The sequence below is a fragment of the Vanessa tameamea genome, chromosome 24 (assembly GCF_037043105.1).
Source record: "Vanessa tameamea isolate UH-Manoa-2023 chromosome 24, ilVanTame1 primary haplotype, whole genome shotgun sequence".
In the NCBI taxonomy this organism is placed as follows: Eukaryota; Metazoa; Arthropoda; class Insecta; order Lepidoptera; family Nymphalidae; genus Vanessa; species Vanessa tameamea.
Genome location: NC_087332.1, coordinates 2,205,258 through 2,349,436, shown reverse-complemented (window position 1 = coordinate 2,349,436; position 144,179 = coordinate 2,205,258). Strand labels below are relative to the sequence as shown.

Here is a 144,179-nt window from a genome sequence, read left to right as displayed (position 1 = left end):
CTAAAATAAATAAAACAGTTGATTATGCTTTCTTTCTTATCTAGATTATAGACAATAAATGAACACTAAAATAACACTTGGATTGATATATTTGGTAATATCGAAAACAATGCAACTTGATACTAAATTCGCTGAAGATAACAAGGTTAGAAAAACTAAATAAATAAAATATAAAGGATCAAGATGCTTTGTGTGCAGTATACTCTATACACTTTTAACTCGCCGTGGGGGCGGGGCGCGGTATCTTTGTATGTTTGTTTGCTTTTAGATTCGCAACGTTACAGATGTCAACTCATTGCGGAATAGTCAAAGCGTGAGTAGGAGACAAGGGTTGAAAGATATTGTGGTCATGACATTTGTTGGGCTGAGAGTTCTGTTACAGTTCACTTACTCGAAGTAGTTACTACTTTATTTCGAATACTTTCAACAAATAGTAAAAAAAGTCAAAATCAATAATCTTTATTAAATATAGAAATGTTACACTTGCTTATTGATGCTTGCAAAACCACCGGTTCGGAAATTAACGCCTCGAACCTGAGAAGAACCGGCGAAATAAACTCAACCGGATATTTTTTAAATGTAAAATTTTCCAATTATTGTTTTCATACAATAACAATAAATATATTTTCGTTATTTAAAACAGCCTGGAGGCGATCATCTCATTCCCAAGGTGTGCACTCAACTAAGAAGTTATTAGTTTTGTAATATCCTTTAACACAAACGCTTCTTAACGATTCTTTTAAATTTTACAATTGAATATGTTTGAACGTTTTCTGGGATCCAAATAAAAACTACAAGTATCATGTGTATTCAAAATTTAAAGAATTTTTTGGGTATTGCAACAAGGAAAGCGGATCTATAACAATCTAGTAACTGATATAAATCTCCCTCCCTATAATAACATAAATTCAGCACATGAAAAGAAGATTAAGAATAAATGTGATGTGTGTGTATCTAGTATTTCTGTTCGAATAGAGTTTGAAAATATATTTTTTTGTTCTTTTCTGGCGTGTATCGAGTATTAACGAGACTAATTTAAATAGGTACCTATATCACGTCAGTCATAATAAAAAGTATAGAAAAGAACCGATCGATCATCGTATGCTTGCTGGTAAGCTCACCTCCTCTCTTTAAAAGCTTGGGCGACACATTGAGATAAATCGCTTCAACCCTTTACGAAACAGATATAAATAAAAATATAACGTATATTTTATAAGCTAGTACTAAAATTGAAAAACGTAATCGATCTTTTGTGTAAAAATATTTCAATATTGTTTACACCTTTAAATACTTATACTTATGTCTATCACTTTGTTACAGCTGTTAATTTTAAATGTATAGCGAGAAAGTGTTTTAATATTTTTTATAAATAAATATCTAGCAATAATAATGTGATTACGGTCAAACGACTGAACTAATTTAGATGAAATTTGAAATAAAGCAAGTTTGAACTTGGGCCGAGATGGCATACTCAGGCTAGCACCACTCGAAAATTCATGTGCTCAATTTGTGTTTATAATTCACATCGTGCGCTGTGGTGAAGGAAAACATCGCGAGGAAACCTGAATGTGCCTAATTTCAACGAAATTCTGCCACATGTATATTCCACCAATCCGCATTGGAGCAGAGTGGCGGAATATGCTCCAAAAATTGTCCTCAAAGGGAGAAGAGGCCTTAGCCTAGCAGTGGGAAATTTACACGCTGTTCATGTTCATACAAGGAAATTGGCTACTTTTTATGCCTAACACCTGACAAACTTTAAAACGCAAGTGAAGTTGTGGGCGACAACTAGTATTATATAAATAGTTGCTCCACGAGGTTCTCACATTAAACGTCAACCCTCCGACTCCGTGGTTCGTAGTCATGTTATATAACTTTTTCAATAAACGGGTATCTTAGGCTATATTCCAAATCGGACTGGTAGATGTTGAAATTAATGCGTTCAAACAACTTTCAAACTCTTCAACTTTATAATATTAAGCATTATATATACAGGTACACATAAATATAGTTAATGTAAAAGGTCTTATGTACCAGTAAATAAAAGATAATTTTTAACTTTTAAATAGATAGAGTCATATATCATCTCTCAAATAAATGATATTATACCTATTTGAATATTATAAATTAATATACAGTCATAAAATATTCTTTAAATATTCAGCTACAAGATAGTTTATAAATATTTACAGTCTAAAACTGCAAACAACTAGAAAATAAAATAGCAGAGTAAAATATCAAATATATAAAAGAACATGCTCTACTAGATTTAAAATTAACTTACAACTAAACTAAAAGTTAACTAAACTAAAAGTAGTGTATATTTCACACTTTTTATTATTATTTACTTTTATAAACGACTAAGAGTTTCTTGCAAATAAATTAATTTTATTACAGTTAATATCAAGTATGTAGCGTTTTTTTAAATTTCGAATCAACGCAGGCTGCAATAAATTCACAATCCCCCCAAAACACGTGCGTCGGCGTCGGTCAACCTCACTGACTTTCCGCGCCACTTCACCCCATTGTTGCGATCATTTGTTACATTCTATTATCTGTTATATTATATCATCAATAATATATACGAGCGTGTCTCTAGTACTAGACGCAGTGATATTCAAATATAAACGCAGATTAAGACAGCGTAGCTTTTCTGTAAGCTACCTAACTAGCAGTTTCTGAAACGTTGATGTAAATTAACTAATTTCATTTTTATCTGAAATGTCATTGGTCGGTTAAAACCGATGACGCAAAGCGACCAATGAGCGTTTATAATTTCGTCGGTTTCAGAAAATGTTGGTAAAATTCACAAACTTTATTATTTTTGAGGGATTGAAATAAACACATTGTTAAATTATATAAAGAAGAAATGTATCTTGGGTAAAATACGCCATTTTGTTGAAATAATCTATTTTTATCTATTTTAGCTTGTGCCACGTTTTGTTACAATTCCATACATACATATTTATTCGGAACACATCACTGAACACGATCGTGGATTGTCACAGACTGATTTACTATAATTATTGTAAAGGAAGCTTTACAATGTTTTAAAAAGTCAAAACTAGGCAGTATATATAGTTCCAAAAATATAACTACATTTAAATTAACAAATAATAAAACAGTATTACTATAATTTACAGTCAGTAGTTGGTAGTGCTTGCACGCAGACGGCGTGTCATTTGAAGTACACCTAATATTATTAAAGGTTAAATTAATAGTAATAATTCGCCAGAAATGTACCCTTTTCGGGAACAATAGAGCTCCTTCGAAGATTTTATTATATAAATATAAATTACATATAATACTTTGGCGGGTGTCACATGTGGTCACATACAAAGGTCGTCTCCGCACATCTGCTTCACACAATAACCAATGAAAAACTTAAACACGGGCCAAAACATCGGGGTTATTGTATCAAAATGACTTACAATAAAATTCTAGCACAGATATTGAATTTAATTTTTTTAAAAACGACTTATTTTTTTTAAAGCCTGAACATAATTCTATAGTGCCTAATTAAAATCGTTGGTGAAAAGATCATCTTATATTTAAGCCTGCAGCCTGTAAATGTTCCACTGCTGGGCTAAAACCTCCTATCCCATAAATAAGAAGGTCAATAAAACATAACAATTCAACAGAGGAATGATAGATTATAAATTGGTATTTCATTTTTTTTATGACATAATTCTGTGCAAAAGGTGTATTATACAATTAGTGAGTTAATGGTTGATAGGAAGCCTTAGTAATTAAACGATCGCCTCCTGGCTATTTCTTTGTGATATTTAAAATATGTAAACAATGTCTGAGTTTCTTTTGCCTGTTCTTCTCAGCTTAGTGTATTTTCTTTTCCGAACCAGTGGTAGTATTTGATTTGACAGTTATAAGTCTATGTAATTTTTCTAAGTTGAATAAAGGTATTCGAAAACTAAACTGAAAACTTTTCTATTTTGAAATATGGAAATCATTTTGATTCAGATCACAGATAAAAATAATGAGAAAATAATCATTTGAAACTACAACGATTATGTATATTAAATTAATAAATTCGTGCATCTTATGTTATTTCTTTAATATTTTATAAACTTAACGTATGTATTATAAATATGTAATTATATGTAAAAAAAATACAAAATTACCTGACCAAAATTAGTTAGCTTTCTCAAAAAAAAAAAAAATAATAAACTGGTTTTTAAATAATTACTTATATGCTATGCGCCTAGTTGTGTACGGAATATTTTGATATACATATATTCTTGTTCTTGTAATACGTAAATATGTTTCAATTTGCAAATCATCCAATTGCAAAAATTTCTCCGCTTTCTCAACATCAAGCTGTGCGAAATTAAAATGTCCAAGGATTCGTCACACCGCCTCGCCCCGTCACACGATTTAGAAAAGTCAAATATTCAATTACTTTCAACACAAACCAACTTTATTTACCGCCGCTAATATCAGACGCAAATAAAAATGAACCTTATTTGAATAAGTATTAAGTACAACATATTGTTTTTATCTGAAAATAGTGTTCAATCGCGTACTTAGTATAGATGACATTGTTGAAAAGATCATGAGTGCATTAGCTATTGTGGCTTCCTTAACAATGAGAGATATTCATTGACATAAGTCAACGGTTTTCAAAAGGCTCTTACCCCAATCAAACTACAAGGAAAAATGAACCCTAATACAATACGATAAGGAACAAAGGAATGCATATTATTAAATGGTGTGAACACAATGAAATTGTAAGGGTATTTTTTTCGCGTTGCGTCGCTAAATTGGGTTAGGATTTCGAAGCATTATGTCTTTAAGTGTTTGACACTTGGTTTGAATTTAGAATGTTTACGGTTTTTGTTCGTAATCCGATTACTTAATGTTTGTTATTGTTTTGTTTGGTTTGAGAAGTGTTTAAGAGACAGGTGTGAACTGTTCAGTTTTTATAATATTTTCGATAAACCTAACAGCACTTATGAGTACTATTCTAAATGTTTGTGTATGTAATTATTATATAACCTTAAATCGACTCAGTTTTAAAATATAAGATTTGGGTTTTGTTTTTTTTGTTGTATAATTTTCGTTCACAGATTAAATATGTATCGCGTTTAAAGATACCAATTATCCTCGATAAATAAAGTATCTAATATCTTTCAATATCAAAGCCACCCAATGTATAGTACAATAAAAAGAACCCTAATAATATAAACACAGTAATAATAATCAAACATAACCGCATCTGTTACGGAACACCCATCGAATTACGTAGATTTTCAGTTGACACCCATAAACACCCCATACTAAATATGGTTGAATGTATTGTGTTCTTTGAAACTATGTGATTACTTTTATTTTTTTAATTTCCAATAAAAAGTTTTTTTTTTAATATTAAAAGAATGCTGCAGTTATTTTACCGTTGCTTAATTTCTTTCTGCGCATGGTAAAAAAAAACAAATATGGGAAATTCCAAACAATTTAAATGTGTGCTACGCTTTCCACAGGTTCGTCTAATTCATATTTCTATATGACATTTTATATGTTAAGTTATTATAGAATTTGATATTTAATCTAAAAAAATAATTACATTTGTTTTACTGCAGCATTAAAGTTGAAGATATTCTTATTTTATTCCAATCGAACATATTTTCAATTCCTTTATATTTACATAGTAGTTTTCTTTTATAAAAAGTATAGGACGCGTTCCGGAATATCGTAAGAGCCAATTAGGGCACAGTTGAAAATAATATTGAATTTATTTAACATTGATAAAACTTGATACTACTTGAACTTTAGTAGCACACTTTAACTTTATAAATAAGTAGTTGTATTCAATATAATATGGATTTACCAATACATTTTAAGAAAAACGAGACATTAAATTTTTTAAAACATAAAACCTAGAATACCTCTTGCAATAAAAATCGATGTTAATTAATAGCTATAACAATAATTTTAATAGACGAATATCATAATACCTTTAAGGCTGCGGCGGCCTTAGGGGATGGCGAACGGGGCAATCGCCCGGGGCCTCGCTCTTGCAGGGGCCTCGCGCAAAAATCCAAGCAAAATTGAAATATATTTTTTATTTAAAACTTTTGTTTTTGATCCCTAATTATTTATTAAGGTTATAAAATAACAGTCAATTAAAATAAATTTAGTTAACTAATTCATTAATTCAGAACATAATATATCGCGCCTCTAAACACTTGAAGAACGGTTTTTTAATCGCATAGTTTTCGGCCCATGCTTCAATTAAAGATTTTAGTCTAAGGAAGGCGCCAAAAACATCAATTTAAATAATTATAATTTCTTTATTTGTTAATTTTGTAATTCTCTCGATGTAAAATATTTTAAAAGTACACAAATTTTATTTATTTGTATAACTTTATCATCTCTCGTCAAACATAACAAATACCTAAACCAAACAACCAGACCTACTTTCGAATCACATACATACTTTTCACCGAGGACAGGGGGCCTCGCAAAGACCTACCGCCCGGAGCCTCGCAATGAGTAAGGCCGCAGCTACTTTAAGGTTTACGTATATAATAATGATTCATAAAATAATAAATGATAAAAAATAAAAAACTAAATTTTCAGTAAGCATATATGTATATGCTTAATAAAACATACTGGAAAGTAATAGAGGAGACCCCGATGGACATAATGGAGGGCAACGACACGTTGACGAGTTTTGGGAAGTGGTATTTTTGGAACTTTTCTTATTGTTAAAGCGTGGTGGAATATGCTTCAAAACTTCTGCTTGCCTGGAGACGAGGCCTTAATCATCAGTGGGACTGGATTTTTAGTACTTTTTACATCTAACTAAACTATCATGAAAATATATGAATGAAAACCAATCTAAAACGATTTAACAAAACGGTTCTGTCTTTTTAATCGACAGTGTTTTAAATTCTTACAAATATTTGTTGATGTTTAAATTTCTTATAAATACGACGAAAATCGATGAAACACACATTCAGGCCATTGCTATTCTGAAGGTTAGTCTGTAGAAAGGAGATTAGTAAGTTCTTACTATGCATTAAAAATAAAATATAATGTTATACATTCGTTTAACATTAATAAATTAATTAGTAATAAATAATATTATGTTTACGTTATGAATAAGATTGCTCGTTAACATTATATTATTTAAAATGTGCTATGTATAGGTTATAGTGAGGTTATTATTGTTACATATGACCTTTAGTAATCAAGTAAAAGATTAAGACATATGTATGTCACGATAGTCGCCCGAGTTCAATCGAAGAATAATTTTATTTGTGCTCATTTCTAATTTTATGGTATATTATTTATATATATTTAATAGTTAAAAAAATGTACATTGATTACGTTTAATTTATATTTTTAATACATATTGTGTAATGTTCTACTGTTGGTTGTCCTGCTGAAAATAAAATAATTGTATCGTAAAATGCTGCTCAGAAAAATCGAAGATCTTAATCGACTTGATCGATTCGTTACAAAAATTTAACAAATCATTCGTCGAATTACACATCAGCTCCCTTACTGTTTAATTTATACTGTGTATTTGAATATTACTATTGACAAGGTCAACGCCATCTGTCTTTCAATTTTTGAGTTACAATTACATCTCTCTCTCTCTTCAAGTTATGTCTACCACTCGCTAGATGTCATTGGTTCATTTGTAACTTTCCAATCGGAATAGAAAAGACTATTGGACAGTATTTAGATTAAATACAAACGAATAAGATTTTTCCTTCAAATATTTTATAAAGAGACAATTTTTTAAACAATTTTAATAGATGATTATATAAAATTTAGAAAACGTAACAGCCCATGGATGTCCCACTGTTGGGCTAAGGCACTATGTCGCACAAGTTTTGTAGATTATACAATGACAAATAATATAAAAAAATAAATATTTTTATATACATTGCTCCATTGCGTGTTCAAGCTTCACATAGTTTTATCCTAATGTTTTTATTTACCGTAGAGCACAAATTTATATTATAAAAACCATATAAACACAGGGTAATTCGTTGGTACTTGCTCGGATTAGACCCCGCAATATTCACATAAGACTCACGTATTCTCACCATTGGGTCACCTCGGCTTTTATAGATCGTGATAGTAAGTATAGTTATATTAAAAAAATAGTTACAAAATTACTATAGGTATTAGAGAGGAGCTTACTCCCTTGTTACGATAGTATTTTCTGAAAACTTCGTTTAGCCTTCATAATCTAAACACAACAGTTTGACTCATTTCAATTTCAATTTTGAAATTGAATTTCGCACTTTATAGTTTGATATCTGATTGCATCTGATGATTTGAATGATATTTATGTATGGAGAAATATTTCTAGAAATTTTAACATAAAATATTATAAATTAAATATCTAATATTCTAAGATTTATTTGTTTATATATAGCAAACTATCTGAATGGTATTAAGTAATATGAACATATTATTAACTATAAATTTTCAGTTAAATAGGTTATAGATAAAAATGCCGACGTCCCTAGTTTACTCGTATTCCGTAAAGGTCAAAGGGGCGCCGTAGACATTGGCATCTCGCCAGCTTTAAGATAAAATATAACCTTACATTAGGATGGCATCACGGAAACGGCTAAATGAGTATTCTTTTGAATTTCTAAAATGTCTCATTAAGTTTTTATTCGTTATTTTAAATTTCATAATAACAATAGTGTTGCAGCTCCTTCATCGGGCGCAGCTAAACATTATTTAAAATAATATCTAAATGTGTTAAACGTAGATGGATAAAAAATCTTTTGGAGGTATATATTATAATACGTTTTATTATTTTTTTTATATAATCGTTTAACAATAGTAAAACTGTTGAACTGTGAGATTGACATTATCTAGTTAGAAAAAAAACTATTAAAAAAAAAGTCATATTAATGCGTACAATAGCAGATGCTGAAGCGTGAATCTTAAGCTAAGTATAATACAAGACATAAATATTATATTTATATATAAAGTTATTCGAACAACATATGATACTAGCTGCCCGTACCAATTATAGTTAAGGTTTTGGTACCGATGAAGATTTTTATTTTTTGTTAAAAAAACCCTCCGTTAAATTTGATCACACCACCACTTAACGAGACCAAAAAAAAGCGAACAAAATCGATTTAGTCATTTAGCATGACTACAGTGACAAAGATTAATACTATAAAGTCATTAAAATTAAACTAATTAAACATTAATATAATTGCATACTGTATAAACTACTAATGCGATTTTTATGAAATGAAGTGATGAAATGAAATGATGACTGAAAGAAAATTTCATGTGGCGGAGATGAGAATGCTGAGAGGAATGTGTGGTGTTACGCGAATGGATAGAGTAAGGAATGAGTACATAAGAGGAAGTTTGAAAGTGGCACCGGTAACCGAGAAGCTATCTGGAAACCGGCTGTCTTGGTACGGGCATGTTATGCGGAGGAATGAGGACCATGTTGTGAGAAAGGTTTTGAGAATGGATGTGGATGGATATAGAGGTAGGGGACGACCCAAGAAACGATGGATGGATTGTGTGAAAGACGATATGGTTAGAAAGAATGTTACTTGTGAGATGACGTCCGACAGAGAAGTATGGAAGAAGACATGCTTCCCCAAGTAAAATTGAGATAAGGGCAGGAGGATGATGATAACGCGATTTTTATCATAATACAAATTGTATTTACAACATTGCGTTATTTCTGTAATCTTTGATTTGTTTCAAGTTACGTGCGTAGCATTTAGCTACGGAATTTGTAGCGCGTAGCAATTCAATTGCGTTGAACGTAAACCTCGAATCGATATACGATGATTTTACAAGCTTGTAAGGTTTGTGTTTTGTATTTTTCAGCTACCGTATAACTGGTTGTATTCTTGTGTTTTTTTACATAACACGTTTAATATTACTTACTACTTAAGGAAGTATTTTTTCAAGTATTCACGCTTTCATACTATTTGTCTTTAACAAAATCAAAGGAAAAACATCTCTCTTCTGCTTACAATATTAATAAATTCAATTAATACACAAATAAACTTACATACTTGGCAGTATAACAAGTATAGAATCGCGCATAAGATTTTTACGTGTATCGAACGGTTTTCTATGTCTCGGTTAAAAAATCAATTTTCAATCGAAGCTTCGGAATTCTTCGAATATTTAAATATAACATATCTCGTTATATTTAAATATACTATTTGTTTAAAACTAAGTAATAACGTGTTGCAATTAATCGTATACAATTGCTTGTACCGACGCCGACATGTCTGTTCCTACCGTCAATTCTGGGACAATGATGGCATCGCTATACGACAAAGTTATTAAAATTACCGGTTTACGAATTAGTGATCTTATCACGTTCTCATACAGCACACTACGACTGCCATAGAACGTACTCATTGCGCTGAATATGATGTTAATTAAATTTATACTTTATTACTACAGTAAAGAGCACAGATTGCAATAATTCGTTTGTTTTCTTTCTATGTATGCGAGGAAAGCCGCGCAGTCGCCCGTTTTCCACGGTCAGTCGTCTCGGTGGCGCCACTGAGCACGGTCGTGTTTGGGGTGTATTCAATGTCGAAGCTATTTCAGTGATACCCGTCAATTGTGTACAAAAGTATTTCATAGTCAATTCCTGCCTTCCATTTAGACTGTAGTATCCATTTCGCTCACTCATCTTATATTACTTCTATTTAGTATATATTTGATTTTGTATGTAATACATAAAGAGGCTTTACGATATCGAAATGTGCAAGATCTTATGAAAGCCGGTAGCGTCAGAGGCGCCAAACCTTTTCCCGTGGCGTGTGTAAGTTACGTAACTGTTCCGGGCAAAATCGATAACCGAGGCGTATAAATAGCGAACTAAAGTTTAAAACAGCTGGCCGGCCGCCAGCCATGCAGCCTTCGGTGAGTATACGGGAACTTTTTTTTTTTTTATTTAATCTAATAATTTGCAAAGGATAACAATAATGTAATAATCAATATGGAATTATTAAATTTTGTTTTATTTGATTTAAATAAATAAATAAAAATTAATACTATATTATATTTTTAGAGTTCCATGCTAATAAATATTTTATAAAATATATTTTGATATAAATATTATTTTAAATTATAATTCAATTACATCGTCATCTGTTTAAACCTTCTTGCTTTAATGATTTATTCTATTTGAAAGATTATAACTTGATTCGATGATAAGAGTTTATCGTTAAAGAGTTTTTCTCTCTATAGTATTATTTTTTTGTAATAATATTTACCCTTGCCCCAAATTTTCTCCTTTGTTGAGAAATGGAATTTATACATTTCTAGAAGTTGACCAGCTCTATTTTTCATTTTAATTATAAAGATACACTAAAAAAGATTAATATTAACAAACAAATAAAACACAAATAAAGATGAATATTAAGTAAATTCATTTCGAAAAATACAACTTTCAACAATTCAATAAAACTATCATATTAAACATTTTCTTTGCTCTCTCTTAATTATATAAAATGATTATTACTAATAAAAATTTAAATATGATTAATAAATTTAAAAAAAAAGTTTTATAATATACTTAAAAAAAATAACAAATTAAACAATATTTAGGCAACAAATGAATAATATATATATTTTATCGACTTTATTATAAAACAGTATTTTATATACTGAGTTTGTATTTAATTGAGCATCAGTAAATTTCAATGAATGAAATTAAATGACCGAATGATTCACTAATTGAATGGTCATACCATTCATTCATCAATCGTAATGTTGTACGAGGTTCTTTCGTTAATTTCATCGAAGAGGTTAAACTAATAGAATTCAGATCGTCTAATGGACGCCACTGAAAACTGCATGCGTCATTCGTATATTTGTGACGTCATATAATTTTTGACGAAAGTGTATAAATAATTTTAGTTTTAAAAACTTACTTATATAGGTGACATCGCTATGTCGCCTCATTGAATTTTATGATATCTCTTAAATTAATAATAAATTGTTTCTCAATTTATCATACTCGCAAAAGATAAAAGGTCCGTGACCTCGTGTTAAAAATTTTGATAAATTTTCGCACATTTATTTGTGTCTTAAAAATATTACATAATAATACTACTAGCAATAATAGCAACCTATCTCGTTTTCTGATATATATAATATGATATATTTTGATACTACAAGTCGTATAAAACATATATAAATATTAGTTACGTTTTATATGTTACCTCATGTTTTATATGATCGCCGTTGAGACCTGACTAATGTTGATTATTATAAACATATATATTAAATATATTAGTTACGGTTAAAATACATCAATCGTTACGTCATTTTACATATTATGTATAAATCACATTGCTTAAGGTATCTTAAAATTCACTTCATGGTTCAATTAATTCAAACGTGGCGTTATTTCAATATATTCAAATGTTTCTAAAATATAATTTAATTCTAACGGGTACAATACTATTAGCAGTAACTGCCTTATTTACTCTGTGCTTAAGTTCGTCTTTGAAGAATTTTTAAAAATAGAATACTCTTTTTTTTTTAAAAGGAAGTATTTAAATAGTCTATGTGCACGAACGAATAATTGTTATCAGCTCTTAAATTATTATTTGTAAAAGTTGAGCTCAATTAGTCGAGTAGAAAAATTTTAAATTCATTTTTAGGTTTTGATTCCATTTTCATTCGCATATCAAGTTATCCAGAGTGCCTGTAAGACCTTAACACATCGTACAGTTGTCGGAATATAAATTAAATAATAATTACGCTTATCGTTTTTTTTAACTTAATGATAATCTATTTATATGTATCGGTAAAGAAAAAAACAGTTAACTACCGTTAATAAAATTAAATTTGAAATAAGAGCAGAAAATAAATTTTCTACATATTTAAAAATAATAATAGTCGTATTTAGACCACGGGGCGAACACTAGTCGAACAAAAAAGCGCACGGAATCAAATTGTATCAGAATCAATTTTAAATGTACAGACGTCTGCAGACACAAGTATAATATTAGCAAAAAGACGTCGTACTCAATATGATCGTTTCTCATTTGACAATCAATCAGTTGTCAAATCAATAAACTTTTATCGTTGATTTTAAAAATACCAACCTATTTCCACGAAAAGGCTTATGCGTTCAAGATAACGAAGTGGGTGGAGTGTCGACGTAAACGAGATTTACTCGAACGCTCCTTTAGATCTCGAATCGGCAATGAGGGTGCCATCGATTTCGAATATTAAATTCAAAGATTTTATTTGCTTTTGAAAACTTACGTACTTTAGATCAAACAATGCGATCATTGAAATATATTGAATGATACTTGTTTTGTGATTGAACCGAATTGAATCTATACACTGATTTATTTATGTGCACACAAAGCTAGACAGTTTATACGGCTGAACGCTCTAATCTCAAGAGCTACCCGTTCTGTTAAAAAAATCATGCGTTTGATTAAGGGTATCTATGGGCTACGACCAAACAATTTGGCGATGAAATAATGAACGTACACCAATATAACAAACTGTGAGACATATATAGGATTAAATAATCTCATTTTAATATACAATAAGATAAACAAATCCATTCTATTTGCAAACCTCGAAGCTCTATTTGATGGTAGGACTTAGTCCTTGTCTGGGTAACTTCCACCCGCTCGTCATAATTCTACCGCTAAATAGCAATAATTAATATTGTTGTTTTCCAGTTGAGATAATGAATAAGTTTAATTTGAGGCACAATATAACTTCTAAGTTCCCAAATTTTTTGACGCATTGGTGATATAAGGAATTTCTCATTCCATGACATTACAGCGCTGATTTATACATTCGGATGAGATCACTTGGTGACCCACTTGCTGGTCCTATAACTAATTAAAACTCACCGCATAACACGAACGTTTAATGACAGAAAGTGATATGCGACATTAGATATAATATAAATTATATATAGTACATTAACATTTAAAGTATACGGGCATCAAAATAGCGTGTCTCTGTAAATTGGTTTGCAATATTTCACGGGTGAGATACATTGAGTTCGTACATAATAGCTGCTGCCGTGAGTGCAATGTCATGTCGCCTATTAATTTGTCACCTGAAAAATTTTAATTGGACGGTGAGCAGTAGCTGGAAACAAACAATAATTTTGATCCACTATACAATTGACAACGAAAAATATTGGTCCATAGCTGTTCGTCCGACTTCTAACGTGTAAAATTCATACAAAGTTACCTCTCCAATTTCCCTTTTACAGTTAAAATACTCAAAAATCTTTACTTAGTAAAACTTCAAGTTCATCGGACCCATAGTTTCGGAGGTCACGACAGATATAATGTATCTGATACAGATACATTATGTTTTTGGGGCGTATGTTCTCAGAGCAATTTAGTTATTTCCAAGGTAGTCGATCTGCAGGACATATCACAAAGGATCATGTATTTGCGCTCAAGTACAATTCATATACATTATATTGTACATATTATTGTGCCTACCCAAGTTTTGAATTCAGTACCTCAGATCTGTGGCCTGACAAAAAATAATTTACTGATATCAAGGCAGTCTAGTCGAAGATATTAAATATAATGTTTAAGTAAATAAGCTGTTAGACGTTATTTTAAATAAGAGAGCACTGAAAAATGTAGGTTTAGGATACAAAATTAAATCAAATAGTAATGTCTCAAAAGTATTATACTTCTGCCATATTATGAATATTCCCTTGTTCATATTCACAAACAAAATAGCTGGAAGGAATACAGATCTTTTTATATTATCTGTTTTGTATGTGTAAATATTTCAGGATAATACCATAATTATTCCCTAGAGACGTCGAGGCGAGTTTGTTCAACTTCAGAATTTTTGTGCTTCAGTTTGAAGGGTGGTTGAGCAAGTATAATTATAGCCACAGGGGATATCTTAGCCCCCATGGTTCCCATGTTTAATGGCATATTGACGGAGTAAAGAATGGAATATTTCTTGTAATTCTTTGACTGACTGACTTTCTCGAACTCGAACTCGTTCAATATATTTGTTAAATTAACTTGAACTGCTCTTTAATAGGCTTCAATTTTAAAACATTATCGTATAAGTAAAGTCTATTACTCAGTTCATGGAGCAATTTCTGAAATTGCCTGCATTTAATAGATTATATTGCCTTTTAAAACTATCGAATACCGGTATCGAATTTCTTACCAGTTTTTCTTGGTTACTCCAAACCGATAATTTTAAAACTATTAAAAAAACATTCATGGATAACATACTCTTTACAATACGGGTACAGATTAAAACAACAATGTATGTATGAAACTTACGCTACGTTACGCTTGTTAAAAATTTACAGCGGATTCGGAAAAAAATACCTCAAATTTAAGAAGAACCGGCGAAAGAAATTGCGGTTTACAATAAAAACCGTAAAAAACTAATTATTATTTTTAAACGTTTTCTTGGTTCATCTTGTAAAATTATATACAGTATCAAATAAAAGACTAACTAAGAATAGAGGTAACAAGTTTATATTTATAGAAAGGAGAATAAGCCATTTAAATTACGTCTGTCGGTCAACGCAGCGGGGTAATGTTCATAGCGATAACTTGACACTTGGAACTTTTCTCATTTGAGTTTTTAGTTCCTTAGTTCTCTTTGTTAGCTGAGATTGGTTTGAAATTAAACAGTAATAGTATTATACAGGAGTTTGTTTGTTTGTTTGTTGAATCTTGGCGTTCTCTTCATTAACTTTTACTATTTATAGTCTGTAGTATTTAAGAGTAGACGTGAACGTGACTTTAGAGTGTAATCACAGGCACAAGGGACATAACATCTTAGTTCCCAAGGTTGGTTGCGCATAGGTGATGTAAGGAATGGTTAATATTTCTTACAGCGCCTTTGTCTATGGGCGGTGGTGACCACTTACCATCAGGTGGCCCATATGCTCGTCCGCTAACCAATGCCATAAAATATATATATATATATATATATAAATATAATATGAGGTTTATTAGAATTAAATCCGTTAGAGTGAAGTATCTTATGTGAACATACAACAAACAAACTAAAATCTCTTTAATTATTTACTTTACGTTACTTCGATTTGTTCATTACAGTTTACGAAAACAAGCTCATCAACAAACAATAATTATTACCAATCTGTTTCGAATTTCGAACATCAACCAGACATTTACTCTTTTGACATTTGACATTTAATCCAAAGTTCCGTTACTCGCAGTGCTATCTGTCAACTACACACGCGTTGTACCATCTGATTCTCCAAACCGTCCACTTGAGCCGAATATCTACATGATAAAGCCTTTATAACAATTGTTGTAATAGTACAAAAGAATCTTTAATGCTCCATAGCATAAGTGACTTAATATGTAATGAGATATTAAATAAGACCATGTTATAGATAAGAAATTACCCGTGTATGTTTTGTGTGCGGTCATACTTTTTTTTATATTTGTCTATAGATAAAGACTTAATGTTATTAATTCTTATGGAAAACAAATGTATCATAATCGTTATTTATTATATATTTACGATTATTTAGCAAATATAAAATTTATATCGATAGTTTCCTTTTTTCCTGTTATTTTAAAAATAATTATAACTTTAAGAAGCTCTGGGTATATTTTAAATGGCACTTAAAATGCTTTTAATATACATCTGTAATGTCGAAACCGTGATCGGAATGTTGGACCGAGTTATTTGTTGGTAAGAATGTTAGCAGCATGTCCATTAAAATAAAAAGCATAAATATACTTTATTAAACTGGACTCTAACGAGAAATTTTTAAATATAATTTTACAGTTTTTTTTTTAAAATAATAATAGTATATTACTATTATCCTAATAATGGTGACATTTTATATCGCTATAGGTAGCTATGTAATTATATGTAAACACTTATTGTTGAATATAGCTCCTTTTTAAAATAAAATTGTTTGTGCATTTTTTTTTCGACGTAGTGTACATATGGTAAAATACTACGGAGCTAAAGCTTAATAAGGATTGCAAACAATGATTCTGTTTTAAGATTTAATATTTAAAGTTATATCGGAAAAATCTTTAAATTAAAAAAATACAAAGAACCACATTTTTCATCTTTAAAAATATATTAAATTTACTTGATCACTTTAGTCCGATTTCTACATTTTAATTAAAATATAAATTTTATATATATCATATCATATCATATCATTATAAATATCATACTAAAACAAAACATCATACTAAAATAACCTACAGTATATCGAAATATCGTTCATTATTTTGTGCAAAATTTGTCGAACTCCTCTTGAACACCCATACAGTACCTTTCGAATAAATTCATTCCCCTCGTTCTATAATATATAGCAATAAAAGGTACGATTATTTTCCATGTTCACTTATATCTTACATTTACAAATATCTTATTCCAAACTTGTGTATTATGAAATTTCTAGAGCGGCAAACGATCCCTTGGTATGAATTGATAATCGCTTCTAATGAAATTCTTTCTGAGTTATTTAATTCACACTATATTCATAAATAGGTTACACGATAAAGGTTTCCGATGCGAAATTAAATTGAAATTAAGGTTAACCGACCAAAAAAAGGAGAATTACTTTACACATTAAATATTTAATAAATAAAAATACTTAAAGATTAATATAATAAATCTGGGAAAGCCAAAATAAAAAATACAGCGTTCTTTTTCGGCCAAATATCTTAATCTATAAACTTACTAATTGTCTGAAAACCTTTTGAATACATTCATCCCTTAATATTTGTTTTAGATTTAGCACCACCATGAAGGTAAAATCACGTGGAATAGTTAGTCAGTAAATAATGATGTACCGACAAATATTTGCAAAACACATTCGCGTGTTTATCATAATGTGGATGTTCGTATAGTATTTCCGGTCACAGGTTATCATAATGTTTTTTCCTTGCTAAGGTTATCATAATATGTTCATAATAATAACAAATACAAGTATATTATGATACCTATGCACTTTACAATATAATTAAAAAAAAAATTAAGAAAACAAATCTTTTATCCCATTCATTAACAAAATGTTTTTAAAATATTTGTTTCCATGAATTATTAAGATTAATAATTTTATTATTCTCACAGAATTTGTAGTAATACAAATATATGGCAATTTCTGTGTTTGCAATTTTCCTGATTCATTATTTTTCTTGTCATCGTAATTCTTCTCTTCATTTCACAGCAACTATTTTCAATTACATGATTAAAAATAATTTAAAACAACAACGTTGAGGGTTGTAAAAATGTGTGTGACCACTTTTCGAATGATAACTTCACATAGTGTCCTTGCTTCCTTGAATTAACGAAGAAGTTACTGCAAATCTCTTTCTTCATCAAGAAGAACAGATGTCGCTGAGATTTAAAAAGACAATAGCAACCAAATATGTTGACAACGCAAGAGCTAAAAATTTTTTTGGCTATCATACTACGCTTTATTTACAGACTTTATCCCTCTCTCCTCTCTCCTCTCTCCTTCTGCTACTCAATTTTTCCTTAAATCTAATAGAGCTTACATACCTTTATTTTCTCTATTATGGAAATTATCGAAAAGTTTTATATGTACATTACAATGTTAATTTCTAATTGTTTGTATGCAGGAATTTCCGGACTAACGATACAATTCTAAAAATGTTTTCATTGATAGTAAATTACATTATTTCTGGGTACTAATTATAAGGAATAAATTATATTTATAACATATAATTTTCTTTATTAATAAATTGCAACTGCAACGCCACGCTTACGACAGCGTAGGTCTCCAATTATATACATTTAAAAAACACAGCATCTATAATTTACCTTTTAAATTAGATCAAATAAATATTGAATTATATTATACAATTATTTGACAGAGACGTTGAGTTCATTTTAACAAAGCCGGTTGAAATGCGAAGAACGAGGAGTAAACTCACTTAGAGATCATCACTTCATTAATGAGATTGGATTCGAGACGGGATGCTCCGACGAGTCACTTGAAACTTAACAATGACCTGCTGAATTACAGACTTTTAACGACTCACCACTAAGCAACTTTAAGTCAATTCTTCGTCTTTATTTATTTCTAGGCAAATAAATGTTTTCGAAATATAGAACTTCCATGATGTTCACTCATATGCTGTTTGTATTAAATCAAAATATGATCTAAATTAAAATAAAATTAATTCGAGATGGATCAGAACTTTTAAATATTTCAAAAAGATTCTTACGAGTACCTACTACTGATTTTACATTTCAAGCGTTGTTATATTCAAAATCAACACAATTTTTTTTATAGAACAGGATTTTTAAAAATTAACCTTAAAAATAAATTCAACTAAGATTAGTAAATAAAACATCTATAACTTAAATGCGATACTCTTATTGGTAGCAAAAGTGCAAACACCATTGAACCGGAAACGCTTCAGAACTAAGAAGAAGAAAATAAAAGTCAGCGGAAATTACGCTTCAACTGTTGTACCTACGCCTACATTTTTTTACTTACACAGTTTTGTATTGGATTGATGACATAAATATATCTTAAGGTTAATATACTGCAATTAAAAAGGGATTAATGAAATTTAATTCTCTTGAACTTGGTGGTAGTGCTTAATCCATACTCGTCTGGATAGATACCATCACAAATTCTAGCAACTAACAATATGTTTATAGCATTCTTGTGTTCCGGTTGAACTAACTAAGCCAGTGTATTTACAGCAACTATAACGCCTTAGGTCCCAAAGTGGTGGCGCGTTGTAATAATTTATATTTCTGACACTGTAAATGTCTATGGGCTGTAGTGACCATTTACTATCAGTCAAGTCTACCTATCTTATTTTAACAAAAAACTACGAAACATTAATTTTACTTGAAAATATACAATGTATATTTATACAGATACTAATAAATTGCCACAAATATGATTTTACCTAAACCACATCCACAATAATTCCAGATATTTTATTAACTACAAAATGACCGTAAAATCTCGGCGCGCGGTCGCCGTATATTGACACGTTTCGGGCGGCCCAGTTTCAGCGGCAGATACATACATACGAGTACATATGTATAATGTACATACTTATAATTAATCCCAATTTGCCATACTCTTATTTGGGTCGGTTCATGAGATGAAATGGAACTTTATTATATTAATTTGGTAAATATTATGTTAAGAAAAAACGGTAACTACCCCCGGGTTATAATTGAGTCGCTTTTTTTGGGTAAAATTTATTTTGATCCGACTACGGAGGGTATGATATCAGTTGAAATTTTTGAATATCTATTTCAACTTCTTAATTGCTTATCATAATTCGACAAATTAGGTAAAATTAGAAGCGTCTTAATCGATCGATATATATTATGTGACGTCACTCTTATGTTACGTCACAATAATTAAGACGTCACAATTCAATATGGCGCCCTCTAATAGTATAAGGACTTTTATTTAAAAATATATAGTTTTCAAATATGCCGCGTTGGGTGTCGAATAAAAGGGCTTAAACAGCACATTTACAATATGTATTTAAATATTTATATTACTAACTCTTGCTTGAATTAACTCGGTAATTCGGTACAAATTTTTAATTCAAATCATATTTTCCAGAGCGTGATAATCACATAGTCCTGACTATTCACATATTGAATTTTTTTGTAAATACGTACTTTTTAATGACATATTTTTAAAGAGAACACGTATACTTTTACTAAGTAAAACCGCACAGAAGAAGTAAAAAAAATATATTTTAAAACGTTCTAGGACTGACATGATACTGTTTGAAGATGACACTAATATCGATGAATAATTTCTAAATTTGAACAACATAAACCCTTCGAAACTGTATAACGCTTGTATAAATAATTGCAGAATTCAAGAATAATTAGTACCTAAATGAAAAGCATAATATAGATTTAATCTTTGACGTAATTTTTAAAAAAGAAAAATGATCTCTGTGATTTTAAATAAACCATATTTTCGGTATAAGTTTAGATTTAGAGCTTCTCTGGAAACTCAATTTGTCATCCTTATCAGATTTAGGTCCGCAGTAGGTATGTATAAGGAACGATAAGGAAAGTTTAGCTCGGTGATTTTGATACTGTTAGAATATTTTGACAGATAATAAGGGGAGAGGACTGATTATCCTTAACACAGGCCATTTAATTTAGCCTAGCTAGGATAGCCAGTACTTGACCTGTTTTTCTTTTGATGACCATATCATATTACACATTAAGTCTTTACTCGTAGTGCAATCATGTAATAGTTTTATAGATGTTTTCTGTGTGAAATAAATAATTCTGTAATTCTGAGTTAAATAAATGAAAAATATGAACTTCAGAAAAAAAAAAAAAATATCGGTTAATAGAAGTAGATTGACAAAAATCTTAATTAAGAATCCATTTAACACAATTTAATTTGTTCTAACTTACTCTTATTTAGTCAGAAGCTGTTTACAATTCTTCACACAACATAGTCATAAATTTTGCCATTCACTATAAGATATTAACACATTCATAGATATAAATTGTGTCATTCATTGCTCTTATGAAATTCCTTTGCGACGGGTGACGACGTGATGACGTCACAAACCTCGGGCCATTCGAGAATGTCAACAGTCTAAGTAAGCCAATGGTTTCAGTTTTCTGTTTACATCTAGTATTCGAGTGATATAAATTCAAACGAGTTCATACAAACATATAAGCAACCACAGCTAATAGTGTATACCCCCACAGATATATTTATGTATGGTGATAGACGTTTTCAACGGAAACTCACCAACTGCGTAATCAACATGTGTCTCGGTGTATTCCCTATTTCCTAACTCTCATCATATTTGTGTAATACCGTATTTACCCTAAGGCCAAGAACACACGTGCGCGGACCGGTAGATCTTTTAGGGGCGTCAGCCTAGGCGCCTTTCATAATTGGTCTCAGACTCAATCAACTTGAATCATAAATTTTGTAAAATAAAATATTTTACCATTGTACTACGTGTGCTTTTTTTAGGGTCTACATTGATGAAACCTCAACGGGGTGAAACCCTCCCAAACGACTTACCGACGAATCCTAGATCCACCAACGTAGCCTTATAAACTACTAGATAAACCTGGCATCCAGCACACATAGATACTGACCCGATGTACATGTGTGTGTTACTCTGTTCGTGTTAACGTTGAATATGAAAATTTTGACACACTTTCATACGATTAATGTGGACGGTGAATCGATGTTATCTCTCCTATAGGTCGGAGCATGCTGACTGTATCAGATAAATTAAAGCTATATAATTTACTATTACAAATAAAAAAAAAATAATTATACTGTAGTGTAACTCTGTCGTAAATTATATTATTAAGTGAGTTTGTTTATTTGATCGTTTGTAATTATTTCAAATCAATTTGTGTGTGTGTGTGTGTGTGTGTGTGTATATGTGTCCTGTTACTACACCCTCACATGCGATGATGCGAGGAAACTAGTAACCCATATATTATAATATATGATTACTTTTTTAAAAACACTATTACTTTATAATTTTCGCTCAATAATGAAATAGGGCAAAGGTTAATGGTGACCTTTCGTTATATGGTTCAACGATAAAATTCTGCCTACATTTTCCTCTTATTGACAAAAATTTAAAAATATAATGTGTTCAAGTTTATTTGAACTTAATTTCTGTTAAATATAATAGAGAAATAAGCTTTTATTGTATTAGGAAAGTTTTTCATTTTCAAAATTTATATAGATTTGATAATATATTTCGGATATTACGTAAGAGACAGATTCAATTGAATCAAATTAAAAAACATACGTAGAGAGTGCGTTCAGATTAAAACAATTAAATTACAAAGATATTTTTATCAAAATTCCAATTTTAAATATGAACTTATATATGTATAATCTTTGATTAAACTTCCGAATCGCTTATATTAAACCATTTACTAGCAAGATAAGTCTAGAATAGCTTATGTTTTTTTATATATAAAACCTATTTAGTGTTTTAATTATTGTGTTTATAAGTATCATTCAGTGGAAACTAAACTCGAGCTCAGTAATTAGTTGGTTTTCGCGAATGTGGTGTGGAATGATGATCTCTCCATTTAATAATATTGTTTATAAAGAGGAGTTCATAGTTTTTTATATTATTTTAATAACATCTACGGGCTGAGTTGCCGGTGCCTTTTTTACACTTTATTTTATCGAATTTTGGCGTTTTATGTTTTCATTTTATTACTAAACATCAGCAGATTCGACGCTGAACTTCGAGCTAGTCGTCTTCTTGGAAGACGCGGCCCCACTGACTTTATATACTTAAATATATGTTTTTTTTTTTATCATACATTGTAATATTACAATGAATAGGGAAAGTTTCTTACAGCTACATTGTTTTTTTTTTTTTAATTATGATATGTGTGTTTTTATATACATTTGGATTTGTTTTTGTTTCACACAATTTTAACACGCAATTTTTACACTTTGTTACGCAATTCTTAAGATTCAAAAGCTTTACAGCAATCAGCGGGCCCTGCTGCGCGCTCGATCAGGGAGAGTACAGCCTCGGCGACTCTGATATCGCGTTTGCGTATTCATAGTTATAACCTTTTAAATATATACATATTTAATGGGAAATGATGATGTCGTTTTGACCAGTTTCGGTCAGCCGGCCAATCTCAAGGGAGACCAGCCAGCTACTCAGGACATATGACATTGCACAAGTGTGTGCTCAAATACAGGTGCACCCTCTATTCCCTCACTCGGAGAAAAGGCCTTGACATTATTATTTATTGAAAACTTAAAACGTTCTTTAAATACAAAAGTTGAACTCTGTAAATAATTGGACTGAACATTTAGCCCTAAAGCAGAATGTATTTCTTTATAATCAGACGTAGGTATTTTTTAAAATAAAAACGTTATGAATACTTGACATAACTGTTATGATATTACACGATCTTACTCAATAATAAACCAAAAAAAAACGTAACAAAACTCGGATATAGACACGTAAATATTTGACCGTTAAAAGCTGAACAGGTCCTGTTAAATGGGTTTCTGTGCTAAAAGCATTACTCCATTAAATCACAGTCAAATTTGAATTAGAAAAAAATAATCTTCGATATTCCTATCAGTAAATACAACTGTCAGTCCCTGATACGATGATCCATCAAAAGTTGGCTGAAGATTATCGTCCTTTAATACATCGTAAGGCTTCTCGCTGTATAATGCTCTATAACCTAAATACGATTTCAAATAGATTACAGACGACTGTTACCAACTAGTAAGTATTAATACACTTGAATGCCTCGTTGGTCTAGTGAGATAAAACTATAGATATCGAGGTTCTGGGTGCCGACACCGCGTCGGGCTAAAAAAATATTGGGTTTTTTGTCGAAAGATTCTCAATAACAGCCCGAAGTCTAGAAGTTGGCAATATTTATACACCCGTGCCTAGGAAATTACGTAATGCCGTTTGTTTTTGCGCCTGATTTTTTCCGTCAATGTCATATCAATTTTGTTTGTTATAAAAAATATTATGTAAATAAAATCAGCCTGCATTTGTACAAATCGTATGTGCATGGAACGTTGCGAACGTGTTGTGACGTAATTCGATACACACACATTTACATTGTCACGATGAAACCTTTTCATTTACATTTATAAATAGAGTTTCGTTCCATTAAAATTAATGCTGAAGCTTCAATGCGTGCACAGACGGATAATATATTCACATATTAATATAACATTTATTTACATTAAGGACTTAAGTACATACAAATCAAAATTTGTACAAATATGGCTGCTTAGAATGATGGCAAGAATTCTAGCAGTATCGTAATTCCGATACTCTATGGTCGGAAGTACTAACCGTCCTAACAATAGTGTTGCCACTAACACGGAATGTTAATCATTTGTAATTTTTTGCACTACACATCCAACGTCCCTTATTATAATCCAAATTTCTTATTGTGATACTGATTGTATGCTAGATGCGCCTAGTCGATAGACTAATATTACTATGCTATGATTGTTAAGGAAAATTCGTTGGAATAAGTCTGACTTGTCATTTATTCCTCAAACTTATATAATGACGCTGGTAATAAAAACATGCAGGCACATTCACATAAACAAGTGGTTCATCACCAAATGAGACAAAGATATCATTTGAAATTTAGTCTCTAATTTTGCGCTGTTTGTTCGCTTCAGCATTTTCCGCTGCGGCTCCGACCTTTAACATTGTTTCCTTAATGTGTGACGGGGACACGGGATCAATGTGACAACACACGTAGCGCCCAGAATAATGATATCACATATTATTTAAATACTTATTTTATTTTTTTGTTTATTTTGCATAAAGTAACCGATATCAATGTATTGTTATTTGCTATATTAATATAACGAAAAAAAAAAATTGTCAGATTTTCTATGTGCATTGCGATACGAGATGAGATATTTTTTTCTTGTTTCATTTATACTCTACAATTTAGGTCCTTTTTATCATGATTCTCGTATCACGACGCACAGCCGAGTTATCGCAAACAAACTAAATTCAACCCTTTTTTCAAAATGGCGGCGGACGCACATATAAAATCGAGGTCGACAAATACAAGTTAAGCTTTTCTAAGCCTCTCGTACAACATATCCTAAAATCAGCCTTCACGGTTCATTTTCGTTTCCAAATGTCTACAATGTCTGGACTATAAGTCATGCGATGGTACTTTTTACTTTATGGTAACCAAGGAAACGCGGAATTGATACAAGCCAATGACGTAGAAATGTAACACGAATAATCATTTCCTATTGATTTTCAATCATCTGTGTTACAAAAAAAAAAAACAAATGAAATCAGATCCTTGCACGGATTCTGCACAATAAACGTGCGTACGTATTTTTGTTATTGCAGGTAATCTATGTATTAAAACATTATACTCAAACTTCGTGTGATTGTAGTTGTAAAATATATTGTCATAGCAAAACAGGACTTTCCCAACATCATACGCGGTCATGATTTGTATGTAATTCGTATTTGTATCTAATGAAGGCCTTATTGTTAATAATTCATATTTAAATAAATATATATGGACGACCACCGTGGTCGAGTAGTGTGCACACCGGTTTTCATGGGTACGCAACTCCGAGGTCCCGGGTTCGATTCCCGGCCGAGTCGATGTAGAAAAAGTTCATTAGTTTTCTATGTTGTCTTGGGTCTGGGTGTTTGTGGTGCCGTCGTTACTTCTGATTTTCCATAACACAAGTGCTTTAGCTACTACATTGGGATCAGAGTAATGTATGTGATGTTGTCCAATATTTATATTTATTTATTTATATATTTTTTGGTTCCATATAACAATTATTTAAAGAAGGAAAACCAGTTAAATAAAAGTAATACAATGACAATATTCTTCTGCTAGAAAAGGCTTTTAGTAACACATGTGACAGAATATAATCCAACTGGTGCAAGATTCCTAACGATGATTTTCTTTAATGATAAAATTTATAAACGTAAACCACAAATTAAACATGAAAATGTAGTGATACTTGCTCGGTTTGAACCCTGCAATCAAACTGCTGCAATTGTAGTGGGCTGACGAAGTAGCCTTTTTATTTATATATCAATTTCCTAAAATCCAAATTTAAAAAGTGTAATTAAAAATATTTGTTACTTTTTTCAACATCAGGCCAAGCCTTCATTAATTTGATCCCAAAATAAACCCCTTTTCGGCTTACATCGGAAAACACGTAGGCATCATTTTAATTTAATCTCATACTGAATTATTAACATCACTTTGTAACATGTTTACTCTAAATTGAGCTGTATCTCTTGTTACTACGGTTTATTTTTGGATACTGTTGTGTATAATCTACCCACACAGAGATGACCCGATCAATACTATGCCTCTATAGAGTTCTACCGCCCAGTTTCCTTTGATGCACTCACTCGATGACAAAGAGGATTAATCATTTCTCTTATCGATACTTGGAAACTAAGAAGGTATAGACCTTTTTTTGTATTAACGTATATACATTACTAAATAGAAACTGGCAACTGGTATAGTTAGGATTCCCGAACAAAATTTTCCTTGGATGTACATGACGTCATGATAGCCATTACTTGTGCCGTTATCTCGTTTTAATTTTAAATAAACGTAGTATTTTTAAGCTATAATTGTATTCAATTGCTGAGATATCTCAGTGCTCGATTATACAGAAAATGTATTCAGAGAGATAAAAAATATTATCTCACTAACAGAAGCTTCCTTCAAAACAACATTTGAATAAAGAACTTGAGATTGTGATAGTTAAACGCTCAAAGTTATAATTTATATATTACTAATACTATCAAGTACTGTTTGAATACTAATTTAGTAAATGAGTAATAATTATTACAGAGATATCCGGCCTAGATCATACCATGAACTATTACATACATTACTACTGTTAGAAATACTTATTTATGTAATTACATTTATATTATAATTATATATTTAATAAACTCATATTTTGTTATTGTATCCGATTTCATAAAAGTGTAATCGATTTCAGAACGTCATTCGTATGGCTTTAAAAAAAAATACAAGATGTTTTCCCGCGCAAAATGATTATTAAAAAAAAAATAAATGAGATTCGCTCATGGAATGAGAATAGGAGATTTTTGTTAATTGGATTTTTAACTTCAAGACTATAATATTGATAAAATAAAACAAGTAATAAATAAATATTCTCCGTACTGGTGTATTTATTACTACTAACTTATTTAATATACTCCTAACAATTAATGTATAAGAAAAAAATATAAAAATCAAAATATTCTTTATTCAAGTAGACTCATAAAAAAAACACACAACACTTTTGAATCGTCATGTTACAGTGTTAAAATAAATGTAAAGCTGTCACCGGTTCGGAAAGTAGATTATACCGAGAAAAACCGGCAAGAAACCCAAGTATTTGCTCTTTTTCATCATTTTAATTTCAGAGTAGGTATACATATAGATAACAGAACTAAGTCCACGCAGTTATATGTATGTCAATTTATTATAATAATTATTTAATTTAACTTACATTATCCAAAGTATTATAAACGCTATATATACAATTCCCGATACGTATCTGCTATCTAAACACGATACCTTTAAAGAAGCCAATGAAATGTTCCGTTTGACTGCAAAGTTGACTTCATGGCACTGACACATCAGTCTAATGTTATAATCATTCAATTGTAAAATCTTTTATGTTCAATAACAGTCGTTTTCTTTTTTTTATGGTATCCGTAGGCGGACGAGCAAAATGGACCACCTGATGGTAAGTGGTCACCACTACACATAGACAATGGCGCTGTGAGAAATATTAACCATTCATTACATCGCCAATGCGCCACCACCCTTGGGAACTAAGATGTTATATCCCCTGTGCCTGTAGTTACACTGGCTCACTCACCCTTCAAACCGGAACACAACAATACTGAGTACTGCTGCTTGGCGGTAGAATATCTGATGAGTGGGTGGTACCTACCCAGACGGGCTTGCACAAAGCCCTACCACGAAGTAGTTCTGAGAGGCTTAATTTAATACAATATAAACGGCTTTATTTAAAATGTTGCTTAATGAGTGATTGATTAAACAATGTTATATTGGTTAAGTTAATTTTTGTCTCATGTCAATCACATAATGAAATGTAACCGTATGATGACAAATTCAAGTAGACTTTACTTCTGATATTGTATATAAATATGCAATTATTTTTTTTCTAATAATAATGTAATCTCTAACATTGACAGAGCTTCCTCCTTGCTTTACATCCTCCTCGCCCACGTTTTGCCATAACTTCCGGTTTGTGGCTTTTCATTTCTAAGTTTCCGCTTTATTGTGATTTCAATCTACCGTCGCATTGTTCGCTACCTTTATATTTTTTCTCATAATAAGTGTGTGATAGATTTATATCATATTTTGGACATCTATTCTCATCATCATTCTCGTGCATTTTACCAACTACTCTCTCAATACTTTAATTTTGCCTCGATGTTAAGATTAATTATCTCTATTTATTTTAATTATGTGTTTGTTGGTAAGGCTCCACGTTTGTGATCCGTAGCTTGTAAGAGAAAAGTCTTAATTGAATTCAGCTCATTAAATTTTTAATGGAAACCTTTCTTAATACATATATAAATATATATACCAATATAGTGTCCAAAATTCATCATTGTGTTCCGGTTTGAAGGGTTAGTGAGCCAGTTATCTAAAGGTAAAAAGGACATAACATCTTTGTTCCCACGATTGGTGATGTAAGGGGTGGAATTAACTCGTGAAAAAAAAAACAATTCTTGTTATATAATTTGACAAATAATTAATTCACTAATCACGTTAAATTAAATAGCAACGGATGGCATATTGTCGCTTTGAAATCTACTGATTATAGAAATAATTGTATCGGTTAGGCTACATTGGAACGTAATTATTTAGTTAAATAAACATTTCAAACATAGAACTCTAATATTCAGCACATTTAAAAAGTTAAACATCTTCAATTAGATTGTATAATATTTAATAGTACTCCAGAAGGATACGTTAGAATAGTTTTATGCTGAAAGACTGTAGTAATAATCAGAATATAATATAAATAGTGACTAAACAAGAATAATAACTCAATAGTGGTTTTTATACATGAAATAACTAATATACATATACAGATAAAGAGTACCATATGGGAAACCCTTATTAATCTGAAACAAAACCTTTTTATTATTTACAAGAACACAAAACCAACTAATTACTTGATACTGCGTTTTCGTTTAATAAAAAAAATTAAAAAACAATAAATTATATACCAATCAATTCAACATATAATTTTAAAATATTCAAACATAAAATTTTAACAAAATACTAATTGCGAAAACTATCCCCATAACATGCGAAGCGTAATTGATCACGGTAATTCATGTAAACGGTGCCCAGTTGAAATTGTCCCTCGGGTCATTTCACGTACCAAAACTAATTCGACTCCGTCCCGCTTATGTAGGCGAATTAGGCAACGGACGAGCGCACTCGCTCACTAACTTGACCTATATATAAATATTATTATTTATATAGTTAGTTTTTCAAGATTGATAATGAGCTTAGTTACTTTTATATTTTTTACATCTTGTGTTTAGATCTAATTGAATACTATTCATAGCTTTATTGTTATTAAAATATTTATTGTATGTAGGTACCCCCTATGTTATGAAGTTTTGCGAACAAAATTAATAATTGTTTTATGTGTTTCCACAATCGTTACTTCAGCAATCATAAGTTTTAAATTTATTTTCATAGAATGCATAGTCCATGCTTTCGTTCCTTAATAAAAAAAAAAAAAATTTAAACCGCATTCGTTCTCACTTCATTCTTACTCTTGGCACAGATATCGTGCTACTATACGAGTATATAAAAGCCTCGTTTTCATCCCTAAACAAAGAATACTGTAAATAAATAAAAAAAAATGTCTAGAGATTTGAATTAATAAGTATAAATTAACACTTATTAATGAAAACACTTTAATAAATAAGAATAAGAAAATACCAAAGATGAAACGTCGTCAGCGGTACGAAATTGGATTGGCACGATTTGAAGCAAAATTCAAAAGGAAAAGAAGGTCAATATGAAAAAGTTTTGAACCTTTTTACGATGTACTTACGTCTTTAAACATAATATTAACGAAACTAACAATACAGTATATGAAACTGATTAAAAACTTATTTTATATCAAACTTATTCAATTTGTAGTTCAATATAATAGAACTTCTTAACGATAAACTTTAACGGCCGCAGTAAAACTCGAATGTGACGAGCGATACCATAGAGGTTTTATTACCAATAAAAAGTCTCAAAGTGCTTACTTTTTTAATTACAATTCTCATTATTAAAAAAATATTGACACAAATTAAAACGTGTCAAGTTAATTAATAATCTATATAATTATAAGTTACAATTACTTTATTTAGAATTGAATATATGTGAATATTTTTCAAAACTATCTACGCCAATTTTTAAGTTTTTTTTTTTATTCAGATAAAGATTTTCTCATTAATTGTAAATGTCACGGGAGGCTTAAATTTAGGTACCAGTAGATATAAAGTATAAATGTAAGTTGTACCAACGAATATACTTAATATTATAATGCTGGATGGTTCGTTTGTTTATTCGTGCCAATCCTAGAAACCACCAATCCTGACTAAATAATTATAATCTCATCATGCTATCTACCCGAGAAACCTATCAGTAACCATGAATGTCATACGATTCGGTAAACTCTTGGTGGCTCAATTTAAAATGAGGATTATCATATTAATGGATACTGTTTTATATTTAAGCCCTTTTTGGTATGTACCGCCAGATATTCTACCGTCAAACAGCAATACTTAGTTTTGTTGTGTTTTGGTTTGAATTTTGGTAAGTGAACCAGTATAAGTACAGGCACAAGTGACATAACATCTTAATCTTTTCAATAATTGGTGATGTAAGGAATTGTAAGTAATTCCAAAAGTACTGATTTCGATAGGCGGTTGTGACCACATACCATCAAGTGGCCCATAAACTCGTCCGCGTAAATAAAAAATATTGTGCAGCAACTGTTTCTTTATTTTGACAAAAAAAATTAGCACAAAGGGACATGAAAAAATAAACTGGATATTTCTGACGAATTTTCCGTGTGAAGTCAAAACATGTAGCAAAGTAGAGAAAAATGTATTTTTTGTATAAATCTCCAAAATACTAACTTAATATAATTATTGTTACAGAGAATGCGAAAACCGCGCCGACACCGTTGGTTGACGGTGTCGGTGTTCTTCATCGCGTACTCCGTATTCCAAGCTGTGTTGAGCAATGCGTCCGAACCGGCTGACCCGATGGACAAAACACCAGAAACTGGCAAAGTATCGCCAGCCCCTGAGTTCAGTAAAACGACGAACGCTGAAGGTCCTAAAGGTAAATAATCACTACTGATATCATTAAAGTGAATTTAATAGCACATTTTATAAGCGACCCCGTGTTGCCCTCGGGCATTAGGTATTTTGGTACACTCAGTGCTGGCGAGTCCCACCGCCCCACTTCAAGTGGGGAAATCGCGTAATTGAGATTTTCTAAATAAAATGTTATGTGAATTTATTGCTGTTCGTTTTATTATAGTGTCAGACGTAACACCAATGGTATCAAATAAAGAAGAAAGTACAAAGGTCGATGGTAAGAAAGCTATGAAGGGTCTTGACGTTGAAGACGAGGGCGAGAAGAAGAAACAGAAGGACGCAGGTTATGAGGATGTAAGTTTATTCCTTTATTTTGAACAATGTTTTAGAATTACCTTACTAAGCATTACTTCACACCTCACTGGTGGTACTGGTTGACTACATTTTGATGTAGTAGATCTAGTTAGGATTATACCACTAAGTTATTAATTATTGTACCTCAAAGCAATATTTTATATTTGTATGTTTTGGCTTAAATCGTAAATAACCCAGTGAAATATACCCAAAGGACACAACGTCTTGCTCATGGTTACACATTAAAAATGTTTGTGTAAATATGAATTCTCATTTAACGTTCATTATTAGTCGATCATTTCTGATACGTAATACGTCAGACATTCCTATATTTTTACGTCCTCATCCCATTTGCATAATGATGATAAGCAGTATCGTTAGTACAAAATAAAAATGGTTCAAGAAATTTAATTGTCTATATGACAGCAGACAGGTAATTCCTGGAAGTCGAGCATTACAATATTTTAAAGTTTAATGTCATAATTTTTTAGGATAAAACTACGATAGAGATTCGCGACGAAGAAGAAAAAGAGGAAGAAATCGATACTATACCCACCGTCCACCCTCTCCGGAACTGCACACCACCAGCCATCGAACAGGTAAACTTACACAGTAATGGAAAGCAAAGTATGAAATGACTAGTTGTCGCCCGCTGTTTCGTTCTCGTTTTCAGAGTTGGCCGTAAGGTATTAGGTATTAAAAAGTAGCATATGTCCTTCCGTGGGGTTAAAGCTGGCTTCGTATCAAATTTAATGAAATTTAGTTTATCCGTGAAACCATAACAGCCAGACACAGTTACTTTCGCATTTATAATATTTGTATAAATTATAGTAAGTATATTGTGATTTTTATTTTTTTTTTATCTTCTACCGATTCTTTATTTAACTTAAGACACTTCAGTGTTTATTATATGTTTTTCAATTCTCCCATTGAACACAAAATAATGTTTTTCAATGTAGTACTTTTTTTACCCAGTAAGAGAGTTATATTTTATGTAGATTCTTTGTCACTATAATTGTCAGAGTGATATAACGAATATAAAAAAAATAAAGTAAACGAACGTTGTTACTGTAACTCGATATATTGTCTGTTTATCTATTTGTTTGCTAGGCTTTCAGGGCTAAACCACTGAACCGAATTTGATTTAATTTGATATGAAGCAAGGTTGAACTCCAAGGAAAGAGAAAAGCTTCTTTTTTTATAACTAAAACCTACCCTACAACCAAAATCATTTGTAGCGCTTTGACGTTACCTATATACTATTTGGTCGTTAGCCTTCCAGTTGACTGAATTTACTGAAAAAGACCAGCTTTATGGCGTTTTGACAAAAAACATTCATTCTTCGTCTTCGCTCTAACGCGTTCAATTGAATTTAATTGAATTCATTTTTCTTATTTAATTGTATTCTATATGAATGGCTATTCAATTTGAACTGTAAAGGATATTAAGATTTATTTTAAAATCGTCATGAGTTTGCTACAAAATGTATATTTTAATTTATATAAATTTGATGTTAAGTGCCCATACTTATTTAATATTATTTCATAATACTGACTATAAATAATAGTTAAAAAAGCGGCCAAGTGCGAGTCGGACTCGCCCATGAAGGGTTCCGTAACAGCAAGTAATAAGGTTTATGTTTATGAAATTAAATGTTTTTTTTTAATATTTGAGTTGATTGAATGGAAGGTAAATTGCGGTTTTCGATTTATGACGTATTAAAAAAAAAACTACTTACTAGATCTCGTTCAAACCAATTTTGGGTGGAAGTTTGCATGGTAATGTATATCATACATTTTTTTTAGTTTTATCATTCTCTTAGAAGTTACAGGGGGGGACACATTTTATCACTTTGGAAGTGTCTCTAGCGCAAACTATTCAGTTTAGAAAAAAATTATATTAGAAATCTCATTATCATTTTTGAACACTTATCCAGAGATTAGATAGCCTTACACGTATGGGTTCGATGAAAATTTTTTTTGAGTTTCAGTTCTAAGTATGGGGATTTTTTTCTTTTTTTGGGTGAAAATTTTAATGCGGTTCACAGAATAGATCTATTAACCAAGTTTCAAGAGTATAGTTCTTATAGTTTCGGAAAAAAGGGGCTGTGACATACGGACGGACAGACAGACAGACATACAGACATGACGAATCTATAAGGGTTCCGTTGTTTGCCATTTGGCTACGGAACCCTAAAAATCTCGTTATATAATATATATATTCTCGTTACATAACAGTTTCCGCGGCCATTAATGGGCCAGACGGCGCGCCGACACGGCGGTCTCATCCTCCACATCCTGGTCGCAGTCTTCACCTTCATCGGCCTGGCTATCGTTTGCGATGAATACTTTGTCTCAAGTCTGGACAGGATCTGCGAAGGTTGGTTAATTTTTTTAATTGCCTTGCTCCGAATTATATAGTCCAGATATAAGACATTAGACTAATATAGTCAAATTAGTCACCTTACATAAGCGGTTTTAAAAATAAATAGACTGGTGTTGACGTTTGTGTGTTCCTAATTCCGAAGTTTCTTGATCAGATTATGTTAACAATTATTATAGATATTTTAGTACTTGAAATAATTGTCTTATATACAAATGGTAAAGCTGTTAAGCTGATGTCAACAATCGTCAGCTCTTCTTCGATTGTTCCCATTAAACTACTCCTCCTCGCTTGCTCGTATTCGACTAAATTAGTTTTGGTCAATTGGCCGAAACTTGGTGCGCAAAATCTCAGTACTCTACAACGCGTCTAGTAGTAAACATATAAATCAATGCTTGAAATAACTAATATCTGTATTGCGTAGAGTTGCAGCTTGCTCCGGACGTTGCGGGTGCGACGTTCATGGCGGCGGGCAGTTCTGCCCCTGAACTTGCTACAGTTGTCATCGGTGTCTTCTGTGCCCAAGATGATATTGGTAAGTGTACTGCTCAATGTACTTAAAAAAATAACACCCTTTATTCATATAGAAATGTATACAATACACAGTCGTGCCCAAGCAATAGCAAATATTAATATGATTTAAATATAGTCTGCAACTATTCGTTACAGCAATATCTGTGAGTCAAAAATTCCATTTCTTCGACGTTGTCTTTCGACGATGAAATTTGCTTAGACAATGATTATTTTAAATTTCGAATGTCTAGCCCTCTGAAAATGGTAACTAAATGTAAATAATAGATCATAGACAAGAATCATCGTCATACTGAGGCTATTTTACACGATCGCAGGCGTGTCGGGTGTTATCGGCTCGGCGGTGTTCAACATAATGTTCGTGATCTCGGTGTGCGCGCTGTGCGCCGGCACCGTGTCTCATCTGAACTGGTGGCCGCTGTGTCGAGACTGTTTCTTCTACGCCGTCTCCATACTCGTCATGCTCTGCACTATCGCCAATGGTTACGTGTCCTGGTACGATTTCTTATATAATTCGATTTTTTCGACCTGCACGCGGAGATCTTGGAATTTACTCTGTTACCAAATTAAGCTTAAACTATTGCCTATGTAGATTGACAAGAATGTCCAATGAGTCCATATTTTGTATTATATTATTTAAGTGTGTGTTTGTGGGTCATATTTATTTTAATTTTAGATAGTATAATGAAATCTATAAGAAATATACTGCATTATAGCATACTTCTGCAAATATTATAGACTTTTTGGGTTTTTTTTAAATCAATTCACAATTTTACGTCTGGTTCTAGGGGATGTTTACATTTATCTACCATTTGCAGGCCTGAAGCGTTGTTCATGCTCATAATGTATGGCGTATACTGCGTGGCGCTGAGGTTCAATAACGCCTTGGAACGATGGGCCTTGACCCTCCCTCTGCCGTTCAAGCTACCTTCGAGGGAGGAACAAGCGGCGCTCGTTACATACAAGTAAAACGATCTAATATTATAGAAAAATGTCTTCTTAGTGTAACGCGGAGACTGTTATGATCAGTTTACTCGCTTGATAATCTTTTTATAACATTATCCCTTGAGCTAATAGAATATATATTGTCTTGTCAGAAGTGCGGGTGGTCAGCCGCCGAGTGCGCCCGCAGCGGAAGGCCAGTACACGCAAATGGAGGGACAGGACAACGACGCTACGAAACAATCCACTGGTAATTAATTATTGGTGTTGACACAGCACATACCATAGCTAGCTTGAATTAAGTCTGTTCTAAGTTCAAGTTTGCTTTGCTTTAAAAATTGTCTTTCGATTGTATTTATTATTAATTAATAACTAATCACTTATCACTTATAATTAAGACGATTTATAATTGTGATTGAAAATAATATAATCAATAGCGTACAACCCCGATGGAGCGTACGACAACGTAGCGTACAATGCGGATCCTACCGCCGCCTGGGACCCGAGCCAGGCCTGGGATCCGGACCGAGCCTGGGACGAGACCGCACTGGTACGTGTCTTCATCCTTGTTAGCTCATGACGACCTTAATAAATACATTCGAGCATATTAAAATAACGTGATTAAGTTTATTGATTCAACAAATGCTCGGACAATACGCCTTTATGGGCGTAGCTTGGTATTAGCTTAACGTTTAATTTTATTTCGTAAAAAAAAAAAAATATTTTTATTATTTTTTTCATAATAAGATTAATTATTTATTTATTAAATTATGTGAATAGTGATTTTAAATTATTATTATTAAATTATTTATGAATTTAGGATATTCAAATAAAATTATGAAATTTATATATATTTATAAATTATTATAATAACATTTGCACGCACATATGGAGTAGTACCTACAATATTTTTAATTGAAAATCATTTTGCAAGTTCATATCAGACTAATAATAATTTGAATTGAAGAATCCGTTCTGAGAGAAAAAAATTAGCTTGAATGAAGCAAATGATTTTGATTCGTGTAGCAACAGCCCGCGGCCGCGCCCGCCGCGTCGGGCTGGGGCGACCCCGCGCCGCAGCCGCCGGCCGCCGCGTCGCCCGGACAGTCCACGCCCGGACAGCCGCCCGCGCCCCAGGTACTCGAGACACGATTTTCCATGAAAGCGAAACTTTAAACTAACATTAACCATTAGAGTTCTTAATATGATGTAATAAAATTATATAATAATTATTTATCGTCTCAAAATACATGTATTCAATTTTATTATACTAAAAAAAAACATAAGGAAATGACAGGAGCTCAATGTAAGTGTAGAACTTGTGTTACAGGTCTAGTGACCATGAGCATGATAAGCCGGACTATAATATCCGTTATAATAATTTCCTCTAATAGAATACATGTTAGGAACAATAAAGAGTCTACTATACGATATTTGTAGCAGTTACTGCCTGTTATTCGCGTCCCTACCGTCCGACCGATGTAACATTATACAAGCGTCTATTATTTTCAGTGTTTCTATTCAAATTTTACTTTGAAGCAATAATATATAATAAAAAATTCGGATAACGCTTGAATCTTTTGGAACTTTTGTATTATATGTATTTTTTTTAAATATTTTTGCAAATTTTAAAATCATTAAATTAAGAAAATAATATGTTCGTCAGTTATGTCGATCAGAAAAATTGACATCTATCAAAAAGATCAAGCTATCTTGTACAGGTTGTATGCGTCCGTGTGTCATTGTCTTGTATCTATTTTAATTTTCAGTGTATGTCAAACGTTTTAAAACAGACATTTTAAAACCTCTTTTCCAACATTATATTTTCGCATACGCACTAGCTCGGAAGCTTAGCACCTTTGACGCAGATAGTTAAACTGCTCACATTTAAAAAAAGGGACCTGCTAAACTCTGCTTACAACGATATTATGTATTAATTTTTTTTCATTAGCAGCCTGTAAATTTCCCACTGCTGGGCTAAGGCCTCCTCTCCCTTTGAGGAGAAGGTTTGGAGCATATTCCACCACGCTGCTCCAATGCGGGTTGGTGGAATACACATGTGGCAGAATTTCGTTGAAATTAGATACATGCAGTTTTCCTCACGATGTTTTTTTTTCACCACCGAGCACGAGATGAATTATAAACACAAATTAAGCACATGTAAATTCAGTGGTGCTTGCCTGGGTTTGAACCCGAAATCATGGGTTAAGATGCACGCGTTCTAACCACTGGGCCATCTCGGCTCTTTTTATATTCACAATAAAATAGATAATTGTAGTCAATGCAACTTCAATGATTGAATAAATACAAGAAGTAAAGATAAATTATGATATTATGATATTATGATATATGGTATGCATATATAACACCAAGTTTCCGACTTTCGTTCTTTCTTTCTAACCATTCGCAAGATATTCAATCCTATGGTAAAATTCCGCAGATTTTCAACTTTACTAATAAACTTTAGAAGAATATCAATTCTATAAGTTCAATAATAACGTGTTTTAAATATAACACTTTCAGGCACCAGCACAACCGGCTTATTACAAAGCCAAGGAATACAATCCTGAAACAGCAATCGATCCTCTTGTAAAGCCAATCGGAGCCAGTGAGTTTGTTTTTATTTATATTTTAATAAGGTTATAACGAAAACCAAAACGTATGCTTTAATGTCATTTTTATTTAAACGGATCGCTGAGATTTTATGCTGCCCTGCATATATATTAATAGGTTTCGCTTGCCTGTTTGGGGGGATGGTCCTTTTTGTTATAATAAGTGTGTCATGTCCTTCGTTGGGGTTTAAGCTCGCTTCATGTGCAATTTCATCAAATTTGGTTCAGTGATTTAGCCTTGAAAGCGTAACAGAGAGACAGATGAGTTACTTTCAAATTTACTCGTATAATATTAGTAACAATAATGATGATGATTTACTACAACACACACACATGGATACTTACACATTCAGAGATACGAATATGCACAATACCAACACATTAGATTCAAGAAATCTAGTACTAAATACGTAAACAGATTTCATGTTTTAATGAAAAGTGATTCAGTGTATTTATCACAAAGGCCAATTACCTACATAGATCGTTTTTTGCGAAACAATTTAACTTCTTCTACTTCTAGTGTCTATTCTGCGTGTAAAAACGGTTACATTTTTTCTTAATAAGGAATTGTTTGCTTCTCCGAAGCTACAGTTTATGTGGCATCTCATATTTTATTATAATTTTGTTATCAGTATGCGTATGTGAGTGATAAATCACATCCGTCAAAGTCACAAATTATGAAAATATTTCTTTGTTTAGAGACAGAGCGTCTTGTGATAAGATGACATTTCAACACAAACGTATTTGAATCAAACCAATAAAAGTGTATAACATAGCTGAACTGCTAGCTGTCTTTACCCAGACGAAATTTATAAAACCTTATCAATTGCACAGCCTCGAGAAGTGAATTAAAAAATATAGCTTTCACCGAGACTTAAACTATTTCCATACCAAATTTCATCGAAATCAGTTCAGCGGTAAAAGCGCGAAGCGGTAACAGATACAGTTATTTTCGCATTCAAAATATTAGTATAAGTCATATAGAGGCTTGGTATCGCCTCTATGAGATATATAAGAAATGTTTTAAGTAAAGTTAACACTTTTAAGAAAACTTTTAGATTCCAGAATTACTAAAGTACACTTAACACCTAACTACACAAGTTTTATAGCATAAGTGTGTTCTATTTTTTCACTCTCTGTCTGATGGAGATCCAACACAATCGGAGATAAATCAGCCGCTGCTCCAACATCTTTACGAACTTTCTGAGTCAATGGAATGTACCCAATCTCACGATCATAACTCCAGGTGGCTAATAAGGGTTTCATGAAAAGCCCCGTGAATATTATAATAATAATATTTGGACTGAGTCAGAATCCAAGCTGACTTACTTTGTTTCTGGATAATTTACATTAAGTTAGTTGATCACTACCGCATCTGCAGCTTAACTAAGCTAATTTATCAATTAAGTTAGTTAAACGATTACTGAATTATAACGCTAATACAGAAATGTTTAATGTGCTATAATCATTAAATTTGTATCTACTCTCAGATGTGGTGCAGCTAGCGTGCTGGTACGTGGCCTACCCCGTCCATTGGTCATGTCGCCACACGATGCCTGACTGCCGTGGTCGGTGGTATCCTATCACCTTCATCATCTCTATGCTCTGGATCTCTTTCTACTCCTATTTTATGGTGTGGATGATAACTATTATCGGTGAGTTTATGAGAGTTCTCTTTATGAACTATTAAATATAAAATTGTATTAAAATTTAGAAGGAAGTAATATTTGAGAATTATAAGTAGGTACTTTTAAACATCTAGAAAAAGCTTCACCGTTTTCGAAGATTTATTTTTTATGATAAAATTCCGTTAAGAATATATATGTTAGCTAAAATCAATGTAACTATTCCAAGGTGTAATTCATTGATAACATGTAACCTATTTGCCATTTAATATCCGTTAATCACGGATTTTACACACTGACCAAATTGAGACGTGAATTTTTAAGGTGCGAATGTAACTGTGACGAGACATCTAATTTATTTGCTAGTATTGATAATAAAGGAACTCTAAGCTGATTTAACAATTGGTTCCATGTTCAGGGTATACACTTGGCATTCCCGATACGGTGATGGGTCTGACGTTCGTGGCTGCGGGTGTATCCGTTCCGGACGCACTCTCCTCCCTTGCAGTCATCAAAGAAGGGTGGGTACCATTATTTATATTTTAATTTTCTAAATTTTTTTTTAATAATTATATACTATTAATTTTTCCGATTTTTTTTAAGAGCAATATGTCCTTATCTATTATAATGTATAAAAACATTCGTACTACAGTTACGGCGATATGGCAGTTTCAAACGCAGTCGGTTCCAACGTATTCGATATTCTAGTCTGCCTCGGCCTGCCGTGGTTCATTCAAACCGCCATCATCCAGCCCGGCAGTCATGTCAACGTCATTAGCAAAGGTAATGAGTGGTACAACAAGGATATGGATTTTAAAAATAAATTATTCTAGCAAGAATGTATAGATACATTTAAATTCATATGTGAACGAAAGCATTTATACCCAATTAAGAGGATAAGTTATTTGTAGGAGAATATAGTAGTATCAGCCCTCTGCTGGGCTATTTTTTGGTTGGATTTACACGTGGCAAAATGTCATTCAAATAAGACACATGCAAGTTCCCTCACGAGATTTTCCTTCAACGCCGAGCATGAGATGAATTATAAACACAAATTAAGCACATGGATATTAAGTGTTGTTTGCTTGGGTACCTGCAATCATCGGTTCAGATGCACGTGTTCAAACCATCTTGGCTCTATGATACTTGAATATTATTAGGCAAACACGATTCAAGTAAAAAACAAACATTAATGTAACATTACAATAGCTAAAAAACACATTTCTAATAATGATTACTCGTGGTTTTAGGTTATACCTAAATAAATCATATTTGTGCATTGTGGGCGGCTATTAATAATATTAATAAAATACGACGCACACTTTAAATACCATCATGTAAATGCAGCAATCGTGGAAAACCTCGTTTCAGAATTGGTTTAAGCATCAATATCATCAGATTCTAATAATTTTTGGTGCAAATTTCTTTACGGTCGTATATTTCATCCACTTATTGAATGAAGTTATCAAACTTAAAGTGTTATAGGCAGCTTCTAGCTGTTAATTGGAACAAGCATGGTGTCTGGAACGATTTCGGTAAATTTGATCATTCTGGACGGAGAATAGCCCTCGCTCTCGTAATCCGACGGGAGGGCAATCGAAAACAAAAGGAGACGAGAAGCATTTCAACTGTTGTTGAGCTTGTACTTTTACCAGTAATTTGGTTAGGAACAGCTAACATCTCATGATTGGCTGTGCATCGACAGTGTAATGAATTAATTATTTGCTGGCGAAGATCTCCAGTTAGGTTGCCTTCGTCGAATAATTTAAAAAAATACCTATATATTTATAGGGTTTATATGTATTTATTATAGGGTTTTCGTAATATTGTTCTTAAAACAGTAGAACATAGAATAAAATATTTAATGAAATAAATAAATTCATAAAAATCAATCTAAAAGGCAAAGAAATAATTTATGACATATTTTTTTAGGTTTAATCTACTCAACGCTGTCCCTGTTCTCAACTGTCATATTCCTTGTGGTGGCGACACACGCCAACGGCTGGAAACTCGACCGCAAATTCGGCGCCGTACTGATGGTGTGGTACCTTCTGTTTATAACCCTCGCAAGTCTCTACGAGCTCAATGTCTTCGGTAACTACCATCCACCAGACTGCGAGTCCATTTATTAAATACTTAAAACTTCGGCAGTTTATACTTATTATTTTGTATGAAGAAACTTTGCTTCGAATTTAATACGTGACTTATTTCAGTGTGACCAGTGTAAAATATTCTTTCTATTATGATTTTAAAATTGCATGTGCAAAAAGTATTTATTTACTCTAGTCATTCAATTAATTTATAGTTTTTAATATTTAACAAGTAAATTAAAATATTTACAAAAGACCTAATAACAAAGTTTCTTGTCCTGCAAACAAGTTATATTTATAGGTCTTAGTCATCCGTTAAAAATATTTACAACTGTTGATACGTCACTAGATTAGATTTCGAACTCTCTCGTTATTTCGTATATTGTGTGTATGATGAATTTTACACTTTAATTTATTTAATATAGCTTATTAAAGAGTACCAGATTAGCTTTATGCTGAGATTTTTTATATATCTAGAAAGTGTCGCACTACAAAAGAACTAAAACTATCGATCCAAGTTTACTATCTTAGCTTGTATGACAACTATACGCTTGACACTCGCCAAACGTGTACCACTTAGTGTGCGTATACTTAAAAAAAAATATTTTTCGCTTTGACATTCTATCTAGACATATAAACGATCAAAAGCTTTATTATGTAAGATAAAATAATATATGAAGTTTAATAATAAATATTTCATTTTATTTTTAGTTATTTTATGGAATTAGTAATCTGTGTTACTTATAGATTTATTCACTTGCCATAATTTTACGAATAAATGAAACATCGACTGTAGCTTCTATCTGTATTAATAAGATTAGGAGTTTATTTGATTAGATGTGCGAGTTAAAATTGAAATGTATGATAGAGCTGTCATCCTTCTGGTTTATTCTTGGCTTTGTGTCCGTTTTAAAGAATTGGCGCAAAACTCCGTACATTTTATGGTCAGTTTTAAAATGAAACAATTTATTTAAATAGTACGTTTAAATATCGAATAATTTATTTTTCATTTAGATATAGTAAGTAATTCAAAACGGTGGTTTTCTTCTTGACATGGTTTGAAGATTAAGCAGCTCTATATGAAAGTAAAGTATTTTATTTTTGTAAATAATCTATTTCAGTTATCATTTAGTTGTGAAATTCAAATATACAATTGTTATTTTTTTCAAATATCAATTTTTAACTCAATATATTAGTTTTTTATCTGCAATTTATTACTAAGTATGAATTGTATTTCACGCACAAAAAAAATATGATCTTAAATGAATGCCGTCGTCTCGTCGTGAAATAAAGTAACTTGGGAAAATTTATATAATGCTATTCTTTGTGATTCTATGAAAATAAAACAAAGAAATATGAATATAATTGTCACCTATACTATAATTTCCAGACAAAAAATATGATGTAATAATAAAAGTTCGTTGTCTATGGATTTTGTATAAATTAATCAAAAAATAACGACAGTATCCATGTCATATATACATATAAATATATATATACGTATATCATATTATCTAAATTTTATTATAAGTTAGTTCAGCTGGTGAGTTAATATGAACGCATTAATCTCAAGAAAATCAAGTACTATTTAAAATATTTTCTTTGTAAGATCTCGTTTATTGAGAAAGATAAGCTATTTAATTTATAAACTAACGTGAAGCAATAACCATAAATTTAAAACAAATTGAATTGTAAGGTATGTAGGCAAGTTCTCATCACGTGTATGAAATAGACAGCTATCACCCAAATGCAATGCGGGTGAAACCGCAAGGCACGCACATCACGACAAAAATGATGAAGTATTCAAAAAACTTTTATAATGTAGATACTATATATAACTGAATTTTATGAAGTGAAATTATAAATTATTTTGAAGACGATCGTCTATAAATTCAACGAAATGGATTAACAATTTTCATGTTTGACGATTTCATTTAAGTAATAATTTATGTAATTTTATGATTGTTTATGAACTTAATACATAGTTACGTTGAATTATTTTAAGCGTAAGTTATTATGATTGCAACGCAAGGCGTTAAGAGATGTTATATTTGTTATCGTATCCTCGTAAATATCTAATGAAACGTACGTTTGCTTAAATGTATAAATAATATTTATTAATGTTCATCTAGTTTAAGTGTCATTTAAAAAAATATATATGTAAAAATGTCATATTGTTAAATTGATTATCTGTGCTAGTCAAAATGTTTAATTATATCCTTGTAATGATAAAAATGTAGTTGTGTTCAATATGAATGTAGATTATTAAGGCTGACTGTTCAACTTAAGCAGCGCAAAATAATAAAAAAAAAATTACAATATCAAATGTAAAACTTAACATATATCTGTGGTTAACGGTTAGCCATAAATAATGTAGATGACCATAGATTAAGTAAAACTCATACAACAAAAGGACATCGAGATTTGGACGAATTAAAATACCTAAATAGTTTAACATTTTTACATTATAAACAGCACCTTTCCTAGAATTATATACGATTTCGCTAAAGTTAAATAGATTGAGTGGAATATCTAATCTCCATTTAAATAAGCCCCTTTTAAAATCAAGACTGGAACGGGTTTTCCAATACATCATAAATATATTCTACCTCAATATCTAAACTTCCTTTATTAACTCCTTAACCTGTAACTATACATTTTATTTGTTGTCAAACAACTATAAGAGACTACCATTATAATATTTTGTGTTCAGTATTAACATCATTCGCGCGTCACATTACACAAACATTTGTCTGAATCAAAAAAATTGTGGTTCTCCAATGTTTGAAATGTAAGACTAACTATGAACGTTTAATGTGTGAAACACACGACCACACTAACTTTAACACAAAGATAGTCAATCTTTTTAATTTTAAAAAGATAAAAAGGAAATACTTAAAATTACCTATGCTTAACTAGGACCGCCTCTACTAATTTAAAACGTTAATTTAATAATGTTTTATGAATTAAGAAAAAAAATACATTTTAATTTTTAATTTAAAACAGGTATTGTGTACCTACTTAATTTTTTTATGGAATACTTGAGCTATGGATCACGAGAATTCTGCGGACCATAAAGAATCACTTGTCTGAAAGAATGTTATTAACATATTGAAATCGTTTTATTAACGACTGCACTAGCTTATGAGTCATCTGAGCAACTGACTCCAGTTTATGCGACGTGCAAGTTTCCAGAACACTAACAGTTTAGGTGTAATAACAAATTATTTATAGAATTAAATAGTAGAATTACAATTGTCCTTAAGTTATATATTAATCCTCTTACTGTATCGTATCAAAATTATTTGTCTTCTTTCAAATGTCAAATTACTGATGACAGAAAAAGAGCCAATCCGAAAACAACGTTATTTACAAAACGCGTAAATGTCAAGAGCGAATGGTAGAAATGAATTCATTCTATTTTACTTCATGATATAGAGTAATTATTTACAAGTATTAAAGTAGTGACAATAATAAGTAGCTTTACGTTAAATTATTACGCTTTTCTAAATATATTTCAATAGCTACTTTGCCTTGGTACCTATCTAAATCTTAACGGCCTTGAAACGGCAAATCTATCGTACTAAACGAAATCGATACGTATGGGAAATCTATTTACTGTCAAGCATAAACGCTTTGCATATGTGGGTATAAGCTTCGATCTTATAAACGGCTGCGATAGACTTCGAGCGAATGATACGTTAGTTTTAAACTAACGTATAAAATGTATCTACTACGTATATAAATATATATATATATATATGTACATCTAAATCCCTCTGTGATCATTATTACCCCGTAGAGATTAAAAAATATTTTTTATAATATTCTGTTATAAGCCGAAATTTATTACTATCGTTCATTTTCAAGAATATATTTAAAAAGTAAAACTATGCACGCACGTGCATCAATTATAAATGTCAATTTGAAGTGGAATAATGATAAAACGGTAGTTAATGTATGTTTAGAAAAAAAAATGCTTGTGTGAATGCTGCCAGTGCTAATTGAAAAAATATATATATTCGTCCCTTTAATATAGTCCTAATGTATGTAAATGTTGTTAAATTTGAATAGTAAAGTTAAATTCACTATTCAAAATTTCATTTTTTTCGTCACCTCAAAATAGTAGGATCAGTGAATATACTTGTGACTTGCTTACAATATATTGGCGAATCCGACTGTTATGGCCTACTATCTCTATACAAAATAGATTATTTTTTAAATAGACACCTCACTTTTGGCAGGCATGTGGATATGTAAATTTAAAAATTATCAGACCATAATCAGATAATAATGAATTATAAAAAATACCAATGTCGAAATCATTCCCAAACGAGAAAGTCAACTACGATGTGTCCTAAGAAAAACTATATACCTACATAGGTAAGATTTACTACCTACTTTGAGAACAAGCATCCCTACACAATCTAGGAGTCTCTTCAATAATTTCAAACGATAAAAATTAAGTACTAGTCCTTCTAGAAAAATCATGCTCACTATGAGCGAATAACAATACTCATGTCGTTAAATAACAATTTATTATAAGATTTATTATTTAGACATAAGTGTTTAATTGCACGTTTTTCCTTTAGCTTTATCATAATATTGTAATGTCAACGTTATATTCAAATGGCTTCGAAGCATCTAGTGTTTTGATATACAATAAATGTAGCATATTTTATTAACTTAATAATATTAATAACTAATGTTGAAATATCAAATGAAATCGTTCATATAATTTCATTTATATCGCGGCTAATATCAACAAATCTGCGTAAATTAAAAAAATAAAACAACGTCAAAGTTTAAACGTCAACGTTTAAAATATGTAAATCCAACATTATTGAAAATATTATACCTATATATTTTTTTTATAATTATGTATTCACAATCTAATAGCATTATCTGAACATGAAACTTTCAAGTTGTTTTTATATTTTAAGTTGAGTTTTTATTCGCATGGTTATTGAAAGTCGTGACATTAAAATTTCACTAGTGACAAATTTCATTGAATTCCGTCAATTTTATAAATTTCGTTCACTAATTTGATTTGAACTTAACGTATGTTCTGTTCGTTATAAGAGTAAAATTATAAAATAACGTTATAAACGTTACACTACCCTGCAAATTAACGTTATTAATAATTCTTATCAACAGAAATAATTTCTTGTAAGCTATACTTGTATCCATATGTTGACGTTCTAATATGTTACAATTATATTATTAGTGTTAGTTTTTCAAAATGTGTATGTAAGGCTCATTCGAGCTAGTGGAAAGTATGTGAAAATATTGTTAATTGCTGTAAGTTATATGACATGATGTTAAATAAAGTAAAAAACACTGTAATTATGATTTTATTTTGTCGTCGTTAATGCCTTTGGTATAAAAGTAAAGTAAACTTTAAGCAGCCCTTTAAATCTTGTCTTGTGGAAACACTTTCGATGAACGGAACGGATATACATAAACCTGGTAGGTATCACCCACTCATCAGATATTCTACCGCCAAACAGCAGTACCCAGTATTGTTGTGTTCTGGTTTGATGGGTGCGTAAGCCAGTATAACTACAGGCACACGGAACATAACAGCTTAGTTCCCAGGGTTGGTGTCGCATTGGTCATGTAAGGAATGATTAATATTTCTTACAGCACCATTGTCTATGGGCGGAGGTGACTACTTACCATCAGGTGGCACATTTACTCGTTCGCCTACTTATATGTACATCTGGTTGAATTTCATACGACACATTCACGTTGAGGTCGCCCCGCCGATGATGTTGGATAAGTCTTGAACCTTCGATGAGGCGCCCCAGAAAGTCACTTTAAAAATATTTTTGGGGAAGAAAAATCCCAATTGAAGATAAACACACGTTTCAAGGTATCCTTACCTTACCTTAGAGTGGATAAACGGAATAAACCATTTTAGACTTTAGAATTACTTATTACATATGTTTTTCTTTAAAGTAATTTTCTTATATCGTAATATTCTTATATCGTAGTTTATTTACAGTTTAAATATTACTCCTATTGTAATCATTGACTTACATGTATACTACTAAACGCGCTATACAGAGAGTTTCGACACCCTCCACGAAAAAAGTCGTAACATGTTTTTTGGCAAAATTAGATTTTGGTACTATAATATTAATTATTATATAAATACTACAAAACCGTGAAACGCATATTTTCATATTTTCTCTAAATACAAAGATTTTAACTCGCTTATAAACTTATCATATTTAAACTCCCGCAGTCGAGTCCTCGGTTGCGACGATTTGCGTTGATCTATTAGAGCGCGCACAAGTGAACCATGGCTCAGTTCCGACTTCATACAATGTTAACAGAACAAAATATTACACGGGAAGTGTTGGTTCACGTACTAAGTTACGGTCAATTGACCACAACTCATTTAGTCGAATGCGAGCAGCCAGGAGGAGCTGACAGTTGCTGAAAGCAGCACATAATTTGTATTCTTAATAATTCAGTCATTTTTTGTTTAGTGGGTCGATAAAGCCAGTTTACACTTTGTTTACATGATTAATTAATTATTTAAGGTTAATAACTAATTTGTTTCGTATTTTCTTGTCAACAAATTATTTTACGAAAATTAAATACATGAGAGACATCTTTATATGCAGTAAAACCGATATGCCTACATAGACGGGAATTTCAACGTGGGCACTCTAGCGTCAGTTACAAGCCCCCTGAAGGTCATCCAAAAACCGCCATGACGCAAGAGAATATCGAAGCCGTGCGGCAACTAATCCTCGAAGATCGTCATGTGACATACCGTGAAATAGAGGCATCCGTGGGCATTTATGGGCAGGGACCTCTGTCCAAAATATCCTCCACGGAGAACTTGGCGTAAGAAAGTTGATCTATTGTTGGATACCACATTCGCTTAGCGACGACCAAAATACAGCCTGTGTTAGTTGGTGTCGCAAAACTCTGCAGCGATTCAACCGAGGAGAGTCAAAGCATGTTTATGATATGGTTAAAGGTGACGAGTCTTGGATATATGCTTACGATCCAGGTTCTAAGCAGCAGTCAACTGTCAGAGTCTTCCGGGATAAGCCAAACCCGACTAAAGTCATACGCTCACGGAGCACTTAAAAAAATGGTTGCCTTGTTTGTGACAAAGGGTAGTAACGTGCTACTATTGTACTAGAAGATCGCAAGACGGTTACCGCTGACTGTCATCACCGAATTTCGAAAAAAAAATTCAAGACGTCGTATGATACTTCACCATGACAATGCAAGTTCGCACACCGCTCGCCAAAGATATTTTTGAGCACCCAAACGTTTCAGCTCACCCGAAGACGTTGTTGACACATACAAATCGGCCATTTTGACTACCAACTACATAGTGGAATAAATATTTTAAACTGGTTTGAACGCATGCAAAAGAAAAAATAATACAAGGTAATAATCTATTAGATTGTCTATACTTATATTAAAAGACACAACTTAAATGGCAGCCCTCGTATGATGTCCATAATGATGAGCTTTGTATCTAACAAAGCTCCCAACTCTCAGTCCCAACTCCTGTAGGCAATTAAATTTATAAATCAACTAGACATAAACTGTCTGTTTGTGGAGTTTTGCCTGTGGGAGACAGATGCAAGCACAAGGCTATACATTTAGGTTTTGCTATAACCTCTTCGCAATCACTTTTGCGTTCGTTAAGCGTCTAGAAGCCAGGTAATTTAATAATAATAATAATTTTATTTACTTATTAGGGTATTTGTAGTATGTACATATTTTTGAGTGCGTGAAATGCGTAGTACAAAAATAATACCACGTTCCTTTTCATTTCGGGATAATGTTCCTCTTACGTCTCCCAGAGTATCCATCATCGAATTCAACTGCAGTGGAGCCGTGTACTTATCTTGCTTTATATGCGATGGTGGCTTTCTATTTATCTTTTGTTCGGTTTCATCTCGAAGCTACTTTTAGTGAATTTCTGCGCTTAAACCACTGAACTCTTTAAAACACAATAACTTTATCTACTCGTGAATGGTTGTGATTAAATAAATTGCATGAAGTTTTATTTGTACCGAAGGGATATAAATACTCTGCAGCAGATAATTGACGAACTCTTGCAATATATATATTATAGCCGGGACAAAATTAAATCAGTCTTATTTTTTGGTGACAATACAGAGGATAAAAATAAAACCCAATAAGCACGTTTATTATTATTTATTAGAGTTAAGTGCAATAATGAACATATTAAAATGGAGACGAAATAACCATCGTCAAGTTAATGTACCAAATAACGTATCCTTTGACCGCAGATTTAAAGAGGAATATTGAGATCCACATTATCACCAGTTTAAAAATTTGATCAATATATATTCCAGTCATTTTACGGATGTAAATGGTCGTTTTTGTCCCCAAGTTACAAATGCTCGCAGTATAATATCGATCATGCACACTTTCATAATATAATAACTTTTGAAGTGTCTTCTATTTCGGGGAGCTAATAATATAGGAGCATCTTGATATTTAATTCATATAAAAATATCACCTGACGGTCGAAAGGGGTAGTTGTGTTTTGTGACGTCACGTGTCGACACAACCACGACAAATCCAAGTGTTCTTAAAAAAAATAACAGTTAAAATGAACAATGTTTCGTATTTACATTTTTCTTCTGTAGTACTTAAAATATACGATACATATGTATGTACCTACTTCTTTCAGAACGCTTCACACACGCACCTATCTATGTACAATTTCAAGAGTACGATTTGACAAATGACAAAAGAAATTTATAAACAATGGAACTTACATCTATGAATATGGGCCGTGTGTGAAGCATTCCATAAGATTGGATTCACTTTCATTAACCTATTTTTATTTTTTTTACATTTTTTAATTTCAATCAAGAGACCTATTTATCATATACCGGTAATCAGTGTTTTAAAAGTTTTTAGCCAATATTCGCATCGAAGTATTATTATAATTGTATATATCTGTATTAGACCGTCTAAAAAAATATGCGCCTTTACAAATATATTAAAAAAACGTACACACACTTTGGAGTTTTCTCAAGCGACTGTGCACACTGCAAAACTATTTTAGACATATAACTAATTATACCGATTAACTCTAGCTATTTAGGAAGAACTAACATCGACGAACTTAATAAATATTGAGACAAAATAAGACCTAAATTTTAAATTATTAATCAAAATGTCACATTATTTCAAACATTACAATGAATTTTTATTTTCTCGATATAAAAAAAATGCAAATAAATGATCCGAAGATCCTAACACTTGCTACTCGATAGGTGAGGACATTACCAAAAATATAATACAATCCCATATGAAAAAAATAGGTATATTATTCAATATCTGCATTCACAGAAAAAGTTAGTCACCGAAGTTTTTATACACTTTCGTTAAACAAAAGGACACTATACACTACGCCGACGTTAACTTAAAAGGCCTCTGTAATAAAATAGAAAGTCTGTCTCGGCCTCGTCGCGTGACGTCGCCGACGAGCCGAGGTCGGCAGCGGGTCGCCCACACGCACACGCACTCGCACACAACCACACCGGCACTCCGGCACACCGGCACACCGTCACACCGTCACACCGTCACACCGTCACACACACAGTTATCGCGCTCGCTTCCTCGCGGGACCGCCCGTGGCTGCCGAACGTCGTAATCTCTTTCACTGAAAATAAAATAACACTCCATTAGTTACAAGTGTTATATTACAATAATCATTTAAATAGCACAGCTCTACTGTCATCTATTTTTCTATGTGGTGTTTATTTAGATAATATATACTATAATTAAATGGAGTTTACTGCGATCAATCTTACGATGTTATATATACGATACAGAGCCAGATGATACTGATGATGAGTCTAAATAAATTCAAAAGATGTTATTACCGTTTCTTTGTAATTGTCTCCTTTACTCTTTTGTTTTAAAAACATTCAATATTTTTAAATATTTATTCAATATATACAAAATTCACAGTTGATTGTAGTATTTCAAAGGGCAAAAATAACTCAATACATTTTTAAACTAAGCTGTCCTCAGACAATTTAATAATTTAATGAAACCCATATGAAAACGAAACAAACCTATTTTTTATTATTTTCTTTTCCATCTTATTAACAATTTTTACACAAGTTTACACGCAACGTTCAAACAATCTTCCATATAATAAACTACTATAAATGCCTTTCTATTAAAAAAACATTTAACCAATTTAAAAAATAAGTTAACCACAAAATTCTATCGATATTGTTATTAGAGATATTATTGACAAAATATGTTAAGAAAATTACTACAAATTTGATTATTATCACACCAAAAGAAATAAAAAAGTTGTATGTTGCAGATCCTACCTAAAACGCATACATTTAAAGAACTCATTTAGGAGGTGGTATTTTATAACAAGTCTTTCATATCACGTAACTCTTATCGATCATGCAAATCCTAAGGATTAAACCACAGATTTTTTTTAAATCCAAAAGGAGCAGAAACATATTAAAATACTCTACTAAATAACTTCAAAAGACAACAATTTATATTAAGCTAAGGTGCATTTCTCGACGGCGACTCGTCAAGGTTTCGTCGGCGATATCGGAATGGATTTCTTCTTCAACTGACCGACCGACTGGTGAGGTTTGACCGCCTGTTTACTCGAGTTCTGAACCGCATGGATAGACTTCACCTGGGACGGACAGGAGGAGGATGGGATCATAGAGGCCGACTAGGGGGGGTCATTAGGGGCGGTCGGGACGCGTGTGGGCGGCGGTACCTCGGTCTTGGGCGGCGGCTGCGCGGGCTGCTGCTGCGCGCGGCGCTGCACGGCGGGCGAGCGCCGGTCGGCGGGCGCGGCGCTGGCCTCGGTGCTCTGCTGCTTGCGCTGGCGCAGGATCGTCCAGTCGAACGTGTAGTCGTACTGGTAGTTCATCGTGCGGAACAGGATGCGGAACAGCTGCGGGCAGATACTTTGTTAGAGACGACACTTTGCTCGAGGCGGGCGCGTCCTATTCTCCATTGTAATTACTTTTTATATGGCTATATGAGATACCTTTGAGATTTTATACTTTGAGATCCGATTTATCTTCCGGTATGTCTTTAAACAGATTTTATTCTTTCTATTATATCTAAAATTTAAAAACTTGCCGACTCGTTATCATTACCTTACATACCGAGCAAGTGATTGCTTCTGTATAAAGTTGAATGATCCAATGTTTTTATAACAAGCAAATGAATGAATTTATAATTCAGGTCGCACGGTCGCTTGGTGCCAACTTCAATGTCGTCATCGGAATATGTAAAAAAAATATCTATTAAATCTAATTAAACTAACCTGTCTAAGATACATGTAATCAGGAGCTTCTTCGAAACAAAGACCACGGCAGTAATTTAAATACATTGAAAATTCCGCTGGGAATCCCTGTAAGAGATGAAATTATGTTATAAAAAACGAAAAAATAATAATTAACTAATTAAGTAACAAAATATAAATATAATAAAAAAACATTTCATAGACATCAAAATACAAAACTGTAATTGATTGTTATAACTGGAGGAACACAATATCTATATTAATATTATAAATGCGGCAGTAACTCTGTCTGTCTATCTGTTTGTTACACTTTCACAGCCAAACAATTGCACCGAATTTGATGAAATTAAGCATACAGCAAGTGTTAGCCCCAAGGAAGAACACATGCTACTTTTTTTATACCTTATCATCTAATGATCAACTCTAAAATGTGACCGAAGTCACGGGCGACGACTAGTAGTTCATAGAATAAACAAAAACATCAATATTCAGTCAATATTTATGTACAATAATTTATTGTAAAAAATTCCAATAAAAATACTTACCTTGCACAAAACTTCGACCGGTGTGGACATTTTCTTCTCGCTAATACGTTCGTATTTTTGTTTCTTTGTGATAGCTTTCAAGCCTTGCCACGGCAGGGAACCTCTGCAAAACGATGCATTGATTATTTGTTTGAAAAATTTAATCAACAAAATATTTTTTGGTCTCAGTTGTAAATATGAATTTCGAGTAAAACTTACATAAATATATTAGTGCAACGTTTCTATGTACAAAAACATTTCGGACTCAAAGATGTATTACAATTGTTAGAATGGTCTATGCCATAAAGATATATTCTATCAGCCATAACGACAGATTAACTTATAGTATTTTTTTTATTCTTAATTATTGCACAAAAGACAGGGATAAACTCACCTATTGAAATACATAAGTACGTAGCCCATAGATTCCATGTCATCTCGCCGCGACTGCTCGATGCCGAGGTGAGCGTTGATTGACGCATAGCGAGCCGTGCCTGTTAATAGAGACTACGAGTTAGAACCTTAAGTGTTCAAGCAAGGAATTAATTGTTAATAATCTCTTAGGATTATTTGATTTGTAACACATTTACAATTTCTGTCATTATAATTCTTTTACTTTAGTTCTTGGCAGTTTTATTATTTAAATTATAAGATTCTTCAGGGCAAAGCTATTTTTGAAAGACAATGATTATTATTTTTAAATTAAAAAATAATATAAATTATCAAAGAGATGCACCATCATGTGAATCTGAACCGAAGACTGCCAGTTCAAATCAGGCAAGCACCACTGATTTTCATGTGATACCACGTTTGTGTTTATAATTCGTGTTGTGGTCGGTTGTGAAGATAAACATTGCATGAGAACATGCCACGTGACTATCTACCAACCGACATTGGAGCAGCGTGGAAAAATAAGCATTACGCCTTCTCCGCAAAATAGAAATTTGTATATAAAATTAAATGTTAAAAGGTATGTAGAATCAAATAGAATACATGTATTCCACTTAACTACTTATATTCGATTTATATTTCATTAGGTTATTTTCTTCAGTCCGAAATTATATTTATTAACTAACAAGTATTATATTTATCAAACTATCAATTCCTAATTTCAGGTGGACACATTAAAATATATGCAAATGAATGTGTATTTTTTTTATTGTCAATTGCAAAAAAAGACAATTAATTAAATTTTACAACTAAACGAACTGTAGTATATCTAAGGCATTATTAGCTATACAGGTTTCATTTAAGTTAAGAAATATCATCTTAGTTTAATTTATGCTGATACTCATTTGGGCTGATGTCAGTACTGTATGAGCGATACACAATCCATACTGTTTACTTTAATGTAATCTATAATTAACATTTTATGATTACAAACATTTCCTGAGGTAATGTTTGTAATAATATGCAACAAAAAAATCAAGTTTGCCAGAAAAGTTTAGTACTTTTGTTTATAAAATAATGTTGAGTTCTCATGTACACTGGCTAAATTACCATTTAAACCAAAACAGCAATATCAATAGCGATATCTGGAAATAGAATTTCGCCAATTGGCGAATGGTTGGGCAAGAACAAATTAACTCAACTCTAAAGTATACGTTAGAAAATGTCCGTTTGAAAAGTATGAAATATACTGACCAGTTAAGTTTTTGTCCTCGCGATAGGCGATGTGAGCGCGAGTGCGGACGTCTCTGAATTTCTTGGCGAGGCCGAAGTCGATCATGTAGAGCTTGTTGCAGTGTCGCCCGATGCCCATCAGGAAGTTGTCCGGCTTTATGTCGCGGTGGATGAAACACTTGCAGTGGACGAATTCCACGCGTCCCAGCATTTGATCTGTGTCACGAGTTATAAAATACAAGAGTTCTATAAATAATGTTTCGTTTCGCAACAAACAGATTCTATGTTGAAATTTATAAAGATTAAATCGAAAGTATCCAATATTTTTTTAATTTACATTGAAATGGAAATAACATCAGTTGCACCAAATTTGTTAAGACAAATAATCTGTATTGTATATAATTAAACCTAATAATTTATAAAATATATAATTTTGTTAATTATCAAACATTTGGGTATTTTATTTATTAATCTTCCACAGATTTATTTAAAAGATAAAAAAACCGCTGTCTGCTATAATATTAATACATGCATGACATCTGCCTTGTGAATAACCGTAACCATGGCGCGAAAATATCTTTCATTAATATACATAACACTCAGTAGAACTGCAATATTTCCTTGAAATTGCATTGTTTGAGCAAGTTTAAACTTTGAGGTGGAGTCAGTAATTCAAAATGGCGACCACATTCCGCCGTTAGTCGCCATTTTGAATTTAAAGGGTTTTGGTAACTAACTCTTTATTTTAAGTGTTGAAATATTTTATTTTAATAAAATACTTTTAAAATAACAACTTTAGTTCTTCCGACATTTACCATGCGATTAAGATTTATGAATTATACACAAAACGCGGCAAAGTACACTAATTTTATATTCTATAACGTTTAATGTGGAAATTAATGTATCTTACAACTGTCAATTTTATACGTATTTTTAAAAACGCTCGGGTATCCTTAAAATAAAACTAGCACACATAAGTTACGCAAATTATCGAAATACTTTATGTTTTTGACATTGCACCAACTGCTAGTACATATTTATTTATTCCCTTGTGTTCACATGGAAACAATACTACATTAAATTAACATTATTATTATAATATGGGATTGTATATAAATTAAAATGTATTTAATTGTAATACTTAAATAATTTAAATGTTATAAAAGATTAACTTACTCGCTGGCCAGTTATGTTTAGAATTTCCATTCTCAACTGATAAATGTTCTAATTTTCACACAATCATAATTAATTATTGACATAGACAAACAAAATAATAAACTTTTGATAGAAACATTGACAAATTAATCTTCAACTATAGATAGACCTCGAAACTGTAGATTTGTGCTTTTCTCAAAAGGATTAAAAAAATCACCTTTTATACTCACAATAAGTATTGAAAATGTGACTTTTTATCAAAGAAAGAAATTAAAAACGTAGGCAACAAAATATGTTGTCTATTTATTATAAGCCACTCACCTGCAAGCATAAGAACCGTCTTGATTGTGAATTGACGCGAACAAAAGTTGAACAAGTCCTCCAGAGATGGACCCAGAAGGTCCATCACGAGGATATTGTGGTCTTTTTCGAAGCCGTACCATCTGAAACAAATAACTTTATCTTATGATTCCCAATAATAAAATTTTACTTAAAAATAACACAAAGCATAGAAACTAAATAAGTATCATGTGTTACAACAAAGTTTCAAGAACCAGGCATATCATTTTTTGGATACTGAAGAGATTTATAACCATTGTGGTAAACATTATTTGTTGGAGAATTGTAGACATGAAATATAAGAAAAGGGATTTTGTAAACAATCTAAGGAATTTAATATTATTTAAATTTATCTTATGGCAGGCAATTAATACTCATTCAACCTACAATATAAATAGTTTAGCTTGAGTTGCTAAATCAATTATTAAATTTGTGTTTATCAACAACTCGACTTCGACTACAAGTAAACAAACCTGTTTTTAAGTTTTAATTCTATGTGTTATTATATAATATGATTAATTAATATTTATTCAAACTTATAACAAGCAACAAATTTGAGAAGGCCTTGAAACTGTTGCTAAAACTGTAATGAGGTCAACTGACAATTTACATAATATGGTTGTGAAAATCTCTTCAATCCAAGGATTTTATAAGCTTTGTTATTAATTTAAAATAACTTAATGATACATACTTATTTTGTTTCCTAATATGTTATTAATAATTGAGATATCCTGGCAATGTGCACCAACTTCAATGACTTTAAAATATAATTTAATATTATCATATATGTGTCAATTAATTTATTATGTTTAAATAAACCCTATACAAACAAAATATATCAATTGACAGAATTGTTGTGGGTTCACACTGCAGTATCAAAAGCTAAGCTAAGTCATAATATTTTTAAGAGATTTAGCAATGATTAAAAAAAAATTTTTACCAAACACTTCCTCTGCAATTTTTTGATAATTTTGAAATCTTATTATTTTCCTTTAAAAATACAAAGCAATACAACAGCTGTTTGATGGTCGAAAATCTTATGAGGGGATGGTATAGATAGACTAAAAAGTCCTTCATTAAATTAAAAATTATCTATTTAAATTTTATCATGTTTCCTTATTTACCTGATATGTGGTATGCCAATGCCCCCCTGGAGCATTTTATATACTCGGCTCTCATAGAGAAGCTGTGGATGCCGCGCCTTCATCGATTCTATCTTAACAGCAACCTCCTGTGACAATTACATACAAATTGTTAAGAGACCATAGTAGAAATACACCTTATTGGATACCCATTAAATGTATACCAAAGCTATAAGATAAGCAGTTTTGTAGCAATATTATAATAATTTTACTATGACATTAATTTCACTAATAAAGTATTGTGAAACAAACCTTAACACTGCACATAGCCATAACCTTAGCTTAAATTAAGACATGTCTTGCGAGTTGTAAATATAATATAAGCTAAAATAAATGTTAAAATGAGCTTCACAATCAATTTATATTTTTAGCTTATGGCTTAACCTCATTTGACTGACAACTCTATGGTAATTCCGCAATAAACCAACATATCTTATAGCATTGGTAAAACCTGATTGAATACAGCCCATTTAGAATTAGAGAACTATTATCTATTGCTAATTATTTTTTTATAACATAAATGAAAATAAATGTAATTGCAGAATGTTGAGTGACTGTGCTATTAATAAGAACTTGCTTACACCTATTGTAATATACTTAAAACTTTCACAACAATACCTTTAAACAGTTAAAGATTAGAACAGAAGTAATGTAAATGTATATGTAATTAATATTGACACTTTATACTATGACGATAATAGCATGATTAAAACAATTGTTATATATCAAGTATCCTTCATATTGGCTCTAAATAAAAATCTTATAGAAACATAACAATGTATCAAATTGATTGTGGTCAGATAAATTGTGCAACAAAAAATACTCATTTCAACATACTTATACATACATATATAATATTTTAGGAATTTGTGAAAGATTATAAATAATCCAAGTTTATTTCCTATATAAATCGTAAGTCAAATTTAAAAAAATATCTTTTATCATTTATTTACAAACCACAATAAATAATAATATTAAAAAAGAAATGAAATTCTTAAATATAAAACCTACATTGTGGTATATTTAATATATGAAAACTTCAATCTATTGAAACGTTATAAAATGGCTAATTACATTAAAAATATAATAAAACATACAGTATATATATTGTAACTTCAGAAACATGTAAAATATAATATGAATTCGATTTGTAAAGTTATTAAAGTGAATTCGTGAATCGAACGGGCCGTTTATGAGAATCTTACTTTGTTGAGTCATAATTTTTGTTTCAAGTTTTATTTACCTCCTCCGTTGCATCTTTAGCATAAAATATATCTCCAAAACTTCCACTGCCGATTTTGCGGATGATTTCATATCTACCATTTATTATTAATTTCGCCTTGCAATATAAAATGCGTTCGAAGGAAGCCATTTTCTTTTGCCTTCATCACTCGCTGTCACTAAACTATGTAAACTCCTATTTTAGGACACTAATTTACCATTTTAGTTTTAGTTTTTATACTTATTTAAAAATCACTAATTGTATATGAACGCTATGAAAAACTACGTAAATTAATCATTTTAGTACAAAGTGGTCATCGTCAGCTTGTACCTCGTGACGTCACAATAGCTGTGATACCAGACTTAAAATATAGAAATATTACCACTCTCAACAAAACTACCATTACCATCAGTGTTGCCAGAACGATTACTGTATTGTGTTGTTTTACTAACATTTCTGTCGGGGCTTTAATATTAGTAATGGTATGTACTATTTTTTTATTTGTTACACCACATTAAACATTATTTGACAAAAAAAAAAAACAAATCTATGGATTTATATAAGTACTTGTTGAAGTCGATAATTATGTAAACGCATACGCTCTTTGTTAAAATATTAACCCAAAATTCCGTACATTACAAAAAAAATCCGTAGCAAAAAAAAATCCAGCAGAAGACATTTTATTAAGAATTAAGTATTTCTGATAGCTGATACAAACGAACAAAAAAAAAGATTAAAGTTTATCTATTTTTTTTTCTAAAAATTTAATGGTAAAATTAAGCGTGTATAAATCCGCTTTTCAAAAAATGCTCGGGTAGTAAAGTTTATTACCTACTATAAAATAGAATTTTTAATTTTAAAGACTTGCTTTTTTAAGTTATTATAGAAGTCATATTTGATATTTTAAATATAGTTACTTCCGATAACTTCAAATTATAAAACAAAGTAAGACCTAACATTATAGTGAAAAAGCGAATACAAATTCCCGGTTATAAGTGTAGTAATTAATATTTTTTTAATACACCAATAATTTAAGTAATATCACTTTCGCACTACCAGGAATGCGCTTTCGATTCTATATTCGCTTTTGTCGCTGCACTATACGAGTTTTCCGCGCGCTCCGTCTACCTTTTGTTCGTTCAACTAATCTGATCCGATAATCATTACCGTCTTTACCATATGGCACATGGGGCACGTGGGCACTAACATATTTATCAAAAAAGACTATTGACGATAGTCGATTTTAAAAGTAGAAAGACATGCTCTTTATGATAGAAATAGTTATACAATAAAATAGCCATAAGGTTTGTACAAACAAACAATCAGATTCCTACGAATTTACGAAAATTACCGCACCATTTATTTGAAACTTTACTTACAGCCTGACCATAAGCAAATTTTTTTGATGAAGACTTTCCAATACATATTTTTACACAGTTTAAGATGCTATTATAGCAAATAGAAGTTCCGCATGCGGCTGCTAATTTGTAATTTGAATAAATTTTGATGAATTCTTTTAATTAAATTTAGAATGTGGATATTTTTTTATCTATAGGGACCTAAACATTACGTTGACATAATTGGACCTAATATCATGAAGTTTTTGTGTCCTCGTACAGATCTTAAGAAATTAAAGCATGTCAAAATAACTGCCTTTTATTGAAATCAATATGGCAGATAAGTAAAACAAACTTTAATTATTTCAAAATGGTTAAAAATGACAAATGTAACAAAATAATTAGATCAGTGATTGGATTTTTGGAGTATGATTAGGAATGATTTAGTATAATATTTGTGTATTTGTATATATATACTGTATGATTTTAGAAAAATCTTTTATTATTTATTAAGTCTATTAAAAAGTATAAATTAAAATATACTATGCTACTTTTAGTATATAGGTTGATAGTTAAATCTAAAAATTATATTCAGGAAGGCATTTTTAATAACAGTACTATAATATTGACTTGTCCAATGCAGGTGCTATCCATGTCACTTTCATAATTCATCAGGATAGAAAACTGACAGACAGGATAAGAGTTAAATGTGCCGGACCAGCTGCTTACATACTTTCAGCATCAATCAATTGTAAACATTAACCAGATCCCCAGGCTACTACTGAGATATTTTCAATTTACAGTGTTAGAAGTCACTAGTCCAACAATGCAAACAAGAATGGAATTCTATTAACTTTTTTCATACCTAAATTTAGATTGTTAAAATTATTTTATCTTCAAAATGAATTTTTTTTTTTTTCATTTCATCATACTCATCCACATATAGAGATAGTAAACATGCATTACAGCAATACACCAGAACTAAGCATTAAAGATGTATTAGTTAGTAATCAATTGTTTATCATGTATTATTTTTGACTGTACCAAGAATACTACAGAGAAACTACATAGGAATTATAATGAAGTTTGTAATGGTAACAAATCTGAAGCAAAAATTATATTGAAATTAATTAAAAATAAAAATTTATAAATAATGGAAATTATTTTAAGAAAACATTTCTTTACTCAATTCAAAAATTGAAGAAAATGCATTGGCATAAATTACTGTTTAAAAAATGTACATTTTTAAATAGTTAAAATTGAAAAGAAAAATTTTTCCTACCCTTCAGTACCATACTCCTATATGAGGTAGGATTTTAGGCTGATTAATATTAATAATAAATTGGACAAATGAAACTGTTTTGTACATGGTAGTAGTGCTATGTGCAAATCCGTACAGTAGGTACCATCTGCTCATTAAAGTCTACTATAAACATATACATCATAATAAACCAATTTTTTTAGGATACCAATGCCTATTCAGTGGTGATGACTTACCGTGACATTCTAATAGTTTCTTCATGAAAACCAAATGGAAAGGTCTGATTTCGGCCATTTTTTTAGATGGGTTGAGTTCCAGTCAACTTTGAGCACCACTGCTATAGATTATTCAAGAATTCTACCATGATAAAGTTGTTTATTTAGTCTTGCTGTGATTGTTATGATTGTTTAAAAGAAGCTGTTTACATAAAATCGTAACTGGCTTCGTGTTAGTGCGTGTATCATGCAAAAACATTAAATACCGTATTTCAGTTCATTTTAAGTTCTCTGTACTCATCATCACCTCAGCTATCGTTAATCTAGTTATATTTGTCATTTGGCAGTCCAGACTAAATTACATTAATCCATGTTTACTAATTAAAAAGAGCTACAGATGATTGCATGCAAATATTTATTTTAAATATTTAGTAGTCAAATTCTGTAATGTTTTGATTATTCTGTATATTAAAAAAATATAATCAAAACACATGGTAATGCATTTTACCTCTCCAGTAAATCTGTGGTTCGCCTGATATATTTCACCAAATGAACCTTCTCCTAATTTTGCCACTATTTTATATTTATCGGCAATAAATATATGCCTGAGGCTAGACATCTTGAACTGCCTATCTCAAGTTATTTATTGATACTATCAAGCGCGTGTAACTTAAACTATTTTCTTGAAAACTCTTAATAATATACTTAATAACAAATTATATGAAATCTCGATCACATTTTAATCAACAAATATTTTACCACAGATAAATATAAACATTTAAAACTGTATAGAAGACTTGAAGTCTATAGTTTCATTTGCCTCTATGGAATATTTCGTAGTACGAACTCTCAACATTATAAGGCTACGATTGCACTATCAGCAAGAAGCGTCTATTGTAACATTAAAAACGTACTGGATGCTTTGAATTATTTTTATTTTTTTATTTTCTTCGTTAAAGGTAATAAATGAGGCCATCACGTAGTTATATTTTTTAATAAAATTTAGTTTTCGGGTTTGACCTAACATCAATGTATTCCGAGCGCTACAAATTAAAAGTATTTAAAACATTCTAGATTCACACAATTATGTTACGAATATGGGAGGGCTGCTCAAAAAATTCGACGTATTCAGTTAATACTTGTACGACTAATCATTTTTCATAATATTTGGATATTGGACCATTGTGCATTGGTTCAAAAACCTATCATTTATTGATTGAATGAAATTATCTATTGATAAATATTTTGTTGAATGCAAATCCATTATTATCCGCTCTAAATCTATCCTATCATAACCTCTTTAGTTATTATTGATTTACAAGGTTTACAGCCTGTTAAAAAAGTGGATTAAAAATTTTATCGTAATCGTTGGCCAAAATAATATAGTCCTCTAATCCAAAAGCTAGAAGAGAGATCTCGTAAATTTCAAGCATAGTTCATAAACCATACATATTACGAACATAACATGAGTACAGAACCCAATTGGTCTGATAATTACCATGTGCAATAATTGTATATTTAATTGTACTATAATTGTAGACTTCTCTCCCTATATTTGTCTATGACATTGTATTTTGTTGTCTATTTGAATATCTGCCCGAAGTTATTAGTTTTACTACATATACTGTTTTTTTATGCATATACTAAGACGAGGACACATATAGGAGGTTATTTGAGAAACATCACAGAAAATCCGCTATTGTACATAATATCTTCTTAATAAAATTTTGAAATGACGCACAGACTAAACGAGTGGGACTAATAGGATGAAATTTTAATGTGACGTAGGAGAGCACTAAGAGATGATTTTTCAAAATTCATCTTTCAAAAAGAAAAAGTTTGAATGATATTTCGTCATTCCTGATGTTAGATAAACAGACATAGATATATAAATGTATGTATGTATAATAATAAATTAGATTTTTTGAAAAATTTATCACCTAACTTGGGGTGAAAAATTGTATGATTTTTTTTTATGATAACATATGAGATAATAACATAATTTACAATTAACAAAAAAATACTTCCATTTCGGCTTAGTAATTACTGGGAAAATCCATCTCAATTTTTCGAGTGTGTTACGTGCCCACACAAATTTATGTAACCTAAACTCATTCATTTGATAGTGTTACTGTTACTGATTGACACTGACCAAAATCCACTTAAGTGTCACTGAAAGCTATAATAAATTTTCGCAATGAAGTCAAGATCATTGCGAGAATTTTGATAAATGATTTTTGAATTTTTTGAATGATAGCATTAGATAGTGTACTTAAGAACTAATACTATAATGTTTTTAGGAATCACTTTAGTCAAAATTTCAATGGAATCCTTATTTATCGTCCCTGATAGGGAAACTCGACTCCGCAGTATATGTGGATAGAAAAAATTAACAATTAATTGATGTTGATGCTAATATGCTATACATGTAACGGCAATTTGCTTTGGGGTAAAAAAGAGCTGTCCAGTATATTTATAAACCTGGAGGTCGAGATTCCCTTCAGAATATCTTTAATAAAATGGATATACCAACAATTGCTTTGCAGTATGCTTACAATAATATAATACCAGCTGTAAAGCTTAACTTATAACACCTAATTACCGATTTCGTAAAGTCTTACTTCGTAATTCCTTCCTGGATAACAGTAATAAATTTAAATATCATGTCAAAAAAAAAAAGAAAATATATAAGGCATATCACTCAATACAATAGTAACTGCTGAGTTTCGTGGGAGTTGTTCCGGGTAAAATCTACTTTCCGAACCGGTAGTCGCTTTATATTTAGTAAAATACTGTAACATGACGATTCAAAAATGCTTTTATGAGACTACTTGAATAAGCATTCACAGTAACGCCGATTTTTTAAAATCCATAACTTGTAAATGTTGTATGTTATACTGTCACGTCATAATAATTTGATAAGATTATTTATAGCTTTCGTCATATTGCGATTAGTTAGAGATTATGTTCGATTCAGCAAAAAATAAAGAAAAATAAATACTTAATAAAATTTAATAGTGTCACAAACGCGTTTTTAATTTCGCGGAATCGAAGAGTTGATATATTTATATTGTTTTTTTATAAACTCTCGTTGGTGGATCGTTCAGTTTTGGGATTTATAATAATCATGCAGTGATGATAAATATAGAAGTAGTATCTCTGGGTGTACAGATATAACCTATTCCAATGGCAAAAGGAGTATGATAAACAAACCATAGACTTACATATTCAATGCACTTTCTTTTACAATAGAAACACTGTTTATCAATATTAAATCATTATTTATATTACAATTTTATTTAATTTAGAAAAATATTTAATAATAAACATATCATAAGGTTATATTAAATGATCATTACTATTTACATGAACCTCTAAACTAGTATAACTATCCCACTTAGATTTCTAATTCTATTCTTATAACTGTTTCGGTAATTAAACTTTATATTTTGATGAGATTCTGACAACTTGATATAGTCTAATAAAAGACTTATCAAATAGAGAATCAGATAATATAATATTATAAGTACATATTTCTACTATTTAATGTTGTAAATGTAAGGATCCTACATTTAAGAATTAACAACATTAAAACTCCATTTACATTTCTTTGTCTATACAACAATGAAGTAAATACAAGTAAATAACAATGACATATAATTAAAGATCCTGAATAAACCATAATATTTATTATGAATTTGAAAGTAGAATTAAAGTAATAACTAAGTGAATATAAGTAATTAAGTGGAATAGGGTTAATTATAAAAACCGACATGTATGTGAAATACTACAAATGCTTGTCACATCAATAGTCTAAATTTAAAGACTGACTCTACAAACCTATCTGCGAATTGCATTTTTACTCACTCTTTAAATTTAATCTCTTATCATAATATTACTACAACCTTCTCCGAAATGCACAACCTTAACTGTATAAGGTATAAGATATTGGTTTAGTTGTTTACTTTTGTGAGCAATTACAACAGAAAATCTCATTAATTAATCAAGAACTCTAGTACACAATATAGAAGAATTATTAGCAAAATAAATTGGATATGGAAATCTAAGGTTTCTTTTTATCTTCTCCTTCTCTGATTGTAAAAGGCTATACAATAGCTTTTATTTAAGGATATAAAAGAATATCACTGACATCAGAAATATCAATTTATAAATATCATACATATGTTAGAGTTTTGTACTGCATTGCTTCTTATTAAATATTAAAGTTTTATAGTATTGTTCAGCATAATAAATAATTCCATTTATGAATAAAACTAAACTGCTAAAAACTTCAATTTTAGGAATAAAACATGTAAATAATATGCAGAAAATGTATATCTTAGCTTAATTATTCCCAAGTATGAAAAGCATCCATTCTAAGTTAGTCAATGATATCAAGTTGTGTCACAATATATTAATTGAATATAATAAATAATTAATCCATAATCTATTTCAACCAGAAGGGAAGTAAAGCGAATTAAACAAATTTGACATTGCATTTATGTGAATCATTGTTCGAGATCTTGAATCATAATAAATGATATTTATTATTGGTTTGTAAAACAGTATTTTGCTTATCGGCAAAGTTATTATCAGAACTTTTGAAGAAAAATTTAAGTATAGGATATCAGTAGTGATTTATCTTTAGATATGCAACACTATCCCATATTAATCAAGAACTGTCTATAGTACTAATATAGTTAGAGCTATTATTAAATCACATGGAATATGTAAATCTGAGGTTTGTTTATCTTTACTTCTTCAATAGGGTATATCATACTAGTACAACCTCAAAATACTACTGAGTAAAACAATACTAATTTATGAATCACTTTAAAGTTACATATTCAATCAAATTATAAGAAAACTTTTATTTTATTCATGTGTAAATAAAAATTCAAGATTAAAAATAATTTATTATGTGCAATGTTAGTGACAGAACTTAAGATGTTTCATAACTCATATGTAATTTGGCTAACTCATAACTTTAACATTTTTGAAACCCACACATAAAATGTGTTTTATAGCAATCGTAATCTTACTTTAAGGTCATTGTTAGCTCATTCACTTCCTAATCAAAACTTGAATTAATAAATATTGACATGTGATAAAAATAGTGCTCAAATAACACAACTTAATATGACAATTGTAAAAAAAAAATTCAACAGATGTCTTTCGGGTTTTATACTAGTTTACGTGCTTTATCTTTATATTAAATAGTTTAGTTAGGTAAACTAGTAAATTGAAATGAAATCGTTTTTTCACTGTTTGAAGAATATTGACGTAAATTCACGATAAAACACAAATACAACGTATTGTACTTATAATATTTGGTATATTATTTTTTGTCGTATTTCTTAATTCTAGTAAATGATTAGGACTTACCTCGCCATTGGCAACGTTTATTCCCAAAAAAATTTCACCAAATGAGCCACCTCCGATTCTTCGAATGATTCTATATTTATTTATAATAAGAAGTTCTTGTCGAAAAGCGATGAGATGGTTGAACGAAGACATGTTTACGTCTTGTATGCAATTATATTATTTTAATAATAGTTCGAATTAACACTTATACGGAGTCAAGGATCATTATTCGCTTAGTAAGATATCGACGATTCGTCAGTTGGCAAATAAAAGTACTTCGCAGATGTTTTTAGTTTATTTTTTAAAGAGCAACCAAAATACTCAACACTGCAATGACACGTTTTGATACGCTAACACTTTTATTTAAATCTAGATTTATATAAAATTTATTGGATTTGTTGAACGGAAAGAAACAAAAATATGTGGCTTGTAATAATGGAAATGGCCTCCGCCCTTACGGTGCGTTCCAAATTTCCAATTTGTACGATGTCACAGACTATACATGTTCATATTTGATAGATTTGTGACTTGTGTTGGTCATTTAAATATTACACATTTTCTATTTTAAGCATAATAAATTGTAAGCATAAGAATAAAATGTTCTACCTACGTCTTTGTAAATTTTTTCATTCGCCTATAAATACTTTGTATTTCATCTATACATTTTTAAAATCGATTTAAAGTGCTTTCTTATAAGTCTTTAAGAAGTTTATTTCGAAACTGTAAATGTATTATTATATCGTTTTATGGTTTTTCATCATTCAATATTTCTGCGTTGGAAAAAGTATGTGTACCTGTACATACTTAATAAAAAAAAAAAATGTAATAAAAATAAGTAGTAGCTAGACAATACTAGTATATTAGAAAACTCCCTTGAACTTCAGTCTAATAATCAAACAAAGATTTTTTTTCAGAAAGTGTAAATAAAATAAAATTAAAACATCAAATACAGTTGAAACCTTTATTTTACATTTTTTAAACAGTAACATAAACACTCACATAAAAATATATGAAATGTTAGACTGCGGTTTAACCATAAAATATAAGACTTCGCAAAAAATATTCTTAAATCTACATAGTCGTGTGATACAAAATTTAAATATGATTTACGTGCTAAAATCGTTGCTACGTTAAATCTCAGTAATGATTAGGCCACAACTAACGCTCTATCTAACGTGTCAAATGCATTTTTAAATTCGAAATTTAATATTTGCGTACCAAACAAGACAAGTTTTTTATCATTGTTACTTCTAAAAGTAACAAATGAAAACTACCATATTGCATTGTATTTTCTACACTGGCAACATTTTAGTCTATGGATTGTAAATTATCCATAGTTTAGGGCGCAGGCATACATTTGAGACGTTCGAAAGCAGCTTTCTCTAGTTCTTCACGATGATCTGGGTGAGCTATCTTGATAAGTTCGTAGGCGCGTTGTCTCAGAGTCTTACCGAAAAGATTCGCAATTCCTTGTTCGGTGACAACGTAGTGGACGTGAGCACGACTTGTTACAACACCAGCACCTGTTTATAAAGAGTCAATGCAAATGTTAATTATTTTATGTTATTATAAATTTATGTACTACTTGTTTATATGTGGAGCGAAATTGTAATTTTTTTTAAATTATTTTAATATTTTAACATTTAAGATTTAAAACTACAAGTACATTTTTCAGGGATTCGCTAATATTGGTTTTCGTTTATCATTAGATTTATATTATTCGTTACATGCATCATTGATATCAATAATGTAGTCGTAGTATATGAACTGACCGATCTTGAGCGTGGGCACGATCTTGGACTCGTTGCGCTTGGTGGTGGACACGAGCGCGATGATGGGCTTCCCGCGCCCGTCCACCGCCTCGGCCGCGCCGCGGATGAAGTCCACCTGCCCGCCGAAGCCCGAGAACATGCGCGTGCCTGCGGACCGCGCGACTTACAACACCTGCCTCCCGAGTCTTGGAGTTGGCGAAAAATTACTTACGGAATAAGGTGGGAATAATCGTCTTACCGTAATGCCTAAAAATTCTAGATTCTCCATTGGTTTACTCAAACCTAGGACTTGAACGTATTCAAAATATATTATTATTGTAATATGCAGTTATTAAACAAACTGCTGTCCTTAATTTACTTATCTTCCATTATTATAAAAAATAAATTAGTAATTTACTTTAGTCTAAGCAATTAGTCACTCGAACTAGTCGGCTTAAAGCATGTGTCTGCATCCATCGATGCAGACACTACAGAAACAGTAGCACACCGGAATTTCGGTAATGCTACCAAAAAAAGATACATCTAGAAAAATAGAAAATATCCAAGATGACAAGTCAAGGAAAACTCATGAACTGCATTCGTACAACGTGTCCAGTTAAAAAAGCACAACAACGACATATTTCAGTGGTGGATCCGCAGCAATTATAGGTATCCTGAAATGTTGTGCTTAGCTAAAGTGTACCTTGGTGTACAACAAAGGTACTCTCAAGCTCCATTCACTGAGAGAAATTGTTCTCAGAGGCTGGAAAAATAAACGAAACAAAAATAAACTTTTAGTTAAAAAAATTAAAGAAAAAAACGTTTTGGCCTGTCAAAAATATGATTTGATCAAGTGATGTACGGATCTAAATCATATAAGTACGTTATATGATTGATGACACTAAGTGGATTTTTTTATTTTTTTAAAAACTATATTATTATATTTTTATAAGCTATAACCTAATTTATAGATTATAGCTATATATACTTATAGCTCTTTATATTTCATTAATAATGTCTCGTAAAATATGAAAATCTATTTCAAACGTAATAGTACTTACCGATAGAATCAGCGCACACTTGTCCTGTGAGGTCAACCTCTATACATGAGTTAATTGCAGTCATATTGGGTTGCAGGGATACTACGTGCGTGTTGTTCACATAGTCAATCTCCAACATTTCTGTAAAGATAATTCAGTACAGTCCTACCAATCCTAAATTTCGGGTTATTAAAACTTAACTATTTAAAATGCAGTAAGCTTGAAAAATGTTTTATTTTGCTGACCCTATCTAAGTTTATAGAACACATTAAATTATGTATGTTTAATGAGAAACGAAGTCGTAAGAAATAGACACTAATATATTATAATGACCATTGTACAGTAGGAGATTCGATCACGAATCAGTAAAAATAATGTCAGAAGTTATTTGATCTGGTCCCAGTATAAATTTCCCATTTGATACAAATATGTGTGTGTTTGTGTGTATCAAAAAGTCAAAGTCTTTATTCAATATAGAAGTGTTTACACTTGCTTATTGATAGTCAAAAATCTACCACCGGTTCGGAATTTAACACCTCGGACCTGAGAAGAACCGGCGAAAGAAACTCAGCGGGATATATATTTTTTTATTTTCATGTGACAATAATAAACATATTTTTGATATGAAGCAGCCTGGAGGCGATCATCTCATTCCCAAGGTGTACAGTCAACTAAAAAGTCATTAGTGTTGTAATATCCTTTAGCACACAAACGCTCTTTAACGATTCTTTTGAATTTTATAATTGAATAATTTTTAACGTTTTCTGGGATCCTGTTATAAAAACTTATACATTGCCCCAAAAAAGAGTTACTATCCCTGTGTAATCGGGTACTTGGAGTAACAAGTTTATTCTTGTTTCTAGTATTAATGGAATAGACAATTAATTACGACTTTAAATTTATCAGCTGTGCGATTCTATAAGACTTCACTTCATATCTCCCGTTGATAACCGACTTACGGTGACACGCCATTTAGATACGAGTATTCTATATATTTTACAAAAATTAGAGTCAATGTCGCATATCCCTCTAATTCTGATATTTCATACTGTTGTTCTGAGCTGAGTCACAAGTACATCGACAACTCGACTGGCTGAGTGGAATTGATTCCAAAGAGTAAGCTTATAACAGCTTGATTTGAAAAAAATAATTTTAACCTTAAAAAACAAATGACTGCCTCGAATTAATCAATGAATTAATTTAGTCATTTTCACTTGGGCTGATGTAAGGATTCTAAGGAATGGGATCCTAATCCAAATCTTTGTAGGTATTTAAAATTTATGCTGGAATAAAGAAACTAACTTACATACAGACAGAATATACATTAATCCTGGAAAACTTGGTGGTAGGGCTTTGTGCAAGCCCGCCTGGGTAGATACCACCCACTCATCAGATATTCTATCGTCAAACAACAGTACTCTTTATTGTTGTGTTCCGGTTAGAAGGGTGAGTGAGCCAGTGTAATCACAGGCACAAGGGATGTAACATCTTGGTTCCCAAGGTTGGTGGCGCATAGGTGATGTAGGGAATGGTTAATATTTCTTACACCTCCTATGTCTATGGGCGGTGGTGACCACTTGCCATCGGGTGGCCCATATAAAAAAAAAAAAACGTTACAATAATTTTTTTGGCAATAGTGTAAATGTGATAGCAACTCTATTAGTTATGACAAATTAACTTTGTATATACCAGAATCACCTACTTTATTGAACTACAAAATAATTTAAAGGTAACCTTTGCAAAAAATGTTTGATTAAACTTCTCGAGATCAGTTTTATTAAATTCTGCAAATAAAAAAAAACATTAACATATGTGCTAGGCGAATCTGAGTTTATCATAAAACAAAAATATAAAATTATACGGCATTATTATAGCAGAAAATTATTGTTAGGTTATTTTTTTTTTGTAATATTATTACTAGTAGTTCTAATATTTGCGAATTCATTTTAACTAAATTTTACTGATTGAGTGATTAGATAAAGCTAGTTATTTTACACGTGATTTCCTTGTAATTTAACGTCTAAAGCTATTTGAGACAATAATATTTATAATTTACTTACCAATGAAAGGATTATTGTCTACAAAGTTATATAATTCCTTATTGCCGACGAGGAAACTACCTACAATACGCCCTTTGTGGTTCTTTTTTCTGAAACATCAATTTTATTTATAATCTGGATACTGAATACTTTGACTATTTAACAATGACGGTTTTAGTATATTTTGTATTATTTTACAAGTTATCTAAAGTTATAAAATAAAAAAATACTTTGTATAATTTTAGAATAGAATTTACTAATAGACTTAAACTAAATTAACAAGTTACTTCACAGATAAACAGACGCCATTTTTTACAAACCATAATAAATACCATATATAATTTCAGATCTCGACTAATGATGTCACATTTGACGTAAGACCTTGAAAAATCTCAATTATCTCAAAATTTTAGTCCGATTTTGAATTTTGGTACTTGAGGAATCATCAAATAAAACATCTTAACACACTTCCAAAAGCACTAACACTATCTGTTCTACCTCTTAGCAGCTACTGATAACTGTTCCAGAAATACCAAATTACTTCTAGTCATAATGTATAATCTATACCGAACGGGCATCAAAAAGGGAATTAATACTTAGTTACTTACAAATAAGTAAAGTGTTATTAAAATTTTAAATAACGCACTTATTGTTGGTGACGCAACCTCGCTTGACGAGGTCGATAACGCCGACGCTGAACATCTCCGAGTGTATGCCGAGGTCCTTGTGGTCCTTCAGCGCCGACAGCACGGCGTCCGGGATGCTGCCGATACCTGGAAAATAAATCAATGACTTACTAACGAAACTTTGCCTTGGAAATAAAACAGTTTAAATAGATTTCAACATGTTGTAATTTATATAGTAAAGTATCCCACTGCTGGGCTTAAGCCTCTTCTCCAAATAAGAAGATGAGACAAAAAGGAGGAGGTTCAGGGCCTACTCCATCGGCTAGATACACGTGGCAGATTTTTATCCGGCACATGCAGGTTTCCTCACGATGTTTACTTTCACCACTACAATTATTAAATTAAACATTATTTGGTACCGATTGTATCGGCAAATCAACGATTATATTGTCTCGAACCGTCACCTCTGGTTTACTATTACATACGAGTGCTGCGGTTACACGTGCGGTTTAAATACGTATAAACAGCATCGATGTAACCGCGACATAGATACAATTTTAAAATACAAAAACAAATGAATAATCATTTTGTACGATTGTCTACCTCTAATTTATTTGTTTCAATTATTTTGACATGCTGGAAGAAATCTCTTCAAGTGATAAAGCGTGCCTCTAATACAATGTCCCTTTTGGAAATTTCTTTCTGTAAGGTCTAACGGAGTGTTATCATACACCTAGCCAGGGTAACTTTAGTGTATCTCCTTCTCGTCTCCCTCTTACACGCAAGGTCACAGCCTACGGCGGAGGCTCACCCATCTGCAGCGTGGCGCCGTCGTCCACGAGGTGCTGCCCGATGAGGCGGCCGATCTCGGTCTCGTCGGCGCTGGCGCCCTTCCCGCCGTGCTCGGGCAGCGGCGAGTTGTCCTCCACCGCGAAGTCCACGTGCGACACGTGCATGATGGCGTCGCCGAACGTGCGCGGCATGTTCACGTTGATCTGGGCTGCGGACGAGCTCGTGTTAAGTCTATCCTTGCTTAATATGTCATTATTTATAATACATCACTTAAAAAGCTATTTTTGGCAAATCTATATAGTGAATAGCTCTTGACCAATGATATCGTGTCAATTTGCTGATAAATGTTGTTTATTTTGCTTTTGATCTCTTATCGTTGGAATAGTCTTTATACCCTACGCTCACAACCAACCAGGAATAGACTATAGAGCTTACGCTTATAAGCACCCAACGTGCCAATGTGTAATGCAAAATATTAATCATTTCTTACGCTGCCTTTTGTGTCTGTAATTGTACGCCGATACGTTAGCTAGCTAGCTAGCTTATTGTTGGCACAAATTACGATCAATATTAAAAGGTTAGCAGTTTGTTACTCTAAAGATCTAATTTTCTATAAAAGCGGTGCCGTCATTCAGCCGATATTATTATGATTATTATTATGACAAATGCCGACTGGGACGCTGTCTAATAACACACGATGGCGTGATTTTTGGTAGCTTTTTATTTACTATAGCGTCCGCAATGATCACACTATCCAAGGAAACCAAAAATGAAGGGGGTGGGATGTCTTTCAGGAGATTTATGAGGATCAATAGAAATGATAGATTTTGAAGATTTATATTATGATTCATAGGAATCAAGAGTCAAATTGGCAGTTGCCGTTGATTTTTAAACGTTCGAGTAAAATCTTACCGATGATGATCTTCGAATTGACTAAAGCTGATCTCACGCAATCCACGGAAGTGCCCAAGCTGCAGTATCCATGTTGGTCTGGGGGCGAAACCTAAAAATATACCGATAAAAATTCTTAAACAAATTATGAACCGCAATATTCATCTTTTTTTTATTTACATTATTTTGGTACTTCTATTATATATATATGACAAAGGAGGCCAACCAACGACCACGGACCTCTTTTGTTTTGTTTTGACTCTTTAGTTAGCTAAATGTCAGGGTTATATAATGGTGTGATCTGTAAATGATTAATATCACATAATTAACTTATTTAAATTATTCCTTTCGTGTGTCAATAAAATGTCGTTAAATTTGTAATATTTAGATTAAATATTATTTTTAACTGATTGATATTTCACTTCGGCCACAACAATGTTATAAACAGTAAAGCATTTGTTTCATATTATTAAGAATAGAATATATATTTTGGACGATTCTTCGATTATATAATTAAACAAACATCTAAAGAAATTTTGTCAAATTTATTTCAGTAGAAGTAATATATATTTGGCTAACCTGAATGATAGCGATGTCAGGTTGAATGATCTTCCTATGGAACAGCTTGGGGATGTCTTGCAGGAAGATTGGTATCGCGTCTGAACGTCCTTCGGCTACTGACTTACGGACGTTGGCTGCCATAAACAAAGAGACGGACCTGGAAGGGCATCATCATTGGATCAAAATCTACATATATATTTTTTTCATGTAAACTAATATGCTTTTGGATCGCCATTTTATAAAATTATATTAAACTAGATGAAAATCCGGCTTCGCTCGGGTAAAATAAATTGAACTAAACAAATACGGTTTATCATTTACTTCTCATTTAATATATAACTTTTATTTCTATTTAATAACTCCACGAAATTATTATTTGGAACACAGTTTTTGAATGCACCCGTAAACGTCAAACGTGGTTTCCCATTGAAATAATTATTTTTTAACGATTAATAATAGTGGATAGGTTTAGATAGGGTCTATCTTAGACCTGCATGAAATTATTAATATCGAAGATAAAAACTCTCCGCTTTGGAATGTAGATTCTACTAAGAAAAATGGTTAAGAAACTCAGTGGTTACTCTTTTCCACCATTTTAAAATGTCTGCATATCTTGTCTGAAAAGCAAAAAAAATCAACTCCACGCTTTTTATCATCCAATAATCTTTTGTTCATTATATGCCTTGTTTATTCATGTATTTTTAATAAAATATTAAAATTTATACGTTGGGCTAAAGTTACTTCTCTTGTTGAGAAAAAGCAGTTTATTGAATCAATCCACTCTAATATCGGTTGGTTGGATACAGTTCAGTAAATTGAGACCTTGAATTTAATATAACCGTTTCTTAGTAGGAATCTTTTTCATTTTATTAGTAGCTGACCCGACAAACGTTGTCTTGTAATCAATTTAAAAAAACATACTGTATAAATAATAATAGTGTAATTCTTTTGGTATTCCTTTAATTAGATATCTGTTATTGTGCCTGTAATTTATGAAATGTTAAAAACATTGTTATTTTTTTTTTTTTTTTTTCTTCCATATCATACATAGTGTTCAGATTACATGGCTCCCGATGTCGAATTTGATGTAGCTAATACAAGCCATTTTGATACTTGAACTAAACAAATTCCGTCGATAAAATCAATGATATCAGACTATTCGAATATTCGTTATCACGACGTATTTACACATATTTAGATAATGGTATTTATGATAAACACTCATGACAGCTTATATAATACCGTCAAGGGCGGTTAGATGGAACTAATAAGTATTATTACCATGTCGAGATCATACAAATGATGATAAGACATCTAATTCATAATTTGAATTTTTTCGAGTTACATTAGATGTGTGTTAAATAAATAATAATAATAATTATACAAAAACATCGATTAATAAAGCATATTACTGAATACAAGATCATATTAAAGATAAAAAAGCGTTGAATTAGTGTTTGGTGATTTCTAGATAGGTTATATAAAACACTAGCTGCTGTGCTCGCGACTTTGTCGGCGTTTGAATTTACTTTAGTTGGACATTGCAGCGTGACTTTATTTATGTATATATATAAAATATAATTCTCAAATAAAAGTAACTCCTTATTACATCAGCTGTCTGCCAGTGAAAGTCCCCTCAAAATCGGCCCGGCCGTTCCAGACATTAGCCATGACAGACAGACAGACAGACAAAAATTGTAAAAAATGCTCCAACTTTATTATATCTATATAGAAGACATAGATTTAATTGTACTTTACTTTACAATATTATGTTTTACCTGAATATGTCCTTGCATTCCGGGGCAACGTACGCGGCTTCTTTTTCGGTGTGCATATGAACGACCTTAATGTCCTTGAGGGAGCCTGCTTTGCCGACCTCCGTCATAGCATTGAGTAGCGGCACTGGCGTGGCCGCTGCACCCTGGGCGAACACGGTTTGCCCTGAAATAATACATGGCAATATTTACTTACTTTGCCTATGATAATATTGTACTCTTAAATAAACTGAATTTTCATGTGCTTAATTTGTGTTTATAATTCATCTCGTGCTCGGCGGTGAAGGAAAACATCGTGAGAAAACCTGCATGTGTCTAATTTCAACGAAATTCTCATAAGCTAGTACTTGTTCAAAATGATAATCAATGTCATTCATGGTAGGATAGAATCAAAAAAGCAGGGGTCGATTATGCTAACATATGATTTCAGATTCCGATCTCAGTTCGACCCAACCGCAACTAGAGCGTTGTTTTAGAGGAATATGCGCTCTGTCCTCTTTATAAAAGACGGACACTGTCCAACTGACTTCAAAAGATATTTAGTTATATGCCAATGCATTATACAAACACGTTAGTAATGACCAATTTAAGTTGGTATGGCTTATATCGTGGTTACATTGGATTACTCCTCATACCGGAAATCGGCCGTACACAATTGTTGATTGTCTGTGATTTAACTGAACGAAGGGACGAGTTCTGATTGGTTACAACTGTACTATACAGTTGTAATCAATACGAACAGTACAAAAATAACTATTACTTGTGTATCCTACAAATATTACAGAGAGGTCACTTTTGTTTAGTATTTTGTATGGGATATGTGAATCAAATGGTTGTTTTTATTTACTCCACCTGCCATTGTGATTTAGCATTGAATTTAAAATAATAAGAGATACATTTTTATTAAATAGTAAACATAATTACCCATTTTTCGCGTGCGATTATACATAACTTGGTACCTTCGATCAACAATACCATACATATAATTTACTCGGCTAGGTGGTACCTACTAGCTTACAAAGATCTGTTACCACAAGGTATCACTCATACACATATTCGTCTAACCTAGTCGCAATAATTAGTATTTTTGTGTTACGGTTTGAAATTTGAGTGACCTAGTGCATAGTCCGTGCAGTTCAAAGACACAAGGGACACCGTTACATCTTAGTTGTTACGGTAGGGGGGGGGGGGGTATTGACAATGTAAGGTAAGGGATATCTAAAGGCTAGTTAATATTTCTTACAGTGCCATTTGCCAGACTACCTATTTAAAAAAAAAAACTTTTTAATGTTTTATCTCTGCACTGCGAATACAATGCAATGTGCAGAGGAAAACAGAGACAACAGTTTATCAATTACAATTCGATGTTCAAGTTCATCTTGACCTAGTTACATTATAAATGCACGAGTGCTTATAGCAGTGTAATTGTGTTTACACAACAAATAATAATAATAATTTGCTTTTAACAGAATTTGATCTGACTGAAAGATTTAGAAACCAGAGCAGGATGTATTATAGTGATAAGTATTACTATATGGGTCTTAACCCAGGCGTCGCGTAATGGGGACCCCGTCTCGCCATGATGGGCAAATCTTGGACTATCGTAATTGAACCATTGAAATCTTTATTGGGGGAGAGAGCCAGTACACTGCTTGCACCCGGGCGTTTGTTCTACTTAAGACGGGACTGTGTGCTATTCCCTAATTATCATTTCACACGATCCTATGCGTCGGCGATCACACAAGAACAGATACTTTATTAGGATCAAACTTTGCTATTGAGATAATGTACAGTAAACAGAAAACCAAATATAAAATAAAATTTAGCCCAATTGATATAAATAATAAATTAAAAATATATCAATACTAATATTACATTTCTCTGTTACATACTCACGACCAAGCCGCTGACCCGAATTCGATGAGATGTCTTATGAGACAAGCTTGAACCCCAAGGGAGGACATGGCCATATACCATTTTTTCATAACAACCCTTAAAACACTAGCGAAGCTACAGCGACAGCGAAATTGTTATAAATATATACATTTATTAAATGTATCATAATATTATGCCACACCCATCTTTATGACATTACAAAGACCGGTTCGAGAAATAATATTTAAAAAAAAACAGCAATCGATGTTAATTATGTCATGTCGTTAACCTCAAGACATCGAGTACATGTCACAAGATACAATACATAATATATATTATCTGTTTATGTAATAAGTTGCGTAGTTATTTAAAAGCGAGAAATGTAAACAATCATAATTGATTCGTTGTAAAACGTACGTACGTAGGAACGTTTTCTGAACGAAAACAATAAAAACAAAAAGCGGGCGAAAACCAGCACGTACACAGATATTCTTTAATGTCAATTACATAAAAAAAAAAACATTAATTCTTTTTTAAACCTAGAACACGATGACGTTCGAATAACGATTATTCATGACACATATAAAATTATCTTTATGTATATAACTCCTCTGTACGTGTGTCAGTAAACGGTTGATCCGGTTTCGATGAGTGTTTGTTTCAATGTGAGTTTGAATTGAGGTCAGATGGGAAATAAAAGTCTTATTCAACCGTACGAATTCGGGACTGGCTAATGCTAAAAAAAATGAACATACTGTAATTTCCAAATTTAAAATACACTTCAATTATATACATTCCTTATTTTAAAGATCAAACAAACGGCCTTGTTTACACCCTTTATTTTTTTAAATAAAAATAGTTATTTTGATAAAGTTACAAAACATACGATAAGACAAATAATATTAATTTATACGAGATCGCGATCGTAACATTCTCACTGTCGGCGTTTTCGTAATATTATAAAAATAGATCTAAATTACCTATTATTTGCGGCTCGAGACTCTTATATATAAAAATTGTAATTTGTACTGTAAGCACGTTGGAATTAAAATGTTTAATATATATATATAATCTATATATAAGTTGGTAGACGGACAAGTGAGCTATTTGATGGTAAGTATCAGGGATGTTATGATGCTCCGTAACTGTAACCGAAACCGATAAAAAATATTTATTTTAATTTTGTTTTTGCATCTTGTTATACTTAAAAAGAGTAGTTATTTGTAATGTAAATGAAAGCTATTATTTTTGTTCTGTGATTACACCTAATACTAAATAATAGCCTACAAATTATTTTCTTTTATAATTTCTAAATAACGTTAAATCCGTAACAGAAACTACTCGAAACAATCGAACCGAAATAATTTCGTAACCGTATCTGAAACCGATTAAATAATATTCATATATCCGTATCCATATCCAGATCCGAAATGACATATCACTATTCCAACCATAACAGGAAAAAAGTCAAATAAACAATGTTTGACAGCAAATTGACGCGATATCATTGGTTGAGAGCTTGAATAATTTATATTACTCAATATGGATTTACGAAAAAATTTCGTTTTGAACGTCGACGAAACTGTATCGGAATTTTTGAAGTAAAATTAAAAGTAAAATTTAAATGAAAATCTGCAGTTAAGTGTTGTATTATAAATATAGATATATTAATCATAAACTCTTGGTAGCGCACAATATAGCTGAGTTATTAGCAAATCGCATGAAATACGTAAATCTAAGGTAAGTAATAGTTACACTAGCTCACTCACCCTTCAAACCGGAATACAACAATATTGAGTACTGTTAATTAGCGATAGAGTATCTGATTAGAGGGTGGTACCTACCCAGGTGGATCAGAAAGCCCTATCACCATGTTAAGCACCACGAGCAGCAATTAAATGACATAACTTTATTGTTAATACATTATCAACACTTTATTCCATTTCACTACTTATTTCCACTTTCATTTTATTTTTCAAAATTCCGATAACAGTTTCGACTATATTCAATGACCATTTTATTCATGAATCCGTAATGAACATAGTAAATTATTCAATATCTCGACCAATTACATCACGTCATTTATCAAAGTCGTTTATTTAATTTATTTGTCTTTACGCCACCGCTGATTGTAAAAGGCTGCCGTTGTAATTAGTAGAGACCGGATAATATGCATTTGCATATTTGAGCCGTTTTCAGCGCTAATAGCATATTTTTTCTAAGCTGTAGTGATGATGCATATTATCGCTATAATTTACAGTATTTTTTGAGCGCAACGCACTCAGCAGTCGCGTGTCTTTTGTTTTGGTAGGATAATAAAATGAAAGAGACTATCATAAAAAAAAACTTGGCTGTAATTTGCACCAATTTTTCTCACGTACCTGAAAGTATTAAAAAGCTTGAAACTCACGGTTTGGCTTTGAGTGAATCCATTCAAACAATGATTAAAATCCGCCAAATTAACTCAACGTTGCCAAGTACGTTGCCGCATAAACTTAAAAAAAAGTTTGAAAATATTTTGAACAATAATCCTGGTTTTGAACATCTGTGTCAAATTAATAGCTTTATTAATGGGCCGGCAGAAGTTTTGCCAGAAAATATAAGCGCTAACATAGCACCCAAGTTCAAATTCTGCCCAGTTACCTCAGTAGATGTGAAGCAATAGAGTCATTTTCGATCTATGAAAATATTTTGGATGATCGAAGACATAATCTTACCACTGAACATTTAGAACAATACTTGATTGTAAACGTTTTCAAAAATATGAAATAATGTAACATGTTACTTTATCGATTATCAAGTGAAATGTTGACAATCGACTTACAGTGATAAGCCGTTTTGATACGTGTATCCTATAAATTTTAGTCTATAATAGTCAATGTCGCATATAACATTTTGACATTTCAAGCTCATGTTCAGCGTTGAGTTACCGAGTTATTAACTCTTTAATCGCCAACGTCGCAATAGGAGTAAAATATGTTTTGTGCCCAGATTATCATCGACGTTAGACCACCCCACATTTGAATCGTATGTAAATTAAATAGAGCAAAGGATTTATAAAAATAGTAAATAAACAAGTTCGAAGCAAACCACGATTTTTCTGTGTGGTGTGTTTATAGTATTAAAAGGTACGTGTTCTAGTTTAATGGCAATTGAATAGGAAAAGTATAAGGCAAAAAAAGGGTAGTATACGCGAACTTTATCATAACAATCAGATGTCATGGAGAAGAAAATTAAGTATATGAGAATTTCCATTGGAGTCGTCCGCCATCGGCGCCTTAAAACGACAAGCTCTCATTTTAGGGAAACACATTTATTGATAAGTTTCTTATCTAATCTTATTGCTTCTCTATGAATAAAACAGTATTTTTTCTTAATTTTATTGCTTTTTTTATAAAGACAACGGTAAAATTTCCTATGAATATAAATGTTTGGAGTGAAAAACGATAAATATTAGCGATTACAATATTATTGACATTTAATCAAACAACTATTTTAACTTCATTTGTTTTTTAAAAATTACTAGCTTTTACTCAAAGTAAGTAGCGGTCACAGGGTTAAAAAATACAATTTGTTGGAATTCAACTAACGAACTCATTCGATCCACGTATAGTTGTATGTTACCGATTAAAATTAAATTTCAACGTGTAACATGATTCTAAAGTGCTTATAAGAGCCTACTTGAATAAAGTATTATTTTAATATGATAAAAAGTAATAAGCGCTGTTTAGTGTTTTATTTAATAATGATTTTAATCGAGAACTCATTGTTTGTCTCGATTGCGGCTATCATAACATGTTATTTATATAACTACGATCGTCACGAGAATGCATATTACATACATTAAAGACTATAGAGTCAACGGTACAGTCGCGAACAGATTTTTCGCACGACAAAACTAATCTTTAAGATACTTAGCTCTCACAAAGTCTATTTTATTTAGTTGGTTAATACTTACTACTATACTATACAACCTTCGTGTATACGTTCCGCCTAGATTTTTTTTTTATTGTAATTGTCAGGCAAGTTAGCCATCTGATGGAATGTGGTCACCTATTCTTAGTTAAAAGAAACTTATTATCTTACAAGGTCTATATAATTTAGCTTATTTATGCTGTATCTGATGGTACATGGTCACCAAAGGTCACTCATGACATCAGAATAAATATAAACCATGCCTTACATCAACAATGTATCAATATTAGGAACTGAGATTTTATGTCCCTTATGTCTGTTACACTGGTTCAATCCCCCATCAAACTTAAACATTACTACTATTATAAATGCTTGGCGGTAGATTTTTTTTTTATGATATCGGTAGGAGGACGAGCAAATGGGCCACCTGATGGTAAATGGTCACCACCGCCCATAGACAATGGCGTTGTAAGAAATATTAACCATTCCTTACATCATCAACGCGCCACCAACCTTGGGAACTAAGATGTTACGTCCCTTGTGTCTGTAGTTATACTGGCTCACTCACCCTTCAAACCGGAACACAACAATACTGAGTATATATGTAATGCTAGCTTGCACATATCCACGACCAAATAAAATGTTTTCTGTATAGTATAATTCAGTTGTCTGTATGTCCTTCAGCTTCTTAGCTACAGAATCCGAGTCCTTGGGTCATAAAATACATTATGCGACCAAAAAATCTGAGCATCAATCCGAAGCTTGGTAGTTGACGGCGTATACACTTCGTTGCTTCAAAAGGTAAGTAGACTGTTGCTTCAACAACTGAAGTTTGGTCGGGTTGCAATCCCATTTATTTAATATAGAAAACGCACCAGTTTTGTGCATGAGCACTACATGTTGTGAAGATCATTTCTACTAATAAATTGTCACATGTTCGAAATCGAATCGAAACTTTATTGTTGACGTTAAGCTTTCCTATTCTAATAACACAACAATCCAGTTGCGATTCATTCGTTGGATGGGAACTTGAGAACATATCATCATCATTATAAATTAGCAGAATTGGGAATTGCACAATTTGGACAGCCGTATTCAAATTGATTCGGTTGATTTTATCAGACTCATGAATACATTTTATATTAAAATATATTGTTTAATCAGTTGTTTACGCTCTCAGTTTGACGTATTCTTCTTCGTGATAGATAATTTCACTTTGATTCATATAAACATATATCTTTAACTTCGAATCTATTCTGTGTACAATACATAAATATGTCGGTTGTTTTTTTTTTAAACTTAATTTGTTTATTCATACAAAATATATTAAGCTAATCTTTTATGCTTATCTTGTAATAAAAACTCGCAACACCTACACGGAGATTAAAGCCGTAAACAGAGAGGGAGTGAGCACTTGTAACTGATTAGCGGAACTTAATATTTTATCTAAGCCAGTGGTTCTCAACATTAGTTTATTTCAATGGCAGGAGAAGTTGAAAACCTTCGACTTATGTATGTATTTCATACGATTTGCTAATAATCCTGTTATATTATGCACTACCAACTTGTTCTTGATTATTATATCTTAATTTATAATACTGTGATGTGATTAGCAGTGATGACCTAGTAGTTACAAGATGTGAATCTTAACCGATGGTTCTGAATTCAAACCCGGAGCAGTCACCACTAATTAATTTGAATTTATAATTCAAATCGTGGTTAACATTGTGTGGAAACAGAGACAACATAGGTGGATGATAATCTGCCATTCACTTTAAATATATCTTTATTTTCACTTTACTACATACTTTAATTATACAGTTGAAAGAAAGCATTGTTTAACTCATCATCCAAATTCAATATTCGTTTTGTGCATGAAACAAACAAAACATAAATCTTAATAACATTAGTGTCAAGACTGATTAGGTGTGTATGATTTATTTTAATTAAAGAATTTGACAGATGATGTCCACCGACAGCAAAACTTGTATTTTCTAAATTACTAGCTGAACCTGCCGCTATCCGCACTAAATTTGTAAAACTACCTATCGTACACAATGCATCACCCCTCTTTTCGTCCTATCGAGTAGTAAATTTAAAAATGTAGCCTTTGTCCTTTCTCAGGACTAAAACCAAATTTCATCTAAATTGGTTTAGCAGTTGAATGGGGAGGTAACTTTCGCATTTATAATACTAGTAAAGACGTAAATTATTTTATAGTCACTTTTATGATGGCTGTACTCAAGATTCTCTGAAGTCACAGTTAGTAATTCATAATCAAGAATAGGATCAATACATGACCATTTAAAACTGTGAAAGGAAAATGCAGAGTGATGTACTATAAAAAATCGCAATATTTTTTTCCATGCATGAAATACTCTAATCTGGGGTATGGACAATAAAAGTATATTTATATTTAGGTGGAATATGAATGACTTTTGAGTAAGAAAATATATATATAATATGTTATTTAATAAATGATGCATACAATCCATACATAGGATAGGCTACTTGCCTTCATGGTTATATATTGAACAAGATTGCATTGTTTTATGAATACATATACATTTTTCTCTGTATAATTATATGAAATGTTAAGTTACCTTACATGGTTTTTATTTTTAAATCTATTATTTTATCTCAATTGTTAATATATATAATAATATTATAAACGCTAAAGTAAATCTGTCTGATACACCTTCGAAGCCAAACCACAAAATGGAATGTTATGAAAGGTATGAAATGAGCCCCATGGAAAGACAGGCTATTTTTTTTAAAACCTAACACCTGTTGACCAACCTTTAAAACAAGAGCAAAACCATGGACAACAACTAGTATACAATAATAGTTATATTTTATTTTAATCAAAGACATCATTTAAAAAAAAAAAATTCTACTAAGATGGTCAATGGACGAAAAATAACCAGTTCTTGATTGCATATTTTAGCTAGAAAATGTTCTATAATGATTGTATATTATAATTATTTAGATAAGGGATTGGATGTCTATGACCTTACTGATCCATCCATGAGACATTCAGATAATATAATAAGTATATTTTAAAAAACTTTTTTAAGGTATATTTTATCATCTTACAGAACACAAATGCTAAAAATAAAACATGAAATTACATTATACTGTGTAGCATGCACAAACAAAATTACTTATCACAAAATGGCTATAATAAAGATAATTGACGTGTTCAACAATCTTCTCTCAGCATTAGCTCTTTCTAAATTAATGACAAAGAACTTTAAAAAATAACAACATTCAAATAGTACATCTATATAAAACTTCGAAAATTCCATATTTAAATTTGGAATCTTTCTGTTGCTAGGTTACATTCCAAAGTGTATGATTTGTATAATAATGATTTTTGATTGAGTCTGTCAGTCATGTTTATATGATTATCTGTCAATTTTGTAATTCTAATACTTACTTATATTATTATAATTTTAGTCAATAAACATAAAACTTACTGGTTAATTCTGATATATGTTTTAGTAATGGTTTTTTGTCAAAATGGTAAAACAATGACCTTGGATAAGACATTTAAAAAAATATTTTTATTTAAATAAACATTGTTGTTAATCATTTAATGGTGCTCAGCTTTAATTTTATTTTATATTATAAAAAATTACAATAAATAATATATTGAAATATGTTTATTTCAAATGAATACACAACATAAACAATATTACATTCAATAGAACTATTTAATTCTTAATAGTATTTTTATTTTCAAGGTGCTTTAATAATGAAGTATATAAAAAAACGGAATATATTATAGGATTATATTCTACATACAAAGTTTTTATTTGTATGGAATCAGAACCATGATTAGTACTTTTCAATAAACGGTGGAGTTCAGAGTACAAGGTTCAATTGTTTGACTCTGGGCCTCTGGATAATATTCACCTAATAGATTAATGATAGTCATTTAACTCTTATGTGTCTATATATCAAACTCTAACTCAAGCTCTGTACTATTTGTGCAATTTACTTTTTTTTTACATTCGAATGATTGATTTCGATATCAGTATCGATAAGTAATTAAATCTTTACAATAATAGTATTTTTCGTTAAATTTAAAATAATGTAGTATATTTTAAAACTATAAAATAAATAAACTTTACCTGATTTTAAACATTTTTCGAACGCCTGCTTAGCTGTTACAAACTCAGGTTTTCGGTCCAAAGGCTGCGATAACTCTTGCGTATACGTAAAATAATTCCTATTCGATTTCACACTTTGTAACGCGGCGCTTATTTTAGAGAAGTTCCATGCCGATACATTAGGCACTATTTTACCTATCGCCGACATTATATTATGGTATTTTTAACTATATTTTTCACAAATAAATGTAATGTATACGTATCGACACAGGAAAATAAAAAGAGGGGCGACCCTCTTTGTACGATAGGTCGAGTTGCGAGAAAACTATACGTAAAACTAATGTATTCTGTGTATACAATACAGCAAGACCGAGCGCCAAACAGGCCGTCTGACTTGTGTACCCCGCGCACTTCACTCAAGAATTTTGACATATTTATTATTACCTACAGTTTACGAACATGCCACAGATAAGTAAGATATGACGTAGCATTATTTAGAATATAACGCTAGGACAAAATGCGTAACTCTTATAATATATTCAAAAATATATCGAATTTAACAATGTTAATATATTAAAACGAATATAATACGTGGTGGATCATGCTCCTATACTTTTAAACTTATATTACTTTTGCATTTTGTAATATTAAATATTAGAATTCGGGAAATAAGTTTTTTAGTTTAGTTTAGTTTTTAGTTAAAAGAGTTTTTGTTATATTTGAACAATAATATTGATTGATTGATTTTGAAGTACATATTTGTTTTTGTTATAACTTTGATTATTATTATTTATTTATCAATCGATAAACAAATCGACGATTTAAAATTAGTTGTTTACCCTATTTCATTAAAGAAAAAATTAAAACTCAAAATTAGTCTATTTATTGAAATTCGATAATATATGAATGTTAATAATATTATGTCTTGATATTCTAATAAACATTTACTCACTAAGGACAGTTGAAATTTGTTTTTGACAAATAGGTATGTATATCGCAGTTCTTATAAAAGAAATTAAATCATCGAACTTACATATAATGATGAATTTTCATCCACTATTGTATTGAGCACAATAATAAAATATAATTGATACAATACAATATAACTAAACTAATAAGATAAACAAATAAAATACTATATATTTCAAATTATTTTCAAGTTTAATTAGTTTTTTGTTTAGAGCAGCTCAGTTAGAGGCTGACGATAATTTTAAATTTACGCGGCAAATTGTCATTTTGCAATTTCAACAGATTAAAAATTAATACCATTTAAAAAATGTTAGGTGACTATATTACATTTAGTTTCAATTATTGCCATTGTTGTTTTTGATTATTTTATTAATATAATAAATTAACATTCTTGTTTTCCAAGAATAAATGTAATAAGTAAAAAAATAAAAATATCAGACATCAAAGATCAATCAATTTAAAAAAAATACCGTTTTATTATTTGATAAATATCGCAATATATTTTGAAAGTAAAGAACGTTTAGATTTGAAATTCGATGAAAGGAATAAGTGTCATGATATAGTAACAAACAAAGAAAGAATAAAATTAAGTTTCACTTCTTCCGTGTGTGAATTGCACGAACACACTTTTTTCTTATTTTGATTTTACTTTACAAAAATAAACAAAGAATATTACAAGTGAACATAAGCATTCTCGAAAAAGATTATGACATTAACTATTTTCAATAATTTTTAAGTTAAGTTGTACAATTGTTTTGAAGTAAATACTACATACACATAATAACAATACAAAAAATTTACTACCAATTTATCTATCTAAAGTGACTTAAATTATTTATAAAACTTGGGTTTCCTTATAGAGTGATTTCAATATTTTAAAATAAGGTTGCCTTCATATACAAAAATTAGCTTATTTACATTTTTTTTTTAAATCTTAGTCCTTAAAAATTACAAGTTTAAAAATCAATAATACACAAGTAATCTTATAACATTGAATCCTATAGTTTTTATCGTAATTTTTCATATTTGAACTGGTAATTTGAGATAAGTAATGACCATTTCAAAATAGTTTTAAAATATTTCCTTTATTTTTAGTAATAAAATTAATTGTTTGAAATTATGCTTTCATAACTGTTTTCGTAGTTGAAATAAAATACAGCTTTTAATTTACGATTGTAAAAAATATTTGGGATATTTTTAATAAATTATTAAAGTCAATTTTAAGCTTACGAAAAATTTATTTTATTTTTACTATTATTTTAAATGATTGCTGAAGTGTAAAATATAATATTATTCAAATGTATGCTTACAATTATTGGTAAGGTCTTGTATATTATGGCAACTTTTACCTTGTGATAGGTCACGTGACAGCACGTGAAGTGGCATAGACAAAACATCTATTCGTCAGTTTTCGGGCGAGGAGGCAGCGCAGTTTGGTGTTTTATTGAGCGGCCTGCCAAAAGAAAACTGAAACATGGCTAAAAGTCTTTCGGCTACCCAGGCAAATAAGGAACATGCCCTGGTGGTATCCCGTGACTTCATATCCCAGCCCCGTCTGAGTAAGTGTTATAATGATTTAATGCGATATTGTACGTATATAGCTCTTATTACTTGGCAAGTCAGCGATGTCAAATTATCGATTTTGCCATTAAGTTCTTCTGTAATGTTTTGTTTTTGACTTTTTTTCCATAAAAAGAAGTATATCTATCTATAAATTCTATTGAAAACAGCCAATGTTAATCAATTTTGATGAAATGTCCCCAATAGAAGCTATCATGAATCGTATTTGAAATCTCTACTAATACTATTTGAAAGAAGTTAATTGGTATAAAGGGGACTTTTTTATCTTGATTAAAGTCATTCTCATAATTTTCACAGTATACTTTTCATTGAATTATGGAAATGTCTAATATTGCGACAAACGCCCTAGATGTATAGAGACACGGCCTTGAAAATTATCTAAAAATCTAAGTAAATCTTACGTACTTTAAAAGTAGAGCTTTAAAATTAACTCAAGAACGTTATATAAAAAAATATATAGTTACATATTTATTCTCCATGTAATTTTTTATATTGATGTAAGTGTCTTACTGGAATCACATGACTTTGGTCAGCTGTTAAGTTGAAATTTAACTTCGAAATTATTTTAAATTTTCTTTAAGCTTTGTGTTACTTACTTGGCTGGTCATAAAAATATATGGAATTCGTTTTTTAAATATTGCAGTCTAAGAATGATTTAAGTATTATAAATTACTTACAATAAAACTATGCATAGGTAAAATATTTACTTATAGAATAGAATACTTAATTGGCACTATCAGTTAAATTTGACAATAGTTTTTGGTACTATCTATATGTCTATATATAATCTAGTAGAGTTAACTAAATAGTTCACTAATTTTCTAGCATAACACATAGTTATTATATCAAAATGATATTCAATTGCAATTCTAATATATATATATGCTAATAGACAGTACTATCTTAACCTAAATTCATAAAAAAGTACACCTATTTAACAATTTCAGGGACAGTACACTAAACTATAGATAAGCAATTATTATAATGTCTATAGGTGTTAATTTTAACAGAAATTTTTAGAAGATTAACTACATAGTGGTCACTTATAAATATTTATAAGCAAGGGTTATGATTAAGATTATGTTATTAAAATTTGTTTTGTTGTACAGCTTACAAGACGGTGTCAGGTGTAAATGGACCCCTTGTCATCTTAGATGAGGTGAAATTCCCCAAATTCTCTGAGATTGTACAGCTCAGACTCGCTGATGGCACCCTCCGGTCTGGTCAGGTAATTATTATTTTTTATCTTATTTATATTCATTTATGTGCATATAATTTATTAAAATGTTGTTTTTGACTGACTTACCGTGGTAGTATATACATCCCAGATTAACTCTAAGGTTTTAGAATGATGAATTAAAAGTGAAAAAGCCTACACATTTAAAGATTTCTATTGTTGAAAAAAATCATTGTAAGTCAAATAATTGAGGATAAAAATCCTGTTACTGACATTTGATGTGATAAAAATATTTCTGATATAGTATCTTTGATATATCACCTGTCACTATGAAAAAAATTAAACCTTTTTGATTAGACTAAATTTGATAGAAGATTTTCTAAAATATTTTTCACATATCCATGTCAATTAAAAAGAAGAAAGGATCAAACACTAAAATGATATTTTTGAGAAATGAGGATTACTAACTTAATTTTAAACCTCATTTCCCAAAAGTACCATTTGACACTTGACAATGGATATAATAATATTAGACCGTCGAACTTCCATAAAATATTATTAATGTTAGAGTTCATATAATTTAGACACTTTGTACTCCACTATGCTGCTCCAATGCAGCGGTTGAATATTATGAATGTGAGGTCTGAGCATGAGATGAATTATAATTAAACACATGAAAATTCAGTGCCTGGGTTTGAACCTGCAGTCAACGATTAACATGCAGGCATTCTAACTGGGCCATCTATGCTTGCTTATCTTAAATTTACACAGCATTTTAAATATTAACAGACTTTGATGAAACTATAGAGTCAGTTACGGTTTGATATACCACATTCTGCGTTTAAAGTACTTAAGGATTGCATACTAATCTTAAATATATTACAAAATTAAATTAAATTATATTAACAGTTTAATTATGTACATATTCAATTGTGACACTACAGCTATGATGGGCATAATGAGTGCATGGTTTTAGTTATTGGCAGTATTAAGATGTATGTTTTTAACCTGTTTGTAACCTCTATTACGATTATATGTTCGATATGTAATATGAAAAACGAAATCAATGTATATGGATTCTCAAAGAACAGCTAGGAGCTGTTATGTACTTATGTACTTAACAATATATATAACGATTAGGTGCTGGAAGTCAGCGGCACCAAGGCCGTTGTCCAGGTATTCGAAGGTACATCGGGTATCGACGCCAAGAACACGCTCTGCGAGTTCACGGGAGACATCTTGCGCACACCCGTCTCTGAAGATATGTTGGGTGAGTTTTATTGAAAACTGTTTCTTACAATATGGCATATAATTTGTTCTCTATCGCTCTAAAATGAAATACCAATCGAATCGGTATTTCATTTATGACTTACATAAAAAAATTAAACTTTTTTTTTGTATTATATATTTCATTCCATTTTAAGTAAGAAGTATTTAAGATTTTTCGTTTTGAAAAAAACCTTCCATGGATTGAACATTATGGATAAAAATCGTTCGACGTACGAGCAAATATATGTATATATTATCTATAAATTATAGTACAGAACACAGGCATGAAGCTAATTACTAAAACTGAAAACATAATATTTTAGTAATAATAGTTTGTCTTTAAATCGTTGATTTTGACAGTCTGGTCTGATATTCAAAGATAAAGATATAGATAGTTAAAAATGAAGTTGTATTTACGCAACGTGTTACAATTTGGAAGAGAAACAAGATATTTTGTCAAACATATTTTAACCTTATCATTTTTTTATTAATAATTTTTTTTCTTAAGGCATCTTCTTAATGTATTTCCCTATTACCAGATACTAGTTTTATACTAAAAAGTTTTTATAAAAAAATGATCAAATAGTATTTATGTATATATGAATATAACCGAAATTATATTCACTCACATCAATCACGAAATCTCAGAAACTCTAATACCTAAAAACTTGAATTTTGGCAGGTAGGTTCCTTATAGGGTTAAGACATCCGTTAAGCATTCCACCCCTTAGGAGATAATATGGGGGTTGGAAGTTTGTTTTATAAATTTATAAAGCTGCAGTTTCAGCTAGTAATTCAATAGAGTCTGAAGAAGAATCTTCTGAAATAATTATTTCCAAAGATTTTTTTAAAATAATTCAAAACTCTGTGCCTGTCTTGTAATAAGGCTCTATGCAGATGTGGATACCACTCGCTAAATCTTTATTGGGTCACTAAACATTCGAGTCTTGCTTTGGTACGAAGGGAGAGTCGGTTTTGTAAAAGCACGAGAGAGACCTAATCGTTGATCATGTGGTACTGGCACATGTCTAAGGATTTCAGGAGTTGATTAGGTCTTGCAATGTCTGTCTATAGTTTAAGGTGACCATCAGGTCTTCCACTTGTTCAATTCACAAAATATAGTCAAAATATTACTCGATAAACCAAATTTGTAATTCATTAATTAATAAGATAGAACTATCTACATAACTTGTGTTACATCCATTCAGGTCGTGTGTTCAACGGTTCCGGTAAACCAATCGACAAAGGACCTCCAATCCTCGCTGAGGACTTCTTGGATATTCAGGGTCAACCCATTAACCCATGGTCGCGTATCTACCCCGAGGAAATGATTCAGACTGGTAAGTGGACTAAATTATCTATAAAAAAAAATATAAGTAACAATTTCCTAATTAAGATATTATTGAATATTTGTGTAATTTTTTTTTTATGTAATAAATCAACACGAAAAATATTTTGTTTTGATATCTATATAAAAATATTTTTGATTGAAAGTGTTTTATCGCAGTTTTATAATTTACTTAACTTTTAATATAAAAAAATAGCAATATATGATTTTGATTTTGATGATTTAAAAAAAAAAAATTCGGAAAAATTCAAAACAAAGTTTTTATTGAATTTATTAAATGAAGCAACATTTATTTCTGATCTTGGTTTGATATTAGTATTATGTAGTAAATATATAATTGATATTATTAATAATGAACCTTCACTGATTTTGGACAACATTTTTTTTCCCTTAACTGAGTAAAATTACACAGCATTCTATAACCGTGATCTGATTGCAGGTATCTCCGCTATCGACGTGATGAACTCCATCGCTCGTGGTCAGAAGATCCCCATCTTCTCTGCGGCCGGTTTGCCTCACAACGAAATCGCCGCCCAGATCTGTAGACAGGCCGGTCTTGTCAAGGTTCGTAAGATTATAATTACCTCTGCTTTTCTTCCCCCAATCAATTGGCTTTCTCATATCATGAGTTGTGTCCTCGATGGATGCTTAGTTATTTCGCCAATAATCGAACCTATCAGCTTGTAGTCAGTCCAAAGTGCGATTGAAAATCATAATATAACAAAAAAAAAAGTTATATAGTTAAATAAATTAATTATAATTCAATCCTAAATAGTTATAAAATTTTTATTTGCCTAAACTGAGATCATATTTTCTTTCAAACATATTGGTCAATAACATATTAAAATTTATATAAATATAGCAAGTATACTTAAAAGAACTCAGTAGTAATAACGAAATTTTATCAATTATAGTTTTACAATAGGCGATCCGACATTTTGTTAATGTCATATAAAACATTTTGTCAATATTGATCATTATTTGTATTTGATTAAAAATGACATATTTTGATTACTTTACTTCTCTTCGTAATTAGATAACAACAAAAATATTTAATGCCCAATAGGTGCCCGGTAAATCAGTTTTGGATGACCACGAAGACAACTTCGCCATCGTGTTCGCTGCTATGGGTGTCAACATGGAGACGGCCAGATTCTTCAAGCAGGACTTCGAAGAGAACGGTTCCATGGAGAACGTGTGCCTGTTCTTGAACTTGGCCAACGACCCCACCATCGAGAGAATCATCACCCCACGTCTGGCTCTCACGGCCGCTGAGTTCTTGGCCTACCAGTGTGAGGTGAGACGAGTATATTTCAGCCCAAATGTTTCATGGAAATGTTTTCGTAAGTTAGTGCATTGTTGAGGAGCGTTTTTAAAAATGTTTTGGTTTATAAAACAAAAGATAAAAATGAAGGATAAAATGTCCCATATTTTCGATTTATAAAGTGATCAGCAACTAACGTCAAATGTTGAATAATTTACACTTTGTCTATCATCTCCATCAAATCCCCCATCTCTTGCAAAATAGTCAGAAAATAGCTCTAAGTCACTTTGGTCATGGCTTCACTTAACCTGATGTTGTCGGTCCACAGAAACACGTACTGGTAATCCTGACGGACATGTCTTCGTACGCGGAGGCTCTGCGTGAGGTGTCGGCCGCTCGTGAGGAGGTGCCCGGACGTAGAGGTTTCCCAGGTACGGTTCTCCGCGTGTACTACATAGCAAATATTACATAGCAAACCAGCTGACCGCTTCGGATATTTTCTGTTACAATCGTGTCATTAAAGTATTATGAAATTAATCCATTGAATTTTTGACCTTATGGAGTCTAACAAGAGGTACAATTTTAAATGACGAGTTGTGATTCAATTAGATACTACATCTAATTATGATAATAACCAATTTTTAAAATAATGATGAGCTTAAATAATATATTTGAAAATTTTTGTCACCCAGGTTACATGTACACGGATTTGGCCACCATCTACGAGCGTGCCGGACGTGTCGAGGGCCGTAACGGATCCATTACACAGATCCCCATTCTTACTATGCCTAACGATGACATCACCCATCCAATTCCTGACTTGACAGGTTATATTACTGAGGGACAGGTGAGAATTCTATGACTTCATGTTATAAGGTTGGCTCAGAGTAATCACAAATCTATAAACGAAATTTAAGCAAATACAAATTAAAAAAAAACTTTTAATTACTTTGTTGCATCATTTTTTTTTTTTTCGATAGATCTACGTAGACCGTCAGCTCCACAACAGACAAATCTACCCACCAGTCAACGTGTTGCCTTCCCTGTCACGTCTGATGAAGTCCGCCATCGGCGAGGGCATGACCCGTAAGGATCACTCTGACGTGTCCAACCAGCTGGTGAGCATGAATCTTTACTATTTTATTCATAGCAGGCTTAAGCTATATTTCTTCCTAATTGTTAGTATTCCATCAAAACTATTAAGTATTAATGTGAACAATGAAAATTGTCAATTTATTTATATTTGGATCTACAAACAAGTTACAATAATGAATTACTATATGAGAAATTTGATGATGTTATTATAATAAATATGTGTATACTATTTGACATAATATTTTCGCGTTGCTCCGCAGTACGCTTGCTACGCTATCGGTAAGGACGTGCAGGCCATGAAGGCCGTGGTGGGTGAAGAGGCGTTGACGCCTGATGACTTGCTGTACCTTGAGTTCCTTACCAAGTTTGAGAAGAACTTCATCACCCAGGTAACTTATACGAATGATTAGCGACATTCGTCTTATAATTAAAATGTGTATCTTACAAATATTTTAAAAGTATAAATAACATAGAAATCAGTTTTTTGTAGATTAAATCATAGTTTTTATTTTATTTATTTAATAAAAACCCTCACAAAAAATAAAATGTAACCTGAGACAATAGGGTCGGTATTGATTTAAAAGTATGCTTTAAAATTACATGTTCATAACATAACATATTAACAAATCGATGTTTCTCCAGAGCAACTACGAGAACCGTACAGTCTTCGAGTCCCTGGACATCGGCTGGCAGCTTCTCCGTATCTTCCCCAAGGAGATGCTCAAACGTATCCCGGCTTCCATCCTCGCAGAGTTCTACCCCAGAGACTCGCGCCACTAAACTCGCCCCACGGATACGCGCGGCCCGACACGCTAGCCAGAAACTTTATTCTTTTAATATTGAGTGTTGTCATACTATATCGAAGAATATTCGCCTTGAAAAAAGTAGGGGATATTGATGATTGTATTTCTGTATCATTAATTCCTTATATAAGATATGTTTTTTTTAATAAACATCCTACATTGTATTTTTTAGGGAATATAAAAAATAAATTATGACAACACTGATTTTAATTTTACCATATTTGTCATCAATACTGTTGCTTTTATGAAATTAAATTCTGAGTGAATTAACTATACAACGATTTTAATTATAGCGGAGATTATATTTATAGTTTTTTTTATTTATTATTACCTCTTCGCTCGGCTGGGATGTCGGTCCGCGGTAAATTGTAAGATATTATACTGTTTACTAGTAAGTTGTTAATAGTTTATTAATAATGTGTATTACATGTATTACAATCAAGTTACAAAATTATAACAATCGTGTTGCTTTATAATAATTAGAAAAAAAATAAATAAATGTTTATAATAGCCATATAACGGTGTTGCTACGTGAAAGGAAATGTTGCCGTCTCGTGTATATATTTTCTTCTGAAGTAGTGTTTTTTGCTGGACGAATTGAATAATAAATGTATTTTTGTTATAATGCTGGTGCTTCTCCGACACATGATATTTATCTGTTGTTTTCGTGCACAAATTGTTGAAAGTGTGTTCAATGGAAATGTATTTAATCTATAAAATTATATTGTAATAACATCATTGCGTAATACACGTCCATGTGTGATATTTCTGAATTCGTAACAATTTGTGACAGAATGTTATTTATGTAAATAGCAATAATAAATTCATATAGCCCCGTAACAACATGTTACATTCCATGGCGAGTTCTCCTCGTTCACTCTTTAAATTCTATCTTCAATGAATAAGTGAATTAGGACATTGTTGTTTTATGGAAATAAAAAGTATAGAAGTTAAACCATTCGTTTTTTTTTAAATAAAATATAAAACCTTGATTTTTCAAGTCACTACGTGACAATGTCTAGCAATTGATATAGAATTTGAAAAGGATAGTTGAAACCTATCGTTCAGTGCGGATGACGTTTGTCTTGTAGGGTTCTGGATATTCGGTAATTTTTATCGGAGACAGCATTATGGAAACCGATGATGATATACTCCTGACTGATTTAAACTATGGCTGCCAATCTCAAAGAAGACCAACCAACTACGCAGGACATATTGTAGTGAAGATATGTGTGCGCAACACACAATTTCCTAAATTTCATAATCCGATGGGATGGCGGATCCGACACGACATTAACCTTCTTTTCAATACACATTATTCTAAAGAATGTGTGAAAATGTGATACTCATAGTATCTACAAATATTCATACTGTTAGTTTACTGTACAGGCCCGTTTTAATCCAGAGTACCGGTGGTGCAAAATGCCCGATCGTCGCGCTTTGTGGAGCGTTTGGCTGATAATGGTCAAGACTTGAACCATATTTATTGTATTGAAAATTATAAAATGGTCGCTGATTTTCTTTTTTTATCAGGTTATAAAGATCGGCGACTAATATACCCTATATAACTATCGGAATATGTAGTTTAGGTAAGTAGTTTTACCTTGTTTTTAAATAAGTTATTTCTATATTGAGTAAAGGATTTCAAAGAGGAGGAACACTTGGTACCATACAAATTGTGAAGTAACTAAAATTAAAAGAAGTTTTAAGCTCATGAGTCATCTGATTTTTTTTACGTATCATTCGACTAACAAGTCGTTCCGAAAAACAGCCATAATGGATATACTTGAAAAGTTCTTGGGCAGGCAGGGAAAATCAGTTCAACATTTTTGAGATAAAAGCAGCGAATAAATTATTCTGTTTACTATAATTATTATTGGATATTAATTTAACTTGGAAGAAATAACCTTCTAGAATAGATCTAGCAAAATACCAGCGTAAAGCAAAAGTGATAAAGCTTTTGAAATGTATATGAACGATACTGATTCTCAAATTAAAGGTACAATATGATAATAAATTTAATATATTTTGTAGATGGACTAAAATAAAACTTCTCCATTCGATTTGTATTTTTACTGATATAGATATACATACATTTATTTATAGATAAGTTCGTGCAACATAAAAAAACGTTTACTGTACGATACAACTAAGACCTGAGGCCTTATAATAGTTGTTGAGGCGGTGTTTAGCCAAACATTGATTAATTCCTTTCTATGATCATTGATTTGACATTTGAAAGAAGACGCATCATTAAATAACAACGTTTATAGATAAAGCCTTTAGGCTTAATTTTTTTTTTTTTTTATGTCTTAGGTGGCAAACGAGCAGGAGGCTCATCTGATGGAAAGTGACTACCACCGCCCATGGACATCTGCAACACCGGGGGGCTTGCAGGTGCGTTGCCGGCCTTAATGACATAAACCCATAACATGTTTTGTTTCAATTGCGTTATATGAACTACTAAAAATGGTAAATTGTCTATGGGAAAATCTGGATGTTGATGTGATAAATAAAAAAATAATTGTTTTTATTATCTATATTAAATTTGTTTACAATTTTAAAGTGTGCAAATTAAATGCCGCCTGAAGTGTTCTCTATTGATTTTAACACTGGAATGAAACTTGACGAGTTGGTATAGGGCTTCGTATAACGATCGTTTTTTGGAATAAATACAAAATAGAAAAGTTGCAATGATTAATATAAATTAACCGGCGATTCCAGCGATTGCTTCTGAAGCGAAATATTTAACATCAACATCAGGATCCACGTTCAACTTCTCCAAAACCGGTTTTACTTGCGGCTGGATCACAGCGGGGTCTAAGTATGGCGCCATTTTTTGTAGAGTCTTGGCAACATTGAACCGAACGTTGGCAACATTATCATCAGCCATAGATAAGACAGTAGGCAGAAGTACTCGTGTCGTTATATCTTTCCCACAAACTTCAGAGAGAACATTGATGCAAAATAGATATGTCATCCTGTGTAAATAGTTTTGTTCACGTGACATGGCTAGCACTTTTGGTATTACATTTGTTTCAGCCCATGCTGCTCCGTACTGTTCGACTAATTTCTTTAAGTTTAATGTGGCAGCTTCACGGATAGCGTAGACGTGGTCGATCAGCCAGGACATACAAAGACCTGTCAGCTTTTCATCGAAGAATTCTTGGCCAAGTTGTCCAGCCAACAGTGGCATATGTTCAATTATGGCGAGACGGACGCGCCATTTTGTGTCCTCGGCGAGTTCAACGATTGCTGGTAGAAGTGATTGGACTAATTGCTGAATACCAATGACCTCATTTACACATTCAAGGTTTGAAATAATATTAAGCCTGACTTCTGGACATTCATCTTTCAATTGCGTCAGGAATAACGGTAAAAGGTGCTCAATAGTGTTTTGCCTGCCGACGATGGGACTAAGACCCATTATGATAGAAGCGAGAGCGGATTTCACATGCTGGTTGAGGTCGCAGACTAAATCTTTAATCTGTGGCAGTATCATAGTCATGATGATTTGTTCCTGGTGTGCCTTGTCTAGATTCATACAGAAGTCCTTAACCTGGAAAGAAAGCATTATATATCATTGATAATTTGATACAACTTCTTATAACTGCAACTTCGTTTTTTTTTTACAAACTTTAACTTACTTTCTCTGCAGCTGCAGCTCGTACTTCAGCTTCAGTGTCCTTAAGAAGTGCTTGGAATATTTGTGCGAGGTCGGTGCGAGCTAGTTCAAGTCCTACAGCTTGTTGGAGCTCAACAAATCTGTCAAAATAGGTTACAATCAATTAATTTGAAGATTGAGTTCATTGGCTCTGTTTCATATCCCAAAGCCTAATCCTTGATAGGAAACGGGGCCTTTGCCTAGCAGTGCGTCATTTTTGGACTCTATGCTCTATATATTTGAGACAGATAAAATATTCCTATCTCTAGGTTTTAAACAGTAATATATAATATATGCACATAAGACAACTTACTTTTCAGCTACCATGTAGCGCACCCTCCAGGAAGCGTCCTCGGCGCGCAGACGCACGGTGGGCATCACGAGCTGCTCCATGTCCTCGGGCGGCAGCAGCGCGGCCACGGCGGCGCAGGCCTCCGCTGCCAGCAGGCGCACTGAATCTTGCTCATCCTAGAATACCCAAACAATTCATATATATGAAAATCGGTTGATCTTATAAATAATGAGTATGGAATATAAATCTAATCACTCATGAAGGCGCGCTCGTCCAACGTGGAAGGTGAAATATTATTGGCGTGCATTAGTATGAATGAGTGACGTTCATGCTTACAAGATGTCTTAGTGTAGGTGACATGACTAATTATAACAGTAAAGACAGCATACACAACAACAAGCACAGCTTGCACACCATGTATGAAGTTTGTATTAGCAATATCCATAGAATTCGTATTTCACACTGACAAAAGTAAAGATAAGGCAGGAAATTTGGTAAATACCAAGGAAAACACACAGAACTAGATGAGTACCGTAGACTAGACTAGGAATCCAGAAAACAATGGCCAATAACAATCTTCCAAGAAAGAAAACTAGCGTACCTATTACATAGTTGCAAAATTATTAATAAAAAAAAATATCCAGACGACAAAGTACCCAAAATTTCTAATCCTAAAGTTACGAATTTGATTTAGCCTGGAAATAAAAACTTGCACGCTCGTCCAAAAGATTCAATCAATAATTATATTGATTGAATCTGGTATAAACGGTAAAGACAAGGGACAATACTTAATTGCAGATTTTTTTGTAAAAAAAGGGGCACAAATCAGCTAAATGTTCTGTGTTAAAATTGTTAATTAATTTGTGGTTATAACTATCTCATTCGTAGCGGTGAAGAAAAACATCAAACTTGCAAGTGCTGATTGCGGATCGGTCGTTTATGTATCCAGCAAAGCTAACATGGCGTAATTTGTTTTTAATCATTTTCTCAAAGGCACAAGGGACATAACATCTTAGTTCCCAAGGTTGGTGGCGCATTGGCGAAGTAAAGAATGGTTAATATTGTCTATGGGCGGTAGTTAGCACTTACGATCAGGTGGCCCATATGCTCGTTCGCCAACCTATGTTATAAAAAAAGATACCTTAGCCCAGCAATGGACATATAGGGACTGCATCTTTACTTTACAGTCAAGTGAGTCAGTCTTTGAAATGTACAACATCCGATAACTTTAAACAGTTAAACAATTTGTTAAACTGTTTGACCCCATAAAGAGAAATGATATTACCTGAGCCAAAGTAACGAACATCGGTATGAGGTCACTCTTCACATATTCAACTTCGACCACTCTCGCGAACTCGCCCAGCTTGTACGCCGCCGCGCGACGCACCATCGGCGTGTCGTCTTGACACAGCGAGCGGAAGTTCCCACGGAGTTCTTCCTTGACAGGTGCCGATACACGGGGGTAGCATACGCTAAAATGATACAGAATATAATTAGCTCTTACTACTATTATTATTTCAAGTACTACCAGCCAAATGGGCCACCTGATGGTAAGTGTTCACCCATAAATATTGGCAATGTATGAAATATAATTTTTAAAAAGTGCCACCTAGGAACTATGATTGATATATACTGTGCTTAGTCACACTGGAAGTCTTGTGACTCACTTCAAAACTAGATCACAATAAACAGAAGGTATTGCACTAAGCCATACCGCCAATGTTTACAATGTTTGTTATTATATCAAACATTTGCCACTATTGTTGATATCTCCTTAGCATAAATGGCAGATAATAGCCTATTCAAAAGTGGAGTAAATGAACAACTTTTCTTTAAAATGACATATTGGTCAAGATCTAAAATTATCATTTTAAATGTCGGTGAAGTGGTTATCGAACATTATAAGTAAAATTAAAGTAGCTATAAGTAATTTAGTGGAGTGGCATTTTATTATGAATGTTTAATTACAAACAGAATGTTGTCATCAATATAGTATGTACTACCTTTGGAATTTTCTAAAGATGGCATTAAATCCATCCTTTGTACAATACAATTGTGTACCAAACTAATAAATAAAATAGCTTTTTAGTGAAAAAACATTTACATTGTCACAATATGCATATTATTAGGCACCCTGTTCATTTTGATTTAGTTCTTGTTAATACAAAATAGATTACAAAAGAAAGTTTGACTTATTAAAAAATTACATAAAAATACCTGAAAAGTCCACATGCTGATGCCCTGGATGTAAACCAGTCACCGCCGGCTAAACGTTGGACTAATGGCACAAAGTACTGTTCCAGGGCTTGAGGTGAGTGATGTGCTGAAACTGCTCTCAATGATGCTACAGCCTTGTCACGCACGACAGTCTCTTCAACTGTTGCAAGAGACTCCAGTGGTGACAGTAAGACGTGAGCATATTCACAGCCTCCAACCAGGTTAATGAAGTTTCCTTAGGATTAAACAGATAATATATTTAATTATAAGTCCTTGTCTTAAATATGCAGTTGTTTCGATTGATTCGAGATTTGTTTCGAAAATAGCGAGTAGCTTTTACAACATTAATCATATCCATGTAATTTTTTATATATAGCTTTGATAAAAACTGTAACAGAATGATTAAAGGATGAAAACTTATGATTGCAGGTTTAAATTGAAATGAGCACAAAAATTGATCTTGTTTATGTTATCAAGTGAAAACATAGTGAGGACACCTGAATGTGTATACTAAACTTATAACAAAAAAGAGAAGGGAAAAACTGTTGATAAACATAGGAGAAAAAGGCTCCAAGCTGGTTTGTCTTTGCCTATTTATTATATATGAATTGAGTTGTGTTAAAAATGTAATCAAATTAAATTATATGAAATTTTCAATATTTATTTTTATTTTCTTGCACAATATTAATTCAAGTGAACTTTCTAGAACCTGTACATTTTTCTTTAATGAGGGGTAATAATAACAAACTCATAGGGAATCATTATCTAGTATTTGTCATCATATATAATATGCACGACAGACTGATATGATGCGTAGTATAAAGATATATATATGTATATATATAATTATAGATTATAAACTATGTTAATGGCATTAAGATATACATAAATGTAAAGTAATGATATATGTGTTACATATTATGTTATCAACTGAAATCAGTTGGTTTATAGTTAATTAGAGATATTATTGACGAATATGACATTTAATTGTATTGGTTTAGAGTAATAAATTTATCTTTATATCCAGCAAGACAGTAACTAGATTAAAAATAAATTTATCGTTCGATATTTCAAAGAAACTGAACAAAATTGAAGCCCTTTCCAAGATGAACAAATAAAAATGTTTTGTTTTAATTTGTAATGTAATAGCTAGAATAGGCAAATGGGCCATCTGGTATAGAGTGGTCACCGCCTTACATCTAATTACATCTTCCATTCATTCACATTCCTTACACCTAACCAATATGACACCAACCTTGGAAGCTAAGATGTTATGTCCCTTGAGCCTGCATTTACACTGGCTCACTCGTCCATCAAATTAGAACAATATTAAGAATTGCTGTTTGGCAGTAGTTCTGATTAGTGGGTACATAGCCAGACAGACTTGTACAAACACCTACTAACTAGTGATAAAAATCAATTTCAAGTTTATATAACTCTTTGTTGAAAAAATAAAGCTAATATAACTCCAGCTACTGTATCCATGGAAATAGGATGATTCACCAAAATTGTCTAAATGTGGTAGTATAAAATATATTAAAAGTTAAAATTACTTAAAACGATTAAAATATAATTTGAATGACTTTTTAAACTTTAAAATTGGAATAAAATTACTGATCACAATAAATTATTAATTTACTATAGATTTAGTCAACCACTCGAGAAAGCTATTAAATAATTTGAATATCACCTAATGTTTACAACATTACGTTATTTAAATGAAAATAATAACTTATTAATGGTTGAATTCGAATTTACAAACCATTTAAGAATAGTTTATAAAAAAATAAATTTTAACATAACCTTTTTCTGTTTAATAAATTCTTAAATTATCAAAATACAAATCCAAATAATTTGAAAATATTGTACTTGTAGTTATTTAATAAGAAAATAGCATTAACCATCATACTATACAGAGCATTGATTAACAAATGGAGATAAATAGTAATACGCTGAAATTAAAGATAAAAGCTTACCTAGTTGTTCAGCGAGAGCAAGAAGCACTTCATCTTCATCGTAAATGGTCTCTGTTAGGAACGGGATGAGTTCAGACCTGGTTCGCTCCACGCCCAAAGCGAGTGCTATTGTCGACAGCTTTTTGATAGAATTCAATCTCAGTTGAACATCTTCATTTTTTAACTCGTCAATCAGTACTGCAATGGGATAAAGTGAGTCATCCGTCCCGGAGTCGCTAGCCGCCATCCTCAACTGTTATTCACTGCGTTTTTAAGAATTTACTTTGTATTCACGTTTGTACACACCAATTTGAGACGTTATTTTTTTGGAAATTCTTACGCATTTAGCAGCAAAATGGAAGCCTTTAGTTTAGAATTGGCTTTGTCTATGCTTTGATCTCGATTCTAGTGTTGCCTTCTACAAAGTCATAACGTAACTCATTGGATTGTAAAAATAAAATATAATAATAAATTAACAATAGTAATAAATAATAATATCAGAGGTTTAGCTTAACATAATATAGTATATATTTTTTATTTATTAGATTTGTATTTGTGGCTGGTGCATACTAATAAAAATTCTTTTTGATTTTTATAAAATTATAATATCGTTAAATAATGCTTTATTGATATGAAACAATAAGATTGATTAAACTGTACTATTAACTATATTTTTTATAAATTTTAAAGTTTAATTTATAATAATTTATCCATGAAAAAGATACATAAGAATTATTAAATTTAACTCACTTTATAATCATCTCAACTGTACACGGAACTTTTTACAATGTCTGTAATAAAATGGCCAGTGTTTTTAAAATGACTAAGCCCTTTTGTCAATAACGTTATTCCTTTTGAGATTTTTAGATAAGTATTTATAATTTTATTTAAATGAATTACATATTATGGGAGAAGAAGATGATCTTAATACATCTATTGCACACATTGTGTTATGTTGTGTAGCCGGACAAAGTTTAGGGCGTGTACATGCCAAAAGTTATTCACACCCAGGGATGCATGCCAATTTTTTCGTACATGGAATATTGGGATTCTTGCACTTCCAAAGTAAGGCTTTTTAACAAGCGAAATATATAAGAAATACATAGATAGCGTGAAGTTACATATGTGTATTGTAATATTATAATGTGATACTTTATACCGTTTGCCTACACAGCTGATAATTACATTATTTTGTAATAGTGAATTATAACAGTCGTGTGTGTATAAAAAAGATAATACTTTTTTTTTCAGGCGGCAGATTTAATAATGATTTCAAAACAGCCTATGTCATCAGTTACAGCGCTAGTCGATATTTAGCACTGCCTTGTCTAATGGCAGATTTATACCGTGGCGACCAAAGTTTAAGTACCGTCCATCTTGTCTCTGGTTTGATTCCATTCGTGATGGCGTTGGCAGGAAACGACAATCCACATTTAGGAAATTTAATGATAGCATGCAATATTGTATCATTGTGTGTTTATTCTCAACAGAATGATAGGGTTTGGGGATGGTATACGGCTGGTGCGGGAGCTGTTGCATATTTTTTTACTCCTCAAATTGGTCAAAAAGTCGCGTATCCGCTGTTTCTTGCTCTTATGGAATACTGTGCATATAAAATCTTCCGTATTCAATTCTCCTAGCCGTGAATAAAATAATCACTGAAATTATTGAGTTTTTTTTTTGTACAATATCTGTATATTATAATAACTCTTTTTTTTATTCGATCATATTGTGTCTTGTAAACTTATTGGTATCCATTAATCAAAAGCTTAATATGTATAATAATAATTATTAATTATTTTACAACTTATCAAGGTAATGCCTCTGCTTTTGAACAAACAAGTTTGTATTACGTTTAGACGGATATTACCATTACCAGATTTAGTTCGGTCACAGCGAACAATTTAAGAATAGAGAATTCATTCTCGAGTAGCTTAAAATCTCGGTATTGCTTTCGTCAGCTGCATTTTATATTCAATTTGGCTGTGCACCGACCGACATTTCCTGGATGAAATGTTTTGAGAATCGTCAAGAGCTTAATACTGGGGTGAAGTACAAAGAGAAACGAATTACATTTTTGACATAGATTATTTATAGGACTCAATAAATTAACCAACATTTAGAGGAGACATTATTTTTTTCTAATAAATAAGTTTTAAGTTGTGGATATAATATATATAACAGTTATCACAAACTATTCATAACAAATATTTCAAAGTTGAGAGAAATACAATTTGTTAATAGCATAAGTATTAAAAATATAAATTAAACGTAATCAATAATTAGAGATGAGAATTATAATACATTTTTTTAAAGTATTAATTAATATATATTAATTAATAAAACCAATAAAATATATAATAAATAAAATTCTTTATTTTTCGATTGAACTGAGGGCTATACCTATATGATGGGATGTATAACAATCTCGATATGATGGATTTTTTTAAAAGCATATTTCATATTACTATGCGAAGGCCTTAAAAAAAATGGCGACTGCAGAAATTGTTCAGTCGTTTGTTAAAAAGTAAAAATATATGACCATAGAAAGCAAAAGTATCTGCCTGTTTATGACGCATTGCTAGCCTTAGGCCTCGTCTCCTATTCTCTTAATTAGAAGTGCGCTTGGCGCTTATTCAAGTACACTGGTCTAAGTGCTATTACATTTGATATCATTCTCAAAATAAAACAATTAAACATCATAATATTATTCCTCTATAGGCTCAACGTTAATGTGCGTACAAAATATTTATGTCGGAAATGACGAAGTACTCTTTCCCTCTCTCGAAATTATATTTGTCTTTTGATTTTAAGCCTTTGACCTTGGAGATAACAATGAAGGTAGAATTGTACGCGCCATTTTAAGTGTTCCGTATTCCGTAGTAAAATAATTACTAATTTAATTAACAGATGTAAGATGTCAAAATGATGTAGAGCGAAAAGTAAATTTGTTTTGATATTTATTATTAAACTAGCTGAACCTGCGGCTTTACCCGCGCGAAATATATTGAACTTTACCTATAGCATACAAACTGAAAAGAAGGGGTAAAATACCCATTTTAAAAGTAGTGGAATTTTGAATGTGAATTAAAATAAATTAAATAAAATAGTCTATGTTATACTTACTTAATATACCTACTATAACTATACCTATAATACCTTACCCGGGACTCAAACTATCTCTATATCAAATTTCATCTCATCGTTTAGATGTTTAAGCGTGAACAGGTAACCTAGATAGGTTTATGTAGGTATACATACAAATTTGTTATTTCATAAAGTATTTACACTACACGCAACAAAGATCTTACCCGTCGTCGTGTAAGTAATTATTTTTCATCATAGAATAAATACGCAATTAAAAACACATTTAATAAAATAAAATAAAAACCTTAATTTGACGGTAATTTTAAATATTTACAATAATTATATTTAAGTATACTAGATAATATTTTGACTAGTATTAATAGTTTTGGCAAAACAAAGTCAACCGGACTAGAACTAGTAATTAGTATAAAAGTTAATTGCAAGTTTTTTTTTATGATATCGGTATGCAGCCCATAGACAACGGCGGTGTAAGAAATATTAACCATTCCTTACACCACCAATGCGCCACCAACCTTGGGAACTAAGATGCTACGTCCCTTGTGCCTGTAGTTACACTGGTTCACGCACCCTTCAAACCGGAACACAACAATACTGAGTACTGCTGTTTGGCGGTAGAATATCTGATGAGTGGGTGGTATCTACCCAGACGGGTGCAAGCCCTTGACCCAAACATATTAACCGTGAATTTAAATGAAGGTTTGTTATAATTAAGCATATTTTAATTGGATGTTAAGTAAGTATACTATTGAATGTACCCTTTGTACATCCTACATGTATCGACGTGGAATCGGCTTATACTGAATGCCCATCTCCTCAGTACTCCTATTAAGCCAAACGTTTGTCTCGACGGCTGTTAACATGTAATCGGAGAAGTATCGATGGCTTGCAGTCGACGAGAACAAATCAATTCAATGAGAACGGTTTTATTGACAGACTTATGTCGAGGACATAAAACTTTTTGTGATCAATTTAAAACGAATCCGCATCGAATAATTGTGGGGAGACCCTTAGATATCTACAGGAGCAACATTCTGGTTGTAGCCGTCGCTAATACGCTTTAGGCAAAGGTATTAATGACTGCGATCATAAAATCTCCTATTTTATTACATATTTTTAAAATACAGAATAGTATTGTTTGAATGTATACATACCTTAAATTCAAAGTTATTTTTCCAAATAAAGAAATAATTATTAAGAATAAAAAAAAGTTATGAACAAAAATGTTCCGTTTAGATCGCCACGTTCAGTGATGAGTAGTCGTAGTCGGGTACCTAACTTTGACGAAATGCGATTAAAAAATTCGGTACCCACCAATCAGGGCAAAGAAAATGTTACTGATTTGTTTATTTATCACATTCTTGGTATTTGTTAGTAATATATCATATTAGTAAAAACTAATAATATTGTCTATGTCTAAATCTCACTGTATCTGATTAGGTAACATGATATTTGACAGTACGCCGGAAGGCTATGTTAGAGTAAGGTCTATGGCACTGGACTTTCTACTAATTTAATAAGTATATAGTGTAAATATAAATTAAAGAAGTCAATAGTATATATATTATAAGAGTACATTAAGTACATATATGTGCAACATGACACTCTGGTCAGGAAACTTTATCACTACGGAATTAGAGAATAAGACGTTAAAGGAATAAGGCCTCCTGGGGTCTCAGTTGGAATGAGGGTCCTTCAGTGATAAATTTTTGGACCTTCTCTATTCCTCATATTCATAAATGTCTTGCCTTTTATTGTTGGGAGCAAATATCATATAGTATTGTTTGCTGATGATATCTCCTTAGCTTTTAAAATAATAGAAAGCAGGTATGGTATGACGAAATGAGGTACAGTATTATGTAAACAATGCCATCTCTGTTGTAGTACACTGGCTTAAGCTAAATAAAAAATAAGTAAAATAAAATTGTAAAATTTAGTACACCAAATGTGAAAACTGTAAAAGCGGATGTACTTATTAACGGGGAATCCATGGATCCAGTTAAGTGAGGTGAATTTCTTGGCCTTACTGTCGATTCCAAGTTGAAATACGGCCCCCATATGGGGTTGGCGAGTAGACATTTGTTGGCATTTGTTGTAAAAAAAAAAATAGATTATATACCGATGTTGATGCGATTCCTATAGTATATTTAAGTAACACAATATAATGACTTACATTAATATGCTTTGGGGGTAATGTAGCCGTACGATATTTTGTTGCAGAAAAGGGCTATCCTAGGACCTAGATAATCATCATCATTGAGGCACACATTAAAAGAAATCAAGATATTAACTGTTGCTTCTCAAAATATATATTGAGTGGATGTAATCTGCAATGTTATGTATGTACAGAATAATATTATTTATTTTGTGAGAAAATGTGATACAGATAGCATTGGCTCAAGAAACAAACACAAAATTGATACTCTTGTCACTCGAATTAGCATAGAGCCTTTTGTGGGGCAATGAACACGGTTTTACAACAGCATCCCAGAAAGCGAGAAGAATGCCTCTGTTGTCAATTTAATTTAAAAAATGTTAAGGGATGCTTGTGTGCGAAATATTATTATACAACTAGTGAGTTCATTCTTAAGTTGTGATATCAAAATGTATTCCTAAATCCGACTCTGAACATAGGGAGGGCAACCGGGGCAACTGCCCTGGGGCCACCACAACAGAGGTTCCGACGAGTAAATAATTTTAATGTAATATATATTTACATATCCAGATATAGTCAAATTATAGTAATATTTATATTGCAGAATTGTTGATTTAAAAGTTACTGACACAAAGAGTTAATAAATTATAAACAAACCTTACTGACAGAAATGAAATATTTAAAATTATTTTATAAAAAAATAACTTGGGGCCCCCACTTCTCTGTTGCCCCAGGGCCTCCAGACCTCATAATCCGGTCCTGCATAGGGTTTAACTTGGAAATGAAACGATCGCTTGCGGGCTATTCCTTTTTGATAACATGTAAATATTAACAAATTGACAAAAAAACAAAGACTCGCTGAGTTTCTTTTACCAGTATTCTCTAGATCTTTCTCAGGTATTTTTTTATCCGGAACCTGTTTCTATTATACTTACTTATTGATATTGAATAAAGGAATTCGATTTTATTTGATTTGATTAATACGAATGTACCAAATTCGATTCTCATCCTCAAAGAGTATTTATTAAGACTTAATATTCTTGCTACTCACGCTTTACCAAAATTTATTTTCAACATAATATATACGAACTTCTTGGATAAAGTGATCGACATCACGCAGCGCGGACCCCGTCGCGTACATTAGACTCGCAGAACACGGTTGGTTAACCCTCAGTGCTTTTGATATAATAAATTTCGTTTGAGATGAGTATTATTTCAATTGTCTCATTTACGGGATTCGTTATCATAAATAATGAGCTAAACAAGTGTATATTTTGAGAAAATAATCTTTGTCTGTGGATTATTTTTTATTTATAATTTAGTTCTTTTTTTTTTTTATTTAAATTATTTTGGAATTTTGAAATATGTATTTAGATATACAGCAAGATTGGTGATAAGTGTATAAGACTATGTTTAAACGTTATTTTTAACATACATATATGCTGAATATACATTATATACACTAGTTTTAACACACGACTTTATTTCATTGCATTTTTTCGGATTAAAAATTTGTCATAAACTATTTCTATGTAAAATAACTTGGTGGTAGAGCTTTGCACGTTTGTCTTGGTAGCCAATAATAACCCACTCTAATTTATCGCTAAACAAAAAAAAATTGTATTGTTGTGTTTCGGAAGGAATGTAAGGAATGGCTGTAAAAAGCTAAGTTTGCCAAATTATATTAAATATCATAACATAAATATAATAATAATAATAATATATATGCCCCCCAAAATCCAACCTTACGTCCGAGTCGAACACCAGACCACGTGGGGGGCGGACACGCATACATCTGAAACTTATGCGGCAAACAAGGCTATGGTAACCCATCAAACATGGAGCAACATTCAGAGAGATTACGTATAGGGCCGCTACCCGGGGGTCGCCGGGGCACACCTGGAGCCAGTGCTGGGTGTTACAGCATGCGATCCACTGGCGGTGGGGGACTGAGCAGGCGGGTTCCCCCCGAACAATTATCTACAGCCGACAATAGTTTACCCGTTATTAGTGCTAGTCAAAATTCTGCTGTTAGTTTTAACAGGCCAACTGAGGATGTTTCGCAGGGAGCCGCTAGCTCACAACCTGCGACCACCAAGGCTGGTAAACCCAGAGTACGCATGAAGTGGGACAAAGAAGTTAACTTGTTTATTATGCGTACTTATCTTTATATTACAAAATTAGAAACTGATAAAGTTATGTACCCTAAACGGCTATTCGACAAATTTAAAACACAATATCCGGATTGGAATGTAAGTCAACAACGTATCGCAGATCAAAGAAGAGTAATAATTAGAAACAAATTAATAAGTGAAAATGAAATAGCACATCTTAAATCAGAAATTGCTGAACAATTAAGAAGGGAAGCGGATTTAAATAATCAAACAGATACATCGTTGCATTCACCCCATTTACAATCACAACCGTTAATTCAGACACACAATATAGTTACTAGCCCTACAACTTACAATATTACACAATCTGATGCTTCTACACAGACAAATTTAACATCCCTAGTTCACGATACAGAAGTACAATATACTCAATCTACAACCTTAGAAAACCCACAACAAGAAAACATTGAAGAATTAAAGAATCTTTTAGAAACAGCACTAACTAAATTTCAAGGTACTGATCCTAAAACCCGACCAAAATTACCGCGATTAAAAGAGAGTAAGCTACTTCATGATCTGATTTACACATTCAATACTCATATACTACCTACCTTTTTTTCATTAGATTCCGACCTACTGCATTTACATACATTAATATATTGTTCAGCTTTAGTAATAATAACAAAACTTGGCTATAAAATTAAATCAGGAAATATAGAAGATTCAAGCATACAGAAGAAAAAGAGCCATAAGCCCGCGTGGGAACATAGATTAGAAAACGATATAAAAAAGCTTAGAGCAGACATCGGTAGGTTAACTCAATATTTAAAAGGCAATAGATCTAAAAAAGTAGTAAAAAAAGTAGAGATAATATTTAAAAATACCAAAGTGCACACTATCCACGAACGAGAAAACAAGAAACCAGAAGAATATATCGACACTCTTAAACAGAAACTATCTTTAAAATCACATAGACTTGCAAGATACAGGAAAGCACTTAATAGAAAACAAGATAATAAATTATATAGTACCAACGAAAAAGCTTTTTACAGGTCATTGAATAGTTGTACCTCGAATAATACAAATAATGAAGAACAAATACCAAATAAAGATGAACTTAAAAACTACTGGGCAGGGATTTGGGAAAAAAGGAGTGACCACAATTTACAGGCAAAATGGATTGAAGAAGAGAATCAGAAGTGGGGTTATATGGAACAGATGGAATTTATAGAATTAAAATTGGATGATTTAACGGAAGTTTTAAAGAAAACGAAAAATTGGAAAGCTGCTGGAATAGACCAGATACATAATTTCTGGTATAAAAAGTTTACGTCATTACATGATATTCTAACAAAAATAATTTCAGACCTAATTAACTGTAGAACTCCACTCCCAAATTTTATAACAACCGGTTTGACCTACATGCTACCAAAAAACCAAAACACCCACGATCCATCACAGTACCGTCCCATAACATGCCTACCAACAATATATAAAATAATCACATCCTGCATTACCAATAAGATAGTCTCACACCTGGAAGCACATAATGTAATGTCAGAGGAACAAAAGGGATGCAGGCGAAACCACAGAGGATGTAAAGAGCAATTAATTATAGATTCAACCATACTAAAACATTCAAATAAATTTAATAGAAATTTGTATGTCACATATATAGATTTCAAAAAAGCTTTTGATAGTGTCCCACATTCATGGTTAGTCCAAATTTTACAAACATATAAGATTCATCCTAATATTATTAAATTTTTGGAGGAGGCCATGTCTAATTGGAGAACCACAATAACTTTAACAACAAAAACATCTAAAATCTGTTGTGACGAAATCCATATTAGAAATGGCATCTTCCAGGGAGACTCTCTCAGTCCTTTGTGGTTTTGCCTCGCCCTAAATCCTCTATCTAGAATACTATCAGATTCTAAAATTGGATACCAATTAACACCTGACGTAGCGGTTTCTCATTTGATGTACATGGATGACATAAAACTATTTAGTAAATCTGTGAAAGAAATGAAAGAAATGATAAAAATTACAGCGCAATTTAGTAAAGATATAAATATGAATTTTGGCTTAGATAAATGCAAAACTTTAACTATAAAGAAAGGAAAATTAATTGAGAAAAATTATGAAATAAGTGAGGAAATAAATATATCCGAGATGTTAGAAGGGGACTTATATAAATATTTGGGTATACTTCAAGCTAAGGATATTAATCACTCAAAATTAAAACAAGATCTTACCACACAGTACATCAAAAGAGTAAACCAGCTGTGCAAAAAACATCTTTATTCACGAAATCTCATAAGAGCAATAAATACTTTTGCTATTCCGGTCCTAACTTACTCCTTCGGGATAATCAAATGGTCTCAGACAGATATTAAGAAGTTAGAAATAAAAACTAGAGTCACGCTAACTAAACATAATTATCACCATCCGAAATCAGCTATAGAAAGATTAACGTTGAAAAGACAATTAGGAGGAAGAGGGGTAGTTGATTTAAAAATACTTTGGCAAAACCAAATCCATAATATTCAAAATTTTTTCTACAATAAAGCAAATACTAGTAAGATACATGCAGCTATAGTAGAAGTTGATGATAATTTCACACCGTTAAACCTAAAAAATAAGAATAAAGAGTTTAAAACTATCCAAGAACAAATAAATGAAAAAATTAAAGATTGGAGAAGAAAAGAACTACATGGTAGGCATATCCACGATCTAGAGCAAAATTTCATAGATTTAGATGCGTCAAATAAATGGTTACAAAAAGGTTACCTGTTCCCCGAAACAGAAGGCTTTCTAATTGCTATTCAAGACCAGGTTATCAATACAAGAAATTATAAAAAATATATACTTAAAGAATCAATAGAATCAGATTTATGTCGAAAATGTCACAGAATGCCAGAAAATATACAACATATTACAGGAGCTTGCCCTACTCTAGTTCAAACAGATTACACCCATCGCCACAACCAAATAGTTCACTACATACATCAAAAACTTGCACACAAATATAACTTCACAAATACTCCACTAAAACCTTACTATGAATACCAACCCAACCCCGTTTTAGAAAATGAAGAAATAAAAATATATTATGATAGAGCAATTCTTACTGATAAAACGATTCATTACAATAGACCGGATATAACTTTAGTTAACAAATCATCTAAAATAGCTTACTTAATTGATGTTTCTGTTCCAAACACACATAACTTATTAAAAACTATTACGGAAAAGATCAATAAATATACAGAATTAAAAGAAGAAATAATTAGAATATGGAATTTAAATAAGGTTTTTATTGTCCCTATCGTGCTTTCCACTACCGGAGTCATACCTAAACACTTACACCAAAGCTTAAAAATTCTTGATTTACCACCTCTCACATACATCACCATGCAAAAAGCTGCTATTTTAAATACTTGTCGAATAGTATGTAAGTTTTTAGAATCTAATAATGAGCTGGCTGACTGACTGTACTGACTGACTTTTTCACTCCCCAGATACACTTGGTCATTGACCCGTGTGACTGGAATATTTGCCCCATTATTTGGGAGATAAATAGTCCAAAAAATAAAAATAATATATATAAGTATTATTTTTATATAGCATATGATGCTTTTCAAGTAACTAAAAGGAATTAAGAATTTTATATACCCTACAAAGTATATTTCATAGACTAAAAATTTTTCTCGATATTACAGCAAAAAAAAAAAAACAAGTTCATTATACTCTGTGAACAATAAGAGCGTGTCGGTTTCACCAGATGGCGTTACCCGTCGACCCATTAACGAAACCGATACTAACTTGTCGTCTGTATTTTTTGGAATCATGTCACGATATTGTTTTCTGCGGCCTTAGCACTTGCGTTGTATTTACTGAGTTGATTATTTTTATTAATTCCATTTATAGTGTATAGACATTAAATAATTGAACACTGATATACCATTTCCGTAATCATTTTCTTTAATACAATTAATCATACGAATAAATTGTTATAAACGTTACTATTCTATTTTATTTTACTAGTTGTAGCTCGCGGCTTCGCTCGGGCTTTAGGGGTCAGTCGATAGGTGTTAGGCATAAAAGTAGCCTATATTCTTCCTCGGAGTTCAAGTTTATTTCATAAGAAATTTTATCAAATTCGATTCAGTGATTTGGTCCCTGAAAGAGCAACAGACAGACAGAGAGAGTTACTTTCGTATTTATCATATTAGTAAAGATAATATTTATTTTCGCCCTGCGAACCAGATACTTACGTAATAATATTTTTTTTAAAGTTTTTAAGTCGGTATTACGTTTAGCAGGGCCATAATAAAAATAATAATATTTATTTTGAGACGATAATTATAATTATCCTAATATCATCCGTTATTAGGGCAAAAAAACAATTTTACGTTTAATTGGAGGTGAAAAACACGAACATTAGTAATTTGGAAACACAATCATATTTTACCTACTTAAGTATTTACATTCAACGAATGCCATTGTTTACAAACCACAGATAAATATTAAACAATTAGGCACAGAGTTATAATATTTCTGAACTGAATTACGCGCCATTAAAACCATTAAGCCCTTTGTCACACATAACGTAGGTACATATAAACTCTATCTATTGTGCTGAATTACAAACTTTCTGTAAACAAAACTCTTAAATTCACGCCCCAATATGAGAAAATCAAGGTTAATGCCTTAATGGTACATAAAACAAGAGTTTCATACATTCGGACACATTAGGTACTTTTGTTATAGACGGCTAGTTGTTTACAAAGATAAAATAGTTTCGGTGGAAAATTTACGGTTTTCGGAATTTAAAAAATCGATAGATTTCATCACGGTTTGTTTCAAAATGCTCGATTAATAAAGGTAAAAAATTTACTAAACTAAAATTACACGTCTATTATTTGATTTTTTATTCAAAGTTCAAGACCAACCGGTTGCCTGTATGTAGTTATGACCATAGACATTGACATCCTAGGAAATATATCCGTCAAGCTAATCATAAACCAACCATAGAATTTAAGATTTTTTATCTAAATTGGTTAAAATCAATAAAATTTAAATAAGTACTCTTTGTCAAGTTATTTTAAAGTTCATAACGGACATAAGTAATTTCTTTATAAAATTTTAAATTAACATGGTTATTTTTATGACTACGTATTTAAAACGGGATATTTATTTTTATTATTTTTATTTGGTGGAGCTCGATATTTCAACATTATCTAAGAATGTCTTGTCACGTGAACATACTAAAATTTTAAATACTTTTAAGTTTTAAATACTTGTAGTAATAAGTAAATTCGTTTTATCACTGATACCAGATCATTGTTCCTGAACTGTGTTTCAATTGGTTTGTTTTTATTATTATAAGGAAATATTATTACACTTAAATTAAGGTGGGTAGATTTCTCATTAGGCTATCTAGGTCCATCTAATTTATCCGTGGCTTTAAAATCGCGTTTTAATTTGATTTTTAATTCGTTAAATATATCTATAACTTGTGTAGATAAACATTTTATTAAGTTTGTTTAATCAATTGAAACGGATAGAATTGCAAAAACAGTTTCTTGTCAAATCTAATTATGATTGAAGCTTCGCTGAATAGTCTTGTTTTAATCAGACCTTTTAAAAGGCTAAGACAAATGTCGTAAATAATACTATGATTGAAAACTATTCTGTGTCAACGTAAATTATGTCTAAAACGATTGTAATAGAGCTTCTTATTCCTTAGCTCGACTCGGAACGTAAATCTAACTTCGATGTACTAATTGAGGCGCGAGTAACTTTACATATAATAAAACTGTTATTGTGTCTGAACTGTTATTGTGTTCTCTTTTTGAAAATAAAAGTACGAAAATTAATGAACTGCATATGTCGTTTGCTTTACGTATATTTAAAAAAAAAAAAAAAAAAACGTACCTAATAAATAAAAAGAAGGTATAATATAAGATTTGTAACTAATTCGTTCTTCTTTATTTAACAATTATATAAATATATAAATTCCAAACAAACAATATTTTCACCGAGACTTGACATTTTAATCGTATGTTTTAAATTGATACGAACGAAGACAACGGCACAGCATGTTCACAAATGAATGCTCGTTTGAATTCTAGAATGTGGTCAGTCTGAAGATCAAAGCTAGGATATTCTTAAGTAAACATAATCCCATGTTACATTACTTCGTTTCTCATCTACATTTGATGTCTAAAATAAAACAGTGGCATCTTCTAGTAATTAATTTTACGACAACTAGATGGTGCTACTAAAAACGACCGGTATTTACCAGCGCCGTTACTTTGTGATAATTTAATATGACAAATAATTTTAAAATGCTAACTAGTTAATCATACTTATCAATCCATCATAGGAGGATATTTGTTGAGTATCTTGCGTCCGTCTTTACACTGGCTGGTTCTTTAATCTGGAAATGATCTCTGTAATGTTAAGCGTTAAAATCTCGAGATTGACTTGATCACAAAGTTCTAACGGCAGGGTCTAATTCACGAGACTAGTCATCATTTATTTGATTTTAAAGTCACAGAGTTCTACAAGATCCTAGAAATGTGCTATGTTAACTAATATGTATCAATGTTTATCAACCGTGTAATTGATTATACAATCGTTTTTTTTTATTATATTTATATATGGGTTATTTCATAATTTGCTGCGGAAATAACTATATTCTATTAATAAACATATTCAGGTCTCATTGATAAAGTGCATCTCTCCACATTGAGCTACACGTAAAACTTAAAAACAAAGGTAATCGTATAATATCACTTGTTTTTTCTTGTAACTACAGGTATAAGGGACATAATATCTTAGTTTCCTATGTTGGTGATATTAGAAAAGATTAATATTTCTTATAGTAACAATGTTTTATTGGCCGTGATCACCATTTGCCATCAGGTTGACAGGTCTGGCATATTTGCCAGTCCCCCTATAAATAACAAAAAAATATATACGGATAATTTAAAATTAGACCTATTTGAGTGAAGAGATCTATAGATATATGAAAATAATTATACTTGTATTTTACTAAATTCACATTAATACTATATTAAAGACATTTTGCGTTGGAAATGAGATGTTTTTTAAGAAATTTATCGTGTAAGTCCTTATCTTGTGGAGGCGTGGTCTGTATGCCCTGGGCCCTGCCTGAATGCCTTTCCCTAAATACAGCCGTAAACTATTCTATAATTACCCTGGGCCTACATCATTAACTATACGAATGTATAGTTGAACATGGGCCTGAAAGCATAATTTTAGCATCGCATTGGAACGTGGTAAAAAAATGTGAAAAAAGTGTCTTGCCTTTATGGGAATTTATGGTTCCCTTACTTACATACATTAAAAGGAAAATCGTGTTGTGATTTTTTTAAAAGCGGCTTTTTTCAACGTTACCCGATCATTTGTTAGTCTTGACAGATTATTACATGCTTGATGGCAAATTTATCATCCATTGGGAAAATGAGACGAAGATTTTTACATATCAGAGACAATGGAATATTAAGGATGCTTTAAGATAAAGCAATTACGACCACCGCTTTGGTGTTTTTGCAGGAAAGTAACAATGTTCTAATCAGGGCCGAATCGTAAGTTAAGGGGGCCCTGGGTTAACACTACTTAGGGGACCACTTAAGACATATCTGAATGTAGACTTGAATTAAATTAATTGAATGGGTTTGATTAATTGCAGGACACGCAGAGCTGCAAACCATACGTTATGTTTAATTTAATAAATTTATGGATTCTTTCGCATTATCGTCTATTTTTGACTTTGACTTGACTTCGCTGGGGCCCCTTGAATCCACGGGGCCCTGGGCTGAAGCCCAAAAAGCCATATAATAGATGCGGCCCTGGCTCTAATTATAGCATACCTAGGCATTTCGGCTAAGGACGAGACACGCAAGTTAATGTTACAGTAAATTATAATTTTATAATATATAAAGTGATTTTGTTCGAATAAAAGTTTATTCGCAAAACGCCTTTGTCTGTGGTGTTTCTGAAAGTGTTATTCGTCGTTGATTATGATAATTATAACATTGAAGTGATACGCATTAAATTATATAGCGTCTCGGCGTAAATCTGTTTTTGACATTGAGTGACAATTTATTTCTTATACAGTACGACGCTGTTTAGATTTGAACGCTAAACGAGCCTTAATGTTTACAGTAAAAATAGATACAACATCTTAGCAACGGGATGGAAAGCAGCACATTGGCAGGTTAAAGAGTGCCTTGAATTTTCCAACTTTTGAATGTTGGCGGAGACGAAGTAGATGGCATAGGAGAACATAATTCTGATTGCCGTGATGGGATACGAATCGGCCTTTCTCTCGAAATGTTTCACATTGAAAATCAAGTCCCCGTATAAAAATTGCTGCTTAAGCCTATCTAGTCTTCTAAGACTTCTTATAGTGTCGTATTTACCAAATTTTTCAATGTATATATTTTCGTATGATAGCTTCGTGTTTTGCCTACACGAGATTGGGCGTTTAGCGTCTCTGTCCGCAATTAGGTCAGCAGTTCGTGCGAGCGATTAATTCCGTACGATTCACCATCGAGCCAGATACGTGTGTCAGATGTGCCCTTATTCTTTTGGTATTTCATATAATCTTTTATATATATATTTTTAAATTTATCAGACTTTATTACGACTGGCTTAAATACTCGTTGATTATAATGAACGGTTTACATATTATGTTGACAGTGAACCATTCGGTTCGTTGTTGATAAGGGGAAGTCTGTTGATAATCTCTTAATTAATTTTTCATTTTACAAGCGGCTTTAAATGGGTATCCCCATTGTTACGGTTTCGGTTACGGGTAGACCCCATAAGGGTCTATATACAAAAATTAGATTGAAGGTAAAAGATAAAAAGAAAAATTCTTATACTGTGAATATATTATACTTACATATAAATCTAACCTCGCGAATCACTCTGTTAATAAAAACTGCCTTCAAATCCGTTTCGTAGTTTAAAAGATCTAAGCGTACAGACGGCGGTAGCGACTTTGTTTTATACTGTGTAGATATGTATGGCTTTACTAAGTATACCTACTACTATAATTTATACGATAAAACGCGTTAATCTACGAAAGATTATAATTAGGTTTCTTATTTATTAAATGATTATTAATTATAATTCAATCAAATGTAAAGAAATACCTCAGGACGGAAAGGCTGGTCTTTTAGTTATTTTGTGCTTATGTGACTGAACTATTCCTAAACAGCTAGACCGATTTTGTTGACTTATGTGTGTTTGGTTGGGTTACTAATTTGGACCCAGTAAATAGCACTGCGACCGAGTGAAATATTATTAAATTAACGTATGTATTTGTAACGTAGATATTTAATTGTTATTAAAATGTTTAGACGATAAACATTGTTTTATAATAAAGCATACGATATTATAAATAGTAAATAAACGGAATGATTTACATCACATTAATCACTATTATGAGAAGGAAAATTTTATTTGTGTGTTTTTTCCGGAGTCGTAAAGAAACTGTTCCTGTTGCCATACGTCTATTTCAAATTGGAATGCGTTATTGTTTCAATGTGTTTTTTTTAGTAATAATTGTATATCAACTGTTTCTGCGGTTTCGCCGTGACTTTGGGGATTCAGCTACATTTTTCAGTTACAAAAATAACCTATGTGCTATAATTTATCTCTCTGACAACTTTAATTTAAGTAGATATGTTTAGCTGTTCTGGCGCGATCGAGTAACAAACATCATCTTCCAATCTTTCGCATTTATAATATTAGTAAGTTTTTTTTATTAATTTAATTGCGAATCAAATTAAAACACGTGAAGAACGTCGAGTATAAATTATACTTTTTTATTTTCTTTAAGTGTTTAAATGACTGACGTGGATCTCACGTGAAGATTTACGTAGAGTAACCATAAATTACAAGTTTTGCGCAAATCCATTTGGGTAGGTACTATTCTATCATCATATATTCTACCGCCAAACAGAACTACTAAACATTGTTGTGTTCCGTTTCCGTTTGAATGATGAGTGAGTATTGACGTCAAAGGTATAGTTACATATTTTTTACATATCCTATGTATAGAGTTGGCGGTGACCCTTTGCTATCAGATTGACCAACTGACCACTGTACCTACCATTTATGAAAAACAAAAAAAGTGTCAATAAATATGTTTCGTTTCCGACTAATCTTAAAAACGACACATGCTTTTTTACGCCTAATTTGCGGATAAAAAATAACACTATAATTTAACCTGAACGAAACCGGATAAGATCTCTAGTATATTTTAAAATATAATATACTTTATCCCAAACACATTCGCAGCTCTCAAACACATATTAAAGTCGTCACCGAAGCTATATTTCAGTCTGGTATTTCTATCTGAGTCGTAAATGTTATTATAATGAACGGGCGTCCATCCGTCCAAGATTGTTACTTTATGCTGACTCATAACTTAAGTTAAAGCTTAATAAGTTAACACTACTATTAGTACAAAAGTTTGCCTGTTTCTTTTTTTAAATAGAATGGCAGATTGGTAAAAGGGTTCTGCCTGTGGTAATCGCTGACCATAGACAAAGCCCATTTACAACGCATTTACAGAACCTTTTTACATTTTAGTACCGTAAGAAATGTTAACCGTCTAAATCACTAATCCGATATCAGCTGTTTGAATTAAAATGTTGTCCGTTCTGTAGTTACACTGGCTTACTCATCTAATAACATAATAATACTAGGTATTGCTGTTTCGCGGTCAAATATATTGTGATGAGTGGGTGCTACCTACCCAGACGGACTTGCACAAAGCCTTACCACCAAGTAAAAGTAATTTATTTTATTTTAAAACTTATTTGAATTCATTTTTAATATGAAGTTGAAAAAGTTTATATATCATATAATTCTTTTTTTAAATTTTGTTTTCTTGTTTGTTTTTTTTAATCATAATTTTGAATTTAAATTTAATTAAGAATTATGGATGTTCAAGATCAAACATATATGTAACTTTTTGAAATAGAACATCTCTGACGCAAAAATGAATTTTATTTTTAATAGTTTGGTGACATATAACAATTTTATTAAAAACTATTTTTAATTACGTCAAAGATTTTATATAACACACACTACATTTTTCATATAGATTTTATTAAAAGATTTATGAAATCAAACGTGAAAGTAAAGTCGAAAATAAAATAACACATCCAAATTCTGATTGTAGTTTTATTTCCTCGATCGTAGGTTATAATGAGTGGGCGATTTTTCGTCCTCCGCGTTTGATGTCTCGTGTCACGATATAATTTTCTGTTTGTGTTGTTTTGTTGTGAATTTTATGTTTTCGTTAGTCTTATAAATTTGATTTTTTTTATGAACACCATGTAGTTAATTCAAAAGCACATATAAATAACTGTCAAAGGTACGCTTTGCCTTTCGTAAATTAAAAATTATAATCACTGTAATTCTTTGTAATGGATACCTCAAAGACGCCTATCAATGTGAAAAAATTTTTTTTTTATTTTTTCGATCCTGAGAGCTTGTGGTGGTACTCACTCCTAACTCCGCTACATCATTATGTTTAATTGAAGGCGATAATCGGAATATGAGTAATTCCTTCAAAACAGTCATTATCACTATAATAGAACCAATTCGAACCAAATAATAATAAGACTTAAACTGTAGAATACGTAAGTGAATTGAACATTCGATTGAAATAATCTTTAAAGATTGTAATTATCAGTGTGTTTTCTAAGGCAAGGAGACATGGTACAAACAAAATAATATATTAATATCAAAAACGAGGCAACTTTCAAAGTCAATACAGGCAAGCAAGTGATACTATTCTGCACAAGAGAGCGTAAACACACTCGAACTTTGTATATTTTCCGTCTCATAGCACGACGGAACGCTAACCCAAAACGACTGGCGAGGATCTCTCTCAGTAAAACTGTGTTCAGGGGCAGAACTAACAGCATTATATCTTTTGCGCGGTACAGGATTGTAAGTCACTGTTTGTTCTTAATTCTTATTACTGAGACTTTGACACCAAAAAAAAATAACGTTTATTAAAAAACATTATTATAAATAAAGCATATTTTAACACAATATTATAGATGATAAAAATGCGTGCAGCTAATACTTGTTGACATTTATGAAACACATTTAATTGTACTTAACTGACATAACTTTGTTTTATTTTATTTTTTTTAGAGAGTCGAGATGGCCCAGTGGTTAGAACGCGTGCATCTTAACCGATGATTACGGTTCAAACCCGGGCAAGGATCACTGAATTTTCTTGTGCTTTATTTGTATTAATAATTCATCTCGTGTTCGGCGGTGAAGGAAAACATCGTAAGGAAATTTGCATGTGTCTAATTTCAACGAAATTCTGCCACATGTGTATCCACCAACCCGCATTGCAGCAGCGTGGTGGAATATGCTCCAAACCTTCTGCTCAAAGGGAGAGGAGGCCTTAGCCTTGATTTTGACAAGCGCGAACTACGATTTCAATCCAGGATCACCATTATTAGACTAATAAGTGCACCGTGCACACACTTGAACGTAATTCTTACAAACTTATTATAAACATTAGAAAAATCTGACGTATTACAATAAGTTTAAACAAGGAAATTAATAAACTGGAATAGAAGCTACATTAAGCGTATGTATGGCTGCTGCTTTATTTGACGTGTAATGTGATTACAATTCTTTTCGGCGTTAATTTATTAAGGTACACGTGGTTTTTCTATTGGAAAGCTTGATACCTAATTTGCTAATGCGAGGATTTCTTTTATCTGCAATGAATCAAATTGGAGGCTTTCGTTAGGCAAATCCTTGCCTGGGAATTTTATTTATTTGCATAAGTATTAAGATCTGGTAAACGAAAATGTTGTTTCGTATACTTTGTTCTTTTATATAACTAGGTTGTTTTTACCTTTTGTTACAAACAGAATTAACGAACAGGTGAATTTATATTGTTTAATATGTTGTGTGTTAGTTTTGTGCGTAAATATAAATTCACATAGATCGGCATGAAATTTTAAGTGAGCGTGGTTGGCCAAGTCAGATACTATGTAAAGTAACAGCACGTATATTTCCCACTGCTGCGCTAAGGCCTCTTCTTTTGAGGAGAATGTTTGGAGCTTTCACCGCGCTACTGTAATGTGGGTTGGTGGAAACTATTAGAAATAGCAAAAAATACTCATAGAGACTCGGGCACGATTTTGATGAAAACCGAAACTGAGTCATTAGATTTTTGATATACAATTTTCCTAGCCAGGAATCGAACCCGTTGAGTACGAACAAATACATATATTCTGTATCATTACACCATTCGATAGAGTCGCTTCTAAGTGTCTAAATCTCAGTAATGTTGAGAGGCTTAACATTGAGGAAATTACTCTCTGTTGATTCCCTTAATGTCAAGCATCTTGCCTCGAGCCTATACCAAGGTTTGCTTTAAAAAAAATATAGTAATTTCGAACAAGTTATGGATAATGACTAAATATGTGTCTGTTATTTGAATAAGAGCCGAGATGGCCCAGTGGTTAGAACGCGTGCATCTTAACCGATGATTTCGGGTTCAAACCCAGACAGACACCACTGAATTTACATGTGCTTAATTTGTTTATAATTCATCTCGTGCTCGGCGGTGAAGGAAAACATCGTGAGGAAACCTGCATGTGTCTAATTTCAACGAAATTCTGCCACATGTGTATTCCACCAACCGGCATTGGAGCAGCGTGGTGGAATATGCTCCATACCTTCTCCTCAACGGGAGAGGAGGCCTTAGCCCAGCAGTGGGAAATTTACAGGCTGATTATGTATGTATGTATGTATTTGAAATTCATTATTTTCGTTAAGTTTGACATATTTCATTACTCGCCACAACTTGATCCTCACACTGAACCAACCAAAGTTGATCTCTTATTATATACTGTATTCTACCAAAGTACATAAGTACTAACATACATACAAAAAAACGCATATTGTGTTACCCTGAAAGAAACAGTTGATTTTCCTTAGCCAGCCTATAAGTTTATGCGATTTTTTCCGCTATGAACGGAAAATCAGTTAATAAATACTAACGTAATACCATTAAAATAGTTATTTACGATATAAAGATCTTAAAGGTTTAAGAAAACTATAAAAATAGTCATATGTTTGTTTCGATTGGACGGTTTTGTCAGTTGTGTCGAGCAGGTAAAGTATTGAGTGACGATATTGCTAGTGCTTGTAGGACAAGGATCAATAGTGTTTGGTTTAGTAGAAATGTATGTTGTATTCGTTTGTTTACATATATACTATCATACTTTGTTACGTTTTACATAGCTACTGAGCTATTTACCGGTTCTCCTTTGTAAAAGTCACGGTTGGAATCGATTGCGCGGGAAATATTAGTGCGGACGCGTATGGGCAAACTTAGAATTATTTGTAAGAGCAAGTGAGAATTTCTCATTAAAAAAAAAAACTATATTTTATTTTATATTTTTTTATTGATCCACCGGGGCCTATTCGGATTTTATTCGGCACTTCAGGCACATACAACGAGCCTGTCAAATCGCTCTCGAATCGTGACGTTTTTTAATCTATAATTTTTTCTCCAAAAAATGGGCTTTATTAACAAGCTTTTCATCTCTATCTAATAGATAAGATAAGTAAACTTTCACCTCAAAGGGAGAGGCGGCCTTAGCCCAGCAGTGGGAAATTTACAGGCTGCTAATGTAAATCAAATGTAGCAAGACTGTTACCAGACAATTACTCTACAAATGTTTGTTACCACATCCAAGCCAATAACAATAGACCTACAAAGGATTGTAGAGCTGAACAAACTAGTTCTTAGCACTCATTGACCGCTATCCCTATCCACGTCAGACATTCATCGTATCCTGCGCCAAGCGAACACAATATACCCCTATATTAGTTCCGACTTTACTAAACAAAGGATTCCTATAAAGCCTTTAATATAGAAGCCAGACATGCGAAATATTTGTAATAAATTTTCTCTTGCTTAGAATTTTTCTTCATAACTCTTTTGTTCCATTGGGACGGTGATGTTTTTCATATTGCAGGGTATACGTAGATGCATTATATTTAGTAATATGTAGTTAAACGCAAACATTGCTATGAAAAATGAAAAATAATGCTGATGCCTTTATTTTATTACCTAAAGAGGACGCAAACTTTATATAGTTTTGCTACAATAATTTGCTTAATATATAGGACTTTTTTGTTAGTTTTTGTTTTGTGTATGGAATTAAAGCTTGAAAGTGGCACCGGTAACCGAGAAGTTGTCCGGGAACCGGCTGTCATGGTATCGGCATGTTATGCGGAGGAATGAGGACCATGTTGTGAGAAAGGTCTTGAGAATGGATGTGGATGGATATAGAGGTAGGGGACGACCAAAGAAACGATGGATGGATTGTGTGAAAGACGATATGGTTAGAAAGAATGTTACTTGTGAGATGACGTCCGACAGAGAAGTATGGATGAAGAAGACATGCTGCGAATGCGAATTGGGATAAGGGCAGGAGGATGATGTATGGAATTAAGGCTTGATAAAACTCATCGCAGTGGTAATATAACAACTTGTTGGCAGCAGAATTAGGTATTTTGTTATCGTTACGATCATTGTAATCTATCTAAATTCTAGCTGATACCCACTCGCTTTATTTAATATTTAATAAAAAAAAGGGGAAGGATCAATTTAAAAGCCTATAACCATTTACGACAATTTCGCGTTAGTTTTATACGGATACGTTTGGTAGTTTTCACGTGATTGACGTATAAAGAAAAAAAATCATTTTTTATTTATACTGAGTTTTAAATATATATATAGATAGATTTGAACTGAATTGTCACTAAGAATAATTTTACTAGACCACGTGGAATGGTGGAAAGAATGCCAGCAGCATCACCGTTGAATCGCAAAATTTGTATATATTTATGGACTTTTTGTACTAAGTTAATAGTAAGTGAACTCTGTTATAATATGTATCATTGATATCGTTTTAAATAAAAATATGCTCAAGCAAAAATTATTAAATGATAGTAGTCGAAAAAACATAACGAGGAAAGCCTTTGGGTAATTTATGAGTTATTACTTCATAACATAAGGTAGCGCTCCGGTCTTAAATATTCTCGAGGAAATTTCAATGAAGTTCGTAATGTTGGTACATAATCTTATATTTAGATGATAATTTTCTTTGTCAAAAATTACTTAAGAATTTTAATTTGATGCATAAAATATATATATAATAATAACCAAGAATCTTCCAGAAGTAAGTTAAAAGTAAAAAAAAAAAATTAATCAAATCAGCAACTAAAAAAGCAAAACCAACAAGCAAATTTAATAAATGGTTTACCAATTTGCAAATTGAATCAAAAGCTATTGGATTACGGACCCTTTCGGATCCAGTATTATGCTTGATTTCTTTTGAATAAACTTTGTTCGTCGGATGACCTTCTGTTTATCCCTTGGGTTTGACTAAAGAACCAACTCAATAGGAGACTACGCATATTTTAGACAATGTTAGGACTTTAATGAACTATTGGCAGCTGTTTTGTCTGCAACATTTTATGTTAGATTATCAATAATATGACAAATATGTAATTATACTAGCTACCTGTTCCGACTTCATACTCCTTATTTCACAATAATTATTTTATTTATTTCATATAAAATTTCCGCATCCTCCTAAGCTACCTACTTGGTCCGGTCTAAATAGTGGCGTAGCTAGGTGGGCATGGACCCTGGTGTATAGAAAAATAATCGGGCCCTCAGCCTTTCTTTCCAACCCTCTTTAACTTGAATTTCCCTTCAAAATTATAAATAGGAATGGAAATGGGATACAGGATACAGTGTGTTGGACTTAACATTAGTAGGCTAAATCCATACGTCATCTCTATTCAAAGATCTTTACAAAGCTTAGGTTAGAGGGCACCCCGAGTTCCGGCCCTGATGCACTGCACCACGTCTTGCCCTACGATAGCTACGCCACTGGGTCTAAACCATCCAGAGACATGTTTAGATTCTGAAAACTCTAATGATAGAACGTTGGTTCAAATCCGGCCGAGCACTACTGCGATTTAATTCCTTCCGTATTCTTTGATTTCTTTTAAAAACATTATGTTGTAAAAAACTTAACCTTATATCTTTGAGTAACTGCTGGATTTCTACACGGTTGAATCTTATCTGTACCATAAAATCCAGTATAATCGTCGATATAAAATGACAATTTAAAAGTGCGAGTACTGAAGGATATGGAAGATAAGCATATTTTCATTGATCATATTGCAAACCAAAGAATAAGTTGTATTTAACGAGCAAAAAAATTCACAGCAGGTTTTTGTTGTTTTCATAATTTGCCTAAAATATACGTGAGTCTATTTTTAAGTATGTAAAGAAGAACTATTTAAGGTCGTAAATGTCGACTGTTCGACTTGGGAACTTAACACGTAGGCGTGATAGTTTTATATAATTAATTGATTCTGCTAACGTTAAACATAATAATTTTGCAAATGGTGTTTTACTTCGTTTTAATTTCCGTGTGAATTATTCGGAAAAATAAAAGAAAAGAAAAAATAAAAAATATTGTTTAGAAATATTTAGGTAGAATTGAATGAAAAAATTGTTTTTAATTTTGTGAGATAAAAATTTAATAAAACAAAATATTAAAATTGACAGACATTTTGAAACATTTTGAAAATAAATCCTAATTAATAAGTAATAAATGCAATGAAACCTTCTTTCAGAATTGACAAAATTAAAATAACATTGAAAAATTATTTTAACTAAACAAATATGAATTAGAACTCTATATATAATTGGTTTGGAGATAGTTTTACGTGATTAAGAATTTTGAGTTCAATTTTCGATTTGGTCAATAGCCGTTTGCTGCATTTGATTGTAAACAAAATCTAGCGGTTTCTTTTAATAAATGCAATATAACTTAGATGAAATAGATCCCTCATTATAAGTTTACATAAAACTGGAATGAAACTCTGCTGTCAAAGGTGTAAAATTTTCTTCTAGTTTCTCTTGAATATCAAAAAATATTTTCTACTTATAAAAGCATATACTTTACGTAGATTTTAATATGTCTAAAATTAGTCTTTGTTTTAAATAACATTGTAATTTTTTTAATAGAGATTTATACTAAAATTAAAAAATAGATATCACACATAGATAGTCATAGCATATGATCTGGAATTAATCTATCTGTACGGCAAACAAACTATATTTTTCTAAATAAGTAAGCAGATACTAGGGATTGTTGTGTTTGATAAATGTGTGGATGATAGAGTGTACGAGTAACTATGTACATGTACAAGGGACAACACTTCACTTCCACGGTTGGTGATCTAATCTTTAAACATTTTAATGTGCCAATGTCTATGAGCATTGGTGACCACTTACCCTCAGCTGGCTTATGTGCCAATATGGCAACGCATGCTAAAAAAAGTGACTCGGCTATATCGGGTCATATAATAACATAATCCTAAGCAATAATATAAACCCGAACGTCAGTTTGTTTGTAGCGTTTTCACGTCTTAAATACTCAACCAATCATGATGCAATTAACCCCCTCCCATCCAAATGCGGTCGAAGCCGCGAGAGAAAATAGTTATTAATAATAATAGTGTGAATCTTAATTTTAACATTGCCCTACAAATTCGACTATTTTTCCATTATCTATAGTAAAAGTAAGACAGCTTAAAAGAAGCTAAAATTTCTATAACAAAGTTGTGTCCCCATGAATCATTCAAACATTGTGCTAAATTACATTCGAATTTCGTAACAGTGACAGCGTTTAACTCAATACTTTTAAAACCATTACAGTAAGAGGAAAGTTAAAATAAAAACTTTTAAATGGACGTTAAAATGGCTTCTACTTAGACGATTAATGAATGCTTTTTAATGCACTATTACAACAATTATTTACTGACTCTAAATTTCCCTCTGTAGCGCGAAATGGAGAGGCTATTTGAGATGGTTTGGAGTTTATTCCACAATGCTGTTCCAATGCTGGTTAATGGATACATCTAAACCCTGCAGGTTTCCTCGAAATGTTTTTCTTCACAATCGAGCAATAGATAAATTATTAAAACATATTAAGTAAATGTAAATTCAGAAACTGAATCTTCATAAGAAGAACACAAGTCCTGGCCTCTCAGCACCTGGATGCGTAATTTTTATCCAAAAAATCCTCTCAAGGTCGTCCTTGACATGGATCGGAGAGTTTCTGGGATGGCTGCACATATGTGAGATCATTGCGTTCTATCCACTAAACTATCAAAATTAGTCCTTCTTCCGCTAATCATTCACACTGAAACTCAAAAACAAAAGTATTAACTACGAATTAGATGAATGATGTCCACTTTAATATTGACGCCTGTCTCTAAATCTCAATTGCACATTAAAAAAATATATATCTCTTGTATTTTATGACATTCGACGTAGTAAAATGTTTAAATTCAACTAAACGGGTTAATTGCTCTCATAGTTTATCGCTCGTAAAGCTGTTGATAATAATTAACAACGGCGTTGCAGTAACTGTCTCTTCGAAAAGATGTGTAGGTTTAGGATTGCTGTTCGTTTTTCTTTGCAAATAACACAAAGCGTTTTTTAGTTGTGGTAAACTTCTCAGTATTTTTTCTTATTTTTTTTCTGCAATATTTTTCTTTGGTTCTATTTTTAAAATTAAAACATCTAAAACGACTTTTCATGAAACGTTTCAGCACTAAACGAATCTGACTCTGACGTAGAGTTTAATTTATGATGAGATACAGTAATTAGTATTTATTACTTATTGTGGTTTGGGCTTGAAACTTTGTTAGTATACGTAATTTGAATAACCATACAATTATTTAATAATATCGAGTGGAGCCAGGAACTAAATGGTGAGGTTATTTAATTGCTAGTGACTCGATACTTATTGCCAAAGCCAATTTTTTGGCAGTTAATAGACGTAGATTATAATTAGTTACGTTAATTTTTAAAATTACTAAATCTTTATAAGAATGCTTTACTATTTGTCACCTTGTGATTTACGTCGTTGTACTAACGCTTGGTCACGTATTTGATACTTAATACACATCACGTATAAGATCAAGTCAAAAGTTAAGCTAAAAGTATCATTAATTCAATTGCTTGTCTATGCCACGAGCAACTCGCTTCAAGTCACCGTCAACTCGTAAGGACCGTAGAATTGTTACAATAGACATATTGTCAATTTAAAAAAAAATCGAATGGAGCATGCGGAAGTAAGTAAATTTTTGATTTTTACGGCCCTTACAATTATCAAGACAAAAGTAGGTTTTCTGAGTAGTGATCTTGTAAAATAAAATAAATAAAAAAGCCTTTTATTTCTCACCAAGTAAATTTACATTACATATTTAACAATTTAATAAAATGAAATAAATTAAACATATACTAATAAATTAACAGTAATATTCCATATTCGTGTATGGTAGTAATAGGTAGTATAGTCTCGCTGTATGTTTTTGCTGATTAATTTATAAAGTGCTTTTAATTCGATTTTCATACACCGAGATTTAGGTTTCGTATTTTGTAACTCATGTCTGCGACTTATTAACTGTCTTGTATGGTCTGTAATTATTGAATGGTTTTTGGTTTTTCTGGTCAAATTTTGGTCACTTGATAAGCTGGTTTCAATAATTTTTATTATTTTGTCATAATATACCTGTACTGTATTGCTATTTTTTTCATCTAGTAGATTTTCAATATTGAAACGTAGAGATTCAAAGTATTTATTAATCTGTTCATCAATTTTGAGCAGGTTTTTATGTTTGTTGTTATAATTTATTCTACTTTTTTTAGTGATTTGATCTTAACTTTTATTCTTACAGGTCTATGGTCGGACGGATATTCTACATTTAGAACCTCTATATTATGTACATTCTGAGGAAAGTTTGACAGAAAATAATCCAGTTCATTTTTCGTTTTGCCGTCGGGAGATCTCCATGTCCATCTATTTTTGGGTTTCTTATCAAAGAAACTATTTATAATTGACAATTTATTTTCAAACGCAAATTCTACCATTCTTTCTCCAGCAGTATTTCTGGTTCCATAGCCATATTTTCTGATTATTAAATATTCTTCGGGCTTGGGGAAGCCGATTTTGGCGTTAAATTCTCCCATTACAATAATCTTCCTATTGCCGGCTAGTACTAAGACTTTATTTAATGTTTTGTAAAATTCTTCTATTTTGATTTCGTCTGCGCTCGCTGTCGGGGCATAGACTTGGATAATAGCAAGTTTGAAATTATTGATATTCAATGTTAGTAAGGTGATCTTGTAACAATAATATTTTTCCATTATAATGAGTTCTGTCTATAATTAGTAGCGTGGGTGGTTTGTTCTTTAACACGAGATTGTTCGGTGAACTTTGAGTTATTTTTATCGTGATGTTATTCTGACTAACGATTATAAATATATTACCTTGAGAAACGTATCTTGGTTCTCTTTGCGGTTTTTGAGATTATTGTTTTAATGAGTTTATGGCTCAAGTGTTAGATAAGCAAATGGGTCACCTAAATGTAAGTGGTATTCAAACTTAAGAAACAATAATACTGCAAGAAGTAGGTAAGTGTAGACAATATCAATTTAAGCCGAAGATTGCGGGTTAAAACTGAAAGCACCACTACATTGTTATATGCGTAATTTGTGCTTATTTAGATTAATAAATCTAGTTCTCGGTCTCCAGAAGAAAAACTGCCACATTTGGCGTTTGGACATTTTCAGGCTGTCTATCTAATCTAATATCATTTTAAAATCGTTCACTAACATTGGCACATAATGAATAATTCATTTGCCCGCCGCTTTGCGTCGCCATGCAAATATTTCTCCATTTATAGCGATCATTGTACAGTTAAGATCATGTCTGGTTAGATAGGCTACTATGTAATTCTTTGTTGTTTATCCAAATAGTAATTCCTTAACCGACGTCTTTCGAAATTGTATTAACGATAACGTGAAAGTTACCGTTTGTTAATGTTATATTTTGTTCGTTAATGTTACATGTTATAGGGAAAGTTTGGTTTGTTTAGGGGTAGATTAACGCGTGTTATCTGTTAAGGCTAAAGTGTAGCATGATATGTCAAAACAAAAAATACGAAATATTAATTTAATTATCAGTATGAGTTCATTGATAATTTTGCTTAGAGCTTAGAAGACGAATGTAAAGCACCGTCTTCAACAAATCTCGACATCGTCCAATGTTCTCCAAAACCAAAAATTAGAACTACAAATATATTTTTTATTCGTGAAATAATATCTGAAAATTATTTAATTAAGGTGTTTTAATTTATTGTTCACGCGATTAACCTCGATTTAGTATTAGGATTTGATTGTTTTCCTTGGACATAATTTGCGAAGTTGGAGTCTAGGAAGCTCGTTGTGACACACTGAATGTACGTCACAGGTCAAGACCGGGGTTCGGGCCACCATTGAAGCTTGAATTTTCCAATTGAAGCAATTTCTACAGTGTAACTAGAACAGCCACTAATATAAAATGATCCAAGCAACTGATCTTGACGAGGTGAGCAGAACCGTTATCTTAAAAATTAAGGAACGACTGAAGAGAGTCAGAGATATACATTATTGTCTAATACTAACAATTAATTATAAAATTAAACAAGGATATTGATTTTTAGTCTGTGGTTTTATTAAAAATGTATAGAAAGTCCAAATACTTGAATATTTTTTTTTAAAAAGGTCACCTTGTACCTTTAGCTCCACCCTTGGAAATGTGTCCGTATGAAGTGTCCAGTTTTTTATGATCCAGACGCGGTCAGACCCCTTAAATATAATAGAATTATTGATTTATACTTACATCTACTTTTACACAATTTTATTGAACGTAAATTGAATTACCTCAAAAAATGAAAAGTGAAGTCAAGAAACGCATACATTTTGATTAAAGCTCTGATAACGTGACACGACCTTATCGTAACTCGAGACGATTACAATTCTTACAAATTTTCTTTTTAATTTATTTTAGGGATCCTTAGCAATGTTATAATAAAATATTTATACTTTTTTATTTTTCGATAGCATGTTCGGTGTACTGGCCTATAGTCCATCGATAAACATTTGATGCCGTAACGAATGTTATCGATCCCTTAAATCACTAATGTGCCACCAACTTTGGGGACGGAGATGTGCCGTCCCTTGTGTCAGTAGTTACACTAGCACACATCTTTCAAACCGGAACACAACAATCCTAAGTATTGGTACTTAGTGATAGATTATATGACGAGTGATGGAACCTACCCAAACGGGTAAGCACAAAGCCCAAGACAGGTATATTGAATATAAAAAATGTTTTTATTTATTTTATATCCACTTCGTGTTTAACCCGGTGATTTAAAAAGATATACAAATGGATATTATAAGTGTTATATTAATAGGTAGGCGAAGGTATAAAATATATGCTAATAAAAAAATATATAATCATTAATATTAATATAATCTAATTTATTAACTTCAACTCGAAAAATTATATGGTGGAGTCGCCTCCAATTTTTTTGAACATTAATGGCGAACAAATAATACATAGGTATTTTTTTTTTCAGGATTATCTTTTATTTTATACAAAACAAAACGACACTAGCGACAGTTACATGTAAATACTAAATCTTGTTAAATTCCTAGAAAACTACTCATATATAATAAAGTCCTTCCTCCGTGTATGTGCGCGATAAACTCAAAAACGGAACGGATTTTTATACGTTTTTCAACGGTGTGATTCATTAGGTATAGGTCAGATAAGGTTAAGTAATTTCGATTTTGTGTAAATTTGCTGAAATTTGATGACGATTTTTGCAGTTATCAGAAAAAAAATATGCCGACCAATTATGATATAAATATTTTATGTGGACTCTTATTCTGCGAATGCGAAGCCGAGACTTGTCGCTATTATAAACAGTGCAGCCAAACACCAAGCCGAGGAATGTTTATATATCTAAGATACCTATTCGACTTAAGCTATTTTTGTGCCAGTTTTTTATTTATTCTAGCAGTAACGTAATGATATATTTGTACACGGTATGTTTACAACGTTGCTAACATTTTCAATGTTCCGTCAACCATGTTATCTGAGGTGCGCCTTGACAACGGTTCAATAACACTTCAAACCTGAACAAATAAAAATGAATGATGTTTTGAGCTAGAATAGCTAACTTAGGATACTTTCGAATTATTTCCCCAAACAGTTCGAACAACGTCCACAAGTATAAATCAAATTACATATGATTTTTTTTAATTACCTGTACGGAACCCTGGACAATAAAACGATCTCGAGCATGTTGTTTTTTTGATACCTAGGTAATATGTTACAGAGGTTATCTTTTATGAAATGTTTATGAGTGCTGTGTGAGCTCTCTACGAATTATTATGTATGAAGTTGCAAAGAAGGGTTTGGTGCTTTTAGAACGGAATTCTTTCTCGATAGTTAAAACATTTTTGTGTTTATGAAAAATATATATTTTTAAGTATAATCTAGGAGATACCTACTAAGGATACTTTTATGAAGAATAATTTTCTATGTTACCTTTATAAAAACAAAATATACCTACAAGTTATCGTATCCTAGGTGGTATGGATTTGTGTAAGCCTGTCTCTAGTACCCACTCTTCAGATATTCTACCGTCAAACAGCAATATTTAGTATTAGTAGTGTCCCAGTTTAAAGGGTGACTGAGCCCATGTAACTACAGGCTCAATGGTATAATATGATAAGTTCCAAGGTTGGGGCGGTGGTGATGTAAGGAATGGTACTTTATTGGGGCGCTAGTATATTGGTGGTTGTAACCGCTTACCATCATAAGGTCCATTTTCCCGTAAAAATAAACCTATCACCTATTACATCAAAAAATTAAAAAGACTTATACAAGAAATTTAGTTTCGCCATTTTACAAAATGAAATATAATTTAAAGCTCCCATCGATTTAGTTCGTAGATTCTACTGAGGAGAACCGGCAAGAACATCAGTAGACGTTTAAATTAACTACGTATATTAATTGCAAGTAGTTTGTTATTGTATGTAATACTAGACCGACTGGTTGTTGTCTGCAACAAAATTACTTCGATTTACAGATTTTAAAGTTATATTAACGAAATATATTTGATTTTAAACACACATACAAATTTGGTTGTATAATTCATCACGTGCGCGGTGAAGAAAAACATCGTGATCGAACCTGCATGTGTCTAATTTCAATGAAATTTTTCCTCATATGTATCAACCAAGTCGCATTGGAACAGCGTGGTGAAATAAGCTTCAAACCTTCTCCTCAAAAGGAAGGGAGGCTTTAGCGTAGCAATGGGATACTAACAGACTGTTAATTTACTTTATTCTTTTTTTGTTTGATTTTAGAGGAGCTATCATTCAGCCGCTCTAGAGTCTAGACTGACAATGGCAACGCTGCAGATTAACAGACTTTGACTTTTACCGAATACGGCTGAATATTCGGCCGCATACGGTAAAAGTCGGTAGGATTTAGCCCGCATTGAAAATTTACATATCAGTGCATACTGAGCGCATTGAAGCGTCATTAGCTGTCACACACTTTATGTGACCGAAATAAGATGAATGGAAGGAGGCCGTTGAACAATTTGAATATATTGCCAAGATAAAAAGTTATATGCGTAGGTTGTAAAGAAATAAAGTCCCAATAATACTGGTAGTGGTTTCTTCAACTTTGAGAAATCGTCTCAAGTTCTGGTACTGAAGAATTGAAGATACTTTTTACTGTAAATGCAGCCTAAGCTAGTTATATCATTTTATAGATCTTTTTACCAAAATAGTATAGATGGTTGGTTCAGGTCGGAGTCGAACGCAGGAGTACAACTATTTATATATTATGAAGCCAACACAATGTACAATATTAATATATAACTATCATATAAAATATGACATTTTAAAAAAAAATTAATACTATACATCACAATTATAGGCTCAACATCATGCACAACACCAGTTTTCACTACAAATTAACATTTTTTTAATCTAAAACATAAAAACGAGTATACATTAAAGTAAAACTATTTATATTAAGGTAGCTATAACAAGAAATAGATAGAATTAAAAAAAAAATACAATAAATACATTTGAACTACGCTAGTTCGGTATACGGAAAAAATAATATTTTAGCAATCATAGATTCAGCTAGAAGTTTATTGAGTATGTTGCATTTTAGACAAATCGGGGCAAAATAAAAAATCATCCCAATTAGTATTTCTACAATTGACGAAATATCTGCATGACCGATACATTTGCCATGTTTGGGAATCGTGACCGCAACGCAGAAACGAGTCGAAATGTATTGTGTCAATCAGTCATAATAAAATTAAATTTAATACGTTAATAAATATTAATTATATAAGATACGTACATATTTTTAAGACGGCTCTTCGAATTAACTTGACATATTTTTGTAATAATCAGCAGTAATCGTTATTTCTGAAATGTTGACTTCACACGAATCAGTTTTATGAGCACTTAATTTTATTTACGCTCAATGAGTGTGCGTTTACTCATTTCATACGAAGTTTTCGTCATTAATTAAATTGAATCTTTTGATTCATATATTAATAAATAGATTTCATATTACTTAAAGAACAGATGGTACCATTATTAGTAACAGAAAAAAAGTTTACTTGGTGGTAGGGATTCGTGCAAGCTCGTACCATCCACTTATCACAGCAATGTTTATATGTATTGTTGTGTTCCAGTTTGAAGGATAAGTGAGCTAGTGTAACAACAGCCACAAGGGACATACCATCTCAGTTCCAGGGTTAGTGATTTAAGGAATGGTTACAAATATTTACGGTGCTGATGTCTTTGGGCAGTGGTGACCACTTTTCATCAGGTGGCCCATTTGTAATTTCACCTACCTATGCTTCAAAAAAGTTTGTATCACGGTGATCTCTCTTAGACATTAGGTCCATCAAGTTGGTAAGGGAAATACGTAAAAAAGTTCAATTACTAAGGAACGTTAGATCTTAGAAAATTATCGAACTACGAGTACTAATTAGAATATTAAGTAATTTGTGGTAATTTTAATGTATATGTATAATTTGAATGTTACATTTAATCTATATATGTAGGAAAATATTTAACAAATCCAAAAACTCATAAACAAAATCTCAATCATGAAATTCAGAGAACAATTTTAAAAGGATCACCAATCTCGTTTAAATAAGATTTATTCCCCGGGAAATTAACTTGACATCGTTAAAAATAGAAAAAATGTTATAGTAATAGCTCGTAAGTCGCGTCTATCAATCGTAAGGGCTGGCATCCATGAATGCGAGGATTCAAATTTTAGCCAAGCTAATACGAAGCTATGTTTTAATTGTGACTGCAAAATCAATTCATCTGATGCTGATCAATTCATCTGATGATGATCATTATCATCATAATCAACCTGTATTAGCCCACTGCTGGACATAGACCTCCCCCAAGGCGCGCCATTGAGCCCAAAAAATCAATTAGTGATATTATATCCTTAAATATGCAAAGGTAATATTTAAAAGATAGAAGATTCGTTGCAGGAGAATGTGATTTTCTATGACGGCAGTTGAAGCTGAAAAAAAACAAAAATCCACTGACAAGAGTACAGTAATGTACTCATGTCAGTGGATTTTTATATTTTGTTTCATTTTATGTAACATATTAGTGTTTGAATACATTGTACTGAAAGTGACTATACATCAATATTTATAGCTCAATACAATATTATTGTTGAGATTATTTACTATTATTAAAAATATACCAGTGTTGGACTATTATATACATATATATTTTTTAACAAAAGAAAACAATTTGAACATATTTGATTAATCAAATGAAATATTTATTATAATACTAAGCTTATTAATTTAGTTACAGTAAACTTTATTAGTGAAAAGACACGTACGATATATTTTTTAATAGATATGTAGTCTTTTCTACCGTTTCAATCACAATTGTAATTAAAGAGAAATTTAAGAAGAAATAATGGTACAATATATATAATTATAAATGGTTATATAACAAAAAAAAGGATCTATCTAATAGTTATCTTATCTCTGCCTCGTACTGAAGAGGTCTCGAAAAGGTTTATATAACACGGAGTCATATTTATACGTTTGTCTGTAGAATTATAATGCTCAGCGGTTTTTAGTGACAGATAATAAATATTATATTTATTAACAAGTAATAAAAATTATACAGCCTAGTATATAATATAAACGATTTGACTAATAATTTTAATCGACATAAATAACCTTCATATAAAAAAGAGAACATATATTAGGTTACTAATAGTATTTAAAACGGGATATTTACCATGTTTTTTATTTTCATTTGGTGGAGCTCGATATTTCGACATTATCTACGAATGTCTTGTTCACGAGACTGACGTTTGCGGGTAGATGTTGACGGCATTAGAAGTGTCCATATCGGACTACCTCCTTTCTCGTCCGTTTGCTGCGTAAACACTGGTTACCACTACCACTGTCACTTTCACCCCTACTATTTGTTTTATTTACACTCGAAACTCGATCCCGTGTTTTACAAACGAAACTCACCGTATCGATTCGCGAATTTTTTATATTATTATTAAACATGGTAAATATCCCGTTTTAAATACTGTTAGTAATAACCATGTTAATTTAAAATCACATACATTAGGTTGTTCTATTTGTTCAATAATACTTTATAATAATATTTATTAATTTCATTATAATTGCTTGAGGCGTGGACGTAAGAAATAAAATAATAAATATTACAATTCTATAAGTCATGTTTGCCTTATTTATTTGTACGAGCACATTTGCTTGTTTATTTATTACAATAATAACATATTGAAAAATTTTTTTTTTTTTTTTTTAATTTAGTGGAAAAGTTAATCATGTTTAAGCAGACAATATTCATACTCTTCGTATTCTTTTAAGATTAATACCTAATGTCATGTTCAAAAGATGAAAAATTGAAATGTTAATAATGATTAAGTTTAATTAAAAATTTTTAAAGTAAATTATATTTTTACAATACTAATTCCCGTTACATGACTATCTAGGAGTTGTTTAAAAGTTATATATTATTTTTTTAATTTTAACTTTTATATGTTTCAATTCTATACATTATAAATATCACCGTAAAGTTGTAAATAATCTTAGATTATAATTTTTATTTGGTGGTAGGACTTTCAATTAGTCCGTCTGCGTAGATTGTCATATATTCTATTGCCACGCAGCAATATTTAGTAGTTGTGTTCCGGATGGAAGGGTGAGCCAGTGACATAACATATTAGTTCCCATAGTTATTAGAAATTTAGCGATGTAAGAAATAGTTAAAAAGATTACGGCGTCAAAGTCTAAAGGCAGTGGTTGCCAATTTCTCATCCGCTAACCAAAGCTATAAAAAATAGCAATAGAAACAGTACCGCATCTAATGGACTGTGGTCCTAAGAGTTCAAGGTCCTTAAGATCAGATGTCATCCATCATCCAGACAGATGGCTAAAAGGTTCATATCAAAGGAAACCGATACTGGCGAACGTTTTTCACACATAGCCGTCTAAAATAACTCTTTAAGAATTTTTAGTGATTCGTGATATTAAAGGCTCTTTTTACGGAAGCTTATGAATAACTCGTGTGTGCTTGATAAGGGACATATTGTGGTGGTGATTGATCTATTTCTATCTTGTAGATATGAAAGAGCCTATTGAAGTATTGTAGGAGTTGTTGTATTATTCGTTCGTATTGTATGTCTCGGGATAAAGACAGTTTGTTGTATTGAAATATAGATATCCTAGTTGATAGATTGATCTATTTACATCGGCCGAAATGACCCAGAGAGTATCTCGCGTTTATCTTAAACGAAGATAGCAAGTTTTAATTTATTATCATTGATTGATTTTGAATTAAAAAAATAAATTGATTTGCTCATATATCGATATAGTTCGTAAAGAGTATCATTTGGATGTGATGTATCATTGATAAGAGTGGAATAAAAGGGGAAAATTAGTAATTTCTTAATTTTAAATATGTGGTAGTTTCTCAACAGACATATGCAAGTTTCTCATGATGTTTTCCTTCCCTACTGATTGCGAGATCGTAGTGTGTGTAGTAATTAACAATTTGTTAATACATCAGTAATTAATATTTAAAGTGACAGCACTTTTGACGTATTAACAAAAGACGTGTCGTTTCGCGCTACCGGGAATTCGTATATACTTTTGATTTTATAGTCGCTTTTGTTGCATTATTGTAATGTTCTGCGCGCTCCATTTCCTTTTCTTTTGTAAGCTGGGCTCCATCTCACTCTTTAAAGAAGACAATGACCATCGGTGGTCCATTTGCCGGTCCTCTGGTAGCTTCACTTAATATAGTTTGTTAAATGACGATTCAAAAGTGCTTGTAAAAGCCTACTTGAATAAAGTATATTTTGATTTTGATTCTGCTACCAAAAAAAATCCATAATCAATGAGTAATAGTTTTTTTATCGTGAACAAATTATATATATATATATATTTATTTTTTAACAAAATAAAAACTAATGTATTACTAAATATTTCTGAAATTTTTAACGAGATTTTAACTACGGATAGTTTATTGTATGTCTGTCGATATGTTTACGTAACTGGCGCTCTTTCTCTTGAGTTTGTATTTGTTTATTTAGGTTATGAGTTAAGATTTTGTACGCCTATACATTGTTTGTATTCAAAATATGTAGATTGTTGCGCTAAAAATAAAACATATCCTCGATATAGTCTGGATAGTAAAATCATTTTAAGCTGCTCAAGCTTTTGAATGTGAAACTTTTTTCTACTCGTATAACGTGATGTCTAAATGATCAGATTTAATAATAATAATAAATATTCTTTATTCCAGGCAATTTCAAACCCATAAGATATACAAAACATACATTAAAATTTAAAAATAATAAAATGAAAATAACAATAAAATCAAAATAAAACATTTAAAAAACTTAACCGAAATGAAATTAAGAGTAACTGTAAGTCTTTTCTCTCTCGTTTTAGAAGATTTATGAAAATCTAAAATTAATTTTCGACAAATGTTTTATAATATAGTTTGTAGGTTATTACGTGTGCATGTGTAGCGAGTGCGTTCCCGAACTTACGGAATTACAAGAATTGAAATCGCTAATATATATTTAAATATGAAATAATATATATATGTATATATTTAAAATAGAAGCTAATAGTACATTTTATAGTAAGTGTAGCACATTTTATAGTGCCAACTATGAGAATGAAGACGGTTTATAACTTATAATAATTTACTTAAGCTACCTACCTACCTACCTTACTTTATACAAGCAAACAGACCCAAGTGTACCTTGAGTCTGTTTGCTTGTATAATAAGATCTAGCAACGCCTAACCGCTAGTTCTTCAAATACTGAAATACAGTTTAGGTGATAAATTTAAATTTTTACATTTGAAAGGTCAACGATTACGTTAAAACTGTACGTAATTAAACCCTTGCCAATTTGACTGAATTAAATGCAATTTAGCAACGACTGTCTATAGTTTAATTGTTAATTGCGATTAATTGACCTAGTTTTTTAAAAGTTTTCCTCTAATATTATTAAATCGTAAATAGAAATAGATGCATATAAAACAATATTACAAACAAATAAATTACACGTGTTTCTTCACCCGTGCTTTGAATCTTATGTGTTGTAAATCAATTATGTAACGCGTCTACTAAATTATATTTTATGACCAATAACTCATATGTATCTGTAGTTTACCGATACAATTATTTTAGGATGATCTGTTATAGACTTTACG

General features: G+C 31.6%; 6 protein-coding genes across 9 annotated transcripts; 3 read left to right on the top strand and 3 right to left on the bottom strand.

The window, feature by feature from the left end:
• The first annotated feature begins 10,541 nt into the window (after window positions 1–10,541).
• On the top strand, window positions 10,542–43,004 carry LOC113396499 (probable sodium/potassium/calcium exchanger CG1090). The gene is made up of 16 exons (XM_064218801.1): window positions 10,542–10,911; window positions 31,752–31,938; window positions 32,140–32,270; window positions 32,762–32,869; window positions 34,508–34,649; window positions 35,077–35,187; window positions 35,501–35,678; window positions 36,002–36,148; window positions 36,281–36,375; window positions 36,563–36,675; window positions 37,152–37,262; window positions 38,649–38,733; window positions 40,228–40,392; window positions 40,781–40,883; window positions 41,015–41,145; window positions 42,295–43,004. The coding sequence occupies exons 1-16, from the start codon at window positions 10,900–10,902 to the stop codon at window positions 42,492–42,494; spliced, it is 2,019 nt and encodes a 672-aa protein (XP_064074871.1). The 5' UTR covers window positions 10,542–10,899; the 3' UTR covers window positions 42,495–43,004.
• A 7,632-nt stretch (window positions 43,005–50,636) lies between these two features.
• On the bottom strand, window positions 50,637–68,430 carry LOC113396494 (casein kinase I-like). Of its 4 annotated transcripts, none has more exons than XM_026634450.2 (9): window positions 67,976–68,429; window positions 58,538–58,644; window positions 57,396–57,517; window positions 55,941–56,135; window positions 54,691–54,790; window positions 54,318–54,420; window positions 53,794–53,880; window positions 53,236–53,415; window positions 50,637–52,134 (listed from the first exon to the last, which is right to left on the bottom strand). In XM_026634450.2, the coding sequence occupies exons 1-9, from the start codon at window positions 68,105–68,107 to the stop codon at window positions 52,132–52,134; spliced, it is 1,029 nt and encodes a 342-aa protein (XP_026490235.1). In that variant the 5' UTR covers window positions 68,108–68,429; the 3' UTR covers window positions 50,637–52,131. The 4 variants fall into 4 exon arrangements, with proteins under 4 accessions (XP_026490235.1, XP_026490238.1, XP_064074881.1 ...); XM_026634453.2 differs by lacking the exon at window positions 50,637–52,134 and adding an exon at window positions 52,539–53,148 and having other exon boundaries at window positions 67,976–68,430; XM_064218811.1 differs by lacking the exons at window positions 50,637–52,134; window positions 67,976–68,429 and adding exons at window positions 52,539–53,148; window positions 63,099–63,326.
• A 471-nt stretch (window positions 68,431–68,901) lies between these two features.
• Window positions 68,902–87,744, bottom strand: LOC113396493 (4-hydroxybutyrate coenzyme A transferase). Its single transcript, XM_026634448.2, has 10 exons — window positions 87,356–87,744; window positions 77,433–77,595; window positions 75,673–75,811; window positions 75,115–75,205; window positions 74,222–74,410; window positions 73,431–73,557; window positions 72,806–72,894; window positions 70,767–70,886; window positions 69,727–69,873; window positions 68,902–69,477 (listed from the first exon to the last, which is right to left on the bottom strand). Exons 1-10 carry the CDS (start codon window positions 87,540–87,542, stop codon window positions 69,293–69,295), a joined length of 1,437 nt encoding a protein of 478 aa, XP_026490233.1. The 5' UTR covers window positions 87,543–87,744; the 3' UTR covers window positions 68,902–69,292.
• A 1,911-nt stretch (window positions 87,745–89,655) lies between these two features.
• LOC113396492 (V-type proton ATPase subunit B) lies at window positions 89,656–97,795 on the top strand. Its single transcript, XM_026634447.2, has 11 exons — window positions 89,656–89,862; window positions 90,994–91,112; window positions 92,202–92,331; window positions 93,539–93,670; window positions 94,118–94,242; window positions 94,745–94,975; window positions 95,271–95,373; window positions 95,635–95,789; window positions 95,923–96,060; window positions 96,298–96,426; window positions 96,680–97,795. Exons 1-11 carry the CDS (start codon window positions 89,778–89,780, stop codon window positions 96,815–96,817), a joined length of 1,485 nt encoding a protein of 494 aa, XP_026490232.1. The 5' UTR covers window positions 89,656–89,777; the 3' UTR covers window positions 96,818–97,795.
• A 1,571-nt stretch (window positions 97,796–99,366) lies between these two features.
• Window positions 99,367–105,372, bottom strand: LOC113396491 (serine/threonine-protein phosphatase PP2A 65 kDa regulatory subunit). The gene is made up of 6 exons (XM_026634445.2): window positions 104,990–105,372; window positions 103,014–103,248; window positions 102,082–102,268; window positions 100,818–100,972; window positions 100,488–100,605; window positions 99,367–100,399 (listed from the first exon to the last, which is right to left on the bottom strand). Exons 1-6 carry the CDS (start codon window positions 105,213–105,215, stop codon window positions 99,548–99,550), a joined length of 1,773 nt encoding a protein of 590 aa, XP_026490230.1. The 5' UTR covers window positions 105,216–105,372; the 3' UTR covers window positions 99,367–99,547.
• A 405-nt stretch (window positions 105,373–105,777) lies between these two features.
• On the top strand, window positions 105,778–106,632 carry LOC113396498 (uncharacterized). Its single transcript, XM_026634457.2, has 2 exons — window positions 105,778–106,033; window positions 106,220–106,632. The coding sequence occupies exons 1-2, from the start codon at window positions 105,874–105,876 to the stop codon at window positions 106,606–106,608; spliced, it is 549 nt and encodes a 182-aa protein (XP_026490242.1). The 5' UTR covers window positions 105,778–105,873; the 3' UTR covers window positions 106,609–106,632.
• The last annotated feature ends 37,547 nt before the right edge of the window (window positions 106,633–144,179 follow it).

Coding starts and splice junctions, on each gene's coding strand:
- LOC113396498 (XM_026634457.2), top strand. CDS start 105,874: ATGGGAGAAGAAGATGATCTTAATACATCTATTGCACACATTGTGTTA. Junction 106,034..106,219: donor GGGATTCTTGCACTTCCAAA/GTAAGGCTTTTT, acceptor TTTTTTTTTCAG/GCGGCAGATTTAATAATGAT.
- LOC113396491 (XM_026634445.2), bottom strand. CDS start 105,215: ATGGCGGCTAGCGACTCCGGGACGGATGACTCACTTTATCCCATTGCA. Junction 103,249..104,989: donor TGCTCTCGCTGAACAACTAG/GTAAGCTTTTAT, acceptor TTTAATCCTAAG/GAAACTTCATTAACCTGGTT. Junction 100,400..100,487: donor GAGCTGCAGCTGCAGAGAAA/GTAAGTTAAAGT, acceptor CTTTCTTTCCAG/GTTAAGGACTTCTGTATGAA.
- LOC113396499 (XM_064218801.1), top strand. Junction 31,939..32,139: donor GAACGCTGAAGGTCCTAAAG/GTAAATAATCAC, acceptor GTTTTATTATAG/TGTCAGACGTAACACCAATG. Junction 37,263..38,648: donor GACAGCCGCCCGCGCCCCAG/GTACTCGAGACA, acceptor TAACACTTTCAG/GCACCAGCACAACCGGCTTA.
- LOC113396492 (XM_026634447.2), top strand. CDS start 89,778: ATGGCTAAAAGTCTTTCGGCTACCCAGGCAAATAAGGAACATGCCCTG. Junction 91,113..92,201: donor GCACCCTCCGGTCTGGTCAG/GTAATTATTATT, acceptor TATAACGATTAG/GTGCTGGAAGTCAGCGGCAC. Junction 96,061..96,297: donor CTGACGTGTCCAACCAGCTG/GTGAGCATGAAT, acceptor GTTGCTCCGCAG/TACGCTTGCTACGCTATCGG.
- LOC113396493 (XM_026634448.2), bottom strand. CDS start 87,542: ATGTCGGCGATAGGTAAAATAGTGCCTAATGTATCGGCATGGAACTTC. Junction 75,206..75,672: donor CTGACATCGCTATCATTCAG/GTTAGCCAAATA, acceptor GTATATTTTTAG/GTTTCGCCCCCAGACCAACA. Junction 69,874..70,766: donor AGTGTGCGCTGATTCTATCG/GTAAGTACTATT, acceptor CGCGGTCCGCAG/GCACGCGCATGTTCTCGGGC.
- LOC113396494 (XM_026634453.2), bottom strand. CDS start 68,107: ATGTCTTCGTTCAACCATCTCATCGCTTTTCGACAAGAACTTCTTATT. Junction 53,416..53,793: donor ATTACATGTATCTTAGACAG/GTTAGTTTAATT, acceptor ATCTGCCCGCAG/CTGTTCCGCATCCTGTTCCG. Junction 53,149..53,235: donor AGCCGCCGCCCAAGACCGAG/GTACCGCCGCCC, acceptor TGTCCGTCCCAG/GTGAAGTCTATCCATGCGGT.